A 115,597-nucleotide genomic window follows, 5' to 3' on the forward strand; every position below is an offset into this window, starting at 1 on the left:
ATAGTTTTAATACTTGTACTGATTGTGATCTTCCTAATGGTAGGATGTCCCTCAATTGTTTGTACGTATAAATCAAAAATCAGTGTAGATGTACTTGTTTAATGCATATCACGGTGCTGAATCAACACAGCATATAGTGTGTGGGAACCATGCTATATTGCTGCAGGGACCATCATAGTATCACCTTGGGACATTTAAGTCATACACTATAATCATTGTTTCTGTGTAAGTGACACATAATGGCACAGATGGTATAGTGTATATATGGAGATATGTCTAATTCTAGCTCTGGTGATGATATTGACCATATGGCTTGGTGTAGTTATTTATTCAGATGGTATCACACTGTCATGAAGAGGATCAAGAATTTTAAAGACCACATCCTGGTGGTCCCTGTGGAATCATTTTAAAAAATATTGATATTTCATGGTTAATTTACCAAGATAAACACTCAGCACTCCTGCAGGAGTAATATAATTCAGTACAGAGATGCAATTCAATACAAAACGTAATCGTCTCTGAAGATATTTGTACATGTATGTGCCATGAGAAGTAGCAATGATTGCAATTTGTCGTCTTCACCTATCATGCACCTGTTCTTCTGTACTGCTCAAGACCATGCAGACGTGATGAACTGTGCATCATGCTTTCAGTGATACCATCTTTGGTAAGAAAGGTGAGAATTTATGGGGAATGTTGACGTACCCTTTTTAAAGATACAAAACACATTTTGAAAATGCATGCAATTCATAATTGTATGATCCCCCCTCCTTTTTGGCTAATTCTAAAATAAAATAAAATCAATGATAAGAAATTCAAACTTTCTATGTAAAAAGAACTCCCTAGTGACTACTGAGGTAACTACTTTGATTAAATAAAGCTATCAACACATGGAATAAAATCCTCTTGTAGACTGCTCTAGGTTAGCCTTCTAGTGGAATTTTATCTGAACTTGCAACTGCCAGACAACATTTTGGTTAGGTTTCAAAGCACTATTTAAATCCCTAAGGTATAGACGCACTGGAAACATGGGTGTATGTGATGGTATTACGTGCTGCTAATGCTGTTTTCTGTTATGAACATGGAAAATAGGATGATATCATATTTCAGATTCTGCTGAGAAACTTCTTGTAGATGAAGTTAGTTTTCAAATTAATGAATGGGTGCAGATAGCTGAGTAGATTGAAAGATTATAAGAGTATTCCTGTGGTTTAGTTTTGTTACACAGGCTGTTGGCACACATCTGTAATTGCTGTGTGATTTAAGTAGGGAAGGGGTAGCACATCTGTGGTTAAAGGGAGATACCCTTCCTGCTGAGATGATGTGCCAAATAATGGAAAGTGCTTTCAGATTTGTAATCAGCATGTCCATTCCTGGTTAACTTGATCTTCTTTCTGCCACTTGGAGAATTCCTGATGGAATCAATGAATATCAAATTAAAAATGGACTATATGTTACTTTAAACTATACTGTAGAAAATCCAGTGTAGGTATATCAGTTTTCTACTTGACCTAAACTCTATGCAACAAGATTCGCCCTGTTGGAAATGTAAAGTGTTCACTTGTATTGCAATATGAAATGGAAAGAGAAACCAGAAACTGTGAACAATTAAAAAAGTCTTATGTATAGAATTCAAGAATCACAGTTGGTTAATCACACAATTGAAGTTCAGCAACACAACCTTTACAATATCCCTCAAGGCGATTTAATGCCATGAAACATACCGCACTTTAAAGGTATCTTTACAGATTTTACGCAAGAGTAACTTAACTAAATCTACTTTAGTCATACACTTCTGCAAGCAAGTTTTTTTTGTTTAATCACACAAAGTATATTTTGTTGTACCTAGTACTACCTTGTTACCAAATTATAAGAATTTTGTATGCAGGCCAAACATTATAAATTTGAATTTAAAAAAAAGGCAAATGTTTTAAAAAGTTTGGTAGCATGCTAAACACTATTATTTAAGTTTAATGAAGTTTTGACATTCATGTAGCAATAAAAGCTCTGGTTTCCCATGTGCTGTGAGCCGTTCATGATTGGTGAATTAAAACTAATTTGTTTGACTTAATATTGGGGTATAGTTAGTCCACAATACATTTACATTTATCTCAAACAACTTGCCCTGAAGTGCTTGAGTGTATTTTTAAACTAAACTGACCAATCAATTAGTCGTCACATCTCAAAAGTAAAGTCTGTCATTACTAGGGGTTTAACAGTTACTTGATTGTCTTTGACACGACCTTACTTTCTACATCCATGTCTTTACTTACTGTACAACCTTGTAATTATATTGGTATTAGCAGCAACATGTTTGTTTTCTTAGGAATTTAAAATAAACATGTAGAAAATCTTATTTGTCTGTTAATAACTGTCTTAAAGTATTTGTCAGATTAATTATCAACTAATTCCATGGAGGCAAAAGGTATCAAATCAGCTTGCGTAATACCGTGTACTTGGATTGTGGAGATTGTTCTAAGTGCTAAGTTTCTATTATTACAATGAATGATTGACATTAAAGCATTCATCATTGTTAAAGTTACTACTAAGTTCTCAATTAACATCAGAATTTCTCCAATAGTATCAACAAAACAGATTTCAACATTGATAACAATAATAATAATGTGTTATTGCATCTTTTGAAATAACATTTCTGTCAGTGTACAGCAATAAAATAGTTTAAAATGAAAAACAAACAAACAGACAGAAGTCAGCTTGTTCTCTTAAAATATTCTCTTATCTGTCTAACCATGTTGTCTTCATTTATCCTCATTAGGTAAATAAATATCTGATATGTACAGATTTGTTGTAATGATCTATTTGTATGTAATTTAAATATTCATATGCAAATTTGTCACCATATTTCACTGAAATATGAAAAAAGCTGGTAAAAAGTGATAACAAAATTGTGATCCCAGTATATTCTGGCCAATTTTTGGTCCCAAACTTCATGTAGAGGGTGTCCCCCATCCAACCCCAGAGCTAAACACTATAGTATAGTATTAGTATTAGCTTGATTTTCGTGCAGTATTCCCATCCTTTCAGATGGGTTTGGCAAATTACTTAATATTTCATATGGTTTAGATTTGAACTTGTTCATTGATAAATGATTTAAACAAAGACTTTAAAATTCAGTCAACTTGACAGAGTCGCAAATGATTTACTAGTTGTCTGTTTGTATAGCTAACACATGCAGGACGCTACCATTATTAATGGGGTGAGGTGAGTGGAAGGGGAAACATATCTCAAAAATCATACAATTGTAATAATACTATTGAAAATTTGCTGCCTAATTATTATTTAAAATACAAACACAGCCATTTTAGAAATGTGAATTTGTACATCCATGAAATACACCCATTGCCATTTTTTTTACACATCCCTACCCCTCTACCCATTTAAAAAATGGTCCAGCTGTGTTAAAAGTTGCTCTCTCCTTGGCATATTTGAAGAAGGCAGTTAGTCTCAAAGGCATGGTACTGTTAAACAGTTCAGTGATATATGATGTAACATTCATGTTGAAGACTTTCCCAGGTCTTTTTACAGAGTCCAGATGTTGGTTTGAGATGATTTTTTTGTGGTGTATGGTTAATCAAATTATGGGCAATATATGCATCTTTCAGTTCAAGTAATTCATCAATAGAGTGTGTGTGTTGTATTACTTGTCTGTGTCTGCTAAAACCTTTATAAACTCTTTTTATCTGTTTTTTTTTAACCATAATTAATAAATGACCACAGCACATGTCTAGTATTCATATACACATACGGGCATAGTGACTGGTGTGTTTAAGAAATCAAACATTATTAAATTCCTATCTTGAAAAGAAATCTTAATGACTATTAAAATCTATTGAGTCATGTTTGGTAATATACACTGCTTATCTGGAATGTCAAGTTAACACACCCTGTAGTTGTAGTTTGAAAGGTTGATTGATTGATTAATTTTGAATATTAAGTTTGTTACCTTGTCTTTTCATTTATCCAAGGTCTTGTTTTCCCTTTAGGGATTTTATAATTGGTCATATTTCCTGTAATCTGATCAGGTAACTGTGTTCATCCTTGTGGACAAGTTAATCTTATGTACTTAGGGAGTTGTCACAGCCACATAAATACTTTATCACATCACCATACTTGCTAATTGCCAATTTATTATGTAATACTACATGCTACTGGCAGTTACACAGTTGGCTTGTGTTATTTTCACTGAACATGGAATGAAAATATGATAAGAACTCATCCAGTAAATAATATTATTTCTACCTACCATTCTTAGTCACGTCAACAATGTCTGAAAAAGCAAGTTATTCTTTTGTACAAATCTCTTATTACATGTTTCCAATAAATTAAAATTTTTTGTATGAATTTTATCCCTGAATTGGATCTACCCTATTTATCTTTGTGAAGATGGTGTCTATAGTCAGTCATCCATGTATCCTTACAAGGTCTGTTCATCTGAGCTACCATGTGTGGCTGACACTCACAACTTTTATTGTTACCTTCAAGGGACAGTGCAAAGGCTGTGTAATGTGATCGTACTACTGAGGATGCTATCAAGTTGCTAGCACATTCATTTTGTCTTCTTCTTTACAGTGTGGACAGTTGTGGGTGTTGGCATGTACATGAGTTGATGTTTGTAACTTCTTTTCTCCAATGTACAAACAATTCCAAGTACTAAGTTTATGTCAATTATGTTGGTGTCTTTGATACTTCATCACACCCCATTAGGACATATTGATTGATGTAAGAGTATACCCACAATGATTCTATGCACACACAAAATGGATTTAACAAGTTTCTACCAACATGCCTTCATTTGAAAGATTTGCAACCTCTTTAACTGCAATATGATTGGAATGAAATTCATTATACTTTTCAGAGTAACCAAGGCATTTCTAAGTCTAGAGGAAACTTCTTCAATGCTTTGTTAGTCCCCATTCAGATGTAGTCTGAAAGTAGGGACTAATAATTTCACCTTTGTTGGTATGTGCATCCGTGCGTCCATTCACACATTTATCCCAGACATGCCTTGGCCTATTACATTCAAAATTAACACACACATAATATCATACATGTACATTTGTTTCTTGAACTGATTCAAGATAGGTGAATGGCGGGCATTATAGGGTTAAATATTCATCAAAATCAAGCATTTCTGACATTCCGGAACTGGATCTCAGTCGTGCATGTTCATTGAACATAATGGGTCCTTGATGCACATCATTCCCCCCTCCCTGATTGGATTCACAATAGCCAACTGGTTCAATAATTATTTTGTTTTAACAAATGCGGTTCCAGTTCCTAATACGTTCAACTCGTAAAAATATATCACTCATGCATTTGCTTCATGATCTAATTCAAGTTGGCTGAATGGTGGCTTTTCTAGTACTTTTATGGACATATTTTATTCAAACTGTGATAATAGTGAGTCCTTGATGCATGTATTGTTTTTCATCCAGATCGGATTCAAAATGGCAAAATAAAATAAATGCTGTTCCAGGGCCATATACCTGATCACATTCAACACAAATATACATAAAACACACAAAAAAATGGCACCAGTTTGTATCATATTTGTCATATGTGTGTTAGTCATAATAGATAATTAGACATGAATGTCTTGTATCTGCGATCATACTACAGGCTGGAACTGTAACACAATTCTACTGATGTAATCTACCATCTTACCAATTTCAAATAACACAAATTTCATTTGACACAGTTAGGGAACTAAGGGATTGCTTTCTTCTGCAATTGCATGAAAATATTTACTTTTTTGCACAATCCACCTTTTTTCTGGAATAACTGGTATTTAGTTCGTGAGTGATCACTGTGAAGTTTTGACAATATACTGGACGTGTATGACACCAAAGAAGAGTGTTAAAAATATTCTTTCCAGTGTATCTGGTTTTTTCGCTTCAGCGCATCAGTCACAATCGACTGAACCCACTTGGTTGCAATTTTGTTAGGGAAGCAGAGATGTTATGGGTGTGTTAGCAGGAACAATATTACACTCAGATGCTCGATTAGACTGATAACCTCAGGTCACTTCATAGTTTATTATGTAAACCAAGTGGAGAGCTAACTCATGTAGAGTTGGTCGCTATCTAATTTCAACTCTACACTACAGGAAATGTAAACAGGTGGTTATTTGATTCAATTAACAGTTATGAAAACTGACTTCTATTATACTTTTTGCTCATTTCAATGAATTTCTTTGTTTTACCGGAAGCAAACTCATGAATAGATTGATACAGATATATTTTTATCATATTTTGGCTCACCTCTGGGTGCCGTTACACCAATTTCCTTCATTCAGTTCATGCAAGCAATCATTTTTTGCTACTAGCCAGTCAGTCAGGAATGCACTTGGACTGATTCATAATTTTACTGCTATGTTGCATCCTTTTCTCATTCTCTGATAAGAATTGTTGTTGGCTGGGCAATATCCATAAATTACTCACTTCTGGTGGTCTCCAGAGATTTACCCTTCCCTGAATGCAGGGTTTGATGCTTGAATTCTTCAAGATGGTATACAGGAAAGATGTTCTCTCTGTACAAACAAATTATCACATTCTTGTGTGGCACTCATAAGTTGACTGGTATGATGTGAAAGACAGTAAACCATAGTACTGTAAACACATTAATTATTAACTGGTTTTTAATTTTACTATTTTTACAGACATGAAAAACTTGCCAAATTAAATCCATGTGAATATGTAAAATAACAATAGAACTCATTGTTTCCCTGCCAAGTTTGTGAATATAAAAACTGAATGATCTGAATACCAGTAAAAATGAATGGTTTTACAGTATATCTTTTAACTCTTATCATACCTATTATCATTATTTATTTATTTATGTTTTGGATGAACTGATAACAGTTAATCCTCTAACAGTCTAATTGTTTTTGTATGATAAGATAAAGATAGAAAAATACAGTTGTTATTTGCACAGAAATAGTTCAAATTTTCAGTTAAGGTCACTTGTGTTTGCAGCCTTTGACTTTCCAATATTATCCTCATGATGAGAAAAATAAACGACTTCTTTTTAGCTCCGCTGTCGACTTTGTCGAGCGGAGCTTATCACATGAGTGATTGACCGTCGTCGGCGTCCGTCGTCGTCCGTGTCAATGTTTTATTTTTTCGACTTCTTCTTTAAAACTACAAGCCTTAATGCTTTGATACTTGGTGTATATGTACCTTGGGTAGACCTCTCTCAGATTTGTTCATTTCATGATGATATCTTTAATTCTCTATTTTTGGTGAATATTTTTGTCATTTTTGGTAAAAAGTGATATTTTCGACTTCTTGTTAAAAACCAAAAGTCCAATTGCTTTTATATTACATATATAGGTACTACATGTGGACCTCTCTCAGATTTCTTCATTTTGTAATGATATCTTTAATTCTCTAATTTTAGTGAATATTTTTGTCATTTTTGGTAAAAAGTGATATTTTCAACTTCTTGTTAAAAACCGCAAGTCTAATTGCTTTTATATTACATATATAGGTACTACATAAGGACCTCTCTCAGATTTGTTCATTTTGTGATGATAGCTTTAATTCTCTAATTTTGGTGAATATTTTTATCATTTTTGGTAAAAAGTGCTTCGATTGCTTTCTGATTTGTTAATTTTGTTGTGAAATCTTCAATTATTTAATTTTGATGATTATTTTTTCATTTTTGGTGAAAAGTGATATTTTTGACTTCTTGTTGAAAATCGCAAGTCCGATTGCTTTTATATTACATATATACGTACTATGTGTGGACTTCTTTCAGATTTGTCCCGTTGCTTTTTATATATATATTGTTCATTTTCTAATGATATCTTCAGTTCTTTAATTGTAATGTGCATTGCTTACAGCGGAGCTATCTCAGCCAAGAGGCTGCTTGTTTAAGTTTGTATTTACTTTTGAATTGAGATGTTGTTTTAGTATATATGACAATTGTCTGCCCCAAAACAGCCTTATCACTTATTTATCAGATGATGTTTTTTATAACCGCGATGTTTTCGCCACTGAAGAAGAAATTCATGATATTGTGTGATATGTGTTGTTTTATCTGCTCTTAAATTATATAGACAAGGATTTATGAGATAGGTCTGCAACTTTGATATATATGACCGATGTATTCATTCATTTTTGTAAATTATCCAACTGTGATATTATATCTAGATAATGGGATCATGATGGTCTTGTATTTGCTCTTTCAGAAGTGAATCTTTAATTGATGCACACATCATTAATTAATATATTGCATTTATTGTATACTGAATTGTTAAAATATGACTTATTTTGACTAAAGACACTCCTTTGTCTTTTACAAGGATGATGTACTACTCATAGAGCTAATATGGTGTAATAGGCTACCTATTTGCCAGAAGTCATTCAACTCGTATGATAAATAGTTTTATTTGTCTGCAGTTTTTAAACTCACTTGAACTGTTCTCTTAAACTATCAGGAGATTACTGGACTTAGATTCCTGTGCAAACAGTTCTTTTTTGAAACAAAGACATACATAACACAAGAGACGGGGAGGAATAAACATAGACACAAGTCACTGACATTATGAAATAGTGTAGGTTCAAACATAACAAAAAAGATGTGTTTCTGGCTGTGTCATGTTTAAAAAGTGGCAAGTGTGACACATAATCGGTTTTATTTATTTCTTTTTTTAAATTTCGGTGAAAATAATTGTTTTTCATTCCTTTTTACAAATATTTTGACCAAAAAATAAAATGTGGCTGATGTATGTGAAGTCTAGAAACAAACTAATTGTTTGGACTAAAATTGAATATTAAGTTTGACCAGAGTTGATGATAAAATGACTTTTCCATTGGCTAACTGCATGGCTATGGCAGAACACCATCTGTGTTCACACAGTATCAAACTGGGTTGCTTAAACCATAGAGCTATAGCACTGACTATATGTCTTCTAATAGTGAGAATATGCTATGTTGACTTGTCAGTCCATTGACTTGATATTCAATACTGGAAAGTGCATCATAGGAAATATAAATCTTAACGTGTTTCCTCTGTAATTGTGCAGATGGCACACGTACGCCATTCTAAAGCTACTTCAGCTATCTAAATGTGCAGGATATGGTGGTAAACAGGGTAGTCATCTTGTAATAGCAACATTACCTCAAGTAGTCAGTACCATATACATTGGTTAAACTGCTCATCACTGCTGTAGGTCCATCTCTACTTTGTATGTTCTATTTTTAGGGATGAGAAACTTAGGGAATACCCATGAGAAGAAACCTTGAAAATGTGTGATCTCTTTAAAATTATAATAAAGTGAAATGATTTTTCATAATGTATTCAGGTAACTTATTTGATTGTAGAATCCATAAGAATGGACATTGGTATCATAGACTTGTCTAAATGGACTGAGAAAATTGTTTGATTGTAGTATCCATAAGAATGGACATTGGTATCATAGACTTGTCTAAATGGACTGAGAAAATTGTTTGATTGTAGTATCCATAAGGATGGACATTGGTATCATAGACTTGTCTAAATGTCTAAATGGACTGAGAAAATTGTTTTTGATTGTAGTATCCATAAGAATGGACATTGGTATCATAGACTTGTCTAAATGGACTAAGAAAATTGTTTGATTGTAGTATCCATAAGGATGGACATTGGTATCATAGACTTGTCTAAATGTCTAAATGGACTGAGAAAATTGATTGATTGTAGTATCCATAAGGATGGACATTGGTATCATAGACTTGTCTAAATGGACTGAGCAAATTGTTTGATTGTAGAATCCATAAGAATGGACATTGGTATCATAGACTTGTCTAAATGGACTGAGAAAATTGTTTGATTGTAGTATCCATAAGAATGGACATTAGTATCATAGACTTGTCTAAATGTCTAAATGGACTGAGAAAATTGTTTGATTGTAGTATCCATAAGGATGGACATTGGTATCATAGACTTGTCTAAATGTCTAAATGGACTGAGAAAATTGTTTGATTGTAGTATCCATAAGAATGGACATTGGTATCATAGACTTGTCTAAATGTCTAAATGGACTAAGAAAATTGTTTGATTGTAGTATCCATAAGAATGGACATTGGTATCATAGACTTGTCTAAATGTCTAAATGGACTGAGAAAATTGTTTGATTGTAGTATCCATAAGGATGGACATTGGTATCATAGACTTGTCTAAATGTCTAAATGGACTGAGAAAATTGTTTGATTGTAGAATCCATAAGAATGGACATTGGTATCATAGACTTGTCTAAATGTCTAAATGGACTGAGAAAATTGTTTGATTGTAGTATCCATAAGAATGGACATTGGTATCATAGACTTGTCTAAATGTCTAAATGGACTGAGAAAATTGTTTGATTGTAGTATCCATAAGGATGGACATTGGTATCATAGACTTGTCTAAATGTCTAAATGGACTGAGAAAATTGTTTGATTGTAGTATCCATAAGGATGGACATTGGTATCATAGACTTGTCTAAATGTCTAAATGGACTGAGCAAATTGTTTGATTGTAGAATCCATAAGAATGGACATTGGTATCATAGACTTGTCTAAATGTCTAAATGGACTGAGAAAATTGTTTGATTGTAGTATCCATAAGGATGGACATTGGTATCATAGACTTGTCTAAATGTCTAAATGGACTGAGCAAATTGTTTGATTGTAGTATCCATAAGGATGGACATTGGTATCATAGACTTGTCTAAATGGACTGAGAAAATTGTTTGATTGTAGTATCCATAAGGATGGACATTGGTATCATAGACTTGTCTAAATGGACTGAGAAAATTGTTTGATTGTAGTATCCATAAGGATGGACATTGGTATCATAGACTTGTCTAAATGTCTAAATGGACTGAGAAAATTGTTTGATTGTAGTATCCATAAGAATGGACATTGGTATCATAGACTTGTCTAAATGGACTGAGAAAATTGTTTGATTGTAGTATCCATAAGGATGGACATTGGTATCATAGACTTGTCTAAATGGACTGAGAAAATTGTTTGATTGTAGTATCCATAAGGATGGACATTGGTATCATAGACTTGTCTAAATGTCTAAATGGACTGAGAAAATTGTTTGATTGTAGTATCCATAAGAATGGACATTGGTATCATAGACTTGTCTAAATGGACTGAGAAAATTGTTTGATTGTAGTATCCATAAGAATGGACATTAGTATCATAGACTTGTCTAAATGTCTAAATGGACTGAGAAAATTGTTTGATTGTAGTATCCATAAGGATGGACATTGGTATCATAGACTTGTCTAAATGTCTAAATGGACTGAGAAAATTGTTTGATTGTAGTATCCATAAGAATGGACATTGGTATCATAGACTTGTCTAAATGTCTAAATGGACTAAGAAAATTGTTTGATTGTAGTATCCATAAGAATGGACATTGGTATCATAGACTTGTCTAAATGTCTAAATGGACTGAGAAAATTGTTTGATTGTAGTATCCATAAGGATGGACATTGGTATCATAGACTTGTCTAAATGTCTAAATGGACTGAGAAAATTGTTTGATTGTAGAATCCATAAGAATGGACATTGGTATCATAGACTTGTCTAAATGTCTAAATGGACTGAGAAAATTGTTTGATTGTAGTATCCATAAGAATGGACATTGGTATCATAGACTTGTCTAAATGTCTAAATGGACTGAGAAAATTGTTTGATTGTAGTATCCATAAGGATGGACATTGGTATCATAGACTTGTCTAAATGTCTAAATGGACTGAGCAAATTGTTTGATTGTAGAATCCATAAGAATGGACATTGGTATCATAGACTTGTCTAAATGTCTAAATGGACTGAGAAAATTGTTTGATTGTAGTATCCATAAGGATGGACATTGGTATCATAGACTTGTCTAAATGTCTAAATGGACTGAGCAAATTGTTTGATTGTAGTATCCATAAGGATGGACATTGGTATCATAGACTTGTTTAAATGGACTGAGAAAATTGTTTGATTGTAGTATCCATAAGGATGGACATTGGTATCATAGACTTGTCTAAATGGACTGAGAAAATTGTTTGATTGTAGTATCCATAAGGATGGACATTGGTATCATAGACTTGTCTAAATGTCTAAATGGACTGAGAAAATTGTTTGATTGTAGTATCCATAAGAATGGACATTGGTATCATAGACTTGTCTAAATGGACTGAGAAAATTGTTTGATTGTAGTATCCATAAGGATGGACATTGGTATCATAGACTTGTCTAAATGGACTGAGAAAATTGTTTGATTGTAGTATCCATAAGGATGGACATTGGTATCATAGACTTGTCTAAATGTCTAAATGGACTGAGAAAATTGTTTGATTGTAGTATCCATAAGAATGGACATTGGTATCATAGACTTGTCTAAATGGACTGAGAAAATTGTTTGATTGTAGTATCCATAAGGATGGACATTGGTATCATAGACTTGTCTAAATGGACTGAGAAAATTGTTTGATTGTAGTATCCATAAGAATGGACATTGGTATCATAGACTTGTCTAAATGGACTGAGAAAATTGTTTGATTGTAGTATCCATAAGGATGGACATTGGTATCATAGACTTGTCTAAATGTCTAAATGGACTGAGAAAATTGTTTGATTGTAGTATCCATAAGGATGGACATTGGTATCATAGACTTGTCAAAGACTGAGAAAATTATTCAGTTTACAGAGGTGTGTCTAAAGATCTTACAGTGAAACCTGTGTAAACCAAACATTAATGGACTGAGAAAATTGTTCAATTAATAGAGGTGTTCAGTTTATAGATTACATTGACACCTTTCTAAACATAACATGGAAGCAGCAAGAGTAGTGAAACCTAGTCCTTCAATCCTACACAACTAACCCTTGAAGATCACAAAATCAACCCTCGTCAATGATGACATCACTGGCACAGAAATGCGAAGAATGATGACATTTATTTATTTATTTATCATGCATTAGCAATGTGGTTGCATTCCTGGGTAAACATATCTACATTATAGTACATGCAGTAAGTTCCAGGTTCCCTGTGGTAATCTGCTACTCACTGTGACAAGGAGCAGCACACAAGGACGAGATAAAATGTAGAATCACTAATAAAACACATGTTGTGACCTAGTTTAGTGTGTGAAAAATAGTCTTATTTAATATAAAATAAGCAGGAAATGTTGTTTGTTGAGACAGGATATGTATAAATAACTTACATGAATTGAAAAGTTTTCAAGGTCACTTGAACTGAATAATATTGCAGGAAGTTGCATAACTATAATAGCCATGGGGTTGGTGAGGACTGACTAGGAAGTAGATTGTGTGATTATATAATGACAAAATTCCTAACTCAAAGTGGTATTAAAGTTTTTTTAAACTGAATGTCACTTTCTTGTCTATTCTCCATTGACTTGCATATGCCGTACTTAGCACTCACTTTTGGTGGACCTCTATTTTCATGCTCCACTTTGCGCCCACTACTTCCGAAACACTCCAAATTAGACCATCAGGTCGTGAAACCTGGTCATTGAACATCATTTTACTCTTCCGTATAATTACTATGTCCATTGTGACCAGTGAATGGGGTGTAAACGGGCAAATGACGTTTCAATATGACCTGTTAATGAACATGAAAGGTGTTAAATAGTTTGTTCACACTCAGTTTACTTTTCGAAAAATTTTCAAAATCATTTTTATTGTTAAAATCATTGCCAACAACTCGTAATTGTCATTAATTTATTCAAAAATTCCTGGAGAATCAATATTGATTGGTTATTAACAGACTTGACCATTAGGTCACAGGAAAATCATCATGGTGGGAAATGCTTTGCATCAAGAGTTAGCATACAAACTAAAACATTCAACAACAGAGATAATTATCAGAATATGAATTCTGATAATATGTAAATAATGTTGTAATAAAATGTGTTTTCAAGAACATTTGGTGTGTTGTAGAAATCAATAATGACGACACAACTCGTTTCGCAATTTTATTTTCCAAAAAAAGACGTATTTCACCTAGTTTGGTACATAGTGAAAGAAAATTTGGCATTTGTCTAATTCTTCAAGGGGATGCTTGACTAAAGCATCCACTCTTAAAAAACATGATTTTGGGAGCTGAGTACTCTGAGCACTAAGTACTAGGTCAAGTATGGTATAAGTGAAGGGATTCAGAAGAATGAAATTTCTAAAAAATTGCAGTACCTCATTATGTGTGTAGACAGTTTCTCTGATAAAACATTGATGGTGGTTTAATGTAGAGCTCGGGTTTGCGTCTCAATTACATTGTGTATGGCACAATCTTGCATTTATAGGTTATGTGACGATGTCTTGGTATGTAGCTTTGAATGTAAGACACCATATTGATGATTTACAAGTCTGACACTGTTCCATGGGTATGCATTCTCCATGATGCTATCTATATATTCCCTGAAATGCAACTTAAAAAATGTTTCAGTTTAAGCTATCACTTTGCTGTTCAAATCCATATATAGTTAAACAGGTTTGTGAAAACAAATAACCAAAATATTTCTCCCCTGTCACCAATATTAAGAGAAAGATGAAAGGATGGAATGATAGACTCAACCACCTCTAGTATACAAAATGTCGTAAAACTTAACTTTGTCGGTATCTTTTCACTCCATAATTGGTACACACTTGTCTCAGCTAAAAGTATTTTATTCGTTTCACAGCAGTTCCCTCTTCTTCAATGTCTCTCTTTGACATTTATAAATCTACAAATGTGGTAGTTCTCAACAAGTTCAGTTAGTAAAAATAAACATTTTTTAATGGCTGACACTAGCTTTTCAATACATGCTATCCATAATTAAATTGTTGAATATTATGTGCTTAGACAAGGGTATCTCTTTAACAAACAGAGACCAAACAAAAGTTATTTTAGGGTGTTAGGCTGCAGTCAGTACCAGTGTGTAGGCCCCACCTCAGACCACTAAAAGTCTAAGGTCCTACCAACAGTGTTGTCAAATACTTTATAAATGATAATTTGCTTTTAAAGTCATATGTATTTAAGAGATGTTGAAACAGTGGGTTATAATATGAGTTTGTATTTTCAAAATAAGACCAAATTTTGCAAAAGTTGCTGACACAAATACGCAAACACTTGTCATGCATGAAATTAAAGTATAACCTTAAAAGTGGTATTACCAGTAGAAGGCCCCCTAGTTACAGAACAAAGGTCCAGCTTTCTTTTTTGTAAGTGATTGTTCACCATTTTTCTTGAAAATATGTTTAATTCGATGTTATATATTTCTTGAAGCATTAAATGCACCCTTATGTTTACAACTTCACAAGAATGACACCCCAGTTGTCATGACAACATTCCGTTAATGCTATGAAGTGGTCATGGTGATAAATTGTCCTTACAGTGGTTGAATTTTTTACACATCAACGGTTCAATGACATATATACTGCTGTCCTACTTTAAGTCAACACAATATGGGTCATAGGAAATATGCAAGTGTTGTACCATGTAATGTATACAGTAACGTGAACATTGACACATTAGAGAAAAATAATTAAATAAGAAAAAGATGTGTAAGAATAAACTTTATGACCACTATCATATCAAAGTACTGCTATAAACAGGAACTTATTCATTCATAGTTTCCTGCCAGCAAAGAATTTACAATTGATATACTGGGAATATTTGGAATTATGCTCATGCAGTTATACAGACTTTCCTTCCTTATTTGAAGTCAGTTTTAAGTTTCCCAAACCACAACCTTTGACTTGTTCTTGGTCATAGTTTCTGTAGTGTGTACAGGATATTGTACATCTCTATATGATTGAGCTGTATAAATATAGTTAGAAGAATTCATAGCTATATGCAGTATCATAGTGCCTACTGGAAGTGCATATTTAATCGTGGATATAAATCCAAAAGCTAATTTTGGCTCCATTAGAAGCGTGCAGGTTTCTCACTATTGTCTAAAACTGTTTCGTCAATAATTTCTCATCATCATTTGTGTATCAAGTGATTAAATTCATACAAGAAGAAAAAGCAAATACTATGGTATAACAAGTAGAAGTGAGTCAGTCCTCATGCAGCGCATGTTGTATATGTTGCATGGGATGCATTTTTGTTTAATGTGATGTGCCACAAGAGATGTTTTGCTTGAATACACATAGCTGGTTATATTGTGTGTGTTGTTGAATCTATACTCCGTCCACAGTGTCATAATGTTGTTGTTTGGTTTTATGGCTTACCCTTTTGAGATCTCAAAAAATACACCAATCATGGCAATATATAGTGAATTGGGAAAATTACCTCTTGACTCTTTTATTAAGAAACAAATGATAAAATATGCCAATCGTATTGCAAATTCCACAAATACTCTACTTCAAGAAGCATACTATGTCAATAAAATTATTAAAAGTAAATGGTTTAAAAAACTTGATCTGATATTAAATAATATTAACCATTCTTATCTTTTAAATGAAACAAATATTATCTCATTATCAAAATTAAAAACAATTGATGAGAAATTAAAAGAAGAGTTTACAACTGAGTGGAAAAATGAAATAAATAATGACAATAGGAAAAAATCAAATTCTAAAAATAAACTAAGAACCTACAAACTTTTTAAAACCAAAATAGAACAAGAAAACTACTTAACAATTATGAAAAACAGTGAACTTCGCAAATCCTTAACAAAATTTAGACTTGGCAACCACTGTCTGAAAATTGAAACAGGCCGGCATACAGGATTGGATTTTAAAGACAGAGTCTGCAATATGTGCGACAATGACCATGTTGAAGATGAACAACATTTTGTCACAAATTGTCCTCATTACAATGAAATAAGATCAAAACTTTACATTGTAGCTAATAAACGTATACCAAATTTTGACAAATTTAGTAATGAAAATAAATTCATATCATTACTAAGTGACGAGAAAATGTCAATTCCTTTAGCGCAATATTTAAAAAACTGTTTTAATACAAGACAGCAGCACCTACATAAACTAAGCCAGTAATACATTCCTTGTATTCAACTTATTATCTTTTTTTTTTTTTTATGCCTTTTTGTTCCCTTACTCTTTATGTGGTTATTTTTCTTTTACTAATATCTGATTTGTAACCCTTTTCATCCCCTCCGGGGGATGTTGTGTGTTAATAAATAAATAAATAAATAAATAAATAAATAAATAAATGAGAGATGTGGAGTGACTTCATGGGTGACATAGCATGCATTTAGAAGGGCTATGTACATGTATGTGTCTCACCCACATGAATGTAGGTCAAATTTTGTAGTAGTGAACTATTCACTATGGTTCATTAGAGACAAGGAGTCATGTGCATGACTAAACTGTTTTTTTCACTGCTAAAAATGTTCATGATTTTACAATATTGTGAAGAAAAAATGTTGCGACATATTATTATATCGTCACTGACACAATTGAACTGGTTCACAGTATTCTCTGTATTTCTTTACAACAAGGTATCACATTGACTTTCACAAAATGTCACCATTATGTCATGAATGACAAAAATTGCATTTAAGGTATTGTTAAAATTAAATTTTGATTGTAGACATACCGCTGTCATTTACTGATAGTTAAAGGATGGCTACAAGGATAAGGTGCTAGTTTAATAGAACCATAACCCCTACAGGCTATTAACTGTCATAACGTCTGAGTTGTCGTACTTTAACATAGTAATACTGTGAATTTGGCCAGTTTTCCTGCAGCTCCATCAGTGTACGTGTGTTACATAACTCCTTTTGAATAGAAAGACAATGTGCCAATGACCTGTAGAAATCACACCTGACTTGTGTATATATCATAGTCAACTACATGTTGCTTCCAACCACAAACAAATTGCTTAGCGCAATAGCTAGAATGACACAGATTGTTGATCTGAAAATCGTTGATTCAAATTAAGTATTGTTTGGAGCAAAAAAAGAGTATTTTCCTAGTAAACAGGCATTGTTGAGAACAATAAAACTAGTAAACGATTACTATTTGGAACTAAGAAAGAGTACTTTCCCAGTAAACGGGCATTGTTGAGAACAAAGAAACTAGTAAACAGTACTGTTTGGAACCAAGAACAAGTACTTTCCTGGTAAACAGGCATTGTTGAGAACAAAGAAACTAGTAAATAGTACCATTTTAAACTAAGAAAGAGTACTTTCCCAGTAAATGGGCATTGTTGAGATCAAAGACACTAGTAAAAGGTAACTGTAACTAAGAAAGAATACTTTCCTAGATAATGGGCATTGTTGAGAACAAAGAATATAGTAAATGGCACCATTTTAAACTAAGAGAGAGTAATTTCCTAGTAAATGCTGAACAAATAAAGCTGCCACTATCAAAGGGTAGTGGACTGTCAGAACAATAGCGACAAATTAAAAAGTAGTATTACTTATAATAATTTCATGTACTACTAATAGAGCAATACTGTATTTTATTTGTGGATACTGAAGATTCTTTGAATATTGTTGGAATACTGTTGACTTAATTAAATTAAAATGTCAGGATTTATTCCAACCTGGAGAATACATTCATGATGAAAGACACATGTCAGTTGTGATAGACTTGCATTGCATAAAGAATTAGATATCTTGTGATTTGAGTAACTGACTGTATGTGATTACTCCAGGCATCGACTCTCGTTTCCTATGGTTGTCAGATGTTTTGTACTGGAGGCTCTTAGTACTCATGATTCAATATCACTTACAGATCCATCAGATTTCCTGCTAACTTATAAGGTTTTAATCAAGTAGGCCAAAAAGATCTCTACAGAGTATACTGTATTATATTAAAGGTTAATTGAGGCTAATCCTAGGTTCCGATTATGTCTAATGCATGGGATCAAGATATACTAGTAAGCATGACTGTATTCACTGTCCCGGAGACATCCTCCTCATCATCAGCAACTCAACAAATTCTTCTTTCAAAATAAAGAGTCTTGTTTAGTATTTGGAGTCTATACAGCAGAATTTCAGATTGATTACAATCTAATATATAGCCAGGAAATGAAAAATGTCTGTGTTGGTGGTTGTTGCTTTATGAATTGTGAGTCACTTGTAGACAGATTTGTTGAAATTCAGACAGTCATTTTAAAGTGCCTGTAAAAGACTGGTGAATGACTTCCTATGTGCCTGATCTGATAACTTTGATTTATGCTGCTTATGTTTACTTTGAATAATGATGTGACTGCACTATAATGGAATTAGTACAGTTGTATTAAGGTCATCGCCATGCCTGCTTGGGTTTATATATGTGTTTGGATTTTGTTTAAATATACAACACATTTGACCTACATGCATTATGTATATAAGGAGGTTGACCATTTGAAATCATGAGGAGTGGCTAGAAGATTTGTTAAAAAAACAAATTTGCAAGCTAGAAACAAAGAGAGAGAAAAAAATAACATGTCAAGCGCTGCAGGGGAAAAATGGAGGTAAAGTAAGAAATGTACAGATAAATAAATATGCACTGATCACACTTCCAGCCATTCCTCTCCATGCTTTCAATAATATCCATAGTATGGTAACCATATCAAATGAATGAGGTCCTGACTACCATCACCCTTTAAAGGTTCCAACTTTAAGACACGTGTGCTTTAAATGTCCTATCACAATAATGTTTGCTATTTGATAACTCAAGGGCTAAGATACACATGCCTGTGAAAGAGAGTTTATGACCTCGTGTGGTCATGAACTTCTGTAGTTTATTGTCTTTCGATCACGTAGGAAACGGAATTGATGTACGTAGTCTCTTGATTTAAAATTACATGTACACAAGAATTTAGGATTATACTGTTCTGGTCGAGAAATTTGAATTGGGGTTTGGGGTGTGTTAGGTCAGTATATTGTTAGGTACTTGAGTTAAAGAGCGGTGGTTTCACTATGCATACCTGAGATACAAATCCTATATTAACAAAGATTGCGACTTTAATTTTTGCACAGATAAACACATACAAAAAAAGACACTACTAAGGTTTAACTAGGTAATTCCTGGGATGATTGGAATACATCAAAGGAGTCTTAGAATTCAAAGTGACTTCTTAATGCACATCAAGTCCAGATCAAAATTCGCCATAATGCTTTCTGCTAGCAGAGCATCATTTGCATATCATTTTATGCGTATGCACTACTAATAGTGCAAATACAGTATCTAGGAAACTAACAGAATGTTAAAATAACTACTTACTTTATGCGCTTCTAATCAAGCAAATATGGTATACGGAACCTTTATGATTTAATGCAGAGACAATCAGTTAACACTTGTGTGTTGAGCACGTACCTATAAAATGATTAAAGTTTAACATGTGAAGAATCACAGTACATTTCCCATGAATTAACCAGCCTGCCCACATATAGATATATCACTTTGCACATTATGACCACCTTAGAAGTCTAATCTTCTTCCAATATACATTTGTATAGCTCTCAGATGTCTTCAGTTAGAGACTGTTTAATCATGCTAAACAGCTTCAATATTAAGGCTATCTGAATATAAGGATTGCAGTCATCTGTCTACAAGTTCTGTATTGCTATTTCTAGCAGTCAGAGCTTCCACATTCTGTGCTGAAAGATTCCTATGGGTATCAGATGTGAGCTGCTGTAGAGCAATTCAAAAGAGAGACATGTAAAATATAAGGTTGGATATGAAGCATACCGGTAGTAAAGAATTTGAATTACTTCCTTTTTTATAAATTCCAGTTTTGCAATTTGTCATAAAATTAAAATTTCATTTTATTTCTGTAATTGCAGTGTTTTGCATTCAGATATTAAATAGGAGGAAATGTATGCATTATCTTAGATTTCTATGGGATTCTGAGAAATAAAAATAATACTGTATGTTTTTATTAGAAGTACATTTTCAATACATGAATATGGGCAGAAGAGATTAAATCCAATGCATCACTTGGAGGTGGCATACTCAAACACCCTTTTCAGGGGCTTCCAGTTTTATACTTTGCAGAAACAATTCGCAATATTGATCTTTTGCAGCCCAAAAAATAATTATTATGAATTTCAAACAAAATATTATGCCAGTTCCTGATTTGTGGGGGGTGTTGCAGGCCATTGAATGACCTTCACCTTTGGAGTTTGAAATTCCAATGTCAGATGTTACAATCTCCCATGATGCTACTGTTGGGAAAGACCTCCGCACATTTCTATTTATTTTCTGCAATGATTTTGTCATCACAACTCAGTAGTCAGACACAACAATCTTAGCCAACTGGCAAAATTCCATTACACTGGAGGCAACATCAAACAAATCTGTATCAAGTCTCAACAATCCATCAGTAACAAACTCTGATCCGAATCTCAGTTGTATATTAAAGAAAAGTAATCCTTTCTTATTGCACCTAGGAAGGTATTCCTCTATGAATAGACCTCTTTGTGCCATTTATTGTTGAAGCAATTCATACTTTATCCCTGGGAATACCCTGATATGTTGGTAGTACTAGTTACATGTTCTAGAAGTGTTAGATACGGGAAAAGTCATCATGTAATTATTGTTCCTATTTGTACTGCCATCAGTAATACCTACAGAAAATAGAATAGCAAAAAATATTGAGAAGCAGATTTGAAGTTGTTTAAGGATGTATCAACATCCACATGGTTGGCCAGTTTTAACATGTGAATGGGATGTGTGTCAATGTGTTTCCATACTTGTTGATGATAACAGAGAAGAAACTGACACATGGTGACTTGACCAATTTGGTTATGGCCATTCCTCCTGTAAATTGTATGTCTGATTACTGTAAACCTTTTAATTTCACTGCTAGTTATTTTCACAATTTTATGGTACTAGTATTCGTGAAGGTGGAAGAGATACGTTTCACTGCTACAGAATTGTACGATTTTCACTGAAAATTTGTCTCACAAAATTAAAACAATATTATAGTAAGTAATTCTGTGTGTCTGACCAAACAACTGAAAGTATTCCAATACAAACGATTCATTCATTTCAACGTAATATATGCACCGTTGGCATACCTCAGAGACATAATAGTAGGGTGCCCAGGATCATGACATTAGGGCATGATGTCAAGCGATGAGGGCAGATTTTATTTAGAAATGGATGTGAAAAATGTTCCCAGACGATTTCAGAACAAAAAAGGTCAAAACAAGTTTAGATTTTACAAAGTGAGGTAATGTTACCTTGGGAATCAAACTTTGCTTCACATGTAAGTTAGAATGTTGAAAGTATTTTAAGACAGAAACAGAAAGAAAGTGCTTTCATAGTATCATAGTGTTAGACTACACTGGGGAACACAGACTATGGTATCCATCAAACATGTTTAAATTGTATTCCTTCAACAAATCATAATAGAGAGAACTGTTATTTTTTCTACTCTACCACTTGCTGAGCTGCCTATTCTCTTTAGGCTATTCAACATTGAGAGCAACATTAAAAATTTAATTGTGGGAAACCACATGTTGGCAATAAAATAGTTGATCATAGTAGTATATTTCAAGGTTGTCTTAGAGTTCAGTGATGTACCTGATTAGAAAATGTTATTTCTTAAAATATGTATAGTTTTGAAGAGTCTCATTTTTTTTGTATTGTCAAATGTTAATTTGAAATTGGTGCGACAGTATGACAATAATGCACATATTTGGTTGAACCTCCAGGTTGGCCCTGCTATATCACATAAAAAAATAACAACACTTAGCCTTCACAGTATAAACAACAGTCAATGATGCTATAGAATCCCTTGCAACAAACTTTCAGCCAATAAAAAGAGTGCTATTAAAACATACAGTTCCAAACAAATTCAGACAAAACCGTTCTGCCATAGACATAGGCTATAGTTTTAAACAGACTTATGGAATGTAGGTTCTGGCAATGAAACTTGACTGATAATTCACCACCTTTACTGGTCTCACATCTTGAATTTCCTGCCACCATTTCTGACAGGCAAATCTGTATTAGAAGCTGCAGCATCTTTAAAAATGGAACAGAAGGATGCATCTATTAGAGCATGTACACATATGAGAAATCATGAATTTTTAGTTCTCAATTGTGCAACTTCTATTAGGGATGCAACTTCTAATACAGATTTTAGCGTACTTCTCATAATCATTCCATCTTGGCGTTTATTCTTCATTGTTTATTCATCCTAACAAATTCTGTAGTAGTTCTCCAAAATCAAGTATCTTCTACTAGTAATTGCATATATTTATCTGGGAATCCAATTGAACAGTTGGTATGCCTACAATATTTTGATTTTATTAGCACTCATTATACACTTGGGCAGTACATGTAAGCTAATTCTTTATTTGTCTTTAGACAACATATGTAACATCCGATTAAAAACTTATGTTGTGTAACTAATGAGACAAACTGCTGAAAATCTGGTAATAATGACCATTAAGAAAATATTTGTCATATGTGAGCAGTTAGTTGGTAATAAAATTGACAGAAAGAGAACAATGTTAACATTACAATCTTCACCCTTTCATGACCAATGTCAACTAACATGAAATATTACAGTCATTTTAATGATTTATCTTGTTTTTTATCCTCTGCACATACTGCAAGCCAGCCAGATTCATTAATTTGTTTGGATATCAGCCAACTGTCACTGATCAACCAGTTCAGATTTATTTTATGGGACAAGGATAGAATCTACAGTTCTCATGATTGGGTTCTTGTTATACTAGTATTGTTGATTTTAGGACAGGCGAAGTCTACATAGTCATACATAGCGAGATTCCGCTGACTTTGTATGTTTTGCCGCTATCGGTTTAAACTTGTATACTAACAATTATTGTGTACTTACCAGTGCTTCTGTGTAAGCAGGTTATCCATATAAAAGGTCAAGTGGTAGATAGCTGAATTTTCATCTCAGGTGCAAATAATGTTGACTCCTGCTTGTCTGTTCTTGTATTATAACAATCATCAGTACAGTTTTGTCAAGTATGTATGCTTACTTAACCCCAGTATACTATTACTCATTTTGTTCTTGTTCAAAATGTAGTAAACCTGCTAAATCAACCCTGTGTAAACTTAATACCTAAATGACTAAATGGAACACTATTTGCCAGTCCCTTTCTCATAGATTTGCTTGTATAAATTTACAGGGTTTGTGCTAGTGTCTCTGCAAGACAATCCCACTTCAAATCTTAAGAAATTGAAATTTGACTCTGGATAACTTTTAATTATTAGAGATTGGACCACAGCTTGCCTGAAAAACTGGGTCCCTCTTCAATAATTGGAGTCCGGGAAGCAGAATATGGGGTTAACGTAATCCCTAATAAAAAGATACCACAATTTGTCAAACCCATTGCTGCTCAGTTTGGACAGGGTTACCTTAAAGTGTAATCAATGTATATTTATTTAGACACTTGATTGCTATTGGATACTAGAAAGAAATACAAAATAATTTTTTTGTGTCCCCGTTTGTATTAAAAAAACATATACTATATACATATATATATATTAGAATATTGCATTCTCCTGTGTCCTGTGATGCCATATTCAAGATTTCCACCTTGAATTGTCAAGACAAATCTTAACTACATGAAAGCAATCCAGTGCAGTCTCATTTCTGACTTCTACTGACATACTAAAAGCTCTATAAACATGTGCATATATCTAGCCATATCCCCTGCTGGTTTTTGTCTTGGTACTTTTCTAGTTCATTGCCTTGAACTCTTCTGCTATTTTCATTCATAAGCATCAATCATTCTGTTAATTGCTAATCTCTTTAAAGCGCCTTGGTAATGCACCTGTTAATAATTTTAACTGAATCATCATAAAACACATGGCCAGTTGTGTTGATAATAATAGTCCAGTAACACCTGTGTTGGTATCTGGATTGCAAAGTGATAAACATATCAATATTCTTTAAATAGAGAGTGCCAGGTTGAGGAAATGATTACTTTTGTTCTGCAGTGTATCTGCCATGTCAGCGTGTCTCACCAGTTGATTTACGCTGTTTGAAAACCTATTTTTGAAACAAATATGGTTAAAGTGTTTGTAATTGTAATGAACACAGCTTTGGTGCCAGTATTGTAAATATCCTCAACTCAGTCAAGTATACCTCTTAATTAAATCGATATTGTTGTTGATCTTTCTTGATAATTTCCTGACAGTTAACCCTAATGGGTTTATACACCTGTGTGTTATCTTTTTTTTACCCTTTTTGCAATCTGAATTGTATTTCGCTAGTGGTGCGTAGCAATAACAAAAGTCAAGGTTTTGGTGTTGTTTTCCCACTTTTTAATACCGGCGGTGTAAGCTTTTTCCCCACAAGCCCCTTGACTATTAACTTGTGCGGGTGTTGTTACAAGGTGTGCAAGCAAAGTTAAGGTATTATTGTTACAATATTTTCAAGTGGATGGAGTACTGTTAAATCAACAAGCATCCACCAACACAGCTGTAGACTAACTTAGTTGCTCATTTAATATTATGAATCACAGGGGAATGCTTGTAGGGTGTATGGACATGCACTATTGAACACTTAACTAGTTCATGTACATCTCAATGTAGGGTGGATTGTACTTTATTTAACTGACCCATTGTAATTGACCTTGGAGGAAGCTCAAGTTGGTGGGAAAGACTTTTAAAATCTAATAGAAATGATGGGATCCATCAAACTTGAATATAAGATTTTAAATAGATAGGTATCTTCTGTCAAAACTCTTAAATACTTGAACTTTAGATTTGAGAGGGCACCCCTTTGCCTTAGTAATATAGTATTGTTAAGGGAAAACCAAAGGGCACCAAAGGAAACTCACTCATCAAGGCATTGACTTCATGAAGTTCATGAATATTTAACACAATTGGAGTTGAAAATGGGTAGTTGTACCAGTATGCAACAATATTTTCATTCTTTTAATATTAAATATCCATCATGCTAAAAATTTTAGAACAATATGCAGTAGTGTATTCATCTATTAGAAGCGCATCTTTAATAGAAGTGCTTATACATGCAAAATTGCACTTATTATATACTGAATTATTCAGATATTACTTATTTTGCTCCATAAATTCAGGGTTGTTTTCTTCATCTATTTTAACACAAAGAAAGCAGAAAGTTGTTTCCTGTAAAAGATAATCAAGGGACCAATGGAGAGTGAGTGGTTCACCATTAATTATGTGGAATGAATGTTTTTTTATCAAGGGAAGATTGTGTATAAAAGATGCATTAAGTTTTATGTGCGTACAACATTCACAACCATTGTGAATATGAAAAACCAAGTGAAACCCTGTCAGTTTTGCTCGCAATTTACTATTTTACTTGGCTCAAATTTATCAAAACAAATTGTTGATAAAAAGTTTAAAAAACTGCATCATAATTTACCATGACCTTAAGACTGTAAATGATCACTTTCGAATTTGTGATATTATCATATATTCTTTTTTATATTCAGTGATGTGAGAATATATAAATTTATTTATTTCAGATTAATATTTCTTGTTTGATTTCATGTAGTCTTCATCTGCATATTTGCTTTATATCATCAGTAAACTTATTTGCATATCTCCAATAGAAGTGTACATCTAAACAAAAATGTTTACTTTGGCTTTGTTTGAAACATACTGGTTACTATTAAGTAAACTGTTTTGCAAGTCAGTTTAGTTAAGTGCATGTGTTTCTGATGGATGAAGCAAATATGGTAATTCACTTTGGTGTAATATAATATATGTTAATATATCATGGTAACACTACCACTATAGAAACTTCATTTCATTTATCATCATGATGTGATTTTGTCAGGCGGAAGCATCTGCACTTAACCACCTTTTACACTTCTTTCATCAATTTCTCCTGATTTTCTTTCCGTAATTTGCCTAGAGGGAATTATTGACTGGTGGCTGTCCCCATTATACATTGCCGTAACCCCATTTTCAATTCTATGTCTCCTGGTGGAGTTTACATGCACTGTCTGGATGGCAAGATACTATTTCTTGTCACTCATCTGGTAACCTTGATAGTCATTTAACATACTTCACACTTGTGTGTCCCTAGTGTGTATAGTCTGTGCTGTACTGGTCTAAATGCATCTCAGATTGGGAGGGATATGGAATTGATTACATTACCATCAGTATTTGGACTCCTTCCTGGGAGACAGTGCAGCAATACTTCCTTCCTGAAGGAAACAGACTTGCATTGTTCTTTTAATGGAGTTTCTGTGATTTCTCTGTTTTTATTTGTTTTTTTATAATTACCTTTGGATGTAAAGTCAAATAAATTAAAACATCATGTTTTGCTTATACTTTTTCATAAAAATGTTTTTGACACAACCACCACAACATTTTAAGTAAAAATTGTACATTTTGCATATTTTTATGTATTTTTTGTAATTTTGTCCCAAATTGACAGAATTTCACGTTGGCTACATCAGGTCTTCATCAAAATTGTTAGAAGATTATTGAAAAGATTAGGTGACAGAAGTTGACTTTGACACTCAATGTAGGTCATCCAAATGGGAATTGTATTTAACCCCTATATTGTTAAAGCTAGAAATGACAGAAATGACCATTGACAATAAAAATTTGTGGGAACTGGGACGTTTGTTTGGAAGAAATATTTGTTCCCCAAATTTGTTCAAAATATATTGTTATAAAGTAGCCATGTATTCAAGGTTTTTAAATGTAACACAATACTCAAATTTATGATCATCAGCTGCATCAATTAAAAACGTGCATCTTATGACAGAATTTTAGAAAAAATAAATTAAATATTCATGAAAAACCCAAATTAAAGCACTATTTTGATGAGAATTTGAATACTATAAAAATTAAAATGTATGCATCAGTTTTGGAAAAAAAAACATATTGCTCAGTTTTACATTTTTATGCTTTTTTTAAACTGCTGGGCCTGAACAGTAAAAAGTACATTTACTCTACTGATTGAATAAGAAATATAAGATTGCAGTTAAACTAAGATAGCAAATGTGCATGTCTTTTCAACCCTGTAGGTCTGTGTATATAATATGTACCAAGACTCTATTTTGACATTAGTTGCTACATATGATTTAGTAGTTTTAGCCTTGGCACACTTTATATTAGATATAAGAAGACCTGGCCTACTTTTAACATTAGTCCTCTTGTGTGTTGAAAGTTGATATTGTTTACTTTTAATTTTAAGCTATTTGGGTGTATTTGAATTATTTATCAATGCAAACTTGTGAAACTTGATGCTTGTTTAAGTTCTTTATAGCACAGTGTTCAATATTGAAGAGAAAATTACCGGTAACTCTTGCATGCAATTGGGAATAATTTCAAGTTCCTTTTTTCTTACATCATACAGTACATGTATGTTCCTTCAGCCTTTCAAAGTAGATGTCATTGTTTCAGAGCTAATAGTGTTACTTAAATCTAATTTGGCCAACATTAACAATATTTGATTGATTACGTTGTACGTCTAGCCTGTGGAAACATGACACATTTTTACAGTGATTACAGAATTACACCCCCACCCCACCCCACCCCCCACCCCCGCTATTGCTCTTTGCCTTGATGAGCATGGTATCGGTACATATTTCCTTTGGAGCTGCCTTTAAAAATCAGGATAAAAAAACGGCTAAATCCTGAAATTGTTAATCCTAAACATCATACAACTGATGGCCATCATTTGTTCATGTGTTTTAAATTATTTTAGCTAGGCAACCCATTCTTGGATCCTCCTGTCCCAATAGTGGCTAATGATTCAGAAATCATTTTTTAGCTAGGCAACCCATTCTTGGATCCTCCTGTCCCAATAGTGGCTAATGATTCAGAAATCATTTTTTAGCTAGGCAACCAATTCTTGGATTCTCCTGTCCCAATAGTGGCTAATGATTCAGAAATCATTTTTTAGCTAGGCAACCCATTCTTGGATCCTCCTGTCCCAATAGTGGCTAATGATTCAGAAATCATTTTTTAGCTAGGCAACCAATTCTTGGATCCTCCTGTCCCAATAGTGGCTAATGATTCAGAAATCATTTTTTAGCTAGGCAACCAATTCTTGGATTCTCCTGTCCCAATAGTGGCTAATGATTCAGAAATCATTTTTTAGCTAGGCAACCAATTCTTGGATCCTCCTGTCCCAATAGTGGCTAATGATTCAGAAATCATTTTTTAGCTAGGCAACCAATTCTTGGATTCTCCTGTCCCAATAGTGGCTAATGATTCAGAAATCATTTTTTAGCTAGGCAACCAATTCTTGGATCCTCCTGTCCCAATAGTGGCTAATGATTCAGAAATCATTTTTTAGCTAGGCAACCAATTCTTGGATTCTCCTGTCCCAATAGTGGCTAATGATTCAGAAATCATTTTTTAGCTAGGCAACCAATTCTTGGATCCTCCTGTCCCAATAGTGGCTAATGATTCAGAAATCATTTTTTAGCTAGGCAACCCATTCTTGGATCCTCCTGTCCAAATAGTGGCTAATGATTCAGAAATCATTTTTTAGCTAGGCAACCAATTCTTGGATCCTCCTGTCCCAATAGTGGCTAATGATTCAGAAATCATTTTTTAGCTAGGCAACCCATTCTTGGATTCTCCTGTCCAAATAGTGGCTAATGATTCAGAAATCATTTTTTAGCTAGGCAACCCATTCTTGGATCCTCTTGTCCCAATAGTGGCTAATGATTCAGAAATCATTTTTTAGCTAGGCAACCAATTCTTGGATCCTCCTGTCCCAATAGTGGCTAATGATTCAGAAATCATTTTTTAGCTAGGCAACCAATTCTTGGATCCTCCTGTCCAAATAGTGGCTAATGATTCAGAAATCATTTTTTAGCTAGGCAACCAATTCTTGGATCCTCCTGTCCCAATAGTGGCTAATGATTCAGAAATCATTTTTTAGCTAGGCAACCCATTCTTGGATCCTCCTGTCCCAATAGTGGCTAATGATTCAGAAATCATATCCCCTGGAGTAAACTGATCTGGATTATTCCTGACATTGCACTTGGTGGGATTAATTTACATGCTAGTAAAATTAGTACATATTGATGCAAAAAACAAAGTTTTTATGTCTCATCAAAATGATCTTAAGCTTGTTGGTTCAATAAAAATGGCTCACAGATGGTAGTTCAAGTATAAAAGTGCAAGCATATCTTTAAATGTATCTGTTTCTGAAATAGTGGTAGTATACTTATATTATTGTGTATTTGTCATGGTCTGCAGCACATTAGTACTGTAACTGATTAGCAGTGAAATCACTTGACATGACAGTTTAAAAGGGGGGTAACAAATCAGGACCAAGGACATTTCTCACCATATCTTTCAGTTCTTTTAGAAATACTAAGATTAGGGAAAGTCTGCTGTTTAAAATCCAAGTCTGTCTGGCGTCATTAGTGTCAAAGTCAAAACATTGGACTGTTTTTTTTATTGCAGTGTACATAATTTACAAGGGTCAATTTTGGGTTTCAAAGGCTGGTGTAGGATATTTTGATGACAAACTCTTGGCTCTGCCTTAATCGGAAACAGGAGCTTGTACACTTGATCACTGAACTAGAACACTGAACAACACTCAGGAGGCAAGATCAAAGAAAACATGACAACCATGACTTTTTTATTGTGAGAGTTCATGCAAAAAGTAAACATGGTCGGTTTGATCAAATTCTGTGGTGATGCATAAAACAATGCATATTTTGTAATTTCTCTTATTTTACCCACCATTATGGTCACATTTTTAATTAAAAAAATAGTCAATTTTGGTTTAAAAAGGGATCTAGCTTCAGAAACATTAGTACTCGGTACCCATTTTCTAAAATATGTTAAAGCACTTAATGCCATAATACAAAATGCGACCCATTCTGAATATTTTTCCTATCAATTGGTTAACTTTTGCAATCTTTTACAGCATTCAATGCAATACATGTCTATACACAAAAGTTAACTGATTAGCAAGAGTATATGCAGAAAGGTGACAAGAATCCAAAGAATTTTTCCAATTTTGATTTACAATTTGATAGTTTCTCTCATGCATTGTCAAGAAAAATACCGTGACCAAGAATCTATGCAGTTGAATTCACACACAAACGTAGGTTACTGTGACAGCGAAATTGTTACATTTTAGTTACGTGAGTTATTTTTAAATTTGTAACGATGAGCTCATGACAATACTGCAAATAGGAACACCAAAAGTAATCGATACATTGTTATTTTTAAACTTGCAGATGAAAAGATTTGCTCAAAGTGAGCCATGTTGCTTTTTCATCAAAGCAAAATTGAGCAACCATGTGCTGACCTTATTGATGGATTGGATTGCGTCCTATCTGCCTTTGAAAAGTACATTGATTTTTAAAACCATTGTCAATTTTAATCTTTTTATTCTTGCAGATCACCATCATCATACACTTCTTCAGAGTGAACAGAGAAAATCAACTCAAAGAAATACAAATCTTAAGTAAGTAATAATTTTTAATATTATTTTGGTAGCTAAATGTGTGATTAGATATTGTTTTAGACCTGAAAGTTCTGACCTGTCTATTTAATCTCCATCTGCTTCATGAGCTTTAAAGAGGAAGCGTCCCGGATGTTTTTATTTTGAAGTTTGCTATCCCATTTGAGTAGGCCCCATCCCTTTTAATCTATGATTTGTAACATAATCCCTTACTTGTCAAACATTAACACAGTACATCCATTTGTTTTGCCTTATTCTCTGAGGGATTGCATGCAAGACTGGAGAATGTCCATCATTGAGCTGATTGTACCCAGTTAAAGTAAAATACCATACTCCTTATTTGAATCTCCATGCATCTGCCAAGATTGTGCCAACTATATGGCTTACATGCAGGAATGTAGGTCTGACAATTTGAAAAGTACAAAGTGACAGTTATTACACTTGATTGCTATAAAATAATTACTAGTATATACTAATATAGGTTATTCCCGAAATATATATTGACTGTAATATATTGACGAAGGCAATACGGCATTCGTATCAACCAGCACGTAGTTACTATTCTCGTCATAATCTTATTATTATTATATATCTTCTCTTCTTGTACTCATAATGTGTGAGATATGACAACCTGAAATGCTAGCGAAAAGTATTCGTGTCTGCATGATTCCACATGCTACAATGTTGCTAAGTTTGATGTAAACAAAGGACGTGTTTAAATGTAATATAAATATGATGCACATTTTCCAAATAAGGAAGATATTTGAACGTGTCTATAACACTTTCGAACATGCTCGTACTGTGGTTAGCATACAGATGAATCCTATTGTTATCATGATATTAATTGTTTTGTAATTAAAAAATAGGGTTTGAAAATATAATTGAAAAATTTTATTTTGCCTAAATGATCCTCTGATTGATTTTTTTCATTCATGCATACAACTATAAGCAACATTCAGCTCAATAGAAAATATACAAATGTTATTATTTTTACATAATTTGAAGTTGCAACTGAAAAATAGACTCTACCAATACACTGTACTTCAGTGTGTGACTTACATAATTGACTGACCACCAAGTTTTATGAATGTGATAGACAGCTGTGTTTAATATGACAATTACTGTATTTTCTCTTTCGGAAGCGCACATAAAATCGTATTTATATGTATTTTAGATTATTGAAATAATCTTATTTTGACAATAGTCTCACCTCTGTCATTTACAAAAAAATGGTTATGATCATAATGCTGCTGCCTGTTGGCCAATCTGCACAACCTTCTTCAATTTCAGTGTCACAACTGAAGCCACCAACAGAGGGCGACACAACCCTACTGTGTTATACTAATTACCTGGTTCTCATTCTTTATCACCTACCGCAGAGTAAAAAACACTGAATGTTAATTTATTCCTTAAATCAGAGAAATCTTAATGTATACTTCTTTCCCTGTCAGACTGACTACATCATTAGTCCTCTTAAGGGAACACCAGAAATTCCAACAAAACTGTAGGTCATGTGGGTTAATAGAAAAACTAAAAACAGCCCAAACGTTTTCATACCAAAGTTGACCTGTACTATTTATTAATTGATTGTTTCACTTTTCTTCTTGTGTGGGTTTATTGTATTTGGAATGTCTCAACTTCTTTGCGGTTAATTAGGATAGCATAAAATTGTTACCCCTTTATTAGATTTAATGAATACCATTGGGTTAATGAAAACATCAAAGCCAAACCACCTACACCCTATGATGTGCTATATTACATAAATAGAAAACCAAGCTGTGTTATAGTAATTTATGTGGATTGGTTTACATAGTGGATGGTCCTGCTCTTACAAGATGTATTTTATTTACAACCAGTGTGCCTTTTAATAATCAGGATGGATTCCAATTTAAAATAAAGCTAGTTAGATGTCTTCAAGAAAAAATAAAGATTATATGTGGCTGTCATGTACTAAAAGTGAAAAATATAATGCTTATTTTAAACTTGAGTTTTATTTTTCCAGATTACTAATTTTGTAACTGCAGTAAGATGTTTTCCAATCAATGTATGATTTTTTGATGCACTATTAATATGCTATAGAAATGTCTGTAATACATCAAAGTGGACTTCATTGATATACGATGATTATTCATTCAAAATATTATGCACTGAATAAACTCAAAAATGGTGATAACATTGTTGACACTATTGAAAGCACAAAATGTCTATCATGATATTTGACTACACTAAGATGAGATTGCATTATTTGTACATGAGATTCTATATTATAAACAGCTTTAATTTCACAATCGACGAATTTTCATGAATTTCATAAGATAGTGAAAATGTTTCTAGGGTTTATGACTTTTTCAAAATTTTGCCTCACAAATGCCATAAAATCCTTATTCGTGTAAATTCCTAGCAGCAAAATTAAAACAGTGTACAGTAGCATTGTAGGATTCTGTCAAGATATAAATCCAGAATGCTGTTAAAAGTACAAAAATATAGTTTTTTTACCCATACAATGTAATACTCATAAGAAGTATAACCCAAATCTTTTTCATACCAACAGATCAACAAAATCACGTCAGAAAAGATTTAATTCATATGAAAGGTTTGTTGAAACCATGATAGCAGTTGATAGTAAGATGTTGGCCTACCATGGCGGAGATTTAGAGCACTATGTTCTAACTCTCATGGCATTAGTAAGTATTTGTAGTCACACCATGTGTTATGTAGTATATTATTGGTATACATATTCTCACAATTATTAAAAACATTTGAATCAAATTGAAGATTATATGTCATATTTGTCATGCCTTCATTATTATCTGTTCATACCATCAGAATACCGAAAATGAACAAAAAAAATTGGGGTCACTAGATGATTTTTTCTTGTGATACAAGAGTCTAAAATATCATGGAAAATGGTCAAAATTGTCATTTTTACACTGGTTCCTGTATTTATTCATATTTTTGCTCGGTAACATGGGATGAAAAAGTTGTATTGATATGAAATCTAACATTGTGAAATCGTTAAAAAAAAATTTAGGGAGTTTCCAGGATGATACTAGTTTTTCTATACAATGGGAGGATATCTCCCATAACGCATTGCATATATGTGCAGTAACATGCTCAGTAGTGCTAAATTTGAATTCAGCTCAAAGGGCCTTAAATCTTACGAATGATATATAAAGTGTGATAACTTGTTCAAAATAATATCTTAACATACTTTGATATTTTCTAGGTAAGTAGCATTTACAAAGATAAATCAATTGGTAACTCTATTAGTATAACTGTGGTCAAGTTAATTGTCATTGATGAACAGGTAAGTAAAGATTTTTAAAGTTATGAACAATAGCAGCAATGACACTAGATATCACAATAACCTGGTCCATTGCTGCGTCAAGGGAAATCACTAATTATTATCACTCGTATAACTATAATGCATCTTTAATCAAATAATTAAACACTAGAATCTTATTTTCAAGTTTTAATCTCTCGAGATTTTGTACAATTTTATCTATTAAAAAACAGTTTCTCTTTTTTGTCACCCTCTAACTTTCAAGCCAGCTTGAACAATTTGGTCACAAATAATTTAGGCTTGCTATTGAACCATCTTTTTTAAGCTACCGTAGTTTAGCATGCAAAATTGTCAGTCAGGTGTGAGGAGATGATTTCAACAGCTTGCCCCCTTTATTTTTAATAAATATATTTTACTGTTTTTCATGGTGTATGATAAATATTCCAAATATTGGTTCCAATGTCTATCTACTAATGAATCAGGACTATATTTTATTTTTTCAGTATCACTGTCACTTTTTTATTGGCCCTCCTGTGTGACTAGGAAAAAACTCAAACACGAGTAATCACTATTAATATATGCTATATTATCAGTGCTAAGGTGTTTATAGTTGTAAATTGCAACACAAAAGGTTGGGTATTCTATCTGCCAACAGCAAAACACAGTATTGGGGATCTCTCTCTCATCAGGACTGGGACAGCACACACTGACTAACAACATGGTTACCTTTTCTAAGGTTCACTTTATAGTCAGAATGATGGTCCAAGCTTCCATACTACAACTGAAAATATCTCAACAGATTTACCCTAGTACTATATGGTTTATTTCAATCAGTTGATTACCCATGATGCTTTGCAAGATTGAACTTTTAGTTTCCCTCAAGGGTATTACAGTTGATTATGGTCTTAGAATGATAAGATTTCCATGATTTAGATACAACTTTGTTACAAGCTGCATTCCTTTTTAGACTTGACTAAGCTTTGCCCAGGGCTAATAATCGCAAAGCAATGCAAATCACTCTCACAACCATTTGCACTCACAATACTGGGTCGGGTCAGTAATCAATATTAGGTCAGTCAGTTGGGTTATTTAGTATACCTATACAAAATAAGTAGCATTATTAAGTTTAGTATTCTGCTTTGTTCCTGATTAACTTATTTCTGTTCAGTTCTGGTAATTGTTAGAAATGTAGCCTGCCTCGAGCAAGGTTTGTGACAAGATGGATGCTGTATCAGAGAAAAGAGGATTATGTTAGAAGGAGTTGAATGTCTCATTTAATTACCAAAAAGCATTGTTGAGGTGAAATCAGCGAAAATTAAATCCTAAAACATATCTGCAATTGTTCAACAAATGCATGTATGTAAATTATTTATAAACACGAACAGCAGAGGCATATTGTATAAGTCATGCAGTGATGTCACATATTGGGTTGATAATTACTGTAGATTATGGTGAGGTGTAAAAGTAGTTGGCGAATCACAAACCGTCATAAAATGTCTAAACAATATGCAAGCACTTTGTCTCTTTCAGATTTGAATAAGACTGATTTCAAATGAAATATTTGTCTTCTTTCAAATGAAATATTTGTCTTGTTTCAGTCAATGTATTTATATTTGTGTATTGAAAAATATTCAATTTTTCAGAAGAAAGATTCTCCAAAAATATCTTCACATGCACCGAATACACTCAATCATTTCTGCCAGTGGCAGCAAGAACAAAACACTGCAGATGACAGTCACCCAAATCATCATGATACTGCTATTCTGTTAACCAGGTGAGTCAAATTGAACCTTTTACATTGGTCTGTCAATTTTATTTATTCCCAAACATGCTACTAAAGACAACTATTAAAAGGCAGTGGATGCTGTGTGTTGCAAGTGCTAGATTTGTGTTGATCAACACGTTGATTTTCCCACAACACACTGCGTTGTATTAACAGTTCAATATGGTGGCAAGTACACATTTGGGTGAAATGGACGCATGATGTCACTGACTGTATATTTTTAATTTACACAGTCTAGCTTTTAGTTTTGACACTGGATGCTGTTATTCTCAGAGCGTTGCTAGGTCACAGAACGTTCTATGTTGCTACGATGTGCATCACTGTACATGCTTTTCTATTGGCTCTGCATTTTCTGCTGTGGAAAGGTGGTTGAAGAGCTGATAAAAACAACTCAAGTCGAGCACAGCACAAACTCAATCATGAGACAATCCCGAACAACCAAATTTATAAATATTGTACATGTAGAGGTAATCTTGTTACACTGTTCAGAAGAGTTAACTAGCACAAAGTACACTTTTTTATGAGTTTTTGACCATTGTTTTCACTGGTTGTGGTTGCCAGGCGATGAAAATGCTCCCAAGAAAAGAATATAATTTCACGAATATGAAATGTGAGCATTGAAGAACCTCAAGAGTTCAGTGAGGCTGTTGATGAGCTTGTGGATATATTAAGTATCTTATTTGTGTGAGCTGGATTTTATCAAGTAAGATGGAATGAATTTATAATAAGTGTCCTTAAGCTGACTAAGCCTTCCTAAAACTTTGGAGTAGATAAGCTATCATAGCATATCAATTTACTATCCCACTAATAGGTGATTTCAGGTCAAGTTTGCGAATGAGATACTTTCTACAATCTCTCATTGGCTATTGTAATTCAACACCAAAATAAAATATGTTGAACTTGAAACAAATATATGTAGCTAAATAAAGTAAATTAAATGTAACCTAATTGTCAATTTGAAAAAATTGACAGTCTGAACTTATTTCTTTTCAACCCGCCTTCTAAGGTAGATGTAATAACAGCATGAGAATTAAGTTCACAAATGGATATTTTCATAAGACATATTTTCTGTTTAACTTCACCAATGGAAGTCTTGTATGTTTTGTTAGTAATCTGGCTGTGTCGGCTCTGAATCTCTCTCTAGGGGATCTCATTTGCCAATGTCAAGTGCACTATAGGTAGGGTGTTTATAAACATATTCTCAAGTCTTTCTGTATCCTAGGTCTATTAGTGATGACCTTGGCATTCAATTTGATATTTTAGAAGTTTTAACTTTCGTAAAATAATAGCCTCGGCTATTTATAGGCACATGTTCATCAAAGTCAAGATAAAAAAACTCTGGAAATTTGGTAATGTGCAATGGATGAGATATAACGTTGGAAATGTGAAATATAACTTCTCGTAATAAGAATTAAAGGTAGCACATGTTTTTTTACATGCATTACTGTTGTGTACATGGCTATCTGTCTAATATCGAACAAGATACAGTGCAAACACAACATCCCTTCAAACATTACCCACAAATGCAACCTACCTCAGTAATAAATTAAATAATATATAACAATTTGTTATAAACCATTTTTTTTTTAAATAAATCACACATCAGAAAGTCAAACACCTTTTCTTAATACGCTGATAAATGCTTTTAAACAATTCTAAAATTGAGAATTAAGTGGTGGTATGTGATCGATTTCGATAGCAAATAATGAGTCATTTGAAACTTTGGAACAGGTGCCATGCATGTGTTGCTTGAAAAACTCACTATATGTTTTGTTATTTTTTTGGAGGTGAAATTCTGTGTGTATTTCTTGTTAGTTTAGATTCCACAAATCAGTTGTGTAAATCACAAAGTGAATACAGTATTGTAAAATGTTTCTGCAGTAATGAACTTTACAATGCTTTAAATTCATTCCTAATGCGCTAACTTGTAAAAAATGTGGAATTCTAAAAGCAGTACAAATCTTTTTTATGTTGCTGAGTGAAATGTTCCATCAAATAAATAACAGAGAACAAATAAAAATTGAAAGGAACCTCAATTTGACTTTATGATATACCTATAGTTTTAAACCTTACTTTCACTTTCATGGATTGGAAAATAATTGAGGTACATAATTCAAAACAACAATGTAGTTTGGGTATTCAGTGATCAACTTCCCTAAATTGTCGTCCTATAAATGTGTAAGCTGCCACCTTCCTTAAACAGCTATGCCTAGATAGTTTGCCTGCTATGCCTTCACTCACACCCAGATCAAGTCTTGTGGAATGACAGATAGATTTGGGAGAGATCAAAAGGTTGCATAAGAGCATAACACAGCTGATTCCAATTGTCATTACATTTACTTGAAGCATAGTTATCTTTGCAGTGATACATCGTACCAAAACTTTGTATGACATCATCAGTGCATGTAATTGCTTGGATCTTACTGATTGTAAGACTGCTGACTTGCCAATATTTCACTGAAAACATTAACCTTTAATCCTTATCAATCTCCCTGTCCCAGTTGAAATGAGGGTGGACCCAATTTCAACATGTATCAATAATCATATCTATTTAGTACACTAGGTCACATAATTTAGGTTTAGGACTGGCTATGTAGTGAGGCAGCTACTTTTTCCTGTCAGTTTCAGACTTGGTATTCACTTATAAACACATTGCAGCCTTGAAATGTAATATAATCTTATGCCACTTGATTGAGGTGAAAATAAATTATAATGGCTGTCACACCAGAAAGGTCAGCTTGTTCTTTCAGTTTTACTATAGTTTCTAGTAATAACAAATTTTATAGCTACTGATATTTTGTTGATATTATTGGGCTGTATTTATTGTATTTCAAAACAATCAGTTGAACACATTGAGAAAGTGTCTGGCTTTGGTTTCCACAGCTGTTTGCATATTCTTTGACTGCATCATAGGTGAATCAGGGATCTCTCCAGCTGGACTCAAAACAATATCATCAAAAACAAAATATTACCATTATATTTCAGCGCTTTATACACTTTTATATTGTATTCAAAAAATAGAATAATAACTTTAAAATACTTGGATGTAATCTTACTATTATTGAATGTGTGATAATAAAACCCAATAAAAAAAATCCTCCATATTTTGAATTGATATCATCCTTAACCAATGAACATAGGTTTCCATTTTTGCTCTGTTAATAGCAATGCTGTCACATAAATGATAGAGGTGTGTCTATGGTCATTATAATTAAGAATATAATCAAGAATAATAAAAACAATTTTCAGAGATGCCCTTCTAACAGAGCAAACACAGTACTATCGGTACAGCAAAACACCCAAATCTTGTTGTAAACAAAAATCTGTTGTTTTTCTCTTTTTTCTAATGAAAAAACCTTGTATGATACAAGCATGTGCCAATGTTTTGTTTCTGTTGGATACTGCCCACATTTCAAACTATGCCAAGGACATCCGTGATGCAATAGAGTGTGTAATAAACACAAATCATTTTAATAGATAACCCCATACCAATTGGAGCTGAATTCCTATTCAGCTTTGGTAACAGCTTTGAAATTTATTCACCATTCAAAGATAATTATTAGATAAAACATTTCTCTAAGTATATGTTGATGAACTTGAAAATGTCTGTTCTCACCATTGTTGTTTTTGTCATTGTTTTTCTTGTGACTTTAAAAATGTTATAGAATATTTAGTAAGAAATGTTATAATTGATTGTTAATTTGTTTTCATTAACTAATTTCTTACTTATATAAGTGGATTCTTTCTCAGGTTATATAAATTTTGCAAAAGTCACAGTAAAACGCTGAATTTAGGATATCAGAGAATAACATTTACTACCACACAATATCAACATTTTCCCGGACTCTGGAAATCGACGAAAAAAAATCATCTTTTTCAGTGCAGAATATTAATGCTTATAGGGATTAAATAAACAAACAAGCCTAGATTTGGAACATTGCACGAGTACAGCCACTCCCCCCCCTTATTTAGGTCAGTATAACAACTGTGTGATAACTTACATATGAATCAAATATAAATCATTGAACCTTACACCATAACATTTAGCTAACATTCAACTTCATATAGATATAGCAGTAGGGACTTTCTGTGGACCCAGTATAGTATGGATACAATTTACCTGGACTCAGTGTTGAAAGCTTAGTTACCACACAATTCATAATTTGTGCATGACACTGATAGTCTTTTCTTGGAAAAATGGTTTTGCATATAAAGATGTCAGTGTTGATGTATGGTTAAGGAATTGACTATTATATTGTTCAAATGGAGGAGGTTTTGAGGGCCTTTTACTTTTATTGAGTTCGACATACAAGTCATCAATTTTGTACATGTAGGGAATTATATGAACAAAGGTCACTTATTTGGCTGTCTCGAGAGCCTGTATATATCTACTTTGTCAATAATAATTACAGTGCTGTGATGTATATGCCTACATGTGCGGCCAACAACAAATAATTGTTGCTTCTCTACCTAGGGAAAATTGAAAAAAAATGCACTGTTTAATATTTTGTTTGTGTTGAGATTATACATGTATCAATACCACAATTGCATGATATTTATTTAATATTTATTAAATAATGGTTTCTAAAACATCCTCTTAAACAAAACAAACATTTGCTTCATTCTACCGTACATGGTGCACCTCATCAGTATGCGGGTTTCAAAATGATGGTGCGTGATGACCAGGAGCAAAACGTGTTTTTTTTTTGTTTTTTTTTGCCCTTTTTCTTTTTTGCCCTAATTACTGAATTCACAACACTGTTATCTGAATACAGTAGTCAGCAGATCATTGACGTAATAACTGTGACAAGGTCTCATCAAAATTTGTGTCATCTGTTTATATTATTTGATGGCACTTGGGTCAAAACCGTAACATTATTCTGTGCGGGTGAAGGATGTTTTTTATGTGGACATTGAGTACATTGTGTCTAAAAGAACTATCTAGGCCAGTTTGGGTGGGGACAGTATGACCTTTGTGGCTGTAATGTTTTATCGGATGCATTAATAAGAAGAATATCAGATGAACAAAATAGTTGTAGTCCATAGTAGATATTTCCAAAAAAGTAGATCACCATTGATGTTTGAGATAATTTATGAAAAATGGAGAGAAAGTTAATGACTGTTTTATCTAGTCAAATAAAATTAGGTAAATTCATGGGTGGAAATATCCTTGAAAATGTTGTTGGCATACTGCAATTGAATAATTCCTGAATACCTACATGTCTTTGAATACAGAAGATTGTGTTGTTTATCAAATAAATGACAGAGGGGTGAGGGTCACATCCTGATCAGTACACAACCCTTTGATGAGCCTGACATTACTTGCAAACTATGTATGTAATATTGCTGTGGTGTAATTTTCTGCTCACTGCGTTATGCTTGAAATCGTATGTAATAACAGGACAAACAAATGTCATAGAGTTGTAGGGGTGCCAAAACATCGTGTGGGATTTGACAAACGCAAAAGTATTTGTTGGGTATTTCTGTACTTAATAATGTGCTATACACATTTGACGATGGTCAACTTTTATGAAGTAAAGGTATTCAAATGCAATACACCCCTCTAAAACTCAGCATTTCGACATTGAACTACAAAGGAGGAAATTAAAATCATATGCTTTTTGCAGCAGACGTTTGCTTCGAACCTTTCACCCAATACGAGAAATCTTGTAGTGACCAGAAAATTGCCCATTTCGTGTCAATAATGCAGTATGTTTGTATGCTAGTGGCAGTGCATGGCCCTCTCACTAGGTCTAAAAAAATTATAAACCTTTGTACTCGAGCATGGATATAAAGACTCAAATTTATAAATAGGTACAGCAAACAAGGAAAACAAAATACAGGTATTAAAATAGTCTGTCAAGATGAGAATTGTTTAAGCTGCTTTTAATCAAATTAAGTTGATAGTTGTATAAAACCTTGAGACATTGTATATTATGATTCATGTCAATGATAATATATCATCCCATGTCACTGAGCAAAAATGAAGAAATAGACTCACCATAGAAACCAGTGTGAAAATGACCCTTTTTTATGACATTTTGGACTCTTGTATCACAAAAAATTGTACGGCGTTCTCAATTTAATTTTATTTTCAGTATCTTGATGGCATGAAAGTATGGTGAACATGACATATAATCTTCTATTCAGTTCAAACCTCTTTAATAATGTATTCACCTAGTTATTTTTGCATTGTATTCATCTTTTCTTTCGTATATGGATATTTTTCCTGAAATAAAACTTAATGTTAATAATACATGTGCATTATCAAGATTCAGCTTGGAATATTTATAACCAAAATCAAATGAATGTCTTGCATTCATTATATATTTTGTACCAACTAAAAAGATCTACAAATAAATCATCACAGGATATTTCTATTACAATATACATATACAGCTTTCCTACTTGACAGGGTCACACTCACACATGGACACGATGATAAATGCAGTGCATGAATGAATGAGATAATTAGATAAGACAAATGCTGTACTGTCCAAATACTCCATGTAAATAAACACAAACATTTTCCCCCCATCCACATTCAGTAGTCATAATCACTACATACTACTAACCTCCAATTTTTTACTTTTTTTTCTGTGCCATCCATCAGGAATCTATCAGGTAATACTTGAACTTAATCTGACAGAGCAGCTTCTACAGGGGAATGACTCAGGGGGAAATTTATTGCTATATATGAAAAAGTACCATGTGTTATTCAAACTGGTGACCACAGCACCATATTTGCTTAGTTGCATGCCCCAGTGTGGCTTCCATTCAGCCACCTGGCACCAAAAAAGGAAAAAAGATGCTTAATTAATACCTAGTCTTATGCCACACTGAGCATGTACTACCCCACAAGGCCAATTGAATGCACACAGCATAGTGGATGGTGGTCAGAACACTCCTAACCCAGTAGTAGTACAATTTTGGCTAATCACTTCTTATTTCACCATCTCTCATGGATCCTTTTTTGGGGATCCTGGTGGCCGAGTGGAAGCCACACTGGGGCGTGCAGCTAGACAATTTAGTGTCGTGCTCACCAATTTGAATCGCACATCTGGTACTTTCTCATACATAGCATTACGTTTCCCTGTGAGTTATGTATTATACCTTCACTCAGGTTTACTTGAATTGCCTATGCTTATAAAATAGCTACCATATTTCTTCTTGTACTATAGTTTCATGCTCTAGTATTATAACTGCTCCCATGAATTGTATATAATTTTGGAGAAATATGATTTACCTTTTAGGGAGGAGACAATATAAATGGACGCAGTTAATAAATGTTTTGACTTTTATTGTACTCCATGTAATAGATCTTTGAAGTATCCACTTCTGATATAGCGGTACTTAAGGGTGTAAAAAGTGGCATAGGTCTTCAGGAATGTTTTTCTTTGTTCCAAAATTAAAATACACAATTTTGATGGTAAACATATCAAATTCATTATGTTTTATTTTTTTCCATCGCAATGTCTTGAAGCACTACTGTCACAATTCTGTATAGTATGAAATATATTTAGAAACTTTCTGCACAAAACAATGAAGATGTGCAAGTAAAATGTAAGACAAGGCTTTCTTCAGTGATTGAATAGTGCTGTAGTATGATAAGATCATTGACTAACATATGTCAATGAAACTCATTTCATTTCATATTGTCAAAGTGTACAACCCTTATTATGGACTAGATGATAAAAAAACCCTGAAATGTTTTATCCCTTGCACTGGAAATATTGCAATCTACATTTTCTAGTGGGCATGGTTGCTGATACCCCGGTTATGGCACAAAGTTATAAGACATTGTAAGGTATATACACTTGAAAAAGTAACCTAAAATAGACCCTAACCATTTCTTTCAGAGACTTACTTGCATTAGTATTTCAAGAAATGTGCATACCGGTATTATTTTTATTGATTTATTGTGATCAGTGCTTATAACTATATGTACCAGTAGTAGTGATTTTTAGTGGTACACACTATTGTGACAGTACAACTTTAAGTCTTCCATCTTTGCTTACTAGTTTGCAATAAAGATTAGGGGTACATTTTCATCATTAGTTTTTTTTGCAGCATTAACTGTCATTTTGTATCTGGCTAAGACATTTCATCTGTACCAGGAAAAAATATTATGTATTTAAGACTAACTTTTTTTTTTTTTTCTCTTTTCTGCTTACAGACAAGACATATGCAGGTCAACTAACAAATGCGATACTCTCGGTAAGACAATATTATATCATTCTAGTAATTTTATATGAATGTTTAATTAAAGTCAGCTACTGAACAGTACCTTATGATAAATTTGTATCATGCTTACAATTTATGTCACCGGTATCTTCAGTGTATGGCCACACTGCATTCTCCACATTGGTTTGGGGGTAGGAATCAAGTTTGAAATTTGAATATTGTTGAATTATATAATGAGATTATTACAAGAATACTTCAAAGTAAGCACAAAGACAGTACAGTTCGAGCGACGCGCATATAATGTTTTTGAGGTATTTTTGTAATAATCTTATTATTATACATTTTTTCTCTCGAGGATACATTATGAGAATGCCGAAATCCAAAAAGTTTAGATCAGAATCAGCGAACTTCATTGTGTGGAGTTCTGTCAAACTCTGGTGGTTGCCATGTTTGTTTTTATTATTAGTGGACACTTATGCGCGTAATGATTCCATATTTGGAATTCGCTTTTCCTTATATGGTAGGATCAAAATACCCCATAAAATACCAATTGTGTAATGAGAAACCTGACTATGCTTGGCTAATCTTAACATTAGAAGTTTAATAAAAATAAATGTCTATTGATGATCTTTATAGATTTGTTATTAATCTATTTTCATGCTATTATCGTATATGTCATCTGACCTGTCATATTTGTACCTTGTTTTCTCATTTGGTACCACAAAGGTCATTTGGGTCAGTAAAACAAATTCAAATATATTTACAAAAAAAGTAGCTGGTAGCCCCTCAAAGGAATCTTCTCCTGCATACCTTTTTCATTTATATTTAATATTTTCTACCAATAGGTTTAGCTGAATTGGGTACAATGTGTGATCCATTTCGCAGTTGTTCAATTGTAGAAGATAATGGTCTGAGTGCTGCATTCACGATTGCTCATGAACTTGGTCATGTGTAAGTGTATTATCTTTTACAGCAAACTAACCATTCAGATAATGTGTAGTTTGTTATTGTAGAATGCTTGAATCACATATCAACTGTTTACTTTTTTTTTAAATATTATAAATTCTATTACTTTCACTGCCATTATTTTCATTCTATATTTCAGATTTAACCTACCTCATGATGATGATCGAAACAAGTGTGCAAAAAACAATACAGGAAAGTTGCATGTAATGGCACCAACTTTAACTTATAACACAAACCCATGGTCCTGGTCAGTCTGCAGTAAAAATGAACTAACAGAATTTTTAAAGTAAGCTAATACTCTATTTCTTAGTGTTTACTTCTCTCCATCAAAAAAACATATGTTGCAGTTCATTTATCCTACCATCTACACAGATGGAAATTAGCCTGCATGGTTTTGTGTGTCAAGTTAGACCTTGATTTGTAATCAAGCATTGATGTTGGGTGGGCTAGTTGTCATATCCAGTAATCTCAAGCTTTGTTATCTTAATTTAACTATCAGCAGAAATTACGAATAGAAGACATCAAGTTACCAGAGTAGATTTAATTCAGTGTGTTGTCATATCTGGTGTCCATCCCAGAAATTATAACTTCTTATGCTTTGCTCATTGGAATTATCTTCAAGGGATACAGATTGATTGAACAGGGTTAATTCAAAGATAACATGATGCAATGGTATTACTTGTATAAATGTATCCAGATGTTCAAAAGCATCAGCTCCAACAATGCACTAGAGTGTCTATTACAACTTTATCATTTCAGTGTTTTCTGTTTGTAACTTAGGACAATTGTAAGTGAAATATGTAAAGGTATTATAAAATGTAGAATACATTTTTTTATTAATTTGGGGTAGCAGGAAAATATTCACTAGGTGTTAAATTCATTGGTTTGTGAAAGAAATGACGAAAAAAATGGTTAACTTCATTAGGCTTTCTTTAACTGCATGAGGTATCGGTATCAGGAAAATAAGCACAAATAAAAACTGAGCTATTAATTCACTAAATTCTATGCAGTATACTGTAGTTTCTCTATCAGAAGCACATCTGTTGCAGAAGCACACCTAAACCTAAGTTGTCTTGATTGTAATCATTGTTGACCACATGATAGACAATGTACTTCTACCACATATATTTTGGACTACTAGTACAACAAATATAGCACCTGTATTTTGATGAAATCCCAATTATACATCAATGATTCAGTACTCCTAGGGTACACAGTTCTCATTACACCAGAGCAAAAGTAATCAAGAATTTTCTTGTAAATGTCAGCCTTGTTAAGTAAGTTATAGTAGTAGTAGCTGTTGTCGTAATAAAAAAAAAAACATTCACTAATGACACATGGATTCATGCCAAAAATGTCAAGGCCTTTTGATTAGAGTATGCGAATATATTTGTCCACAAACATATCAACATGAGTTTTCTAATAGAAAACATGTTGCTGCAGGTTTGTCTAGTTTATATAATTAAATAATAGGAACCAGTGCTTGCGTCGAATGGTGGCCATTTTAATTTTAATGCATCAGAATAATCCATTTCTGCTATACTGGAACCAGATCTTAGTTGTACATAGACAAGATGCTGAATACATTGAACATGTATAATTATCATTTCAGATTTAAAATATCTTATATATCTCTTAAACTTGTTACTTGTTAGGTTACATGTTTTTTTTGTCAATAGATATTTTATATGAACTTTTCACGCAAATCCATCCTATATCAATTGTTATTAATTTCTTATAGTCTTGGGCATGGTGAGTGTTTATTGGACAGGCCACCAAGTTCGATGTATGTCTTACCTAAAGCTCAGCCTGGAACTCAATACAATGTGAACAGACAATGTGAACTGCTAATTGGAGCCAATTCAACCGTTTGCCCATATATGGTATGTATCACATAAATATATATTCATCTTTATAGTGTTATAGCAAGTCAAGTATTTGGGCAGCAAGTTATCTCACTGAATCTTATATTGGCTCACAGCTTAGCCTTTGACTGACCAGTTGGTTTTTCAAACTTTAACAAATAATTAGTCTCCGTTCAGACGCAGTCCGAAAACAAGGACTTATGGATTGACCTTTGTGCATCCGTGTGTCCATATGTCTGTGCATCCGTCCGTCCGTACCTGTATCCTAGACATGCTTGGACCAATCACATTCAAACTTCATACATACATCATACATAATATTATACATATGCACATTAATTTGTTTCACGATTTGATTCAAGATGGACGAATGGTGGCCATTTTTGTGCTAAAAAAATCATCAAAATCAAGCATTTATGGTTGGGTTTTGTTCAAACTAGGTACATACATAAGACATTAAGGGTTCCTCATTTTATTTTTCAGATTAAATTCAAAATGGCTGACTGGTGGCCATTTTGTTTTAATGAACGTGCTTCTAGAGCCATATCTCTGACATATCTTTTATATATTCGTTATACCGGTACATCATGTTATAGATATATGAATGTATTCAAAACAGCAGACCGGTGGCTATTTTGTTTTAATTAATGCTGTTCCAGAGCAATATTTTTCAATATAGACAAGTACTCAATGATCAGATACAAGATGTCAATCATTTTAATGTTAACAAATCTTCATAATCAAGCATCAGCTTCTGGATCCATACTTCTGACATGTTTTTGTTCCAACTATATTGCTATAAACAAAACTATATATCTTAAATTTGATAATTAATGGGAACTGTGCCATCTATGGCTTGTTTAATTTTAATAATTAAATAGCTTGAGTTGTTGTATTGTGTGTTTTTTTTCTTTCCTAGAGAGCCTGTAAAAGGCTTTGGTGTACAAGTCCATTTTCGTCTGAGGGCTGTAGAACACAACATATGCCCTGGGCAGATGGTACATGGTGTGATGAAAATAAGGTAGAGTATTCTTTGCATGTGATTTAATATCTCCTAAAGGGCTTTGTTTTTTGTGCAGGATGTATTGAAATTGAAAAGCAGTGAATTTTACATGCAAATTATACGTCGATAATACAGGACCCATCCATATCATCACAATGCAGTACAATGACCACTACCCGTTAACAGTAGCAGAATATTTTATCTGTATTTGCTCTATTGGTAGTGCATACACTTGCATAAATGACAGAGTTATCTAAATATATCATATAGTATTTGCTTTATGTGCTCTTTTAATGGAGATGCACAAATCTAATACATTTCTTAAAAAAATTGAAAAGACACAGTTAAGAGAATTAAATGGCAGTTTACACACTGGTACTTTGGATAACTGAATCAAATATACATTCTAGACCGGAACAGTACAACCGTAATAGTACTTCTCTCATGGTAGTAATTTTAGTATAATTTGTCTTGTAATCTATGTGAATACTGGATTCATTCACCTGCTGTGATCCATCTACATTTATTATTATTATGTTGTTGACTTGTAGTGGTGCATTCAGGGTGAGTGTAAAAATAAAACTCATAACAGCAAGCCTGTAAATGGAGGCTGGGATAAATGGTCACCATATACACAGTGCTCAAGAACATGCGGTGGTGGAGTAAAATCATCAGAGAGATATTGTACGAATCCACATCCAAAGAATGGTGGTAAATATTGCATTGGTAGAAGAACAAAATTCAAACCATGTCATACAAAGGTAACTGCAGATTAATGAATTTCACTTTCATGTTTTGTATTAATTAATTCATGATTAGTTGCTTGAAAAAGTAAGAAAAATGTAATTTCTCGCATTTTCTACAAGGAATTATGAAATGCTGAATGAGAAACTAATGTTGATACACTGCAGTTTGTGTCACGTTCTGTTTTATATGGGACCCATAGCCATCATGTTGTATATGCTCGGGGCGGAACTACGTCACAAGACGTTCCACGTTGCTAAGACACGCACCACTGTACCCTGTATTTCTATGGGCTCAGTGCGCGCTACTGACGAACACGGAACGCCGAGTGAAGAGCCGGTGAAAATGTGAGAAAACAACAGGAACTCAACTTTGAAGTAATCCTGAACAATCAAATTTATATGTGTTACACACGCAGAGGTAATCTTGTTACACTGTTCAGGGGAGTCTCAACAACCGTCCCAAAGTACCATTTTCTGAGAGTTTTCGGCCTTTGTTTTCACCGTGATGGTTGCCATGCGATGAAAATGCCCGGATGTCCGCCCGAGGATTAATAAATCTAAAAAAAATGGATAGTGTTTGGAAAGTTAAGTTTGGTTGTAAGTAACTGTAAATCTTGTTATTAGGTATAAAATTATCTTATAAGTTTTTCCAGTGAAAATAGTGAAGCTTGATGCTGATCTCCCTCTAGTGTCAGTGTTTTTTAGGAAGTGATTCTTTTGTTTTTATTCATTGCTGTATTGCAGCTACAGTATGTTAACAACATATGTAACTGACATATGAACATTGTTTAGCTATTGTATGGTGAAAGCACAAACATATGTTAGCTTGTGTCAGTCTGTTTCACCAATATTTCTAATTTTATAGCAGTTGGACAGTTAATTAGTAAGATGGCTTGCAGTTTTGTGAAAACACTTTGGTTTTTGTCCAATCTTGACTTGACAGCACCATTGCATTGACACACACATTATCATACTAATGTTCATTAGTGTACACTGACAGATTATTTTGGTTTGTTCGATAATTTTTTTCAAATTGCATAAAATGTAGATAAACAAGAAATGATGAATAGTAATTGAATACATACATTACATTTACAGAATCTCACAATATATTAACCAAGGTTACACAGGTATTTATGTATATTTTTGTATTTCCCTTCAGCCTTGCCCTCCAGGACAACCAAGTTTTCGAGAACAACAGTGTTCATACTATGATGGGCAACATTTTAATCTCAACAATCTACCTCCTAATGTTAGATATGTTCCAAAATATAGTGGAAGTAAGTGTACATCATTTGTCACATCCCTGATTGCACACTGGTTCAAACTAGTTTCTACCGTTTTTCAATACATCTATTTAGTATACCAGTTAAAACTGGTTTCTACTAGTTGTACCAGTGTTGACTATATGTCACATCCATGAGGATACCAGTTTAAACTGGTTTCTACTAGTTCTACCAGTGTTGACTATGTCACATCCATGAGGATACCAGTTTAAACTGGTTTCTACTAGTTCTACCAGTGTTGACGATGTCACATCTATGAGGATACCAGTTTAAACTGGTTTCTACTAGTTCTACCAGTGTTGACGGTGTCACATCCATGAGGATACCAGTTTAAACTGGTTTCTACTAGTTCTACCAGTGTTGACGATGTCACATCCATGATGATACCAGTTTAAACTGGTTTCTACTAGTTCTACCAGTCTTGACGATGTCACATCCATGAGGATACCAGTTTAAACTGGTTTCTACTAGTTCTACCAGTGTTGACTATGTCACATCCATGAGGATACCAGTTTAAACTGGTTTTTACTAGTTCTACCAGTGTTGACGATGTCACATCCATGAGGATACCAGTTTAAACTGGTTTCTACTAGTTTTCAAAACTTGTCTATTTATTTTTTTTTCAGTTCAAATACAAGACAGATGTAAGTTATTTTGCAGGGCATCTGGTACTGCTCATTATCACCAGCTAGCTAAAATGGTTGTTGATGGCACACCATGCGGGCCAGATACTGATGACATATGTGTTCGTGGTTTATGCAGGGTTAGTAATTTTTTAGACACTCCTTAATATTGAAATGTAAAGTCCTAATTTATGTAAGTTGTGTTCAACCAGTTTTTCAATTTTTCAACCAATTAGAATGCATTTTACTAGAAAACCGTCTGTAAACAAATTCTTATTGGTTGCTATTTCTGTGCTATTTATAGTTAGTGTACAGTGAGAACCAGACCCTACAGTTACATCAGCTGACTATAATTGATGGTTTTACACATACCGGTATATGTGGTTTTTTCACGTCAATAATGGAATATGTTTAATTCATACTGGTCTATGGCGATTTGTTTCTTAATCGGATCAATGATGACCGACTGGCAGCCATTTTGTTTTTTTTCAAAATAGGGTATCTTATGCATGCTTAGTTAGTTTTTGTTCAAATTTGGTACATACATTGTACATTTTAGTTTACATGTCCATGACAATTTGTTTTACAATCAGATCAAAGATGACTGACTGGTGGCCATCTTGTTTAATTACAATATAACTCATTGTTTCCTTGGCAAATCTGTGGACTTAAAAATAGTGAATTAAATATCAATGAAAATAAATGGTTCACACTAGTATTCTATTCATGCTATTTTAAAATTCAAAAAAGTCCATAGAATTCACTTTGCTGAGAGTTTGGTCAGACGCCAGTCTTCAAAAGACAGCAACCAAGGTGCATAAACTTTAAACATAAGTATAGAGCTAATAAATATTTATGCCAAACTATTGCTTTTAACTACTGTCTGCATGCAATTTGTGTGTTCTGCTGTGATAGTCTGCTTATTTTCTTCTTTATGAACAAATACTTCTGTGAAAACTTTGTCATTGATAATTTATTTCATTATTTTGATATTCAATCATATTTACTGGATTTTCTGTTGAAACAAAAAGTTCTATTTAATTTACGAATAGCAAAATTAAAACCCAGTGGATAATAATACATGTGTTTCCCATTATACAAATCTTGAGTGATAGCGCCCTCTATAGTCTAAATGACAATACACTTCTTTTTTTTTTAGAAAGCCGGATGTGATCATGTATTGGGGTCATCTACTCGAAAAGATAAATGTGGTATATGTGGTGGCGATGATTCCTCTTGTAAAGCAAAATCAGATACTTATAATAAAGCTATATTTGGTGAGATGAAATTTATTGTACTGCCTGTTGAAAACTTGTAGATTTTCCCTCTTGATATACAGAGAAGATGTAACACGAGGGGTTTAAACGGGGCGCCGTATCCTGTTATCTGAAATTGGCGCCCTGTTTAAATTGTCAGTGCCCTGCTACATTTCCTTGCACCAGGGGCAAAGGGCAGCTAAAGACCACCACTCATTGTCTTCCAAAGATGATTCATCATGCTAAGGGTAACTGGGTCATTCTTTTAAGGTGCAATTGTGAAAATTGTGAGGTGATACTGTAGAATACTTTATTTTCGCTTGGAATTTATTTTCGCTATTTTCGCTGAAGGGATGATTCCGTGAAAATAAAATCCAGCGAATATACTTTTTTTCCTATATTTTACATTAAACTCATCAAAAATCAGTGAAAATAAATTCCATACAAAATGCCCCAAAAGCCTTTTTAGCGAAAATTAATTCCAGCGAAAATAAAGTATTTCACAGTAACCAAACAAATAGTTTTTGACTCCCATGTGCGAAGCACATAATGGGAGTCTTTGCAGTTAGTGTGTCTGTGTATGTGTGTCCGACTGTTCCACTGCTATCTCAAGAACCATACATCGGTTTTTGATGAAACTTGGTGCATAGATGCTCTCGGCCAATTTGCAGATTTGATTAGGTTTTGGTAAAAATTCATGCTCATTAAATAACTAATTTGCATAATAATTAACTAATTTTTAGCGGTTCCATGACTTTTCCACTGATATCTAAACAACCACTCATTGGATTTTGAAGAAACTTGGTACATAGATGCTCAGAACTTATGCGTATTTTTGGTTAGTTTTTAGTAAAAATCTGTGCATATTAATTATCTATTTTGCATGATAATTAGCTAATTTTTAGCGATTCCATGACTGTTCCACTGATATCTAAACAACCACTCATTGGATTTTGATGAAACTTGGTACATAGATGCTCTGAACTAATTCTAGGTTTTAATTAGTTTTTGGTAAAAATTCGTGCATAGTAATTTGCATAATGATTAGTCAATTTTTGGTTTTTCCACTGATACTAATCACATTTCATCACATCACATTTCAATGAAACTTGGTACATAGATGTCATATGACACTGCACAGACCTGATAGTTTTTATGATAACATCAGTACATATTAATTACCTAATTTGCATAATTAATTCATTTTCAGCTTTTGATATAAGTAGTGAGCATTACATTTCAATGAAATTTGGTACTTAGATACTCGAGGACTATGCAGAGATTGATTGTTTCAGGATAATTATTTGTGCATATTAATCACCTAATTTGCATAATTAGTTAATTTTCAGTTTTTCCATGGATATCTCAAGTACTAATCATCACATTTCATTGAAACTTGGTACATAGATCCTTTAGGACTATGCAGAGACCTGATTAGTGTTAGGGTAAATAATTGTGCATATTAATTACCTAACTTGCGTAATTAATTTACAGCTTTTCTACTGATATCTAAAGTATTAATCATCACATTTCAATGAATCTAGAACTATGCAGAGACCCAATTAGTTTTCAGTAAATATTTATTCATATTAATCACCTAATTTGCATAATTAACCAATTTCCAACTTTCACACTGATATCTCAAGTACTAATTATCACATTTCAATGAATTTTTGTACATAGATGCTGTAGGACAATAGACAGACCTGGATAGTTGTGGGTTAAAATCTGTACATATTAATTACCTAATGTGCATAATTAACCAATTTTAAGCTTTCACACTGATATCTAAAGTACAAATTATTCCATTTCAATGAAACTTAGTACAATGTACAAACCTAATTAGTTTGGGGTAAAATCTGTTCATATTAATTCCCTAATTAGCATAATAATTTATAATTTTTTATTTCTAATCACATTTCAATAAAACTTGGTACATAGATTTTCTGTTACATTGTGCGGACCTCATTAGTTTTACACTCAAATCTGTTCATATTAATTTTCTGATTTGCATTAATTAGTTTTCAGCTTTTCCATCAACATCTCAAGTACAAGTAATTTTGAATTATATTTAATGTGTCTTCAATACCCTCAGTACATGGGAGTTCTTTCTAAGCTTTCTTTGATTTAACATATTGCTATTATTTTTTTATAGAAACTATTAACTGCAGATTGAAAATCTTTTATTGTGTAGATTTTATTTCATTTGATCATCTTGCTTTTCGGTGCTGATGACGTACATTCATGCAAGTTTTTTAATGAACCAATTTTGAATGTTTGTGTGACAACATAAATTTTAAATTGCTTCGTCCAAATAAATATAAATCACAATTTTTGCGACTAATTTAAAATTAAATAATGCATGTATGCATCTATTTGGTAAAACAACTTAACAAACTTTTTTAGTCTCTTGTTTTGGATGCAATCATTATTGGTAAACAACTGCTGTAGCCGTGATGAATCGTGGAGCTAAAATCAGCTGATTGTATGTGGTGACGTTTACTTAATAATAGCTCTTCAAACTTCTCATTTATTTATAGAAACTATTTTGTAATAATAAATATATATATTATGCATATGTGATTGTACAAAAGATGCCAATGTCAAAGGTCAGGTGCCACGCCCACTCGACCTTCACATTGGTGCATTTTGTTTAATTTTCAAACTGTGGAGGACCCTGCAGATGTATATATGATGGCAAGGCTAAATTTATAAAATTGCTCATCCTTAAGTAATATAAATAAATTACTATATTTTTTAAAGGGCACCAATGTAATCTTTTGGCTGGGCATTTATGAGATTGGCTTTGATGCCTCTGTGAAGTCTTGAATGATGTTGTAATTATAGTATGCATTTGGGAAATAAACTTGGAACCTTCCTCGCATATGCATGCGATAGATTGTGCATTTAATGAAAGTTTGCAAAAGCATCGTAAACAAAAATACATCTGGCTGTACAGTTGCTCTTTTCACTTTGCCCGTACCATCAAAGATGGAAGGGAAAGGTATATTAAGGGAAAAATTTTGTCCGGCGTTGTCGTTGTTGTCGTCGTCGTCGTTAATAATTCTATTCCAAACTTCATCAAACTTGGTCACCTTATTCATCAGTATAAAGTCTTCCCTGAGTTTGAACAACAGATGTCCTGTATGAAAATATCATGCAAAAATTGAGAAAATCTGATAAAATATTTTGACTGTTTCTACTTGACTGATAACTGGTGATACACATCAAAGGTCACTGATCTCAGTGGAAATATGCATTGTTGTATGTGTTTAATGAAGCAAATCATTTATCTTGTAATAACATCCTTGGTAATGTATCCCCCAAATCCCATGGAAATACTATACTGGGTTTCAAAACCAACTCATGGAGAGATTTTTTGCACAGTCTGATACATATTTGCAAACCTACCAATAAAATCTTTACAGAAAACAAGTAACCTGTAGAATGCTGTGTGGGTAATATTTTTATATTGATTTTTGTTGCATTTGCAGCAAATAGTTACCAAACAATGAGAAATCTATAGGATTGGATATACCTCTCAGCTGGCTTCACATGCATAGTTCAAGACTGCCTAACCGGTGCTTATACCAGGATTTAGTTGCAGCACTGTGGTCTGTGGTTACAGCTTCATTTTCCGAGTAATCACAAGAAATTGACATTACAATAGAAATTAAAAGACTGACACTCCCATACAATTAATAGCAAGTGAAATTCCTGGAATTGAAACATAGATTTTGAAGTCACTGGTGTAGATTTTGAAGTCACTGGTGTAGGCATTGAATAACTTCAAGTTGGCATAAAGACGAGGTAGTTTATTTAATCAGTGCTGAACTAGAGGTTGAAATTATAATTAAGTTCGTTGTCATATAATTTGTTTATTTAAATTTCTCCTGAATTCAAATAGAATACACCGATGAAAGGATGTTTTTGAGGTGTGGTTACATTGTGTATGGAGTGGTAGGGTTGGGTGTCATATAATTTTTTTCATTTTCAACTGTCATGAAATCACACAGAATTTCACTTAATTTATTTTCGATGAAAAGTTTTCAAGCATACGGTGTGAATCAAATTTTCACTGTGCTGTGTCAAGTCTCAATAGAGTATGAGGGAAATGTCATTTTCACTGGAATTTATTTTAGCGGAAAAATGTTCACAGTGAAAGGAAGTATTCCACATTATTACATATATACTGCAGTTTATTTTGATTCGTCCCTGAAAACAAAATCGGTACTTCCACACCCCATATGCAAATGAGGTCTGAGAGCGAATAAAGTAGTCCGTTCAAGAGTAGGGTTTTTCGAAACATAGCAGAAATAAACAATATTTAGAAGTACGATACTTTACGTTTGGGTACATGAATATCTTTGCCGAGTGAAATGAAATTTGAACAACAGTAATGGTACTTCTAAGCAGTAACTTATTTTGACTAAAACTAATTTGCATATCACCCATGCAATGATGTTTTTGGTATTTTCACGGTCAATATGCAAATGAACATGGTATTGGCGATTCGCTCCACTTGGATTGCCCTTAAAATCACTTTAATTTTGAGTATCTGTGTGTGTGTGTGATTTCTAGTGTTTTCACGTATTAATTCTTCTGTGATTTGTTTGGCTTGGCCGATTTCGCTCAAACTTAGCAGGTAGGTCACACCCTCACCCTAGTTATCAGGAATTGTATCTCCTACAAATTTTGGATACAACACCTCAAACATAGCTCATTTTGCTCAGCTTGAGTGTGGGCACAAAGTTACTATTGGTAAAATCTGAAAACAAATTCTGACCACCGTTTCCATGGAAACAGCCAACAACTGAATTTTTGGGCTCTGCCGCATTGCATAATCTGTTAGTTATTTGTCAACTTCAACCCCAAAATATTTAGCCTATAACATTTTTTGCATCAACAAATTTATAGGCAATATGGGTAATAGTTATTATTAAGAACACATTTGTACGATTAACTTTTTAATCTATTGTTCTGAAATAAAATTTAAAAAAATATATGCATAAGCGCGTGTGTGAATTGTGGAAAACAGGGTGACCCCCCTCATTCGCAAAATCAAAAACAGGGTAACCCCCCTACTGATCCACCCCCAGGCCAAAGTAACTGACCAATCCCTAACAACAGCATACGTCCTAGCAATAAAATAAAATGACTTCTAAGGACTGAATGTTTTTTTGCGAACTTTGTATACGGTGCCCGGTTTTAGTTATAAACCGACGTTAGCTTCACGTTCATGTCCTACCATGGCAACAGCCGAAAACATATTGCTAGTTTTTTTTTCGTGGAGTGGATCGCCAACCGGCTTGTTTTCATTGGCAAAATCGTTCAGCAACATGTTTGGCATATTAGGTGTACATCACATGGACTACTACGATTGAGAGAACTTTATGTATGTTGAATGAGTTTTATAAACCCCGAAGGGCTCTTGGAATATCCATCCACAGTAAAATTAGCGATTGCCATGGAGGCGCAACCATCAACATCAAAATCCCAGGAGGTTTCTGCTGGTGACGTTACCCAGTTTCAAATAAAGATCACCAACGCCAAATAAGCAACATTTTAACCGGTAATCAAGATTAATTCAATCCACGGCTAACAAGCAACATCACAAGTGAAGTTGTAGCGTGAAGCTCAGCGACTATTGCTGACAACATAAGTCATGCTTGCGTGCCTTCACCATTGTATTCAAACGAATCACGTGGTGTGCCGTTCTCTTTCAAACCCGGGATTCGATCAATAGGGGAGTTTCAGTAAAAAAACACATTGCAAATCATGCAAATTCAACATTTTCAAACCAGTATACTAAAACAGAAATGCTCAGCGATGCAAAAGAAGGATAGAAGTTACTTTTCATTATACACATCTCTGTTGATACAATCCCTCACATATTCTATTCCCAGTTATACCTGCGTAAATGGATTAGCCTCTTTTGATGTTGACATTCAGACTAAAATCACGTGACAGGCTGTTAAAATTAGCTGTTGCATACACTTTCGCCGGTCTGGAAAATGTGTTTAGTTAGCTCTCATTCAAGTAACAATGCAGATTTCCCAGTGGGAGTGAAACTATTCGACTCTGCCATTAAAAAATAGGGGTGTTTTGAGCAAAAAACAAATAACCCTGGAGTGCACACAACACACTGAATTTCGGAACAAATCTTGCATTATTTACAGCAGCAGAATACCACAGAAATATCAGACGAAACATGGAAACACTATATATATATGTATTTCGGCCTGAACCCTCTCTATTGCAATTCCAGGAATTACCCCCCATATGTGCAACCATTTTCCACCTTGGTACCACCCAAGCCTGAAAACAAAATCTTAATACCACGCTGAAGCGTTAACAAAATGTCAGAAAATCAATATAAGCACTCCTATGAACTGGGTGCCAAACTTTGATCAAGATCTGAAGCTAATAGAAAATCTGTTTAGTCAAAAGTTATCAAATCAAAGACAATACATAAAATATACATAAAAAGTAAAACGTTGCATCCACATTTTGAAAAGAAAATTGTACTAAAATATATGTATTCTGTATTTGACAAACAGTTCATCCGACAAATGAAGACTCACAGGAATATGTTTCAGCTATTAGAACAGAATGATAGAGTTTTTATAATACTAGTTTAAAAACGCACTTCAAAAACAAAGATTGCAGTATTGGAAGATGTAGATTCTCAGGAGAAAACAGTACTGTTGACTTCTCCCTCCACTGGACATCAACTAACTATTTAAGTCATGTGAGAACAAGATTTGCATACAAAGTAGAGCTTGCAATATGATAGCTATTCATAGAGGGTGTTTTTTTTTTACTTTTCATATAATACAGTAGTCACACAATGAGGCAAGGCAGTTCATATTTGTCTCAGTGAATCATTAACCTGTACAAAATACTTGCACAAAAGCCAGATAAGATTTTCTGTTATCTTGCGTGTTTTATGAATCTATTCATGTCTAAATACAGCACTTTTTTTCTGCGATGAGGCATTTGTTTTTATACTAAAATATCTCAATTACTTTGAATAAAGCTGGAAATTATGTCCCTTAAAATAATTAAACAAATAAGACACCAATGTTTTTGTAAGATATTTACATCTTTTAAGGACATTCGGTAGACTGATTCCCCACAGTTGGTTCAACCCCAAAACTTGTTTGTATTCAAAATTAATTATGACAATGCATATTAATATTGAAACAAACTATGATAAAGGGAATTATATTACTAGTATATAACAAAGGGCAAGGTCACCAAAGTTCAACTATGTTTGTTGACTTTGTCTTTGTCTGATGTTTCAATCAAAGTGATGTAAACCTTATAAAAATTCTTCATTATTTGCTTATTCATTGAGCTACTTGACAATAATAAGTGTAATAATAACAGTAATGTAATGTGACAGTAATAAGTGATGTAAAAAGTTTCAGTTGCAAAAATGTGTCTTTGGACAATTTGAATATAAATGATGGTCAGAACACCCAGGTCAGAGCGGTTCTAAGGTCAGCCATCTTAGAGTTAGGACTGAACATACATTTGTTGTTGTCAAATAAACTGTTGTGTTTAAGCCTTAAACAAGTTATACAAAACATGCATCATAACAGATTGAATCGATAATATAACAAACCCAAAGACCCCATTCATACATGTTCAAATACTTTGCATAATAGCCCCAAGACCCAATAAACTTTAGGAATGATTTTATGAAAGCAACATACCATCTTTCCTAAAATTCCCATCTGTTGGTCAGCAATAATGATTGGAAGTGCCAAATAATCAAACATTGTATGTTCTAAAATATTGTTATTCTGTTATTAGGATACAACACAGTTGTTCAAATACCTTCTGGTGCTAAAAATATAGAAGTCAGTCAGCATGGTTATAAAAACCAAATTGATGATGATAATTATTTAGGTGAGTACTACTTCTGGTACCTCATTTGCATATGTGTACATACAAACGCTAGTCTTATGTGATTCTAAGCTTGGTGACAAATTTCTTTTAATAGAGCTCAACAGTTGATCCGTCTATGCTTTATAAATGGAACTAATGAAAGAACCAAACCAGCTAATTGCTAGGATGGACATGGCTAATGAGTAAAAAGTGAACAATTTGGAAAGCACTAAGTTCCCTAATTCGTTTCAATGGAAACACTGACTTGTTGATTTCCCTATAGTGTTACACCCTTCTTTGACAGCCATTTTGAATTGATTATGGGTTAAAATACCTAGGGAACTAAGGTTCATTATTCGAACTAGTTTGGGTACCTCAAGATTTTTCTTCAGACTTTCAAGTAAACATTACTGGGAATAACTTGGTCAACTTTCAGAAAATTCCTGTTCTAAATGTATTAGCTGCATCCATCTTAAAAACGTTTGTCTGATGTCCTCAATCCAAGTAATGCAAATTATATTTGTTTTTGTTGTAGCTCTTATGAATAGCAACTATCAATATATAATGAATGGTAATTTTGCTGTTAGTATGTACAGAAGATTTGTAGAAGTAGCTGGAGCAGTTATTGAATATAGTGGTTCTAACACTACCATTGAAAGAATTAATTGTTCTAGAAAGATAGAAGAAGATATTATTGTACAGGTAAATCAAATCAGAATTGCCATGTGTAAGTGCAATTAGTGTTCTGTTTGAGTAAGACTGTGCCTTATTGGCTGTCCTACTATAACACCTGAGTGTTGAGCCAATCCCAGTCAATATAAGTATATTCAGAGTTCTGTTATAGTAAGACTGTTCCTTATTTGCTGTCCTACTATAACACCTTACTATCCAGTCAGGGTACACCTCGTTCATATACTCTGCTTGAGATGACCAATAAATTCTAATTCTCATGCTGTGGACTCTGAACAATTTCTCATTTATGATACATTACAAAATCATTATCCACTGGTGAGTCACTGTTTACAGAAGTGTGCCGAATAGTGTTTAATATGGATACTTTGCGATGTACATAACATATGTGTAAAATACTTTAATGATGATTGTAGTGTTGTAACTCGTCTCTCAAGGTCCTTATTTGCCATTTTCTTTGTAGGTGTTGTCTGTTGGTAGTTTGAATCCCCCAAGGATTAGATATACTTACACCGTCCCAATTGTAGATAATGCTGTCATCTATGTATGGGATCGTTATGGTCCATGGAAACAATGCTCAAAACAATGTAATGGTAAGCTGCAGCCCCTCTATTTTTTCCGGACATTGTTAATACTGGGATAGTAGATAGAAGTTGCACTCTGAGATTATTTCATATTGGTGTCCCTGTAACTATCATGCAATTCGTACATACCATCAAATATGTCACATAATAGTCCCCCCAATAAAGCGTTATGACTAATCTTAGAATGCAATTTCTGTAATGCCATTATGGTTGGAAGATGGTGACACATTCCTGTCACATAGTCTGAAAGCTGTATATATACTGTCAGCATGTGCACCTACTATTTACACTTCAGGAGCCACAAATTTATTAATTAGTAATTACTAATTATTAATTACTAATGGCAAATGCTATTGTTTTTATATATATCAGGAGTTAAAGAGAGAGTCATTCATTGTGTGGGAGCAGATGACAGAGGAAAAGTAGAAGATCATCACTGCAACGCCCAATCTAAACCACCTGCTCTTCAGGCACCTTGTAACGCAAAATGTATTCCTGTGTAAGTGACAATACAGAAAATGGTGTAATCCATCTATCAACTAATTTGAGACTGAGATCACATGTTCATAAATATTTACTGTAACGCAATGCAGTGATTACAATTTCACTGACACATTGATAGCCGAACAAGTTTGCCTCTATATATTAGTGAAAACATTCAGTATTATGAATGACAATATGTTAATTATTATTTCTACAGTGTACCTTATGCAATGAGTTAGCGTAGTTTCATATTTCAATTATAGATGGCAAACTGAAATCACAACTGCATGCTCAGTTCGTTGTGGTACTGGTAAACAGCATCAAGTGAGCGTATGTACAAATTCACGAAATAATAATACAATTTCTGAAGAACACTGTGATTTACAACCAAAACCTTTGGAATATGTTGAATGTGAGGGTAGTTGTCGTCAAACGCACTGGGAATACGGTAGTTGGTCTGAGGTATGTGCATTTATACAATCTTCTTACATTGGAACACGCTACCCAGAAATTCTAATGTAATCTCTAACTTTTACACTACTGTAAAATACTTTACTTTAGGTGTGAATTAATTGTTTTTTGGTATTATTTATGTTTTGTATTTTCACTGATTTTTGATGAGTTGTAAAATATAGGAAAAACAATATATTTGCTGAATCACCCCTTTAGCGAAAATAGCAAAAATATTTTTACAGTGTATCAATCTACCCAAAGTATTATAGACTTGCAACACATTGCTTGACTTGATCTTTGTCAAGCTAGTAATAAAGGCATTTCTCTTGCAGTACAACTTGAAATCCCATAATTCCTTAAATCATTTTCAAACTTGAGATTTGTCGTATAGTTTTGTGATTCAGTGTCAGTAAAATTCACATTTGTTATCAGTGTTCTGTCACATGTGGTGGAGGAAGAAGTAATAGAAGAGCCAGCTGCCTAGAAGATACTGGTGCTGAACTGAGTGACAGTGAATGTGATATATCTCAACAACAAATAATCACGACATCATGTCAGGAACAGAAGTGTCCTTACTGGGAACATACAGATTGGTCAACAGTCAGTACCTTTAAATTATTTAAAAATTTACAAATCAATACCAGTAATTTGAATTATCAGTATTTTTCAATATTATTAGTGAGATACATGTACCGGTAATATAACAGATATATGTACGGTCATTTATTTATCATTTCACATAAAAGTTTTTCAAATAATCTTCAATTAAAAGTAAAAGTATGGTTGACATGTCTGATATTAGAGATTCACAATAACACAATAAGGATTCAAATTAGTGGTCATTTTGTCAGACTAACATACATTTGTACAACAGGATGTGTGGCCTGTAGAAAGAACATTGAATACATGAGTTTATTTCAGATTGAATTTTACATAGCCCTGAGTACAGTCCTGTAGGTTGGCCTCTCTCCGCTGATCATTTGGCTCCCACAGTCCTGAGAAAATGTATAGACCGGGGATTCGACACCATGTGAAACGTAGTATTTAAGAGGCATTCAACTTTGCATCTAAAAATAAGCAGGTCGATGCGTTTAATTATCCCAAAAACCTCAACTGGAAGCGAAATTACAAAAGATTTCCCACCAGGGTTGTTTAATTAACATTTTCCAACGTCAGCAGAAAATATATGCCACCCTCTTGACATATTTATAAATAAAACTTTGTTTTGTTTCCTAAAACTAGCTTTCGTCAATGTTCCAGCGCTGTAGGTTCATTTTTTGGCCACAAGAAAGGTATTTATGATCGCTAGATTGATTGATCTACGTTTCGGCTGATTACAATTGTGAAAATTGTATGAAAGGATCTCCACCATAAATTTGTAGCCACAAGTTGAATCCCCAGTTTATACTCCTTCTCAGGACTGTGAGGGCCGAATGATCAGTGGAAGGAGGCCAACCCACAGGACTGTACTCAGGGCTAAATCTTACAAGGCTCATTGACATCATATCATCACAAGTAGAAAATACAAAAAGCTGTTGATTGATTGCAATATTACAAATTATTATACATCTGTCAGCATAACGCCATAAGCTACAGTGTGCCGTCATTTTGTGGTATTTTACGGGGTATTTTCATCCTACCATACATGTGTAAAGAAATTCCAAATATGAAATGATTATGTGCATAAGCATCCTCTAATAATAAAAACAAACATGGCTGCCACCAGATTTTGACTCTGTTTGCTTGTTCTAAGCATTTTGAATTTCGACATTCCCATGGTGTATCCTTGGAAGGAAAAGATGTATAAAAATAAGGTTATTACGAGAATATCTCAAAGTATGCACGAAGACAGTACGTTGCGCATCAACCTCCACTGCGAGTCGGTCGATACTCTAACTGTACTGTCTTTGTGCATACTTTGAGGTATTTTCGTAATAACCTCATAGTATTTATTGTTTCCCACTAGTGTTCAGTGACATGTGGAGCTGGTGAGAGAGTTCGACAGTTGCATTGTATGTATGGTAACGATTATGTTGGTGAAATAGAATGTGAGCAAGCCACAATGCCAGCCAGTAAAGAAGCATGTGTTTTAGAAGACTGCCCTGTATGGAGATACAGTACAGTAAGTACACTTTTACAGTGACCATCTTGCATTTCAAAACTTTATTGTAATGGAATAGATAAACTTTCTTCCACAAAAAATGGGGAATGTTATATATTTTGTTTCCAAGCATATACATGTGTTTGACATAGGCTGATCCTACCAGGGTACTGTCTATTGAAGTTTTTAACCCTAATAACTATTTCAGCACCGGACTTTCTCGCCAAAATTATTCTGCACTTTTTTCTTATATTCTTCAATATTTCTGAAAATGAACTCTAATTTTTGAGAACAGACAAAATTTGAGTCAATTTTCAGACTTTACTCGAAAAATTTGGTGATTTTTGTTAAAGTGCAGACTATAAAAAGGACGACTTTTGTGCATTTGTGATGAAAAAAGGCAACAGATGATGAAAAGGTTAAAGCATATGGTTTCATTCGTGTGATGTATTCAGCACTTAAAAGATACACTGTTTGTTTGAATGCAAAATTAAAACATGCACAGCACGACGATAGTGGTAGTTGAAATATACCAGGAGTACTTCAATTTGAATTGAATTTCTAAGTGAGAGTAAAAATATAAGAAACAAGGATTTTTGATTTTCAATATTGTATGTCTAATGAGCAGAAAAATTAACCCAAGTATCTTCCCATAGAAAACTTTCTTTTTAAAAAAACATTGAAAGTCTTTTATTTTTGTTTCAGTGTTCAGTTACATGTGGAAGAGGATATAAACTGATTGAATGTTGTGCTAGTGATGGTACCATACTTGATGAAGAACACTGTAGTCCTGCACTCATACCTACAATGGAATGTAACCGACCTGCATGCCCTGATAATGTGCCAACAACAATTACTAGTCAGCTTTTAATAAGGAAATCACCTAGAGTCACACAGTGGAGAACTGGATCCTGGACACAAGTGAGTATAAAATAAGTGTTGACTTCACTACCGTACATTGTTTCGCTGCATTGGTATTTTAATAAAGCCAATTATTGTACTGAATATCTGTATTTATATCATCAGTGTTCAAAGACATGCGGAGTTGGTAGCAAGGAGCGATATGTCAGCTGTCGTGACAGTGAAGGCAAAGGAGCAGATGACAGAGAATGCATTGATTCTGAAAAACCACCATCCAAAGAAAGTTGTCAAGTTCAGCCTTGTCCTTATTGGAGAACTGGGGAATGGCTTCCAGTGAGTGCCAAGTATTTTGGTCATCTACTTATCTTAAAGTCACAGTTCCATATTTCTGTAATATAATAAAAGTTAAAATTTGAACCACAATTATTCATTTTGAATGTTAAGTTTTCTCATATTTACTTCCAAAAGGGATCTGTCAGCATAATATAGGTTTATTAAAATTATAAACTTATAATATCCAATTTATGATTTAATATTTTTAGGGGTTGATGTTTTTTTTCTATAAATATTATATGTATATTAAGTAAAAGAATCTTAAGAGAGACCATATCATTTTAATACTTGATGAAAACCATACCTTGACTAGTACCGGCATATGTACCTTACCCACCTACATTGTCTATCTTGTGCTGAATATGGAGCATCAACTGAAATTGAAAAGACAGGTAGCTCATTGATAAGATGGCCTCTGATGGCTAGGTAACCCAATTATTACTACCAGACAGTCGTAAATTAATTAACATTATCAATGCCTGCTTCAGGTGTTCAACTCTGTGCATCAGGTCCAATTCTGTTCATTATCAGTCGGCGGTTAGTTACTGAAAACCGCAATAGTGTTAGTAAGTCAACAAAGTTTTTTGGGATTAGTATGCTGTATGCTGTCAATTCTGCCTAATGTGTAGGATGACATATTAAAAATGTGAAGGTGTCAATTTAATGGATGGTAATGGTAAATCTTATACTGCCCTCTGGTGTCACAGGAACCAGAACAAATTTGATTATCCTAAAATCAAAACTAAAACAATTTTGTTTGGTTTTTATTTACAGGGCTTCTAATTCTATTGTTTTTTAACCTAGGTGTTTGAATTATGGTTCAAATAATATGTTTCCCATCATTTTCAAGCATTGCAAAGTTGCCTCCCATTTGATATAGTCTACTAAAGAAATTACCTTTCTATTAGCTCCCAGCCATATTAGCTATTACTATTATTAAAATATTGTTGGCATCATTTTTATTTTTTCCAGTGTCCAGTTACATGTGGTTCAGGCATAACCAGTCGTTATGTGGCATGTGTTCAAGAAAATGGTGAAATAGCTATAACTGAAACCGATTGTGATGTATCACAAAGACCTAGCTCAGAACAAAAGTGCAATACCCATCAATGTATGATGATCAGTGATGAAATAGTTGTGGCAAATGTATTTATCAGTAACATTAAAGTGGCACATACAAGTCATTGGAGAACTGGGCCCTGGGGATCAGTAAGTTTTAATCAGTTTCATAAACAAACAAACATATCATATAGTCACTATCAGATTTCATCCATACTTGGGTATTATCTTGTATAGTTATGTTAACTTGCAAGTGTTTTGTGTGTGTTTTTTTCTGTTTGCAAGCACCCATAAACCCCAAAATGCATTTATTTGACCAGTAAAACACCTCATACCAGTGTGTTTTGAGTAAATAAACAATGTATTTACACATGTTGTTCCATAGGATTATTTTGAACATGCGTACACAAATACAACTTTTATTTTGCATTGATACATCTCTGTTATTTTTGTACTAAGTGCATGTGCTATTAATAGAGGAAATATAGTATTTAAAGTTGTCTGTGTCCTTGCGATTGAGATTACCAGTGTATTTTTATTAAAATTTATTCTTATATATTGCAGTGTTCAAGTACTTGTGATCAGGGTTGGAAAAGACGTGTTGTAGTTTGTCAAGATGAAAATGGTGATATTAGTTCCTGTGATGAGTCACTAAAACCAACTGATATTGATGTATGTGATGCAGGTCCATGTCCTACTTGGAACTTTGGCGAATGGGGAACTGTAAGTCTAGAGACTGTTCATCTGTCTTATATGTTGCCATGCTGTAACACATAATGTACCATCCACTTAACTTTCTCAGTATTTTGGACATCAAATAAATACCAAAGATCCTAATTGCTCTAGATTTATGATAACCACATCTCGAAACCTGACTGCTAAATGGCTCAACCATATTATTATTACATTATTAATATTTCTCTGCTCTCCTCAACAGTGTTCCAGATCTTGTGGTGGAGGCACCAAATCTCGTATTGTACAGTGTCAGACGTATAATGGCCAGCCACTGAATGACCATGGATGTTACCCTGTAGAGAGGCCGCCAGACACCATTCCTTGCAATGTAGGAGAATGTCCTTCATCAACGGAATGGTACAGAAATGACTGGTCACCGGTAGGCTGATGTTTGTATACATACTACTTAGCAGTACACATTATTATGATAATATTTATTTTGAATGACGACTTGTTCGGTATTGGATGTGATTTCACTTACATATGCATATCCTGTTTATTGGATATGAATGAGCTGTTAGCAGCAGTGATACAAATACCTTTGCTAATCAGAAAATTTTCAGTTTTAATGTGAACAAATTGTGAGTTATACATATAATCGTCAATAGCTTATCAAGTAAAATGGTTATCAGTACCCCTATTGAATTGGAGATGAGAAATTAGAAGACTGAAAGGACATCTCCATGGCTACAAGGCGATTATGAATGGTGATGAAAATAATGGTAGATTTGATGACACATCAACAATTTGGGAACCTCCATGCATACAAGTATAATGGGAAAAAACAACTGATAAAATTAAAGTGTGGATACACTGCTGTATTTTTCTGAAATACAGTATACCATTCTGTCTTCATCGCAACAATTTTTGACTGTAGCAATTAGATGATTTTAAGGGTATTTGCAAGGGTAAAATAGCTGTGACTCCTTGTCCTAAGGCCTTGAGTAAATAAAGTCTTCATTGCTGTACAATTTGGACATTCTCTCTGTCTCACAAAAAGTTAAAACAGTCTACAGGTTCCCATCTTTTCTGTGTACTGCAAAGTAAACAAAATAAAAATAAATAGATATAATGTTTTATACATACTTTGTAAATAGTTTTTGATATCATACTATATTTATATAGTCAAAGGAGAAAATAATTAAATAATATTTAAATTCTTACACCAATTATGCAATGAAATAAAGAGTTTTCATTCATTTATTGTTGTAATGCTAACGTCTACTATTTTTGTTTCTATCGTTTTCTACGTCAGGTAGTAGTATTCTATTTTTAGTATTTTTACAGGGTCTGGATTTTTGAAAAATTCCTATCGACTATTAATCTCAGCTGAATTAGATAAAAAAATGTATTTTTTTTTTAAATCCACCTTTATTGTTGATTTTTGTGCTGCCTACTAAAACTGTTTCATCTACCTCACTTTGTATGTTGTAGCTAATTTATGACAACACTTTGTCCAATGAAAGATGAAAGCGAAGTCACATGACCTTTTTGTCATGAATATTTATAAGACGTATTCTGTGCAGCAGCAAAATATTTTTTTTTTAAGTTTTCATCTTTCGCAGCTACCTCAATAAAAATATTACGGAAAAAGACATGGTAGACATGGTAGCAGTTGTTTTATATGATAATAAACATTTTGCTAATTACAGATCAGAGGGATGTTGCCAATAAAATTGTCTTGTTAATTAATTATATTAACTGAAATAACAGCCAGTTAAAATTTTTAAAAATATAACTAATAATCCTAATTTCCCATCAGCATCTAAAAAATATGCATGAATGACAAGCAATGCTCATAAGGTAATATGTTAAAATACAACAGTCATCGCATCATGACATGTTTGATCGTGCGTTCTGCGATGACTCTCGCGTTAATCAGTAACTATGTTTGATAATTTAACATTCATCTTCAATGTAAATCAGTTAGAAATTCAACATAATATTACCGGTATGTTCCAAAAATTTGAAATACAAACAACATACCAGAAGTTTAACCAGTCTCGTAACTGTTTTTCATTATAGACAAATTCAAAGTGTGCACAAATTGTAACTTACACTTCACAAGTCTGTTTATCAGTTAGGAATTATAGGAATTCACACATATATTGGATACAAATATTAAAACTGAAATATATTTTAAAAAGATCAGTAACCAATTGTTTACACATAAAAATAGTTCAATGTTGTTTCTATTTTAAAGTGCCATTTTAATCATGTCAAAAATACATCATTCTCTGAAAGATACAAATGGCTTTAGTTCGATCTTAATATAACATTTTATATGTCTACTGCCTTTAACTTGATTTGCCTAATGTTTGGTTTGCTAACTTATTGTTTGCCATGTTTTTGTTCTGAAGTCTTTTATTTTTAAATTAAAAATATTTAAAAATAATAAAAATTGCAAATCAGAGATACACAAGGAATATACTATGTCATGTGATATTGTGTTTATTTCTGGTTTCAGGAAAAAATGAGAATTTTATCAGCAATATTTGTATGAAAGTATTTTGATAATGTTATGTAATGTAATTGCTTAAGTGTAGTGTTATTATTATTATTATTATTATTGTTGTTGTTTATTTAAAAATATTGAAAAGATTTGAATTTCTGACACTGCAACTTTTATAGATTCAAGTTTCATTTTTTTTATGATTTTTGTACATTGTAAATTAATTTTTTTTTATACCTATAAAATTTAGTGTTATTTAAAATTTGAAAAAGCTTCAGAAAGAGCCTGTGGATTGTCTTTGCATCAGCTCTTACTTAATAGTGATTCATATTATTTATTATCAATCATTTTGAGGGAGTTAGAAAAAACATTCAAGGGAAATGAATGGGTGTGTGACCTAAGTACATAAGGAAAGCCAAGTGACCAAATGCTCTCTGAATAACTGTCAAAACACACAAACATAATTATTTGTACATAATGAGTAACCCATGTTTGAAACACAGTAACTTTTATTATCTTCCCAGTCCAAACCTACCTCCATCCCTATGGACAGACGTACACAATTTATCCATGAGAACATTAAAAAAAAAATGTTTATTTTTTACTAATTTCCTCGAGTACAACATGTATAAGCAACAGTACATATTGTAAATGTGGTGGTGGTTCACCACTATCTAGTAAGAATAGAGATAATTTAAAAGTACTATATCTACTTGATATTTTACTCATTCAAATGTGGAAGTATAACAAACAATCAAATAATCACAGAGAATAACTTTGCAAAAGTTCATGAAATTTCTCTCTGTATTCTCCACATAACGTTACTTGATGTCTAGTGCACTGCCCTCTGTTGGCAGCCAGCATTGTGTAATGAATCCCCATATTTAGAATATGTTTTGGACCCCTCAACTTGGAGGCAATATGCTTTGGTCATTAGTCAATCTAACTTTATTGGACAGATGTCTATAGTTATTTAGAAGAAATAGAATAATAGAATAATAATATAAGGTAAAAAAAATGTCTGTATGATTATAGAAATAAAGATAACATTACAATATTCATATAAACTAAAGGAATCACCCATAGATGCTTATCATATGTACTTGAACTCAATAATTCTGATGATTTATGACTACTAGTAAAAATTTGTGCCTTTACTGAGCCTTTTTGACCCTGTCTCTAAACTTTAATGACTTGCTACATGCTCAAAATGATTACTCATACTTTTGAGTTCAAATCTGCTGAAGAACATTTAATATTACTCCAGAATATGATTTACTATGGTTTGTAACAAGCGTCCTCCGTTTAAATTGGCGCAAACCAGGCAAAATCGTAAAGACATAAAGTAACATTAAAGTTTTTATGATGGTGATTAGAAATATGTACCATAAACTGAAACACTAGGACAGTATTACATTACAAGATGGGATGACATACATAACTTGGTTTTGATGAACTAACTTTATTTCACTGTATCTTAGCACTCATTACTGTTAATTATATTTTACAATTTGGGTTGTCCCATATAATTTATTTTGGCTCAGTATTACATTGATTATGACAAAATTGGGGCACTGGGGCACTAATTCAGAATTTCAAGAAAGTATTTGTCATGCCAATCAGGGAGTAGATGATATAAAACGAAAATTACAGAAAAGTGGTATTGCATGAAAAAAATTAAAGATTTGTACAAACATTGCAGTGAATATGCTAATGTAAAAGACATACACGTAGGTGTGTCTATGCTCAAAATAAGTTGTATTTAAATGATCCAGCAAATGTAATGCAGTACTTTAGATTTACAAGATTTTAAATTGTGTTCACTGAAAAATGAAACTTTGAACTGGCTTCTGTTGTCCTTGTTTTTTAAGAAACTGTACCACTGTACTCCAGGGTTGTGGTTAAAGCATGGCTAACCATGCATAATGCATAGTAAAACTTCTGAAAACAAACTAAATTTGCCTCATTGATCACACTGGCTGTTCCTTTTCAATAGATTGCAAGGGCAAATGTTCTATTAACTGGAATATATTGCAGGAATTTTAAATATTAATAGTCTTTTGTTTAAAACTGCTCTACCTAAGTAATTCTTCCCTGGAGATTCGATGATTAAAGTTTTTGCTTTGAGATGTATGGTATTATTTCAATTAGAGAATTGCGTACTTGAGAATTTTAAAATATCAAGTCTGGTGTAGGATCTTATCAATGTCAAAAATAGACTGAATTGGTCTTTATGCTCTTATTGGCAAACAATTTATCTCTTATATAAAAACATGTGAAAAGCTTCTTCTAAGTTGTTAAATTTAATATGTGTTTTTTGTCGAGGAAGACTGTCCAACAATACTATATTGGAAACAAATATGTGATAAAACATGTGGTTCATAAATTTGAGTGATGAGTCTTCCCCCAAATGTAGCCATTTTGTCTGCATTATTTGCACAAATTAGACATTGGATTTATCTTTAACATATAGGTCATCTAAATACAGCACTGGTTCCCAATTAAACCTCTAGTGGTGTCATGTGGTAAATGATTTGAGTAGTCCAGGGACCTGTGATAGAATATCCTCTTACTTTAATTGTTTGTACATTATTTCAAAATAAGCAAACAAAAAGAGTATAGAATGCAAATGTTTTTACCAGTAGTCCCTGACTGAATAAAATCTTGATGCTCATAGATTAGGTATGTCAGATAGTTCCCAAAATGGTCTAAATTATTGGATTCAAACTTTGAATATTGATGAAAAGCTGTTCCCACATCACTGTTGTTCCCACATCACTGCTGTTCCCACATCACTGTTGTTCTCACAATGTTTCCACTCATTGACCATCAAATTAAAACTTAGTCAATGTTGCAGAACAAATAATTGCTGCCACTATTGTCAATGTCTCCATATAGTTAGGACAATTCATATTTTTTTAGTAATTATCGTAGTTAATTAGTAATCTTTAGTAATTAAAATTAAGTAGTATGTATCCATTGACAACTTAAAATAAATGATTATTCATAATTTTAGGCATATGGTAGATGTTTTAGGAGTTTTTACGTTCTGGTGATAAGGGTCAAATTCATTTAGGAATCTTTTTTATTTTTTATTTAGTACACTCTGAAATTCCATGCCTTGTGGGGTTTGCTTATTCCTGTCATCAAATCCTACTGTAGATATACGGTATGGAGTCTGATTTCTGATGTAAACTCATCTTGACAAGTCAGTGAGACAACATTACACATTGACTGAATAAAGAAAGGTTCAACCCTAATTACAGATAAAAGATTGAACTAGCTAAAGATTGAAAAAGTACTTCTGACTTCTTATTAAAAGGTATTATGGTAGCGAAATAGTTTCTAATATCTATAGGGAGGATGGGTACTTTTAGGATTATTCTCCATGATATGATAGGGCTAATATTTAGGATGAAATTTGAAGTAGTACCATTTTACAATAGTTATCAAATGATTGTTGCTTTCTACTTAATGGTTGACCATTGAGAACTCAGGGGGGTAGATTCGGAAAATAAAAATCTATATAGAGAAAATTTTGAAAAAACAAACTCTAGAGGGAAAACTTGCAGAAAAAACTATATCATCATCCTAAAAAATCTAGTTCAAAAATAAGTGATGAAAAAAAAAATTTGATTATGTTTTTTTTCCTTATCTGCCCACCCAGAATTTTTCATGGTCATCTCCTTATACCTCTGCCTCAGTGCTTGCCTGACTGTCTGACCTATACCAATGAGCTGACATGGCCTTGTTAGTACAGGCTTATAAACATGAGATGCAGTCTGCTATTTTTGACAGCTATATGGGAGGGCAAAGGTTTGAAGAGGTTGTGAGACATCTCATCATTTCATCATTGAAGTCTTATAGATCCAACTGCTGATAAATTAGAATCACCCTTGATTTCCTGTAACTAAAGGATCCTTTTTCTCATATTGCTAATTGGGAAGCCAATATTCAGAAAACTATTCTAAAACTATATCTAAATTTATCTTCATTTCTTTTGTTTTTAATAGAAATAAGACCTATCATAAAAAGTTTGGAGATATAAATTTCATAGGACGTTGTTGCTTATATCATGATTATATGTGTTAAAATTAATGAAATTTTCAGTTAAATTGTGTACTAGCTCCCTGGGTTGAGGTACTTACTTCCAGGGATCCATCTTTTAAATCAACCAAGTAAAGTAGAAAATGCATTGGCATACCAAGACTTTACAGTACACTAGTTCTATCTAAGTACATGTTGCCAGACGATGTCTGTCTGTCGTCTACCAACTTAAGAACCTGTGAAACAAGTTGGAGGGTTGCTGGTAGCAAAGTAATGTGATTGTATTGCTGAAAAATTACTCAGGTCTTGCATTTACAGCAATTGAAAGTTTTCTCGTCTTTGTTCACAATGTAAAACCATGTGTTCCACTTGGGTGGATTCCAATTGCTTCTCAAATCAGTCATTCAGAGAGCTTGCTGACTGTCACCTGCCCCTCCCCACTTTTTACATTTGAAAGGTCTCTACTCAGTTTATTTAATATTACAAAAGGGGAGTATATACATATATGTCTTGTATATAGTAATAGGACAGTCATTGGCTGTCCTTTATGGTATATGGGAACCACTCATTTACATACAGGTCCATCCCGTTCAACCTTCAGCTGTCTGTTAGGCACACGTCCTTGCTTCTCAGTGGCCTTTCATAAAAATATGCTCCTCCCACATTTAACTCTCTCATAGCCAGACATTTACTTAAATATTTCTATAAAATAAGCTGTGAAATTTCACTTGCAGAATATGAAGATTGATTGGTCAGTTAGTTATAGCTATGTTTACGTGATGTGTTCTAAATTTATTTTCCACAGGCTCCCAGGAGCCAGTTCAAATTTTTTTTAAAATTAGGAAAATTTGACCTTTGAACTATGGTAATTTATGCTACTATCAAATTACTGATAATTAATCATCAATTGCTCATGCACCTCCCCCTTTCTTGTCCTTTAATTGTGGATGACAGTTGTTCAGTCACTTACGCATACTAGTTCATGTAGCCACTAGTCTATGGGAGGCCCATAGCACAAGTTGCAATGCTGAGTTTAGCCGACAAGTACAAGTAACTTTCTTGGTTTCTTTTTGTGCAACAATGGATTGTAGGTTTGCTTTCTACTATGATCTGCTCGGTTTACCTGCATTCCACACCTGAATGCAGCTGTGTGCGTCAATTATGCAAATACACTCCATCTGAGATGATTCAAGGTACAGTGCTTTGGACATTGATAGGTACACACTCTTTTAAATGTAAGAATGCCTTCAACACAGAAACCATTCAATATATTGTGCTTTATACTCATTTTAACGATAGTGTTTCTTTCTTTTCCTTTATTCTCATTCAATGTGACAGTATTTTTATACTATGACCGTTTTCAGTAGTGATTTGCTTCTATTCATAGTCACGTTAACAATCGTGACCCTGCACTTTGTCCATTTTTCTCAGCAAGACAATACTTTATATCTTCCAGTAGGTCAGTAAATTTGTCATTGGTCTCTTTGATGGTTTGTGATATTGAACTAACTTGTCCTTGTCCAGAATTGAGTGGCTGGATTGTCCTTGAGCCTTCAGAGTTCAGGCCAAAAAACTATAATTAAAATAGGGAAACGTGTATTTGTAAGTAAGTTATATGCCAGCTTCAGGAAAATTGAAATTAAAAATAGTAATTACACTGGGTATAAATAAAGTACTACATGCCAAAAGATTTCTCTGTTGAAACAGTAGGGTGCGTAGAATGCATACTTTAAAATAAATGTCAGATGAGTATATTTGTCCAATTAAATTAATAAAGAAGATGATCAATATCACCATGAGTGCCTTAATTTTCAACATTATTGCTCAGTTATTTTGAAAAAATATGTTGCTTCTGCTTATTTTAGGATGTTTAGGGTTATCAATGTCATATTTCTATTCATATGTCTTCCTGATTTTATCCAATTTATGTTTGATAATAAAAAATAAAGTGTTCTGGGTGGTATACATTGTAATTTAATTGAATTCTTTGGCTATGAGTTCAAATACTGTCAGTAGGAAAAAAGATAGATGAAATTCCAGTGGTTTTCCTATAAGGTTGTTCACTCCTCTGCTGTGGTACACAATAATTTCCTGTCAACATGGTATATAATAAATTATATATAATTAATATTTATTTGTATATAATTCTATCAAATGACGATTTACTTTAAATAAAATAGTTTCGCTTGTTTTTACTAAAGTCACTTTCAATTTTATTTTTTGTATTTGAAATAATTTTTTACTGAAAGCAGTAATTGATGTGCTTGTATCTTCACAAATTTCTAATCGATTTTATGTAAAACTTTTGAAAAAATCATTGAATTTTTTTTTTTTTCTAATTCCTCTCTGTTGATACAATAATGTTAATCTGAATGAGCAGTTGGCACCTAAGATAAGGCCTCATTTCAGTATCAGCATATGTCTCCTATAAAAATAATAACTGGTTTATTTGATGTCAACTCATTGACCTGTGACGGTGATGACATTTGCTGTATACTAGGCATGGATTTATTTGTGGTGACCAAAATGACCGTAGTTTTAGAATGTGTAATTTAAGTGAGGAAGTTGAGTCAGTGTTTTCAGGAAATACGTCAGAGTTTGCCCTCCATAATACGTCAGTGGTCTGCCTTCCATGGTACTTTATGTTGCATCATAGCTATTAATCAAGCAGTGATTTTAGTTTTTCATTTTATTTCAAGAGACATGTTTTATGATGAAGTCTTATAAATTCATTATTGCTCGTTAAAGCAAGTGTGTTGGAGCTCACAAACGTTAATTGTATTAGTTGTCTTTGATCAGTATGGTCCTGCACAAAATGAGGTCACCATTTTGTAAATTACTGTAACTTTTGACATGGTACCCATGGAAGTCTTAAATATCTCAAACTTAGCTCTTTTTTAAAAGCTTTGAAAAATTCTATGACATATCTTTTGGTGAGGTCTTGAACAGTTCTGAAAAACGTGAGCAATTTGAAATTATATCCTTAACTAGTAATCATGAATGAATAAAACCAATTGGGCTGAATTTATCATTGTATTATTTCAGCACAAATCTCTCAATTTACAACCCCCCCCCCCAAACTTAATAGCTCATTCCTTAGCTAAACTAGAAGGTATTATATTTATTCATCATTGGTGGTGTCAAGTTTAAATACATGGTCAATTGACCTTACAAGGGTATGTCATGGTTTAATGGTTAGCTGATATGTAATGCTAATAAAATACATGGTGGGTCAATGCAATGGCAGTTAGTTTAAACCACAATGTTTACTATCCACTCAGTGCGTTAAATTGATTTTTCATTTTATCTAATATGTACTTTTATACATCTAGCACTAAAAACAATAGAATTTTCCATCCATTAAAAATCGGCACTCATTTAAAAATCATTTAAAAACTACATCACCAACATTGACGATTATTGACTTCACATTTGAACACTTTACTTTGTTTACATTGGACGCAGAAGTACTGTAGTGCACGACAGAAATTACATAATGTTCACACAGCACAAAATGTTTTAGTTGCCAATTTCAGGCTATAATCTTTGTTTACATTTGATGCAGAAGTACTGTAGTGCACGACAGAAATGACATAATGTTCACACAGCCCAAAATGTTTTAGTTGCCAATTTCAGGCTATAATCTTTGTTTACATTGGACGCAGAAGTACTGTAGTGCACGACAGAAATGACATAATGTTCACAAAGCCCAAAATGTTTTAGTTGCCAATTTCAGGCTATAATCTTTGTTTACATTTGATGCAGAAGTACTGTAGTGCACGACAGAAATGACATAATGTTCACACAGCACAAAATGTTTTAGTTGCCAATTTCAGGCTATAATCTTTGTTTACATTGGACGCAGAAGTACTGTAGTGCACGACAGAAATGACATAATGTTCACACAGCACAAAATGTTTTAGTTGCCAATTTCAGGCTATAATCTTTGTTTACATTTGATGCAGAAGTACTGTAGTGCATGACAGAAATGACATAATGTTCACACAGCACAAAATGTTTTAGTTGCCAATTTCAGGCTATAATCTTTGTTTACATTGGACGCAGAAGTACTGTAGTGCACGACAGAAATGACATAATGTTCACACAGCCCAAAATGTTTTAGTTGCCAATTTCAGACTATAATCTTTGTTTACATTTGATGCAGAAGTACTGTAGTGCACGACAGAAATGACATAATGTTCACACAGCACAAAATGTTTTAGTTGCCAATTTCAGGCTATAATCTTTGTTTACATTTGATGCAGAAGTACTGTAGTGCACGACAGAAATGACATAATGTTCACACAGCACGAAATGTTTTAGTTGCCAATTTCAGGCTATAATCTTTGTTTACATTTGATGCAGAAGTACTGTAGTGCACGACAGAAATGACATAATGTTCACACAGCACAAAATGTTTTAGTTGCCAATTTCAGACTATAATCTTTGTTTACATTTGATGCAGAAGTACTGTAGTGCATGACAGAAATGACATAATGTTCACACAGCACGAAATGTTTTAGTTGCCAATTTCAGGCTATAATCTTTGTTTACATTTGATGCAGAAGTACTGTAGTGCACGACAGAAATGACATAATGTTCACACAGCACAAAATGTTTTAGTTGCCAATTTCAGGCTATAATCTTTGTTTACATTTGATGCAGAAGTACTGTAGTGCACGACAGAAATGACATAATGTTCACACAGCACAAAATGTTTTAGTTGCCAATTTCAGGCTATAATCTTTGTTTACATTTGATGCAGAAGTACTGTAGTACACGACAGAAATGACATAATGTTCACACATCGCAAAATGTTTTAGTTGCCAATTTCAGGCTATAATCTTTGTTTACATTGGACGCAGAAGTACTGTAGTGCACGACAGAAATGACATAATGTTCATACAGCCCAAAATGTTTTTAGTTGCCAATTTCAGGCTATAATCTCTCATTAAATAATTACTACAAGCATGGAAAAGGTTTATAATAAAAAGTTTATCATGAGAATAGTGCAAAGTATATACTCAGGCAGTATGGGGTCATGATGAATTGGTAGTTGGTAATCATAGTACTTAGTCCTTCAACATAACCAAATTACTGATTTTCTAGAATTTTCGTAATCCTTTCACAGCGATAAATTTGTACATATTTTAGAATGTCAATAGTAGCCAGTAGCTAATTAAATAGACATGTACAGATTTCAAGAGTAAGAATTGTAAATACACTGGTGGTCAGATTGGCTGAGTGGTATTTCACATCATCTTACACATGTAAATGCTGGTGTTACTGATCCCTATGAATAGATAGGCTGTACTTTATCTGACCTGCTTGCTGCTGTTGTCTGTTGATATTAAAGATATTCCAGATTGATTCTCAGTAAACTACATTTGCCATGATAAATGGGGACAGGGTTGTGACATTGTCTAGGGCACTGAGTTGATAAAATCACAAAACACAAAAATCATCAATTATCTTGTAAAATTATGAGTAATGCTGGAACCTCTTGACAATTTCAGTATAAGCACTGTTAAATATGTTTGAAAAAAGCTAGTACTACTGCAGAAGCTAAATTTGAATAAAATTAATCACATTAAAGGAATACCATTTGCTCTACTAGAAGGACATCTCTAATAGAAGTGCTTAAAAACCAAAAATCATACTTGTACATATACTGAATAATATAATATTACTTATTTAGACCATAGACCTCTGACATTTTTGAAAACACATACACTACTGAAAGAGCAAATACAGTATATGTTTTTAGGCTATTAGAAATAGATAAACTACAAGGTTATTAGTTTTACAGTATATTGTCCAAAAAATTCTACTTGGGACCCACATACCATCTTCATTATCAAAACAGATGGAGAGTAAATTTAAAAGCAACTGTCGGTACTACATATAGTCCAGACAAAATCACTTATAAACTCTTAAGTACTAGTGCATTACCCTTTCTAGTGAGTAGTGACATAATCCCAGCTAGAATTTCTTCTACTGCATTCACAGACAAAATCTGCACTATAAAGGTGCACTGTATAATGGTGTCATTTTCTAGGCTGCACTGACCTCTTTTACACAATTTGCATACATGTCTTTTCTTATGGCAATAATAATTAAAGTTCCTCAGAGGATACTGCTTTGTAACATATCTATGCTTAGACATAAACAGACCATTTGAGTTTTAAGGACTGATCAATCTCTTTCAAGAAAGGGTAAATGATTTAATTTTAATTTCTACTCAGAATGACTTTTGTTTCTTTTTGCTTTCTTTTAAATGTAGCTGTTCCAGCATAAAAAAAAGTTCCTGCACTAAAATTTGCTTTTCTCAGTTCTATTTGTAAACAATGCAATTCTCTCAAGAAAATTAATCATGTTTTATAATAAATTTTGATATTCAAAATTAACAAAAAAAATGTTAAAAAATGTGCAGTATGTTGCACTTAAATGTTGGTGTGAAAAAGGGGTTACATGCAAAATTGATTCCAATGAATTTTGTGTTTATGGAAAGGTGGTTTAAAAATCACAAAGTAACGTAACCTGTGTTTGTATGCAGTAAAACTTGCCATTGATTTTCTATGACCTTTAAGTCGTAGTTGAGTTTTAATATATCTAATACACCTGTTGTGATCAAGTGACAGTGTACAAACCTGTTGACAGATACTCTGATTATTCAGTAATAATAGACTGCTTCACTAGTCATGCTAAACTATGCAGGCTGAGACCCTTGGTTTACATTCCTTAAGTCTGTATTTAAATTTCCACTCCACAAAATATATCTTTGTTGTCCTAGGTACTTGTGGGGAAGGCCACAATCTATTTATGGACATCTACGGTCGATTCAGGAATATCACTCAGTCATGAAAATTAGTTAATCATTCGATAGTTTTATTTCGGACTCACCAAGAGATAACAAGATGGTGGAGCAACAGCAAAAGTGACAGATTGTAACAATAACAAAATTTGAGCGGTAAACCATGTGATTGGCTGAACGCTATAACATTGTAGCTAAATGTAACAATGACGTAATAATCGTAAAGTTCTAACATAAAATAAAACATGTGTGGGTTCCAACGATAGTACTAGTACATTGGTAAAAAATTTGGTTAGGTATATTTTGTAATCATATTGTATTTGCTCTGCTTTTGTAAAAGACTTAAGTGTGTCTATAGTCAAAAGTCAAAAGTCATGATCCAGCATTCAGTTTTTGGTTTGTGTATGCTTCTAATATAGAAATATTTATATTATTTTTTTTTTATTAAGAAATTTGTAAATTGAAGTATTGGTGCAGGCAGCAAAATATAAGTACTGACTTGTATCATCCTTGTAGTCTAGAATGAATAAAATAGTTACAGCTGTGGGGGCTAATACCACATTATATTTCAGATTACCACTTTGCAAACTGGGAGAAAATAGCATGTATGAAAAATCTTTATTTTTTTTCAAATTTGTGTTGTAAATCGAATACTGGTATGCTATTTTAATAAATGCACAGTATGTTTTCCAGATGTTTAATTTACCTTTCTGTGGCTATAATTATTATGGCAGAATAATTATTTTTTTTGTAATGTGTCTCAGCAGTTGGGACGAAAGTGATATATCTAAATGTAATTTGCCATTGTATGCCAAAGTAAAGTACATGTGTTCAGTGAATATATTTAAATGATTTAATGAAGTATGAATGCTTTACTTTGATCTCTCAGCATTCTTCTACCTACTTGAAATATCTTCAGTAAATGCAATCTTATACTGTAAAAAAAATCTGTATTCTTTGTAAGCAATCATCAGCCTAGTCCCTGCCTGTGTGATCCTTTAACTTAGATTTAAGTGCAGGAGAGTAGATATACATGTATATTTTGTTTTGATTAGCAAATCTACTAATTGCAGTCATGATTCAGTAGATATAGTCTTTGAAGTCTGTATTGTTAGTCATAGTTTGTTTTTTGCCATTCTGGTCATCACGTACAGAGTACACATAGCTACTTTTGTAGGTTCAGAGATGCAAGCAAATAGGTTTGTTGTACAGGAAACTTAACACAGAAAAGAAAGGGTAGTTCACTTTTTATTCAATATATTCTGAAAAATAAAAGTGATAAACGAACCTCAGTAGAGCACATTCTTTGTCCAATGAAGTTTGATACTCTGTCTAGAAGTTTTTACATTTTGCAAAAACCAACTGCAATTTTTTTTTTGAGATTTTTTAAGTCACTACAATTAAATACATTTTGCATACTACTCAAGATACATGTTTAATGTTCAGCAGAACTATAACTTTTACAAAGAATTATTCACAAATTTAGAATGCTGATTCGTTGATAATCTGCTGTAAACTTATTGAAGGTATAATTTTCTGACCTGTGGCACTTTTATTGGTCATGCTCTATGTTTGTATCAGAATTAAATACCAGTGCAAACTACTGCTTTTTTTGATCAGTCACAATTCACATCAGCTAATAATTTTTATTTGAGTTGTGTGTTTGTGGAATGCACCATTCTTTTAATTTGTGCCTTCAATTGGTGAATTGGTTCACTGATGTACAATGTATATTGGTACGAAAGGATGATGTTTACACTGCTGATATTGTTAATTTATAGCCATCCATCAATACTGTTGTTTTAGGAGTTTACTGTATTCCAAATGACAATGGCTTCACAACCAAACAGAGTTGTTTTCTTTCAATGACTTTATTTACATCCATCTACATCATTTGAAGATGTCACAGAGGCATTCTGTGTTAAATTTTTTTTTTTTTATATTATAAGGTTATTTGGAGAGTTCAAAAGCAGTATAGCGATCATATTGACCCATACTGCCTGAGTGCATATTTTGCGGTATTCTCATGATAATCTTATTATTATACATATTTTAAGAGATTACTGTAAAATACTTTATTTTCACTTGCAACTAATTTTTGCTATTTTCGCTGAAGGAATGATTCAGTTAAAATAAAATCCAGCTAATATACATTTATTCCTATATTTTACATTCAACTCGTCAAAAATTGGTGAAAATAAATTCCATACAAAACACCCAAAAAGTCTTTTCAGCGAAAATTAATTCCAGCTGAGATATTTGTGTCAGTGACAGAATTCTATTTCCATGGTGTGCTATGGAACTTCTGCATCCAATGTAAACAAAAGAAAATGTTTGAATGTTACATCAATAATCTGGAACATGTCAATGTTAGTAACCTAGTTTACACCATGTAAGGGAAAGTTTGAATGTTTAAATAAGTGGTGACAGGTATAGGAAGGAGTGCTGATACAGCTTTTTATAGAATGGCTAATTTTATTGTTTTCGGTGCTAGAAGTATAATAATATCATCTATATTAATGTGTTTTCACTTTGACCATATGTTATCAATAGCTGTGTGAGCAATATTAGGCAAATGAGAAACAGAAAGGTTTTTGAAGGCTGGCTCTTCTCTATGTTATTTTTACCACTGCTTTGCTTGATTGTAATAGAGTGAATGGTAGAAAGAGTTATTAAGAATTTAGGCTAAACAAGTGAACAGCTGGTAGTCAGCTGTAGTAAAGATATGTGCCTCCTGGTTTGTTCAAGTCAAACTAATGACAAGACAGCAGAATGTTTGAAAATAAAACATCTTGATTTTTTGTGGCTGTTTTGAAAAATGAGTCAGAAGTCTTCATCTCTCTCCGCATCTGGAGTTGCATTTTTAATTACATGTTTCCCTTGCTGTCTTTGGGTCTTTACCCAGCAGACCATTGCAATAAGTGATAAACTAAGATTTATAAATTGAGATTAATTTTAGCTAAAGTACCTTAGCCAAGACATAGACTTTTAGCGTCTATGCATGGCCAAGGTAACATTTCACTGTATTGGTGCCTCCAGTATTTGTATATTTATATTAATAATGTTTGTATTTGATTACAGTGTTCAGCTACATGTGGCAGAGGACAAAGATATCGTGCAGTTTACTGTATTGACAGTGAAGGCAGAGATCTACCAGATGAGCTATGCCAAAGTGAGAAACCTAAACAGTCAAGAGGATGTCGTGTAATGAAATGTCCAAAATGGAAGTCAGAACCCTGGAGTAAGGTAATCCTAACACTGATAATTCACACACAACTTCCACGTTCAGCCTGTTCTATTTGAATTTAGTTGTGCACTTGTGTATAACATCGCCCTCTGTTGACAACTTTTGGTATTATAAGGGATTTGTTTTTATTGCATTATTTTATTTGTGTTTGTAAATTTTGTGGCTTTGTGCTTACTACAATAACTTAACAATTGTATCTAGACAATTCAGCCTCAATAATTGAACCATGATAATAAGGATGAAAATAAATTTGTTTTTACCAGTGTTCAGTTAAATGTGGAGAAGGTGTGAAGACAAGAGAAGTAAAATGTACTAAAGATAGATACCGTACAGGGATTTCTGAATTGTGTGACCCAAGAAAGAAACCAATTGATACACGCAAATGTAAAAAACCTGATTGTGTCACATATACATGGAGGACTGGTAGGTGGTCACAGGTAAGCACGTCTCCTCTAGTAATGCATATAGGGCTATGAGTAATCTCTATATTATTTGCCCAATCTCAGCACCTCCCTTTTCAGTGTACCATTATTTTGCGGTATTAATCAGGTTTTCTACATCCTACTATATTAAATAATGCAAATTCTAATGAAGAAAGTATTTCAAAATAAGACAGTACTGTAGAATACTTTATTTTCGCTTGGAATTTATTTTCGCTGAAGGGATGATTCCGTGAATATAAAATCCAGCGAATATACTTTTTTTCCTATATTTCACATTAAACTCATAAAAAATCAGCGAAAATTAATTCCAGCGAAAATAAAGTATTCCACAGTATTTCAAAAAATCATGGTATTAACTGCTATATCCTGAACCGGAAATCACCTAAGAACTATGTACATTCACAGGCGTTTGGCAGGGACTGCAACAAACTACTCCTCTGTACTCAACTGGTTGACACATGATCTTTGGGTTTCCATTTTAAGTTCACATAAAGAAAAAAAATCATGTTTTTCTATTCAAATTTCTATTAAAGTATCATTATCATTTATTGCATACTCCAATATGATTTGGTACAGTTAAGAAACACTTTTTAGATGCTCACAGATTATTAAAATCACCCATTAACATTCTCATGCTTGTTTACCCTTTCGTTTCTTACTACAACATTTCATTTGATATTTTACTTATAGTACACACCCTCCTCTCTTAACCTTTTCACCACCATTTCCCTCTTTTCATCACAAATGTGCAAAATAGTCCCTTTTATAGAGTGCACTTTTCTTCAGAAGATTTGGACTAAAATAGCCAAATATTTTGAATAAAAACAAAAAATTGGCTCAGATTTTGTCTGTTGGGTGAGAAAGTCTGGTGGTGAAAAAGTATGATACAAAAACATGGTTTCAAGATGATTGATAACTTTATTCATCAACAGTGTACAAGGTCTTGCAGCGGAGGTAAAAGACACAGAGTTGTTCATTGCATTGATAGTAAAGACCAGCTTGTAGAAGATAGAAAGTGTGGTAAAAAAAGACCCAGGAACTCAAAGAAATGTAATTCCCAATCTTGCCCTGGTCCTACAGTTATATGGACCAATGGCCAGTGGTCTGAAGTATGTATGATCATATTTTAGTTAAATTGTTATAGATATACAGCATGCAATCTGCTTCACTATGAGAAGGACATACTTATCTACATGCTATGCCATCTCTTAGATTTGTTCATTTCGTGATGATATCTTCAATTATCTAATTTTGTGAATACTTATTTACATTTCTATGTATTAGCTCAATGTGCAATGTTTCTTGTTAATTTCAACATGGGAATGTCCATCAAAGTACTAATCACTAAGTTATAGTCATCAATAATTTCTTTGAATAAGCTAGGCTTGAAATCAGTTTGCTTTAATAAACTAATTTTAATCTATTATCAGTGTTCACAGACATGTGGACAGGGTCACCAATCAAGACGAGTGTCTTGTAAGATACTCAGCAAAGGAGGATGGCCTGTACCAGGAGACACTACAGGATGTGAAGTGAGTAAAAAGCCATCAGCAGTCAAATTATGTAATCTGGGTGAATGTGACGCTAGCAATCATTGGATAGTAGGAATGTGGAGTGAAGTAAGTATATACAGTAAAAATAAGTCATATTTTAATGATCAAGTATACAATAAATGAATTTTATTTTAATATGTATATATCAAATAAAGCAGTTATCGTAACTTCCTTCTCACACAGACGAATATATACATGATTTATATAAAAAAAATTAATAAGTGTATGGGGTGACCAATCTGTTGAGTGCCTGATGAATTAAATTACCATAGTGTTGAGCTGAATCTAGTGGTTTGGTAATCCTGTGTGTCACTATAATATATATTTCTCTTAATTTAGTGTTCTAGGAGTTGTGGAATTGGAATAACACAAAGAAAAGTACAATGTACAGGTAGAAGTGGGGAAACTAGATTAGAAAATATGTGCCGTCCTCCTGCTGTCAAACCTGAAAGTTTCAGAACATGTGATAGTGGACCATGTAAGTTCATATATATTCTTTTCTTTTACATTATTTTCAATCAAATTATACAGAGTCATGTAAAATGTGATAGTGACATCTGTAACACCAAGTCAAAAGCTGATTTTGTATGTCATGCTTATATCACAGATGTGTGGGATAATTCTCCAAAAATGACAGAGATGTATCTTTGATCAAACATTTCAATGATCCAGCATACAATAAATTAACATGTATTTCAAACATGTATTTAAACATGTATTTCAAACATGTATTTAAACATGTATTTCAAACATGTATTTAAACATGTATTTTCAAACATGTATTTCAAACATGTATTTAAACATGTATTTAAACATGTATTTAAACATGTATTTAAACATGTATTTCAAACATGTATTTAAACATGTATTTCAAACATGTATTTCAAATATGTATTTCAAACATGTATTTAAACATGTATTAAAATATGTTAATCCTGACCACGTTGCAGTATAGTGCAGGAATCATTTCTCAAAACAATTTTACAGCATAGCTCACAATAATATCAACTTCATTAATCTGAAACCCCAAAACATAGATTACAGTACTCTTAGCATTTTCATTTTATGGATATTTACACTTGGCATGCAAATAAAGGAAGGTTCTCATTAAAATTAAAAATTTGAGAAGCAGAATTTGAGATGAGTGCAAACCCCAAATAAAACGCTAAAAGATATTTTTTCAATTTTTGTTGTGTTGATCATGAATTGACTCGATTTCAACATTCTGTGTGTGTCTTAGGTTTACCTGGAAGTTGTCAAGATGTTAAAAAGATGAAAGGTGTTACCAAGGACAGTGAATATCAAATCTTAGTGCATGGAAGACTGTTACAGGTGTACTGTTATAATATGATATCAGATAATCCATCCGAATATCTTACACTGCCAGCTGGTGAAGCTGAAAATTTTTCAGAAATTTATCCAAAAACGTAAGTTACTTGACCTAATAGAGGAGCAGCAATTTGGTCTACTCGGTAGAGTAAGGCGGATGCCCCACTAAAAAGTTCTGAAACAAGCCTAGCTGGGTTTGAATTGTAATTGATTCAGTTATTTATGTATTGAACTTATTGATCAGCAAATTTTCTATAGTGCATTTCCTTTATAGCACAAAAGACAATTCCATCTTAATATGCATAGAGAGAGAGGTCAGCATCACTGATGTAAGGACTGCCGCTTCCATTGATGAATAAAAACAGTTGTCATTATTTATATAACATTTGTTTATTAGGAGAGACTGCACTGACTCATGACTGTTTTTCATTTTAAACTAAATTTATATTATTATTGCTGTACACTGATATAAATGTTATTTTTTAAGATACAATAAAACACTATTATTCATTCTTATCAAAATATTGGCATTTGTTCCAAATTGTCGCGAGATGATATATTAATATATTTAATATTATTGATCTCTTTCAGTTTATTAGAGCCCAAAAAGTGTCCAGATAATGGGAACAGGAATTATGACTGTGCTTGTACTGTTCATGGTCATCCAGAATCTGGATTTTCATCATTCACTAAAATCAGAATTGATATAAATACATTATCAGTTCTTGGTAAGTAGAACAAGTTATCAACAATAGGCTCTCTAAATTGACATGAAGCTGTGACGCAACTCGTTAGAACATGATACATTGATATAGTCATTTTAAAAAACATCTAATTATAATTATTGAATTTGTAATTTGGTAAAATGTAATCCACACTTATAAACAGAATAAGTGTAAAAATAAAATGAATCATAGGCCAAAACATTTTTGTTTATGCCTCAAGTTATTTTAATATACTGTAAAATATTTTTGCTTGGAATTAATTTTCGCTATTTTCACTTAAGGAATGATTCCTTTTTTCCTAAACTTTACATCCAACTTGTCAAAAATCAGTGAAAATAAATTCCATCTAAAACACCCATAAAGTCTTTTCAGCAAAAAATAATTCCAGCTAAAATAAAGTATTTCACAGTATATAGTCACATATACTTTTTCTTGAAGACTGACCTTCCCAGCAGCCAACAAGCTGACTCAACTTGATTTTAAGGATTCCATTTTGACTCAGGAATTCTACAAAATCAGCTCTGTAACAGGGCACACTGGTTATCAATCCCTATGTCCAACTATTACAGTCAATAAATGAGTTGTCAACTGGGCCTATATGATAACCAAATAACATACTGATTTGGTATAATCATATTTGGATAGTGTATTCTTCATTTTTTTTGGATCAGTGCTTCTGAATACGTTTTGATTCTTGAATTTACTTGGTTGAAAATTTTTTTTAATGTGTTCATTATTCCTACATCGTTTCTGAACTGACTGTGTTGATAATGTTTGTAGAAACCATTATTGATATAAAAAATTCATTCATTTGTATTCACATTCATTTATTTTATTTTTGTTCCCAGATGATGATTCCAAGTTCTCAACAACGAAAATTGGAATCTTTGTCCCATTTGGTACTGCAGGTGATTGTTATAGTTACGCTAATTGTCCACAGGGACATTTCAATATTAATTTAACTGGCACTGGTTTAGCTGTCACTGCCGAAACAAGCTGGGATACTGCTGGTACAGCTGTCACCAGAAATATTTTCAGAGAAAAGGTAATTATACATTGTGTTTAGTTCTATAGGAAGACATAAACTTTTTTTTTTTTTTCGAGAAATTTTTACTAGATAATATTTGTCTTTTCCAACAAAGCAATTTTCCTTTAATTTACTATAAACTGTAATCTAGCAATTTATGTGAAAATAATAGGGCACTAGTCATTGCACTGTCACAGTGTTGTTTTTGGCATACGTGTGACCAGTGACTTCTCTAACGTGACTGATTTTGTAAGAATCTTGATGGAATTGATTTTAATTATGCTGCTGACAGAGCTATTTAAAAAAAAAATAAAGTGGCTGTAGGAAGCTTCTGAAGGCATGAAATAAAATGATGTGACTCTAGATTTCCTTTGTTTTGAAGAACACTATATTAATGTATATTTTTCTGGTATGTCATTGGTTGTGCCGTGGATGAATCATGACTACTTGTGACACAAACAATTTCTGGGTGTCAGTGACATGTCTTATTGGCTAAGAGTGCACACTGCATAGAACTTATACAATGCACACAAAATATATCGTTTAGAACATGTGTTGTACAACTAGCACCATCATTAAACCTTGTGAATAATCAGTTTTTAAAGTAAATGAAGATGCAGCTGAATTGGATACTGTAAAATAAGGATGATTCAGTCAAAATAAAATCCGAATATACAGTTCTTCTATAATTTTACATTCAACTCAGCAAAAATCAGTGATCCATACACAAAACACCCTAAAAAGCCTTTTGAGCAATAATTAAATCCAGCAAAAATATTATTCAGTAGTTTAATATCAAAGGAGTTATTGTGATTTCAGTGGAATTTTAACTCCCAAACATTCAGTTCCTTATTATATATTTATTCATGAACGAAATTCTCATTATTATCATTTACTTCTGTAGAATGGTCAAATAATACGTGGTAGGTGTGGTGGTTATTGTGGTAAATGTTTTCCAGACAGGATGAGTGGATTACAACTTGCATTCCTTTCATGATAGTATATCAAGATGCCAAACTCAGGTCAGTTATAACTTTTATTGTAAATAAAAAAAAAACTATAGCAAATGTAAATTCTTCATAGCAGGGCTGTGTATTTGCTCCATATGAGGTGCATCTGCACTTGAAACATGTAGATATCAAACAATCATAACTGGATTATTAAAATATTACTTTTTTTTTCTATTAACACACATCTGCTGCTAATGGAGCAAATACAGCTTTATAAGTTTTGTGAAATTGTTCATTTTAACAAAATATTAGGGCAAAGAGAAATGTATTAATATCTACTTAACTTTACTTCAAAAAGATATCAAAGGAAAGTTTATATTTCTGCGTCCACCAACACTCAGACGACATGGCTTATTAGCATTTGTTTTGTACGCGCATTTATGTCAAATTTTGATCTCTCTGTTTTGCACTCAGAGTTGGTCATGTGATTAAAAGATTACCTGATATCACTTGTTCATAGAGCTTGTTAATTCTCATTGCATCATGGTCATGGGTTTGTGAATAATACTAACCCATGACATCACTCATATCAACCATCTCTACAACCAAATGATTTCAGATGATTACTGTGGAATACTTTATTTTCGCTGGAATTAATTTTCGCTGAAAAGGCTTTTTGGGCGTTTTGCTTGGAATTTATTTTCACTGATTTTTCATGAGTTTAATAGGAAATATAGGAAAAAAAGTATATTCGCTGGATTTTATTTTCACGGAATCATCCCTTCAGCGAAAATAGCGAAAATAAATTCCAAGCGAAAATAAAGTATTCTGCAGTACCTCAAAATAAAGTTTAACCTGCATTAATAAACCTAATTATTTTCTTTCTTTTTTTATAGGGATTTGTACAGTCTTTTTAAAGATATATATTTTTAGAAATATTTTTATAACACAAAAAAGCTCGGATAGATTAAAAATTCTATTGAACATTGGTGCTAACTGAATACCCTTATATCATTTCAACAGTATACAAAACAATGTATCTCAAATGTATATACCAATATTTTATTTTTATATATATGTATTTTTTATAAGTTATGTAAGGAAACAACAGATGTCTAAGAATTTTGATAATTATTTTTTCCTCTTCAAACATATGAAATGTTATATGAGGTAATTTATTGAGTTGTATGAACAAAGCTCAGTATTGGGGTTTTGAAGCTTATGAAACCAAACGATGCACTATTTGATAATACCATATTTTGTCTATAATAAATCATGCAATTAATATTAATGTATAAGGTGCATCAAAATCCCATGTGTTTGTATTGGTGTGACAAGACACCAAACTGACAATGTGATTGGTTCAACTTCCATGTCATTTCTCAAATTAAATACTGAGTGTGCTTTTAAGATTTATAATTCAATGGGGAACAAAAGACCAATCCAAAGTGCAAACAGCACAGACAATAAAGAGTATCTTGTGATTAGGGCCTTTACCTTAATAAAGCAAATCTGTAGTAGAAAACATCACAAGAAAATAATTTCAAGATATATACTCACAGTTTTGGTCAAAGTCAAGTGAATTGTGCAAGGCAGAAAAAATATTGGTAGATTCAGCAGTCAGTTGCATTACCCTGTGCACATTACTGAACTGAGGCAAATTCACATAAATACCAGTACAAATGTCTAATTGTATGCTTTTTTATTTGCTCATGCATACCATAACCATTCTACTTTTTTCTGAATCCACAAAAGCTCAGTTTATTTGGTTGATGTTGTGGATTCAAACCTCATTCTTCGCAAACTTTTCATTAATTGAGGAACAACTCTATCTCCTTGTCAACTCTGGATGTCTCACCCTGACTAAAGCTGTACTTTTTTAGCCAAGGCGCAAAGTCTGATTTACATTAGCAGTTTACATTGCTGAGTTGACAAGTTACATTTAGTTACCTGCAGCGTTTATATTCTGCAAATAATTGTAAATCCTTATGGTTGAATACATTTTTAATGGTATCAAATCCGCATAAATATACAGCTAGAATAGTGAGTCATATGACTAAAAGGTAGAAGCCTACTCATGATTTCAAATACACCAGAATTTATTAATTTTCCAATAAATTGTACTTCCAGGCAATATATCGATATTGACTTAAAAAAAGTTGGGGGTCACCAGCTTGGTTTACGATAAAATGATGGATGTATTTTAGTGGATAGTGGCCATTTTTTTTCGGATTATTGTACTTTTACCATAGATTCCTATGGCAGAGATAATATGCCATATCTCAAATTGTAGGCTGGTGACATAGGCTGAACAAATAATATATTGTGAATGATGGGATACTTTTGTTTGTTCTCAATTCTTTAAAAAATCTGAGTTTTAAAAACTGGCAAAAAATGCATGGAATTGTTCTGAAAATAGCGATTTTTGAAAAATACTTTATATTAACACATAAAAGAATGCTATTTAATAGTTGCATTGGACAATAGCTTCATGATTTCATACAATGAACATTATCATGCGATTTATGACCAACTTTAATAAAAATTGTGAGTAGGCTTCTACCTTAAGGTATAAATTACACCTGTATTGGGCTTTGGCAGAATTAACATGTCCTGTTTGTATATTTATGTGCAGAAAATGATAACTGTCGTCATATTAAGCTGCTGATTTTCAGTTCAGGCTGTCGATGAGATTTCTTTGTAGCTTATATCCGACTGTCTGAATTGCAAACCTTCTATAAACAATGAGATTGTTCAAATCAATATTTACATAGAATATGAGAAATCATCAGTTTTAAAGTGAATGAAAATGATTATCATAGAATATGAATTTGATAAAATAATACTGTAGATTACCTGGAATTATTTTTGCTGAAACCCACAACTTGGATTGACAAATCATGTGCAAAGTATTTGTATTTTCACTGGACTTACAACTAAATTCCAAGTAAAAATATGGTATTCTGCAGTAATCGGTGAATATCAAAAATTTCTAGTATTTCAGGTGTATAAAATCATCATTTAAGATTGTATTTAATAGACCGTCAGTTCCAACAAGAACATACCAATACTGGTATTGTAATTAATGTAGTTACATACCTTCAATTATATCACTGCCACGTGTTTTTATTAAACTATATTTTTCTATAAACTATGCAGTAAAAATTGTCAACATATTGCAAACATAGATGCTATATCTTGCAGAGGTTCCTGTATATTGTATTTTTCTTAATAGTGCTATTGACATATTAAATGTAAATTGACATATACTTTACCGTCCTAAACCCACCCAACCATTTTGTTCCCTCTAGACTGACAAAACTTAGATGCAATCTTTGCAATACTGTAATTTCATACAGTTTCAAATTTTTATATTTTCTATTTTCTTTAGTTTTTCAATGCCAGTATTACTGAAATATTTTGTAACAAATCATCTACCTCCAACTTAGTTCACAATTCATAATTTAGGATTATGGGATCGTCCTGCCAATTTTATGTTTGCTTTATGGAATGAAATAATTATGATGTTTAAAGATGCCTGCCATTTCCTTTAGCAACATCCTTTTTACAGATTGATCTGTATCAAAGACTGAATCAATAAACAACGTCCAGGAAAGTGTTTTAGACTGACTATTTTAACGTAAAAAGTCATTACTTTCAGAACTGAGATAAACTTCACCACATTAATGAATTGGAAATATCCAATTCAAATGAAAAGTTTACTGTCAATCCTTTCAATTAACCTTTTTCACGACCAGTTCCTACTTTCCATCACAAATTCACAAAATAGTCCTGTTTATAGTCTGCACTTTCCTTCTAAAGATTTGGACAAAAATAGCCAAATTTTATGAGTAAAAACTGAAAATTGACTAAAATTTTGTCCATTGGCTCCAAAATTATGGTTCATTTTCATAAATATTGAAAAATATACCGGTAAGAAACAAAGTGCAGACAAATTTTAGTGAGAGAGTCTGTTGGTAAAAAGGTTAACAATAAAACACTATTCAATTACATTTATGTAAATAGTAGTGCATTCTGTGTAAAAAAAAAAACAGGCATTTGTGAAAAATAGAAAAGCATTTCACTAAATTAGAAATGCAATGTATCATGTTTTCATAACAGATGTCACGATCTATGTGAGTTACTTTATCAGTGGACTCTGAATCAAACTTCTGTCCATCTGTAAGGCTATGAATCAAACTTCTGTCCATCTGTAAGGCTAATATACTTATTTAATATCAAAATGAAGATATATGCAGTGTTTGTTCAGATAAATTGCTTAAATGGAATTCATAAGCTCATTACAGTACTTTCAGCATCAAATCTGCCAACAACTTCTTGTTTATTTATATATACAATATTTATTATAAGTCAGTGCTCAGAAATTTATGAAGAATTTTATTTAACAGAATCAAACTTTTTTAGCTCTGCTGTTGACTTTGTCGAGCGAAGCTTATCATATGAGTGATTGTCCGTCGTCGTTCGTGTCAATGTTTTACTTTTTCAACTTCTTCTTGAAAACTTTATATATATTTATTTATATATATATATATTATATTTATATATATATTTATTCAGTACCATTGGCCATAGGCCATAATGTACACACTTAAATGTAACACAAATAAATAAATAAATCGTTTGACAAGAATAATCACTGCTACTGCTTGTCTGAATATTACAAACTTATACTTCACATATGAATACCAAATTAAATTTATATTTCAGTTAAATTTCCCTCCAACAAACTATGACGTTTTTGTAAAGAGTAGAATACGTATTTTGCAAGATTTTGTATTGTATATGTATTTTCAGATTGCAGTAGCAAAATAAATTTCCATTCAAGCGCTGGGCAATAGTAAAACTTGTCTATAAAACGAGTTCTAATTTCCTCAAATTTGGGACATTGTAATAGAAAGTGGAACTCGTTTTCAATGAGATTACAACCAAGAGGACACAATCTTTGGTCAAGTGGTATTCCCAATGCCCTACCCTTTTCAATCATGAGCTCATGAGCAGATATCCTAAAACAAGTGAGAGATTTTCTAAAAACACTTATACCCCCCCCCCCCCCCCCCCGGTAGTAATAGAATCCAGATATTTTTCCCCGGCTAATAATTTTTGGGCCTGATACCAGATACCTGAACTAGAAAAAAGAACCCCCAAATAGTTATATTTTGAGACTATTTCAATTTCATTCCCATTCCAAAACCACTTTTCAGATTTCTTTAGTCTACCCGATTTGCGAAAAACAACAATTTTTGATTTATTCAAATTTACTGTTAACCTCCATCTTTTACAGTAATTTGCTAATCTATTTAGAAGACGCTGTAGACCAATGGGAGATTTACTAAATAATGCGAGGTCATCAGCATATAATAAATACATTAATTTTAAAGTGTTTACATAGATTACAGTTTCAACACCTTGTGTAAGAGCTTCTATATCATTTATATAAAAACAAAAAAGTAATGGGGAAATAACTGAGCCTTGTTGCAGGCCCGACTTCTTGTTAAAAACCGCAATTGCTTTGAGATTACATATATAGGTACTACATGTGGACCTCTCTCAGATTTGTTCATTTTGTGATGATATCTTTAATTCTCCAATTTTGGTGAATATTTTTGTAATTTTTGGTAAAAAGTGATATTTTCGATTTCTTGTTAAAAACCAATAGTTCAATTGCTTTGATATTACATATATAGATACTACATGTAGACCTTTCTCAGATTTGTTCATTTTGTGATGATATCTTCAATTCTCTAATTTTGGTGAATATTTTTGGTAAAAAGTGATATTTTCGACTTCTTGTTAAAAACTGTACCGGGTAAGTCTGATTGCTTTGATATTACATATATAGGTACTACATGTAAATCTCTCTCAGATTTGTTCATTTTGTAATGATATCTTCAATTCTCTAATCTTGGTGAATATTTTTGTAATTTTTGGTAAAAAGTGATATTTTCGACTTCTTGTTAAAAACTGTAAGTCCAATTGCTTTGATACTATACATATTGTTCATTTTCTATTGATGTCTTCAGTTCTTTAATTGAAATGTGCATTGCTAACAGCGGAGCTATCTCAGCCAATAGGCTGCTTGTTTAATTTTATCCTGTCTTTCTTCAATGTGTCTTTCTGTGATCTGTTGAATGAACTTGTATTTTTTATGCACAAGTCCAAATATTACATTTAATGAATGATATATTTTTCTGATTTCAACTGTGCTATATTAATGTGTACAATTCATTTTTTGTCTTTCGTTGGCTACTCATCATTTTATTTTCTTTAATTTCTGCCAATAAAAATTTTCTAAAAGTTACAATTGAAATTAATTAATCTCATGCTTTTCAGTGTGTTTGTTAATCTATCTATTGTGTACCCTGAAGTAGTTGTGTATATTTGTGAAAGTTATGTTCTATTTCTTTGAGGGTAGGCTACAGACAGCGTGGTCTAATGAAGTTTATAATGAGCTAACAAATGTGTATGTTGTGTAAATGATAGCAAAATGGTAACATGTGATTTTCGGTTCATGGGATGGGTTTCTGTCCTGCGTCTTGTCGTCCGTCTATCTGTCTGTCTGTGCACGACTTCTTCTCAAAAACCCCCGAACCATTTGACTCGATTTTTGGTGTGTGGATGCCTTGATGAGTGTAGATGGTAATTTGTTTATGAGAAGTCGATCTGCCAAAAATTATGCAAAATAGCCCCTCAAAGCTCTAGAATTTCTTCTATGCTACTATGACACTAAGTATTCTACAGTGCTGATATTGATAGTACATGTGCCTTGGGTTGTCCTCTATCAGTTTTGTTAATTTGGTAAGGAAATTTTCAATTTCCTAATTTTGGCGAATATTTTAAAATTGTAATTTTTGGTAAAAAATTCTATTTTCGACTTCTTCTTCAAAACCAGTAGTCTTAATGCTTTGATACTTTGTTTATATGTACCTTGTGTTCATCCCATGGCCATATCTTTAATTCTCTAATTTTGGCAAATATTTTTGTAATTGTTGGTTAAAAATGGAATTTCAACTACCTAACCACTATTTCCAATGTCAACTGTTTCTCATTCTCACATAGCACATAGGAGTTCTAAGTTTTCTTTGATTGGTCTATTGTGATTGTAATGAAAACATAACCACTCAACATATTTAAATGTTTATAGACATGATTGATTTTGGTGGAAAATTATGCAAATTGCCTAATTTACATACCAATATTTAGGCTATTTTGGTGATATCTTGAGAACCATTTAATATATTTTAACTTGGTGCATATATGTGTTGGGGCATTTTCTAGATATATTTAGTTTTCGGTGGAAATTAGATAATTTGCATATCAGCTAGTGAAATTCAAGCTATTTGGGTGCTATTTCGAGAACCATTCAACATATTTCAATAAATCTTGGTATATACATGTATTACGAATTCAGATAATTGCAAATATCATGTTATGTTATTCTCTCCACACGCTGGAGTTTTTTTTAAGTTCTCTTTGATTCTAATATTATTGAATATTTCATATTGTAACAACTTCCACTTTTAGCATTATGTTTTTCTGTCTCCCTCACTGCCTTTTGAGGTATTTGTCATATACAGCACCAATCTTTTGTACAATAGCCGTTGAGCAACAGGCCGTTGGCCTATTTTTTATATAGAATTACCATCATCAGTCTCTCTTAGATGTTCATTTGTAATATAAGAATGGCCAGCATATTTTTATCGTCGCAGCGAGACAAAAAGCAAAAAATAATGACATTTATTTTATTTTTACATATGGGACATATATGGGGTTCCCATAATCAATTGAGGGACAAAATGAAATGAAAAACCATGCTTCGTCTGTTGAAGCACATTTACTTTTCTTGCCTATGGCAAGGATATTAAACAATTATTACCAAGTACTTGAACTGAGAGGTTTATTAAACAGATAGTTATCCAAATGGAGAACATTATTCATTTTTGATGACCTAAAGCGAAGATTGAACATCAGTCAATATTTACTTTGAGGGTCATTAAAACTGACTATTGATGGACACTGAGGTAACTATATGTTTTATTATGGTGAATAAATACACAACTAAAATCGAACATTGGAGTCTGTGGCAGACACTACTTTTTTTTGTTTTGTAAACACTACAACTGTGTATTGACTTCTAGTCAACAACTGAGTTAATGTCGGGGGGGTTAATGTCGGAAATAGCATGAGATTATATTTTTCGAGCGCGTAGTGTGTCAATACTGATTCAAGCAATACCAGACGTGGGGTTATCTACTGTATGGTATTAGTCGCAAATAATACAATTTAATATATTAACTGGATATTTCGCCAGAATTGCAAAGATCCAATAATAGTAATTGTCATAGAATGACTGGGCTTATCCAATGAAAGCGTTTACGCTACTGGTTGATATCTAAATTAAGAAAGCCAGATTTCTCGGTTTCTTTGTGAAATTTTATTGCTGAGTTGGTGGCGAAGTAGCACACTCGGAAACTTTGTTTACAATAAAAAGTTAACCATGAAGTATGAACTACCAAAAACACGACACATTTTGCGATGAGATTCTTGATCGTTTAGAGGAGTGTATGAACCATCTGTCTTCTCAATGTACAATCCTTGCAGATAAAAACATAGACACATTTTCATACACCAATATAGCTGCGGTCGGTAACCATACACTTCATACAACTTTTCACAAATAATAAATATCCTGACCAGAGTTACTGACCGTACATCCACAGCCTTTTGTCACATTAGCACGAATATAAATGACTATTATATTTACTGCGAGACTATTGAACTCGATATTTCAGACAGTAATTACCCAATTTTCAACATTTAAAACAGTTTTCAAAATGACTTTCTAGGAGATTTGAAAAATATTTCTTGCTTAACTGTATATGATTGCTCTGATCCGAATGAAGCTTACTTGTCGTTTTATGATACGCTTTATACAATTTCCTCCAAACACTTACGAGTTAAAAATCAATTTAAAAAAAAATAAACGTCACGTAAGCCTTCATAACTTAAGCCATAATTAATCCGATTCTTAAAAAGCCCAAGCTGTTTAGTAAAATAAAGAAACGGCTACAAAATCCTGAACTTGAACCGAAATAAAAAAAGTACCAAAATATGTTGGCAAACTTCTCAAGGCGGAAAATAAATTTCACTCTGCATTAACAAAACTTGGCAAGTTGCAAATGAAATCATGAACAAAACTAAGAATAAAGTTGTGCCACATAATCTGCCAGTGCATTGTGCAATTACAAAGACGACAATGACGATATTACAAATATTTTTAACAAGTACATATATTGATTGAGCCAAACCTTGCAGCTGACGTCACAGATGCAGTAAACTTTTCAAATTATCTGCAAGGCAACTTCTTAGACTCTTTCTTTTCCTGCTCTGTTCATGAACAGGAGAAAGTCTATTCACACTGATCACATAAACCCAGCTCGTTGTCCACGCAGCAGATGTAATAGCTACCCCATTGGCTCATACTATTAATTATTCGTAGAATCAAAGAAATTTGTCTGTTCCACTGAAAATAGTCAAAATAACTCCAGTTTGCAAAAAAAAAAAATTAGATGCAAGCAACTATTGCCCCATCTCGATGTTACCAGCAAACTAATATAATCCGCTGTAAACAAACAATCACCCACTATTTGAAGGGGAGAATTTCTATAAAAAAAACATTTTGGCTTCCATAAGAAGCAAAGTACATGTACCAAACTTGCTCTTGTAGACTTACTTTCAGATATTGCTTGAAATAACGGGCAATTGTTAACCAACTAGTCTGACAATGGTGCAGCTCTAGCAAACTTACTATAAATGTAAAGAAAACAAATTACATGTATATGATTATTAAAACTCCACAATGAACAACGAGAATAGGGAGTAGCCTTGGTAAACTGGTGCGCCGATAGAGGGCGCTTCTTCTATCACGTATTTAGGTATTACTACACATCAATACAGCAACTGAAAATCACATATGGAGAAAATAAAGAATGTAATAGCTTTCAACATTTTCATTTGTGATTGACAGTGTCAGTGTCAAACTGTCGATGCCTAATATCACTCTTATTAGCCCGGGACGTGCATGGCGGCATAATTGGAGGAAGCTGTTTTTAGTAAATCATCTTTATTGCGTCAACTACTTTTCTCGGTGCTTTGTAAATATTGGCAAAGAAATTACACTGCCATTTAGTTTTAGTTTTGATAAGGTAGTACAGTAAGGTTGTAAATGTTGACAGAGAAATTACTCTAATAGGGCTAGTGAAATGATTAAGGACAGTAACTTGGTGCATCTTCTGCCTGATGCCAAGGCCGCTAGAAAAGCATTCCCCTTGACCAATCGTCAATGGATACTGCATAATGCAGTAAGAATTTTGATGAAGAGACGCCAGCACTAATAACAAGGACCAACATGGTGGGCACAGTCTTGTATTGCATGAACGAGTTAGTCTTTCGACTAAAGCTCTAACAAGACCATCCTCGGAGACGTGTTCTTCCACAGAGACAGTTTTTTGAGAGTTAACATTGTCAGATGAAATTGATGGAATATATATGCATCAGAGATATTATTATCTCCCTTGTTGTTGAGACCACTCGGGGATAATACAGTAGTGGTTAATTAGTATCTTCCCTAAAGGTTGTTTTGTTCTTGTCTGGTAGTTGGAATATGTACATTTTCGTCATTGTTTCAATGTCAGCAATCTCCAGGTCTAGTGTTTTCAGTGAAGGCCCTCTGAAAACAATTTGCATAATAAGAGGAATCTACTGCTCACTGCATCTGTCATTCATGCATTTTTTTCTTGGCCGTTCCTGTTCAGTCTTTGTCACCTGTTTTACTTGGGAAAATGTATCTCAATTTTCATTGTCAAGTATACGATAAAAGAAAACCACCAGACCCTTCTCATATGCCATTTTGATTGTCGTGTTTATTAGGACTCTCTGGATGCGGTAAACATTCAAGTCAATTTTTGTTAAATACAATATCAAGGCTAGTGTTAGGTATGTTATTTCCACTTCTCAGAATAACTACTTACATTGCTGTTGCGCGTTTGTGCCTTGCGCATTAAAGTTAGAATTCTTTTTTTTTGTAATTGGTCGCATGCTTCAATTTCTATTGTCTCAGCAAATTGAAAATACTAACTAGTCATGAGACCTCATTAATTATGTACATAACTAAGTATCAAAAATATATTATAGGTACACATTTATTACTAGCTGGATATTGTGCAGATGGATATAGTGATTATGGTCATGTGACCTCATTATTTATGCACATATTCAATTCCTAGATATCTGTTGTGAATACACATTTTCAAAATCAGGATCCGCATTTATGTTGACGCATTGTATACAATCATGGAAATTATAGCTACAAAGTATGTGTTACAGTGGCACCAAGTAAGATTTGTGTCGCCTGATGGAACTCAACTAATCTAAATACATCATAGATATTTAATCACGATTAAAACACACCATGAACGCATTGTAAACTTCGAAACTATTTATTTCAAATCATGAACCCTTCTCAGCCAAGCCATACACATGTTTTGTTTATTTTAGTAAAACTTCTTATTAAACATTATCTCAGTCAAACTTTTTTTTTGGAAATGATGTAATTGGATACTGTGCAAATGGTTGAAAAATTGTTGACAAACTGTTAACTGCTTATATGATCTCATTAATTATGCACATATTTAATTTTCGGAATATTTACTACTAACTGGGTATTGTGCACATGGGTGAAAATAATTTGAAAAACTATTTGATGGCCGTGTCATCTCATTAATTATGCGCATATTTAATTCACAGAGATCTACTACTACTAACTGGGTATTGTGCGCCATATCTTATCAAATGAAGAAATTTGGATGAACTATTAGTTGGTCATGTGAACTCATAAACATAAACAATTCCGTTAGATCTATTGCAAATACCTTTATTATTACTTGAAATTAAAGAGCGGTGGTCGTCGCACAGCGCATGTTCCAATTTCGTGTAAACAAACAATGTTAGTCTGAAATTTTGTTAGTGGCATTTGCGAGTGCATTGAACTTCAGAAAATTATCGACTTGTCACTGGGCTTGGAAGTACTCCGTTTCCAACCCCTTTGGTATTCTCATCGATCTTATGTTGTTATAGCAACATTGGCATATGTACAAAAATGTCCTGCATGTATAAATTAGGCATATAACATGGCACAATAATTAATCTACAGATACTATTAATTTTATCAAAAATAACAATTGAATATTGTGATAAAGTGTATTGCATTCTGGAAAAATTATTTGATCAGCACACATCTCGCGCATGCGTGGCGTGACGACCATCGCATTTAAACATCTTCTTGAGAAGCACTATAACTACAGTAATCTGAAATTTGGCTTGCCAAATCATTACAAAATTGAGAACATTGTAAGACTTTTTCTCATTTGGTGCTGTTTACAAACAGAGGTGGCGATACGAAATGTTGCATGGGGTGCGATCTGCTCACCATCTCTTGCTTGCGCAATGGGTCGCGCATTTTTTACTGTTACTGACCCCTCCATGACTTCTATAACTGTTAATTACTGTGTATTTTCCCCCAATTGTGCCCCCAAGTTTTTCTAATGGCCCATCCTTTACTCAAAAGATATATTTCGTTTCGTCAATGATAAATTCTATTTACACTCAAGTTTTGACTTAAGTTACGCATTATATAGGGTACGCCGTGATTATGCTTTTCATGCATTTTTTATAATACAAATTTAAAATTAAAATATAAATGCAAATAAAAGTTAAAGCAAATTTAAAAACGAACATGCAAGTTAAGAATTAAAAATTAATTTTGAGTAAAAATAAAAATAAAAATTACGAATTTAAAATGAAAGTGAAAGACAGAATTAAAGTGAAATTTTGACAACAACTAATTGTACAGCGCCTCTGAACAATACGTTGTATTGGATACTGGCGCTATATATATTCCATTGATTGATTGATTGGTTGATCGATCTTCTGTTGTGTGGTGTGGGCCGCATTGGTTGCCGTATATGGTGTGTCTAAGAAGTGGAAAATATTACCCGTACATATCACAGTTTAAAATTAATGTATACCATTAGTGGTATTAATGTATCTGTTCTTTTTAAACATTCACTGCCAAATCGGTCCACGCAGTGTACTACGAATTGAGAAAAGCAAGGGAGTCATCATGATCTCTAGATTCCGAACAAGTAATCACAGCCTAGCAATAGAAAAGGGTAGACATACCCAACCTAAAATTTCTTTGGAAAACAGGATTTGTAAACAATGTACTTTAGCAGACATAGAAGATGAAATGCATCTCCTCATCAAATGCCCAAAATATCACACACTGCGAATGGATATATTCTCAAATATACAGTTTCCTGATGAAACAAAAACTGACCAACAGAAATTTACATACTTAATGAAAAATTCTAACACAAATGTAATCAAACTTGTTGGAGAATTTATACACAGCTCGTTCTTAATGAGAAACGAGAAAGATACTTAACAAAAACACTAAAATCTATCATTTATTATTTGCTATAGTTATTTTGTTTTTTAATATCTTACTTTTGTTGCTATAAACTGATGGAAACACTGTATTTCTAAGGATGCAATATAAATTATCTTTATTATGATCAAGTACCATTAACATTAAGTATAACATCAGATATTTCTCAAAATTCAATTATCTGAAAAGTTAACTATATGTTAATCCTAAGGACGATCGAATTCGACTAAAATACACACGGATGTACACGGGAAAAAATAACGCTTATACCAGTAACTTGTTTTGAGCCGACCAAACCAAACAAATTTGTTTCTCCGTTATATACCGCCCTCAGCGTCGACAATTGGGATGTTATTAGTGTAGAAATTACAGTTCCTTTCCTGGAAATTTCTTGGACAACGTGTTCAGCTTGGTATTCGGTAGTTATGTTTTAGTTTTGATAATGTAGTACAGATACTAAAAATTGCAGTGCAGAATAATAATATTATTTATTCGCCTTTGGAACAAAAAATGCTTACAAGTCGATTAAACATAGCATTATCTCTGAATTCCTTTGTTGAGGCTCCAATCTGTCTTGAAGAATTTCGTGATTAACATGGAGGTTTCTCCCCCAAAAGTATAAGAGTAAACTCAAGTTTAAACTTAACAAACAAGTGTAAACAAGTGTAAAATGACAAAACACGATTTAGCAATTAAATTCTCAATAGACGACATTATAACATTTGAAACACAGGACTACCCTGTGCCCTATATATAGAAAATAAATGTGATTTTCGTTGTAATTTGTATAGTATGGGTTCATTCGATTGAGAGACATGAAATCAAGGAAGATTGTCGTATCTTTCGAGAAAATTTACGGTGCAATTGAACTACAAAACACAACAATACCACAAATATCGAACGTTGGCACCGCGGTATATTTGTGTTGCATGATGGAACTCAACTAACTAAATACATCATCGATTTAATTATGATTAAAACAAACCGTAAATGTATTCTATAATCTATTTATTTCAAAACATTTTTTTTTTCAAATGATGCTGTACGCCCTTGTTTTGTTTATTTTAGTAAAAAAACTTTTTAGACATCATCTCAGTCAAGGTTGCAATACAGATCCTGTCATTGAAAATGATGTAACTGAATATTGCGCACATGGATTTTTGACAAACTGTTAACTGCTCATATGATCTCAGCAGAAGTAGCGATTTCTCGCTAGAGGGCGCGCCTTATCACTGTTTGAAAATTTGGCTGGTTCTCGCCTCAAATCTCATTGCGCACCAAGCCGCAAGGATGAATTATAGTTTAAGTTTGTAGGTCCATGGTTTGACTGTAATTTAAATAATTTACTAATTTCTAGTTGGTTATTGATTTATAAGATAAATTTGACTCAAAGATGACTGCGTCGAAACCATCACACTTGATAGTCTTTCCTCCCAAGGTTGGTAATCCTTAAACTTGACCGGAGTGACGTCATTTAGGGCAACAAATGAAAGAAAAACTTCATCTCGCGAAATATTTCTATCAGGTGTGTACTACAACAGCAGCACGCTCGGATCATGGTAAATCATAGTCAATTAAACAATATGTAAAAAGTACCTGTTTTCGTCGACACTGCACTTTTAATAATAATGGTCAAACAACTAGGATGATCATTTTCAATTTTACGTAAACACATAAAAGTGCAATCCATTTTGAAGTGCAATTATTTGCCTTATTCAATTAAAATAATTCTCACGGAAGTGTGAATACGAATTAAAATAACGGCAAAAAGTATACATGCATACAATCACACTTCAAATCCTACATTTTATCAATTTAAAAGAATTTTTCACAAAACGCGTGAGTATTCTCGTCAATTTTTGAGATGCCGCAACTCAGCGACGGTATTTGGAAAACAGAAAATGTAGCAGAGTGGTCCGGGGTACGCGCCATTTGGCACGTTGCATGCTGGGAGAAATGATAAGTAGAGCATGTTGTATGCAAGGTGTATTCAGTCGTAGCAATGTGCGTATTGGGAAGTCACTCAAATTGAAATATTGCACAAAAATCGAAAATATACAAATAGGATATCAAGCGTTAAAACTAAAAAGTTAATGGTTCCTTTGACAGATGCATCATGCGGGGGTCACTCGCTTGTAATTATTAAACACAACTCTAAATAAACATTATAACAACATCAAAACAGACATTTTATAAATCCCTCGCACATAAAATGGTAATAGGTCACTCAATTGTAAATAATAAACTCAACATGTACATAACCAAAGATAAAACAATTGAATAACTAAAAAAATAATATAAATGATACATGTGATCAGCACTATAACAAATATAACATGAAATATCAGCAATCAGTTATATTAAAACTAATTGTATACAAATAAATGTATTACAATATCACAGACTAATTGTTTCTATAAAGAAAAAAAAACACGAAATTAAAATGAAAGCAGTGACGTCACGGCCTAAATGGTTACCTTAATCCGCAGGCCCACTGTAATACAATATGTCACGTGATTCAACTGTGACCACTGATTGGATGTTGATCATCACGTACAGACAATAGTTTTCTCGCCATACTGACTAAACGTAGCCTGACATATAGGCGTGAGTAGGCCCTCGCCGGCCGAACGGCATCAGACCTCACTTGGGTTTGGAGCACCGCGGAGTGCTCAACTCACGTGACCTCGTCAGGCTAGACGAAACGCGGAAAACATAAAAAGAATTATTCCTATATTTGACTATAACGTATTTTTACAACTATATTTATTTAAACCAAAGTATATATTGGGTCTACGTACTTCCTTTCATTTTTGAAGCAGTTTCACATCCTTCTTTTAGGTGGACACAACTGAGAATATTTATTTGTTATTTCGAACAGTTAATTATAACAAAATAAAATTCTTTATTTTAAATTCAACTTTTCAAAAATTAGTAAAAATAAATTCCATACAAAACACCCAACAAGTGTTTTCAACGAAAAATAATTCCAGCTAAAATAAATTGTTATAATAATTCAGATACAATTGTATCTTAACGCAATTGTATGTTTCTCTAGCACAATTCTGTTTTAAACTAAGTGAGAAAAGTAGGTCAAAGACCAGTCAATTCAGTACGAATCTCAGCGACGTTGGATGGCATGACACAGACCCATGCAGGAAATACGAGCCACGTTAATGTCGGAAGGAAAGGCTAGTCTTGTTTGTGTAATTTGCGACGTGACATCCGAAAGAGCTCTGTTACAACGATTTTTACCCGTATAATTACTTATAATGACACTGGAGGTGTACAGAGCACGGGGAATGAATTTGTCACTACAGGTGGCGCTCATCGTGTTGAGACCTGACCTACAGTGTCAATGGCCGCGACAGGCAGTTGTGGTTACTTTGCTGACGTAGAAAGAGGCTCAGTGTAGGGTCATTCACATTTGTTCTTGATATGCTGTTCATACGTTGTTATATCCAAAGAACAACACCACAGCCGTATGATATTGTTATAAATCCGTGTTTTACGGATGACCCTTCATGACATAATTATAGTGGGCACGTCGAAATGATTCGTATGGTTGATCGACATCCGGATCGCATGCCTTGTGACGTATTGATTCTGGTCATTGCGGGAACTTATCAAGAAAAAAAAATACGACCGTTTTGTAATCAACGGGAAGTTGAAAAGTAATTACACTTTTTATTAAATGTCCATCGTTGTCTGATTTGGAGTTGAAATGTATTCCGTCTTCCAATAAGGTTAAAGTTCACAGACTCACTAAATAACAAGGATTCTTCGATGATTAACAACCTATCAAATACCGTTGTCGTGAGGTTGTGAAATATGACACTCAATAATTATGTGTACATATCGCCTACTTTTTTTTAGTTCAAATTATATTATGAAATGTCGATGGGCGATTATTGAATTTATCAAGAATGCGCAATAAACAAACGTACCTACCCGAAAACATACCACGATTTGATATAATATAATATGACAACACACGTACATGATTTCGGTTTATCTTCTCACTTTAATAATTAACAAACGTATTAACAAATAATTTTAATACATCGTTGTAAATAGTGCTCAGTCGACGTCGTTAATATATCTTAATAGACTGTGTCATCACTTAGACAGTACATACCATTCTAACATCGGACGCCCCGTGGCACCACTGTAATATTAACTCCAATGCACTTTTGGTGGGAGTGCGGTGAACCCTATATGCTGAACACTGTCGGCCAATCGTCGACCTTAGATTTAAAATATACAGTACTAGTATATTGAACTTGAACCCAAAGAGGTTGTACCAATGACGATTCATATGTAAATATAAGTGGGTCTGTAATTTCCGGTCATTTTATAATTTGTGTACCTGAAATAATATTAAGCGCCATGATTGATTGTTTAACATTGTCATGAAAAGAAACATGTCGTTGTTATGACAACCAATGTTACGATGTTACGTGGCATGTGATTGGTCGGTAATGCTCAGAGACCAATAAAACATACAGCATTTCAGAACATACAATGGGTGCGTCTAAATAGTTTATAATTCTCATGAATAAATTATAAATGTAGTGATCGTAACGCCACCGCTCGCCTCATAGGATGCATTTCGTGTGGTTCACGACAACCGGTCATCAAATATCATAACATCACATAAAATGCTGACGTTTAATGGAAATGTTAAAAATACATAAGTGCATATAGTTGTCGTTCATGAAGTTAAGTATGGCTACCTGGAATAATTAATAACAGTTTTGTATCTCACCCATAATGTCCGTACCGTGAATAACTGCAGTATGAGTGTGTATATATTTATATATATATTACTTCAAACGCTGAATAATTACGTAATATTATCTGTATGGTGGATAACTACATTTAAAATAACGCACACAGAAACGTAAATATTATTACTTTTGTGAGTTGTTATCCGGTTGAAAAACTCAGCGTAAAGTAATATGAAGAGGCCGGGATGGGACACTTGAAATGTTAACACGGTGATAGACAAATGTTACTAGTATATCAAACTACGGCTACTAAAAACTAGTATTACCATCTTTAAATCAATGGCAAATTTTGGCTGACGTACTGTAAAATATATTCGGATACAGTTCAAGGCGAAAATTGCACTGAATGTGGCCATGTAGAAATCCCATCAATGTCACAGAGCATTGAAAAACACGTTTTAACATGATGTGTGATATAGCGCTTGTCACGTTGTTTTCACAGCAACTGTACCGGACCTCGCCATTCTAAGTTCTTCATCAAAATCTTTAGATTCCTGAGGAATATACATATAGTCTGTGGGCAGAAGCTTTCGAAGTTCATTCAGACCGTCTACCATTTTTATTTTGTGGATGAGTTTACCGTTTGTGAAAGGTTGAAACAGTCTCAATGCTGTTTTCACCCAGAATGTAGGATGCACTACGTAGATATTTGCAACATTCTTACGCAGCCCGCGGTCTAATATAGCGTACATCTTTTTAAGCCACCACATCGGAGGCAGAGTTTTTCTCGACCGTCCACAGAAATAAACCAGCGCATAGTCCCTATTAGATAATACGTCAACCGTAACCACGGCGTGTAGAAACAAGTTTTCCATTGCATAAACGTAGTGAGGGGAATTTCGTTCCCGTGCCGGAAGATCGTGCCCGGATATCGTAAAAATATCAGTTTGGTTTGTCGTTTCTAACTTTCCGCCGTATGAGATAATTCCGCTGTATTTTTTGGTGATTTTAAGATCGATATGATAGACGTTATCTCCGAGTTTTACCGACTGATAATCCTCGTCGTCTTGTCGGACCTCTTCATTGCACATTTCCGACATTTCACGTAAAGACTCTAACTCACCAGACAAAGTTGAAAGTGGCGTGTAATCGTCCCAGTCGAAATCGTCCTTACATTCGCAATCACTCCATGAATCGTCAGTGTCCGATGACAACGATGACATACTTTCCCCTCCAACATCAGGCAAGGCAAACATTGTCAGACTCTTTTTGTCAGTACAATGCTTCAATTCTGTGTTTCTAATGTCCTGGTCGTTCCCACAGTGCTCTTCGCGCGACGCTTTCTCCCGATCGAGTGACGTGACTTCTGCAATGATCCGATCGATGTCAATATCGTCATCGTCATCATTGGTGTAATATTCCTCCTCGAATACCTCATCTGGGTAGTCATAGTGACCACATGGGGACGACTCTAGTTCACAATATGTAGATGAAGAATACTCCAAAGAACAAATGTTGTTATGGTTGTTATCGGTGATGAGCTCCACTTTCGGGGCGAGATCTCCCATTTCTAGATCTATCGCCCGAAGAACAAAATGTTTCTCTGTTTATCGGTAGTATGTATAGGCTAAACCTGTGTGATACTGAGCCAAAATCTTCGTCGTACGTTCAACAATTTCTTTTCCCGTAATGTGTCAAAAAGAGCATTTATACTACGTGAGTTGTAGATACCTGGTAATTCCCCATTGTCTAACTTCCGTGGCTTTTATTTTATGTAGTTTTCACGAGAATCTTTAGACCTTATAGCATGTAATTTACATACTGCCCTTATATAGCGTTATCTCTAGAAAACACTCAAGTTTTTTTTTATACAAGCGTCCGTTTCCGGTGAAGCTAAATCGAGCAATTGTCCCCAAATCAGGACCTTTAGTTAGACTGTACTTAATTTCCGCCTTTCATTGAATATGCGTGGATGTTAGACACAGTGTTTGTGATTTAAACTTTGTAAGTCTTAAACTCATCTCCTCCACCACGTGTACGTGTATGTGTGTGAGGGGGTGGTGGTGTTACAGTCTAGTTCCACCTTTATACGATTCTGGATGTACATGTATTACAGATACAACAATGATTGAATAACAAAAAACAAACTCTCATGATAGCAGTTGGTTGAATGGCATTTGATTTATGTGGGGAAGGGGCGTATTTGAGCACGGTAATTTGAGCCATGCCATCATTGAATAATAATTGCACATTGTTCTACCCGGCCATCTTCCCCATAGTATGTAATCCCTGAGAACAATTTAGTCCTGAACTTGATTACACCAGCTCCCTGATTACACGACACCATAAAGTACAATTACCGTCTCCTAATTCACTTCACGCGGTGAATGTACGGAGTATACCATAATATGTATGGTTGGGTTAAATTATAGAGGTAACATCTTTCTTATCTCCGTAGAACTTTAGACGATCGATATAGTAGCATTGGGTCCTGGAACGGGTGCATGGTGTGTTGTGGGGCAGCGGCACATTTACAATTACGTCATTATCGCATTGCACTGTGGGGTATGGGTTTATGAGTAACGACGGTTTAAGTCAGGGCGTACGCCCCGCTTAACCCACATCTGGGATCTGTAGCGCAGGCACGTGTGCCCAGATTTGACCTTCGCTTCAATGGAATATACTGTCCGTCTCCTACTGATACTAATTACAGTCAGTGGCGAGGCCGATACGAGCATTTAATCGACAAGAAGTTCAGTGAAAAGGTCACCATATACAGACAACCGTTTGGTTCAATATAAATAATACTTCATTATTACGTCACCGACAGCCAGACCATGATGGTCATAGCCCGTTGTGTCGTCACCGGAAGCGCTGTCCCAGCACAGACCTGTGTCATATGACGCCTTACTAGCCGATTTTGGCTAAAATAGCGCTTCGCCGCCTCTTTACACCAGTGTTTATACACGGAACTTGATATTGCTTTTACAGTTTAAGTTGCCTTTTGATCATATATTTTAGTGAAATATTGTCTAGAGAGTGAAATATTAATGTCACAAATAATTCAATCTTTGAAACAACAGAAAGTAACAAACACATAATAACGATAATCAAATTTGTGTTTGAAGTTCGAAAGTACCCGCGTAATTTCCGGTTTCAAATAGTTCGGAAATAGAACGTCCTTGAGCGCAATAACATCACGCGTAGAACGCCTTCTGAACCAGATATTAGCAGCGTAGACTTATTGTAAATTTGCCCAATTTTGGGGCCAGTTTGTTCTTACAAGTTTCCTAAGTTTCATTTATAATTATTTAGTAAGCAGGCCCCTTAAACGAGTTAATATATCCGTAAAATACGTGCCAGTCGACGATTGACTTCGAAACGTTCGAAATTTCGAACAAACTCCCGGCACACCTTGCGCGATATGCGTCAGATCGGTGTAGAAGACGCCGACCTGCAGCGTCAATGGGTCAGAGCCACTTCACCGTGGCGGAAAACAGAGGTGATGTACCAAGTCACGGTTGCCATATATGGTAAAGCAAACAATGTTATAACTGAACTCGGGTCAAACTAGTAATGACGTCACAAAGGAACAACGGCTATTGACAAGTTTACTCGTAATCAGTACACATCGCGAGTTCTAATACGTCACATTTGAGACCGTCGTACGTGTTCTAGGCATTCAGACAATTACGGTATAACACTGAAATGTGACAACTTCCAATTTGAGCACATTGCAAATTTAAAAAAAATGTCCACGCTTATTTCAATTAATCCAATAACTGTTATTGAGTATTAAAAATGAAATATTACCCGACAAAGTGGTCCATATCTGGAAGTGAGTCAGAAACACATTGTTGATGTATTAGTTCATCAAGTGAAAATATTTGATTTAATAATAATAATAAAGTCTTGAAAATTATTCAGCGTACAGATGGCGGATTATGATAACAATAATTGTATTACCCAATAATGAAAATTGTTCATTTTTCACAGGAACCAACAAACAAAAATGACGAAAAACCGAAATTTTGATGGCAAAAAAGTAAGACTCTGCTGCCCTATTTAAACAATCATTAGAATGTTATGAGTTTTATGATATGGTCAGTATCGATCACAATCATCGATCCTGGTTAACGTTCGGCCAACGTTTCTTCATGTTCACATTCTGCTATTTTTGTTTCGTAAATAATTTATTTTGTTTGGCGAGACATTTGTCAAACTGGAACTTCTTAATTTGTTGTATTTAGAAAGTGACGTCAATGCACTCATTCAATTTTGAATGAGTATTCCGTCAATCAATTAAAAGAGAGGTCAATGACTCGGAACTGAAAGGTAAGTTGAAGCGCAGAGGTAAAATAGTTTCTTTTATGAACAGTGGTCGATTCATAAAAGGCAAAGCTAAAATTAGAATCATATACTGTACTTATTTATAAAATGTGACTCAATATGTCAAGTCCCTCTCGCTAGGTTTCCGCGATCTGCGAGAATCATACATGAAAGGCGCCATCCATTGACATTTAAATATTTTTCATTGGTAATAAAAAACACATAGTATATAACAGAAAATTGAAAATAAACAAGTCATTGTTAATGACACAGTCCCCGTCCCAAATTTTGTGATCTGACATATCAATTTGATGCTGATGAAGTCATTGAGATTAGATTGAAACCATGAATAGAAGATGGATTTGTAAAAAATTATGATTTAGTGCTTTTACACAAGAATTGGACATTGGGCAGTCATATTGAATATAATTACAAAAAAAACAAGTGGCGTATACAACAGATTGTTTATTTACATCAAAACACGTGTTCCGTGTAGTAGTAATATGGCCAAAAATAAAAACAGCCGTTATTTGGCCATCTTTGATCTGATTATGAAACACACTGATATGTGTCAAATACGAATGAAAATGGTACATAAATTGTGGAAATATAGTAGTAGGGCCAAAAAGTCAGATTGCTGTCAATCGGCCATCCTTGACCAGATTTAGAAACAAATTGTTATGGACATGCATTCTAACATGTATAAAGTAAATGTATGTGCCAAATTTGAATAAAAACTGACAGAGCACTTCCAAGATACCGCATAAAAAAAACAAGATGCCTGCCAGTCGACAATTGCGAAATAAATTGTACTGGACATGTAACCTAACATGTATAATCTATGTACCAAGTTTGAATGACAACTGACAAAGCATGTCCAAAATACAACATTTTCAAAAAACAAGATGGCTGCCAGTCGGCCATTTTGAATCGAATCGCTAAACCACTGCATGTGCATATGTCCCACATAAGGTACTATGCACATGCAAAGAATGAACAGAATCGGTCCACAGGATTCTGAAATATTACTATTGACAGACTGACGCACGAACGCACGGACGGACGGACAGACTCAGAAACTCACGGATGGTCGGGGACATGTATCCTAACATGTATGATCGATGTACTAAATTTGAATGAAAACTGACAAAGCATGTCCAAAATACAACATTTTCAAAAAACAAGATGGCTGCCAGTCGGCCATCTTTGATCCAATTGTGAAATAAATCGTCATGGACATGTATCATAACATGTATAATCTATGTACCAAATTTGAATCGGAATCTGATATATGACTCCGGACGGACGCACGGACACACGGACGCACATACGCACAGACGCACGGACGCACAGACGCACGGACGGAGACCGAATTATAAGTCCCCGTTTTCGGACTTCGTCCAAACGGGGACTAAAAAAAGTATTCTACCATCCGGGCCTAAACGTTGTACAGAATATTATTGCGCATATTCGAAATCTGGATAAAATACATTGCCAAACAATTTTTTTCTGACCAATACAGGACAAATTTGGCATATTTTTAAATATAAGCAGACAGTAATTCCCCGATGTCGAAAACCACAAAACATGCAATTAAACTTTTCAAATATCGTTTTTGATTTAATTTGTTTGTGTGCAATTTATAGAAGCTATTCTATTAGTAAGTTGTCATGAAGCATATACTAGTACATGTGAAAGCAAGTGAGTCTACTGTGACATGGACTCAGTCATAAGAACGGTAAGGGGTCCTGCACTCAAACCAGTACTGAGTTTAATCATATCACAACGCTTATGTGAATATTTTAGTCACATTTTGGATCAATCAAAAATTTCAGATATTCCTGGGCGAAACAAAAAGAACCAACACTACTGTGACGATGAAACACTTTACGACATTGAGAAATTCTTTGGTTTAAGGTTGAAGCCTACTCATAATTTTGGACAAAATTGGTCATGAATCACGTGACAATGTTCATTAGTTTATTATGTACAATCATGAAGCTAATGTCCCATGGTACAATGAAATACCATTATTTTGCATGTTTCTGTTAAGGTTTTTGAGAAACTTGTCCCAATATTTCCTGAAAATCGCTATTGTTATAACAATTCCAATGAACACAATGTTAAAAAAAAATGAATTTGTTGACACTTTTTAAACCCCAGATTTTTTAAATAATTCAGAACAATAAAAAGTATTTCTTCATTAACAATATATGCTATTTTCAGCCTATGTCACCAGGCTAGATTTTGAGATATTGCATAACCTATGGTAAAAGCATTATAATAGTGACAAAATGGCGACTTTCCACTAAAATACAACCATCAATTTCTCTTAAAAAAAAGGCTAGTGACCTCCAACTTTTTTTAGGTCAATATTCTTATATTGTCTTGGAGTACAGTTTATTGCAAAATGAATAAATTCTGGGTATTTTAATTTATGAGTAGTCTTCCACCTTAAATACAGTATTTTTACCTAGTTAAATTATATTTATTAAAGTTATTAAGTTTATTATTATTTATTAAGTTATTGGCCACAGTAAATAGTTTGTAATGTCATTCAGTTTCTGGAGTCATGCAATCTTAGTTCAAAACAAGCAAAATGCAAAAATATAACAAATTATGTTTTTCTTTTTTAATATTTACGTGTAATATGTAACTAGGCAAATTATAATTGGCGTACTTATAAAATAAATTATTTTACTATATTTCTGAATTGCCTAGTCAAAATTAGTTGTTTTCGGATAACAAAAATTATCATAATAATGGCGTAAACGGAAGTCATCATCGTTGTGTTAACGGTGACTCATTAGTACGCTAATGACGGTATTTTGCACCCCAAGCCTGACAATAATTACCGGGGTGTGACGGTGATGTAATCGAAAAAATTGCCCGGAAATGTTTCAGACCACAAGG

The 115,597-nt window shown here is 33.4% G+C and overlaps 2 protein-coding genes across 2 annotated transcripts; one reads left to right on the forward strand and one right to left on the reverse strand.

The window, feature by feature from the left end:
- The first annotated feature begins 29,988 nt into the window (after window positions 1-29,988).
- Window positions 29,989-91,398, forward strand: LOC100368431 (A disintegrin and metalloproteinase with thrombospondin motifs 9). The gene is made up of 34 exons (XM_085497284.1): window positions 29,989-30,002; window positions 30,452-30,473; window positions 33,885-34,007; window positions 34,550-34,630; window positions 36,253-36,380; window positions 44,566-44,606; window positions 45,419-45,524; window positions 45,679-45,825; window positions 47,281-47,422; window positions 48,324-48,425; window positions 48,959-49,168; window positions 50,316-50,433; window positions 51,066-51,202; window positions 52,222-52,339; window positions 60,140-60,235; window positions 60,750-60,916; window positions 61,368-61,497; window positions 62,879-63,024; window positions 64,391-64,546; window positions 65,231-65,446; window positions 65,552-65,719; window positions 66,692-66,928; window positions 67,343-67,501; window positions 67,716-67,892; window positions 83,908-84,072; window positions 84,337-84,510; window positions 85,449-85,625; window positions 85,947-86,135; window positions 86,409-86,547; window positions 87,310-87,496; window positions 87,990-88,126; window positions 88,972-89,168; window positions 90,055-90,172; window positions 90,997-91,398. Exons 1-33 carry the CDS (start codon window positions 29,989-29,991, stop codon window positions 90,145-90,147), a joined length of 4,599 nt encoding a protein of 1,532 aa, XP_085353410.1. The 3' UTR covers window positions 90,148-90,172; window positions 90,997-91,398.
- A 16,231-nt stretch (window positions 91,399-107,629) lies between these two features.
- Window positions 107,630-110,115, reverse strand: LOC102806527 (protein prune homolog 2-like). The gene has a single exon (XM_006818776.2). The coding sequence runs from the start codon at window positions 109,921-109,923 to the stop codon at window positions 108,841-108,843; it is 1,083 nt and encodes a 360-aa protein (XP_006818839.1). The 5' UTR covers window positions 109,924-110,115; the 3' UTR covers window positions 107,630-108,840.
- Between the last annotated feature and the right edge of the window lie 5,482 nt (window positions 110,116-115,597).

The sequence above is a fragment of the Saccoglossus kowalevskii genome, chromosome 3 (genome assembly GCF_978046115.1).
Source record: "Saccoglossus kowalevskii chromosome 3, keSacKowa6.1, whole genome shotgun sequence".
In the NCBI taxonomy this organism is placed as follows: domain Eukaryota; kingdom Metazoa; phylum Hemichordata; class Enteropneusta; family Harrimaniidae; genus Saccoglossus; species Saccoglossus kowalevskii.

Excerpts from the sequence above, each read along its gene's own strand:
- LOC100368431 (XM_085497284.1), top strand. Across the intron at positions 45,826-47,280 it reads GAACTAACAGAATTTTTAAA|TCTTGGGCATGGTGAGTGTT; the intron begins GTAAGCTAATAC and ends AATTTCTTATAG. Across the intron at positions 84,073-84,336 it reads AGTCAGAACCCTGGAGTAAG|TGTTCAGTTAAATGTGGAGA; the intron begins GTAATCCTAACA and ends TGTTTTTACCAG.
- LOC102806527 (XM_006818776.2), bottom strand. The coding sequence starts at position 109,923 with ATGGGAGATCTCGCCCCGAAAGTGGAGCTCATCACCGATAACAACCAT.